The sequence below is a fragment of the Castor canadensis genome, chromosome 17 (assembly GCF_047511655.1).
Source record: "Castor canadensis chromosome 17, mCasCan1.hap1v2, whole genome shotgun sequence".
In the NCBI taxonomy this organism is placed as follows: domain Eukaryota; kingdom Metazoa; phylum Chordata; class Mammalia; order Rodentia; family Castoridae; genus Castor; species Castor canadensis.
The window spans coordinates 16,044,773-16,157,678 of NC_133402.1; the positions used below are offsets into that span (position 1 = coordinate 16,044,773).

The 112,906-nt window shown below is 48.5% G+C and overlaps 9 protein-coding genes, 1 long non-coding RNA gene and 1 other non-coding gene across 32 annotated transcripts; 6 read left to right on the plus strand and 5 right to left on the minus strand.

The window, feature by feature from the left end:
- The first annotated feature begins 19,672 nt into the window (after window positions 1–19,672).
- On the plus strand, window positions 19,673–35,588 carry Prss36 (serine protease 36). 4 transcript variants are annotated; one of them, XM_074059930.1, is made up of 15 exons: window positions 19,673–19,712; window positions 24,540–24,575; window positions 24,770–24,805; window positions 25,029–25,191; window positions 25,590–25,870; window positions 28,233–28,399; window positions 30,976–31,222; window positions 31,324–31,453; window positions 31,837–32,078; window positions 32,185–32,348; window positions 32,695–32,932; window positions 33,046–33,187; window positions 33,530–33,795; window positions 33,869–33,990; window positions 34,217–35,588. In XM_074059930.1, exons 1-15 carry the CDS (start codon window positions 19,673–19,675, stop codon window positions 34,496–34,498), a joined length of 2,556 nt encoding a protein of 851 aa, XP_073916031.1. In that variant the 3' UTR covers window positions 34,499–35,588. The 4 variants fall into 4 exon arrangements, with proteins under 4 accessions (XP_073916031.1, XP_020013069.2, XP_073916030.1 ...); XM_020157480.2 differs by lacking the exon at window positions 19,673–19,712 and having other exon boundaries at window positions 24,422–24,575; XM_074059929.1 differs by lacking the exon at window positions 19,673–19,712 and having other exon boundaries at window positions 24,422–24,575; window positions 32,185–32,333.
- LOC141418714 (small nucleolar RNA SNORA51) lies at window positions 21,335–21,468 on the plus strand. The gene has a single exon (XR_012443368.1). It is a non-coding gene; the product is annotated as a small nucleolar RNA SNORA51 (small nucleolar RNA).
- A 424-nt stretch (window positions 35,589–36,012) lies between the features above and the next one.
- On the plus strand, window positions 36,013–40,473 carry Prss8 (serine protease 8). Of its 3 annotated transcripts, none has more exons than XM_074059935.1 (6): window positions 36,013–36,715; window positions 36,955–36,972; window positions 38,458–38,597; window positions 38,884–39,155; window positions 39,241–39,407; window positions 39,522–40,473. In XM_074059935.1, exons 2-6 carry the CDS (start codon window positions 36,961–36,963, stop codon window positions 39,840–39,842), a joined length of 912 nt encoding a protein of 303 aa, XP_073916036.1. In that variant the 5' UTR covers window positions 36,013–36,715; window positions 36,955–36,960; the 3' UTR covers window positions 39,843–40,473. The 3 variants fall into 3 exon arrangements, with proteins under 3 accessions (XP_073916036.1, XP_073916035.1, XP_020013200.1); XM_020157611.2 differs by having other exon boundaries at window positions 36,014–36,715; window positions 38,435–38,597; XM_074059934.1 differs by lacking the exon at window positions 36,955–36,972 and having other exon boundaries at window positions 38,435–38,597.
- Kat8 (lysine acetyltransferase 8) lies at window positions 40,457–50,632 on the minus strand. Of its 3 annotated transcripts, none has more exons than XM_020158170.2 (11): window positions 50,407–50,632; window positions 48,664–48,738; window positions 48,412–48,587; window positions 44,679–44,732; window positions 44,420–44,584; window positions 43,681–43,770; window positions 41,718–41,858; window positions 41,522–41,615; window positions 41,274–41,424; window positions 40,966–41,120; window positions 40,457–40,630 (listed from the first exon to the last, which is right to left on the minus strand). In XM_020158170.2, exons 1-11 carry the CDS (start codon window positions 50,615–50,617, stop codon window positions 40,566–40,568), a joined length of 1,377 nt encoding a protein of 458 aa, XP_020013759.2. In that variant the 5' UTR covers window positions 50,618–50,632; the 3' UTR covers window positions 40,457–40,565. The 3 variants fall into 3 exon arrangements, with proteins under 3 accessions (XP_020013759.2, XP_020013777.1, XP_073916033.1); XM_020158188.2 differs by lacking the exon at window positions 50,407–50,632 and adding an exon at window positions 50,215–50,359; XM_074059932.1 differs by lacking the exons at window positions 48,412–48,587; window positions 48,664–48,738; window positions 50,407–50,632 and adding an exon at window positions 44,965–48,401.
- A 3,748-nt stretch (window positions 50,633–54,380) lies between these two features.
- Bckdk (branched chain keto acid dehydrogenase kinase) lies at window positions 54,381–58,463 on the minus strand. Of its 3 annotated transcripts, none has more exons than XM_020158209.2 (12): window positions 58,363–58,463; window positions 57,436–57,801; window positions 57,243–57,311; window positions 57,050–57,160; window positions 56,749–56,796; window positions 56,551–56,670; window positions 56,366–56,464; window positions 56,102–56,175; window positions 55,640–55,768; window positions 55,471–55,560; window positions 54,877–55,035; window positions 54,381–54,791 (listed from the first exon to the last, which is right to left on the minus strand). In XM_020158209.2, exons 2-12 carry the CDS (start codon window positions 57,628–57,630, stop codon window positions 54,647–54,649), a joined length of 1,239 nt encoding a protein of 412 aa, XP_020013798.1. In that variant the 5' UTR covers window positions 57,631–57,801; window positions 58,363–58,463; the 3' UTR covers window positions 54,381–54,646. The 3 variants fall into 3 exon arrangements, with proteins under 3 accessions (XP_020013798.1, XP_020013814.1, XP_020013821.1); XM_020158225.2 differs by lacking the exon at window positions 58,363–58,463 and adding an exon at window positions 58,179–58,356; XM_020158232.2 differs by lacking the exon at window positions 58,363–58,463 and adding an exon at window positions 58,079–58,179.
- A 4,076-nt stretch (window positions 58,464–62,539) lies between these two features.
- Window positions 62,540–64,033, minus strand: LOC141418576 (uncharacterized). Its single transcript, XR_012443203.1, has 2 exons — window positions 63,951–64,033; window positions 62,540–63,555 (listed from the first exon to the last, which is right to left on the minus strand). It is a non-coding gene; the product is annotated as an uncharacterized lncRNA (long non-coding RNA).
- On the plus strand, window positions 62,935–65,348 carry Vkorc1 (vitamin K epoxide reductase complex subunit 1). 2 transcript variants are annotated; one of them, XM_020157621.2, is made up of 3 exons: window positions 63,099–63,312; window positions 63,974–64,083; window positions 64,895–65,348. In XM_020157621.2, the coding sequence occupies exons 1-3, from the start codon at window positions 63,116–63,118 to the stop codon at window positions 65,101–65,103; spliced, it is 516 nt and encodes a 171-aa protein (XP_020013210.1). In that variant the 5' UTR covers window positions 63,099–63,115; the 3' UTR covers window positions 65,104–65,348. The 2 variants fall into 2 exon arrangements, with proteins under 2 accessions (XP_020013214.1, XP_020013210.1); XM_020157625.2 differs by lacking the exon at window positions 63,974–64,083 and having other exon boundaries at window positions 62,935–63,312.
- Window positions 65,349–67,317: 1,969 nt separating this feature from the next.
- On the plus strand, window positions 67,318–72,413 carry Prss53 (serine protease 53). 4 transcript variants are annotated; one of them, XM_020158308.2, is made up of 11 exons: window positions 67,318–67,423; window positions 68,297–68,317; window positions 68,425–68,587; window positions 68,850–69,115; window positions 69,490–69,644; window positions 69,760–69,979; window positions 70,723–70,873; window positions 70,950–71,194; window positions 71,269–71,414; window positions 71,616–71,832; window positions 72,088–72,413. In XM_020158308.2, the coding sequence occupies exons 1-11, from the start codon at window positions 67,366–67,368 to the stop codon at window positions 72,105–72,107; spliced, it is 1,662 nt and encodes a 553-aa protein (XP_020013897.2). In that variant the 5' UTR covers window positions 67,318–67,365; the 3' UTR covers window positions 72,108–72,413. The 4 variants fall into 4 exon arrangements, with proteins under 4 accessions (XP_020013897.2, XP_073915765.1, XP_073915766.1 ...); XM_074059664.1 differs by having other exon boundaries at window positions 69,490–69,592; window positions 69,741–69,979; XM_074059665.1 differs by having other exon boundaries at window positions 69,049–69,115; window positions 69,741–69,979.
- Window positions 72,414–72,465: 52 nt separating this feature from the next.
- Znf646 (zinc finger protein 646) lies at window positions 72,466–82,980 on the minus strand. 5 transcript variants are annotated; one of them, XM_074059661.1, is made up of 3 exons: window positions 82,799–82,980; window positions 74,190–79,603; window positions 72,466–72,896 (listed from the first exon to the last, which is right to left on the minus strand). In XM_074059661.1, exons 2-3 carry the CDS (start codon window positions 79,519–79,521, stop codon window positions 72,775–72,777), a joined length of 5,454 nt encoding a protein of 1,817 aa, XP_073915762.1. In that variant the 5' UTR covers window positions 79,522–79,603; window positions 82,799–82,980; the 3' UTR covers window positions 72,466–72,774. The 5 variants fall into 5 exon arrangements, with proteins under 5 accessions (XP_073915762.1, XP_020013861.2, XP_020013841.2 ...); XM_020158272.2 differs by lacking the exon at window positions 82,799–82,980 and adding an exon at window positions 81,610–81,696; XM_020158252.2 differs by lacking the exon at window positions 82,799–82,980 and adding an exon at window positions 81,501–81,641.
- Znf668 (zinc finger protein 668) lies at window positions 81,335–95,514 on the plus strand. Of its 3 annotated transcripts, none has more exons than XM_020158321.2 (4): window positions 81,335–81,461; window positions 81,746–81,811; window positions 88,144–88,812; window positions 89,923–95,514. In XM_020158321.2, the coding sequence occupies exons 3-4, from the start codon at window positions 88,166–88,168 to the stop codon at window positions 91,133–91,135; spliced, it is 1,860 nt and encodes a 619-aa protein (XP_020013910.1). In that variant the 5' UTR covers window positions 81,335–81,461; window positions 81,746–81,811; window positions 88,144–88,165; the 3' UTR covers window positions 91,136–95,514. The 3 variants fall into 3 exon arrangements, with proteins under 3 accessions (XP_020013910.1, XP_073915763.1, XP_073915764.1); XM_074059663.1 differs by lacking the exon at window positions 81,335–81,461 and adding an exon at window positions 84,671–84,779 and having other exon boundaries at window positions 81,714–81,811; XM_074059662.1 differs by lacking the exon at window positions 81,335–81,461 and having other exon boundaries at window positions 81,671–81,811.
- Window positions 95,515–99,730: 4,216 nt separating this feature from the next.
- Window positions 99,731–105,835, minus strand: Stx4 (syntaxin 4). 3 transcript variants are annotated; one of them, XM_020158339.2, is made up of 11 exons: window positions 104,951–105,835; window positions 104,675–104,773; window positions 104,465–104,564; window positions 104,257–104,331; window positions 103,609–103,679; window positions 101,661–101,769; window positions 101,512–101,588; window positions 101,200–101,337; window positions 100,241–100,351; window positions 100,080–100,169; window positions 99,731–99,987 (listed from the first exon to the last, which is right to left on the minus strand). In XM_020158339.2, the coding sequence occupies exons 1-10, from the start codon at window positions 104,978–104,980 to the stop codon at window positions 100,086–100,088; spliced, it is 894 nt and encodes a 297-aa protein (XP_020013928.1). In that variant the 5' UTR covers window positions 104,981–105,835; the 3' UTR covers window positions 99,731–99,987; window positions 100,080–100,085. The 3 variants fall into 3 exon arrangements, with proteins under 3 accessions (XP_020013928.1, XP_020013921.1, XP_020013933.1); XM_020158332.2 differs by having other exon boundaries at window positions 100,071–100,169; XM_020158344.2 differs by lacking the exon at window positions 104,951–105,835 and having other exon boundaries at window positions 100,071–100,169; window positions 104,465–104,586.
- Between the last annotated feature and the right edge of the window lie 7,071 nt (window positions 105,836–112,906).

The following is a 112,906-nucleotide window of genomic DNA, read 5'->3' on the forward strand; positions in this document are numbered from 1 at the left end:
CCGGCCCATGACTACCCCTATAAAGACACAATGGTACAATCTAGTTACCCGCTAGGCGGGGCGAGGTGCCCTGCGTTTGCGAGCGGAACTAAAGTCAAGGCCCTAAGTCTAGGTTTGAGAACCGAAATTCCTCTGACTTGGCCCTTTCGTTCGCCCCACTCTCGCTCAGGACCGCGAGCTTCCGCAGTCTGTTGTCCTTTCGATATATCAGACGCGTGGTCCTTCGGCCCCCCACCTCCCTGCATCTCCTTTTTCACTTCGTGTTTCGGGGTGCCTTCTTTCATTTAGTCTGTACTGGGGTTTGTAGATTGTGACGTTTGACCAGAAGGAAAGCATGCACTTTAGCCGGGCACCTGGGCCCCAGGCTGGTCCAGTACCCCTGACCTCTTGGGACTAAACTCAGGCCCTCTCAGAGTCTTGACAATTAGATTTTTGGTTCCCAACCTTTTACTGATAAGAAATTACTTTTTACTTTTCTGAAGCCAACAACCAGTGTAAAGATCACAGGAATAACAGATTTATATAAGGCTTAAGTGGTCTCAAAATGCACAATTTCTTTCCCATCACATTTTTGTGAAAAGAAAGTATTACAAGAAAAGTGGCCAAATGCCGGTGGCTCACGCCTGCAATCCTAGTTACTCAGAAGGCAGAAATCTGGAGGATTGAGGTTCGAGGCCATCTCCGGCATATAGTTCGTGAGACCTTATCTGAAAATACACACACACACACACACACACACACACACACACCCTCCATCTCCGGCATATAGTTCGTGAGACCTTATCTGAAAATACACACACACACACACACACATACACACACACACCGTGAGACCTTATCTGAAAATACACACACACACACACACACACACACACACACACACACACACACACACCACACACACACACACACACACACACACACACCCTGACCTTATCTGAAAATACACACACCCTGACAGAGTGACTCGAGGTAGAAGACCTGCCTAGCAAGCTTGACGCTCTGAGCTCAAAGCCCAGTACCATCAAAAAACTAACTAACTAACTAACTAAATAAGTAAATGAAAGTGAGACTTAGATCAAGAACAATCTAGAATTATAGGTCAGCTAAGGGTCAGGATTTGTGATTCAAATCCTGACTGTGTGCCTGCAAAATGCTCCTTTTATTGATTATATGAAGGCTTTGGAGTGTTCAAAAGCCTGTTCACTTCCTGTGAGAGCAAGGATAAAAAGTTCAAATTACCTTCCAACTTGCACTCAAATCAGCCTTACCTGGAGATGGCAATTTGAAACCATTAACAAGACAAGTAAGAGGAAAAAGGTTATTCCCGGTACAAATGTCATACAAATGACTGGTTTCTGGATGTTTCTTTGCAGGTTGGACACATTTCCTGGAGAAACATTGAGGGCTATGCTCTAGGCTTGCCCACAAACTTCTAATTCCCAGGTTTCAGCCCTGATGGCATGGAATACCCAAATACCCTGTCACCCAGTGAGGGCAAGTAATTGTTTATTAACCTACTACAGTCCAGGGACTTTTAGGGTTTGGGGGATGCATTAGTGTACAGACTAGATGAAGCTAGCTGGGCATGGTTCAGCAGGCCTGTAATCTCAGCCTAGGGAGGCTTAGGAGGATGAAGAGTGCAAGACTCTTCAAAGGTTACACTTCATAGCAACCTTTTATTGTGAAAAATAAAGAAGTTATACTCAAAAATAATTGCCTAACAGTAAGCGTTAGCCAAGTGTTAGCTATCATGTAGTATATATAAATATTACATGTTTTTTTGCAGTACTGGGGGTTGAACCCAGGGCCTTGGCACTTTAGCTATGCCCCCAGCCATTTTAATTTTTGTTTTTGAGACACGGTCTCACTACCTTTATCCAGTCCGGCCTCAAACTGGAGATCCTCCTGCCTCAGCTTCCCCAGTGCTGGAATTACAGATATGTACTGTCATTCCCAGCTCTGACACTTGAGCCATGTCACCAATCCTTTCTGCTTTGTACTTTATTTTTTGGATAGGATCTCAAGCTTTTGCCCATGTTGACCTTAAACCAAAATTCTCCTATCTCTGCCACCCAAGTAGCTAAGATTACAAACATGTACAACAGGCCAGCAGCAAACTTGCTTCACTACATAGTATGTACCAAGCATGGGGCCAATTGGAAAGAGAAGGACAGAAAAAAGTCCAGTGTCAAAGGACCTCATAGCTATGTAGTGAGATATGAGTAAGACACATGGACTGCAAACTGGACTTGAGTCAAATGTAGTAAATGCTGTAACCTGGAATCAAGGACTGAAAATCCTGCCAGAAGAATAAATCATCCATTAATCAGAACACTAAATAATCACAGAACACTAAAAAGAAATCAGGCCTTACAGGATAAGTAGGAGCTCACCAAGAGACCTTCTGATGGGCATTTGGGTTGTTTCTAAAAAATTTTTTTGGTGATTCTGGGGTTTGAATTCAAGGCCTCATGCTTGCTAAGCAGGCATTCTACCACTTGAGCCACTCCACCAACCCTGTTTTGTGTTTGGTATTTTCAAGATAGGATCTCACAAACTATTTGCCTGGGCTGTCTTTAAACCAAGATCCTCTTGATCTTTGCCTCCTAAGTAGCTAGAATTGCAGGCATGAGCCACCAGCACCCAGCTGGGTTGTTCCTTAAATTTTGATATATAAGACTGGCTCAAGTGGTAAGGCAAGCACGAAGCCCTGAGTTCAACCCCAAGTACTGACAATAAAATAAAATAAAATGTTGATACATAAACAATGCTGAAATGACAACACTATCAGAGCTCTTAGTTGCAGATGACATAATCCACTTTAAGTGGAAAGGGATTATGATGGAGAGAGGGGGGAAAGCTGGAAGCAGGGATGTCAGATGAAGGACTGAGGGAACTTTGTGTTTTAGGACCCAGCAGAGGTCTGAAGAAGTGGGCACTTGATGTGGCTTTTCAGAGGTCAGAATTTGAGCCTTCTACTTGGTCCCGTGAATTCTCTTCCCACCCATGCCTTTGTCTTTGGGATGCCTTCTACCTAGTCTTGGCTCAAGTGGTAGAGCACCTGCCTAGAAAAGTGTGAAGCCCTGAGTTCAAACTCCAGTACCACCAAAAACTAAATTACTTTATAATAGGGACAGACAGATCTGGAAGCCGGATACAGACACCCACATCGTAATCCCAGCACTACAGAGGCTGTGCCTTCTTCCTGGCACTCACAGGACCCAAGGCTTGGGGAAGAGAGTTAAGGGCAGGAGGATTGAAAGTTCCAGCCTGGGCTACATAGGAGACCCTGACTAAAAGAATAACAGCTGTTTGCAGGTGTAGGTCAGTGGTAGTGTGCTGGCCTATCATACACAAAATCCTGGATTTGACCCTCAGCACTTCAAAAAAAAAAAGTTTCAAGTGGTAGAGCACCTGGCTAGCAAGTTCCAGGTCCTGAGCTCAAACCCCAATACCAATACCACAGGGAAAAAAAAAAAGCAGATCTAATTGACTTTTTCACTTTTTTGTGATACTGGGGTCTAAATTCAGGGCCTACACCTTGAGGCACTCCACCAGCCCTTTTTTTGTGACGGGTTTTTCCAAGATAGGGTCTCACAAACTATTTGCCTGGACTGGCTTCGAACTTGATCCTCTCTCGATCTCTGCCTCCTGAGTAACTAGGATTACAGGTGTGAGCCGCTGGTGCCTAGCTTTGTTTTTTGTTTGTTTGTTTGTTTTGTTTGTTCTTTGGGGGGACAGCATCTTGCTTTATATAGCCTAGGCTGGCCTCTGACTCAAGATCTTCCTGCTTCAGCCTCACAAATGCAGGGATTACAGGCTTTTGCCACACCTCGACAACCTGTAGATGGTGGGGGTTAGGAGGAGTACTGGTCTGGAACTTGAGATCTTCCCACCTCAGTTTCCTGAATGCTGAGACTACAGGCATGTTCCACCATGCCTGACCTGCATACATTATTCTTACCACAGGAATATAGTGATTAATTCAAGAAGCCAATTGACTCTTACAAAAGCATAGTAGTAGATATGAGAATACTGTGGAGTGGGACCACAGAGGAGAGGTGATTAGCTTTGCAGTGAGGAGGGTGGTTGGGCCTTTCTGTAAGAGATGACATTCAACTGAGCATTTGCCAGGCAAATCAGGCATTTCTCAGCCTAGGAATGGTATTGACTGCGAGGCACAAACCTGATCAAGAGCTTACTTCACAGCCACTTTAGCTGGGTCCTTGTAGAAGGGCCTGGGAGGAAGAACAGTCAGTGTCCCACTTCACTAGCTTGAGGAACGCTGCATGGTGAAAGAGCAGACTTTGTGTCAGAACCAGGGCCCCTCCATCCACCCTGCAGCCTGTCAAAGGCACCCTTCTTCCTGGCACACACAGGACCCAAGGCTTGGGGAAGAGAGTTAAGGGCTGGATTTCACTCAGCCCCAATTTACCACTCAGCAGGACAAAATCAACTCCATCTTAAGCAGAGGCCCTGCAGTTTAAGACAGTCCCCCTATTTTACATGACTCAAACAGAGGTAAAAGAAAGCCTCTTAAGTCAGCTGTGAATATTAAATGGTAATTTCAGCAGGTGCTGGTGGCTCATGCCTGTAATCCTACATACTCAGGAGAGAGTTCAGGAGGATGGAAATTCAAAGCCAGCCCAGGCAAATAGTTCAAGAGACTCTATCTTGAAAAGAATCCATCACAAAAAAAGGACTGATGGAGTAGTCAAGGTGTAGGCCCTGAGTTCAAACCCCCATCGCAAAAATAAATAAATAAATAGATGGTAATGTCACCTGTCAGTCCCCCTTAACTGGGCCTAGACCTAGGTAGCATGAATACGTGTTCTTTGCTTTTCACCCTTCCTTCAAAGTATTCAGCTTTAAGCAAAAATAATTGCTTTATCAATTCCCTGGGCAGCACCCAGGACAGGAGGTGCCCCTGCCTGTGTGGGGCCCACTCAGGTCTTGTGAGTCTGTGATGTTGTCATGGTAAATGGAACTGGGAAAGCAAAAGCCGGGCAGACAATTTCTGTGCTAAGAAAATTTCTGCTGGAACCAGCTAGAAGAAGGCAGCACCGTTCCCTGCTTCTGAGTAAGAACCTCCCTCTGGAGGCAGGGCCAGGAGTCCAAAAAGAGCACTGGACAAGGAGTTTGGTGGTCATGGTGACGGAGTGAGAAATTGTCCCATTCTTGTAACAGATAAACTTCCCAACAGGTTAGCGGTCCCAGGACAATAAACTGGACATCTGAAAAACACCAGCACCTAGTTCACGAAAACATAACAGGGAAGGGTCTGTGGATGTTTCTGCCTCACTACCTTTTTTTTTTTTTTTTTTTTTTTTTTTGGTGGGACCAGGGTTTGAACTCAGGACTTCATGCTTGCAAAGCAGGCACTCTACAGCTTGAGCCACACCTCCAGTCCATTTTGCTCTGGTTATTTTAGAGATGTGGTCTCACATGTTTGCCCGGGCAGAACTTGTACCTCAATCCTCCCAATTTTTGTCTCCCAAGTAGCTAGGATTCCAGGATTGAGCCACCAGGTACCTGGTCTAGCCTTTTTTTAAGGGCTCCAGAGTCTCCAGAAAAAGGGGAAGGGGGAAGGGCAGAGAAAAGCCTCAGAACAGGAGCTTCATAAGCAAACGAGCCTGAAGAAACTTGTTTATGTCTGACCCTACAGGGAGACTTGAACTCTAACATGCCGCACATGTAACACACACTTTATTTTCAGATTCATTTGCAAATTTTGACAGGAAGATACATGCAAAAGTACTGAGAAGAGTTCTGGCTTTATCCATGGGACAACTAAAATGAAAATCCTCCCATAAAGTATCATCCTCCCACCCTACCCCGCTCTGGAGGTGGAACCCAAGGCTTTGTGCTTTGTACATGCTAAGTGCCCCGCCAGTGAGCTACATCTGGAGTCTTTTTGTGTGTGTGTGGGGGGGGTGGTACTGGAGTTTGAACTCAGGGTGTCACATTTGCTAAGCAGGTGCTCTACCACTTCAGCCACTCTTCCAGCCCTTTTTTGTGTTGTGTATTTTCAAGATAGGGTCTCTCGAACTATTTGACCTGGTTAGCTTTGAACCTTGATCCTCCTGACCTCTGCCTCCCAGCATGAGATATTTCATATGAATTAAATCTTCCAACTTAATGGGTCTCCAAGAAGATCCTGACCAGATTGCACGCACCAAGAAATCACAGAACAATGTATATACAAGTGAGTAAATGTAAAAAATGATTAAATTTTAAAAATTTTAAAAAAAGAAATCACAGACAGGAGACTAGGGAAAAATGTATGTGTTTTATGATTTTTTTTCTCCTCATGCTTTTAGCTGATCAGAAATCAGAGAATTTAGCCACTGTTTCCTTTCTCTAGTGAAAACTTAATATGAAATAAGTTTGGGAGCATTTCCTTAAGAAGGAAAAAGGCAGGCTGGGCACTGTACCTCTCATCTGTAATCACAGCTACTCAGAAGGCAGGGATCTAAAGGATCCCAATTCAATGCCAGCTTGGGCAAAAGGTAAGCACGACCCCATCTCAATCAATAAATTGGACATGGTGGTGCACACCTTTCATCCCAGCTACTTAGGAACAGTAAATAAGAGGATCCGAGTCCGTGCCAGCCTTGGCAAAAAATGTGAGACTGTATCTGAAAAATAACTAAAGCAAAAAGACCTGGTGGCGTAGCTCAAAAACAAAAAAGAGAGAGAGAGAGAGATAAAGAAAAAAAAGGCTATAAAAAGCATGACACAATGAAACTGGGGGTCACCAGGTGCCAGTGACTCACACCTGTAATCCTAGCTAGTCAGGAGGCAGAAATCAGGAGGATCAAAGTTTGAGGCCAGCATGGGCAAACAGTTCTTTTTTTTTTTTTTTAATTTATTTATTTTTGTGATGCTGGGTTTGAGCTCAGGGCCTACACCTTGAGCCGCTCTACCACCCTGGGCAAATAGTTCTTAAGAGCCCCATCTCAAAAGCACACAACACAGATGGGCTGGTGGAGTGGGTCAAGTGTGGAATGACTGACTGCCCAGCAAATGTAAAGCCCTGAGTTTAAACCCCAGTACCACCAAAAACAAACAAACAAAAAAAAAACCCAAAACAAAAAAGAACAAACAAACAAACAAAAACCTGAGGGTATTGCTTCTTGTGTCAGGGGTTTTCTTAATGATGCTTATTGAAACGAAGATATTTTTACTGGTAAATTTGTTGGGAGTGAAGATGTGTTTCTTCTCTGTGCATCTTCAAGTCATCTAAATGTCTTCTGATACAGAGGGTAAAAGCAGCTGGACGATGGTGGCTCACAACTGTAATCCTTGCTACTTGGGAGGCTAACATTGGTTCCAGGACAGCTGGGGTAAATAGTTCACAAAACCTCATCTTCAAAACAAGCAGAACAAAAATGGACTGGAGATATGGCTCAAGTTGTAGAAAGCCTGCTTTGCAAGCACAAAGCCCTGAATTCAAACCCCAATCCCATTTTTAAAAAAAATGTGTAAAATCAGATATATAGGCATGCTTTATTTTAGTGATTGAAGGTAGACAAAACCCTATGGGAAGCAAGACATGGTGGTGTGTGCCTATAATCCCAGCACTCAGGAGTCTGAGGAACCGGGACAGTGAAACTAAGACCAACTTGGAAAAAAACACCTACTTAGGTGTCAGTGGCTCACATCTATAATCCTACCTACTTTAGAGGCTGAGATCAATAGGACAGAAGTTTGAGGCCAGCCTAGGCAACACCTTATCTCCAAAACAAGAACAAAATGGGCTGGAGGTGTGGTTCAACTGGTAGAGTACCTGATTTGTAAATGTAGAAGCCCTGAGTTCAAACACGAGTCGTACCAAAAACAAAAACATCTATGGGCCACTCCCAAAATTGTGGTAATCATATCAAAATACATTTAAAAATAATAAAATTATGGGATTGTAATTCATCAGATTTTTATAGTTCAGAACTTCCCTTTTCTGGTCCAAGACAAAAAGTCATGTTAACGTTGAAATGGTTCAAATAAACTCTACAGGTGAGAGTTGCTTATTTTGTGGTGTTGAGAATGGAACCCAGGGCCTTGCACATGCTAGGCAAGAACTCTACCACTTAGCTATACCCCCAGCCCCTCCCTGCATGGCCTTGAAGATATTTTGAGGCAGAAAAGCTCAGGGGAAATGGGATGTGGGAAACAGCAGCCAATAGTTCAAAGATAAACATTGTATTAATAAATGCCTTCTTTGCTTGAAGTCTTACAAGCTCCTCAACAAGCTGCAACATTTAGTAAAAAGAAAAAATAGGAAAAAAGAGCAGCTCCTCCCTTTGACCTTGCCCACTTGCCCAAATAATCAGTGTGCTATGGCAAGGGAGCAAGGATATGTTAAAGAGAGACACTTATCTTGAGAAAATGACTTCTCTGGGTACAAAGGAAAATAATTATGGCAAGGATGGACAGCTGTGGGCCTTTTTGTGGTTTTTTGTTTTTTTGGAGTTTTTAGTGAGACTGGAGTTTGGAACACAGGACTTCATGCTTGCAAAACAGGCTCTCTATTGCCTGAGCCACATCTGTAGTCCAAAGACACCCATCTTGAAGGGAGCATCAAGACCCATTCTTTGTTTACAGGGATGCTCAGACATTTATGTCATAATGACCCAAATTTAACGAATGGATCAACCTTGATAACTCTGAGCCCAAAAGATAAAACAATATAACAGCAAAAATGATGAAAGATACCAGATGTCAAAACAAAAGAAAGCACTTTTTATAACGTGAATTCAAGCCAAACTCCCAATCTACTTTTTCACCATAAAAATCCCTGGACATTACAGCACTCATGGCATGTGTTAGCAGATGAGCCTGAGCCCATGTGCGAGCTGTGTTCTATATTTCTATCTTTTCTTTGCTTAACTAGTAAACTTTCTTAGGGCTGGTGGAATGTCTCAACTAGTAGAGCACCTACCTAAGAAGCATGAAGCCCTGAGTTCAAAGCCCAGTACTACCAAAAAAATAAAAATAAACTTTCTTGGTCTCTACCTTGATGTGTCCTTGCAACGATATTAGGAATAAGATACCCAAGGGCCAGCAGGAGGCCTCCTCCCTTTGGAGGATCACTGGTTCAGGTAACAATTCCTGTGACTCTTTCCAATGATCTTACCTTAGGAACATATTAAGCATTTTTTTCATATTAAGCATTTAAATACACTCAAGGCCTTAAGTTCAAACCCCAGTGCTGCCTAAATTAAAACAAATACATAAATAGGCCACGTGCCAGTGGCTCAGGCCTGTAATCCTAACTACTCAAGAGGCAAAGATCAAGAGGATCATGGATCAAAGCCAGCCCCAGGCAGAGAGTTCAAGACACCCTGTCTTGAAACAAACCCACCACAAGAAAGGGTTGGTAGAGTGGCTCAAATGGTAAACCTGCCTGCCTAGCAAGTGTGAGACCCTGAGTTCAAACCCCAGGGCTACCAAAAAATAAAAATAAATAAACCAAGTCACCAAAGAGTAATTAGAGTTTTTCAGGGAAGCTTCAGGGTCTAGGAAGCAGAACCTACTTTACCTAATAATTCTCTATAATTCATATATTTACTTTAGCCTCTAAACATATCTTCTTTTTTCTTTTTGATTTTTGTTTCATTTCATTTGCTTTTTTGCTTTTTCTCTTTTTTCTTCTTTTTTTTTTTTTTTTTGTGGGACTGGGGTTTGAACTCAGGGCTTCACACTTGCAAAGCAGGATCTCTACCACTTGAGCCACACCTCCAGTGTGAGAGCCTTCCGATCTCAGCTCCCGAGTAGCTAGGATTACAGGCATGAACCATAGGTCCCAAGCCTTTATTTTTCTTTTTGATCTCTAACATTTCCTAGGAACTTTGTTTTATTAATCTGTACTTTTTTATTTTTCTTAAATCTCAGTCCCCAGAAAACTCTTATGTCTCACATTTGCCAGGGGGCAAATGGCACAGACCTAATGACACTCCTTGTTCTGATGTTGAAAACATCTGTTGTGGCAGGTGGACTAAGGAGAATCTTTACATAGAAATGGTAAAATAAAATACAATGATGTAAATTTTCTCCCTCCTGGGAGAGAAAGGAAGCTTCCTGTAACAGAGAGATTCTATGATTTTGTAAATAAAATGATATAAAAATAGGTTCAACAGCAGGAACTCTAGTTGATGCTGGGGACCCTATGGCCGGCCATAAGTGGTTGATGCACTGGCTGGGAACCCCCATGGGACCTGCACACCACAGAGGCTTCTTCAAGAGGCGTAGGGAAAAAAGTACAAAGCAGAACTTCCATGGGCTTCAAGAAATGCACTGGGCATCTGCTCTATTTATTAGGGCTGGTGGAGTGGCTCAAGCAGTAGGGGGCCTGCCCAGCAAGAAGGCTCTGGCTGGGTGCTGGTGGCTCATGCCTGTAATCCTAGCTACTCAGGAGCAGAGATCAGAAGGATTGAAGTTCAAAGCCAGCCTGGGCAAATAGTTCTTGAGACCCTATCTTGAAAAAACCTTTCACAAAAAACAGGACTAGTGGAGTGGCTCAAGGTATAGGCTCTGAGTTCAAATCCAAGTACTAAAAAAAAATGAGTTGATAAACAATGGGACTTGTTTTCATCAATTCAGTCATGTCTATGGATTGACTCATTCTTTTTTATCCAAAGTTTCCATTTCTAATTCTTTTTTTTTTTTTAACTCAGGGCCTCACACTTGCTAGGCAGGTACTCTACCATTTGAGCCAATCCACCAGCCCTATTTTTAATTTTTTTGGCAGTACTGGGGCTTGAACTCAGGGCCTTCACTTTGAGCCACTCAACCAGTCCTATTTTTGTGAAAGGTTTTTTGAGATAGGGTCTTGAGAACTATTTGCCTGGGCTGGCTTTGAACCTCTATCCTCCTGATCTCTGCCTCCTGAGTAGTTAGGATTACAGGTGTGAGCCACCAGCGCCCAGCTGTTTAAAAAAATGTTGTATTCATTTTGGGCCACTCTACATCTTTAATTAAAAAAAAATTTTTGGTGGTATTGGGGTTTTAACTCATGGCCTTGTGCTTGTTAAACAAGCATCTGCCACTTGAGCCATGTCTCCAGTCCCACATTTTAAATTATTAATTAGCACATAATTATGAAAACCTTTTCCTCAAATATACTCAAACGCTGTTGGATTTCACTTTGAGAACTTCCCAGTGAACCTCTCTGTCTCTCTCTCTCTCTCTCTCTATCTCCTTGTCTGGCTCTATCTCTCTCTCTCTCCCTGACAGGGTCTCTACAGACCCAGACTGGGCTCAAACTCACAATTGGAGTGCTGGAATTACAGGCATGTACCATCACACCTAGCTTGTTTTTGTTTTTGTGTTTTGTTTTGAGCTGGGGTCTTCCTACATTATCTAGGCTGATCTCCAGTGATCCACCCATCCCCTGAGTAACTGTGACTACAGGTCTGAACCACTGTGCCTGACCTAATCAATCTCTTCTTCACTGGTGAGTTCTTTTGTCTTTCAAATAAATCCAGCCTTGCATTATTGTTTCTTTTATTTGATTTATTCAATTTTTTTTTTTGATAAGGTGTCTTCTCTGTGTAAGCCAGACTGGCCTCCAATTCTTGATCCTCCTATCTCAGCCTCTCAAGTAGCTAGCCTACACCCATGCTCCACCACATACAGCTTTTTCTTTTCTTGCTTGTGATGTTGGGGATCAAACCCAGGGCCTCCTGCATATTAAACATGTACTGTACTGAGCTACATCTCCAGTCCTTTCATGAACTCAGGGTCTTAGGCATACTAGACAAGCACTGTACCACTGGAACACATCCCTAGCCCTTTATTCTTTTTTATTTTATTTATTTGCAGTAGTGGGGCTTGAACTCAGGGCCTACACCTTGAGCCACTCCACCATACATTTTGCGTGTGTGTGTGTGTGAAGGGTTTTTTCCAGATAGGGTCTCGAAAACTATTTGCCCGGGCTGACTTTGAACTGTGATCATCCTGATCTCTGCCTCCTGAGTAGCTAGGGTTACAGGCATGAGTCACCAGCACCCAGCTCACAGTCTTCAGAAATTATAAATTTTACCCTTATAAAATTTTTTTTTTCTTTTGGCAGTACTGGGGATTGAGCTCAGGGCCCCACGCTTACACGCTTACACTTTAGGTCTGGGAGGCAGACTCCCAGTCCTAAAATAGGTTTCTAAGTGGGGAAAGTTTGGCCCATAAAATGATCATCTAGAATGAAGGCTGGTGAACTTTCTGAAAAGGGTAGATAGGAAATATTTAAGGCTTTGTAAAGGTCTGTGTTGAAGCTATTCAACTTTGTCTTTGTAATACAAAGGCAGTCACAGGCCACGTGGAAAGAAATAGGAGGGTTTGTGTTCCAATGAAACTTTATTTACAAGCCAGGTATGGTGGTGCAGGCCTATGATCCCCGCACTCAGGAAGCTAAAGTAAGAGGATCAAGAGGTCTAGACCAGCCTGGGCTACACAGAAGACCCTGTCTTAAAAAAGAAAAATAAAAACACAGAAGTTTATTTATGAAAACAAGCTGTTGTCTAAACTTGGGCTAAGGGCCAGAAAACACAAAGCCAACTCCTGAAGTAGAATTAAAGCCACCATACTATGGTCTACTATAAAAATCATTCTGGAGGGGACTATACAATTGGAGATCCCAGACTGTACCCAAATCTTCTAATTTACAGCCACCTGCAGACTGGTCCCTAGCAAATAAATATCAAGAAGCTACATGGCTTCTCCTATGAGCTAAATGTGGCTGTCATCTATGACAAAAGGTCTGTCATATCCCAGAGGGTTTGTCTACTTACCTAACCAACATAATGGTGCTTAGTGATTAGAAATTCAAGATCATTTATAGGATAGATCAGCTTCAAGGGAACAAACTCAATTCTAAAACCAAGATACATTGGGGTGCCTCTCTGTAGAGATCTATGACAAATAGCAGTCCATGGGTGGGGTCAATTGAGGTCACCAATGGACAACCATCCTTCCTAACACTCTGCTCAGCTTGAATCAGCTCTCATGGACCAAGAACAAGCCAAGAGGTTGTGTCTTTCAAAGTACAACCAGAGTCCTAGGCCAGAGGCCCAACTCCAGGGGTTCCAACATGGCAGATCCAGCCTCTCTCTCCAATGCGCCAATTAAAGAGGCAAGTGGTGCTGAGAGGCCAGGAAAGATTTATTTATGCAGTGGGGTGCCAGTGGCTCTGCCCTGTAATCCTAGCTACTCAGGAGGCAAAGATCAGATCAGGAGGTTTGAAGTTCAAAGCCAGTTCAGGCAAATAGTTCTCAAAGCCCTATCTCAAAAAAAAAACTTCACAAAAAAAAAAAGGGGAAAGGGAGAGTAAACATTTCAGTCCATCTTTGGGGTACAGACAGGAGATTTAGGTTTAAAGAGAGAAAGAATTAGGTATGTATAATTAAAGAGTCCTGGTCAAAGGTATAGTCCCATTCATCATTTCTGTGGATTGGTCAGACAGGGCCAAGTCACAACAAGAAAGTCATTGTTCCCTAGGTGGAAGTTTTGACTGAAGTCACAAGATGTTTATCCATCAGTTTTGTCATTCCTGGAATCCAGGGTAACTACAAGGTGACCACAGGAGAGAATGGCTCATTGGAAAGTAGACAGATGCAAAACTGGAGACAGAGATAGCAAGTTTTCATCTCCTTTTTGGACAATTGCTGGCCTAAATGTAGAGTCAGTGCTTTTAGCAAAAGCAGGCTGTAGGGCCGGTGGAGGGAGGCTCAAGTGATAAATCGCCTGCCTAGGAAAGTCTAGCAAGTGTGAGGCCCTGAGTTCAAGCCCCAGTAGCACCAAAAAAAAAAAAAAAGCAGTCCGCAAGGATCTGTTATAAAAGTAGCTGAGAGCCAGGCCTCTGTGGCTCACACCTGTAATCCCAGCAGGCAGAGATCAGAAGGATCACAGTTGGAAGCCAACTCTGAGCAAAATAGTTTGCAAGACACTATCTTGAAAATATCCAACACATGGGGCTGGAGGTGTGGCTCAAGTGGTAGAGAACCTGCCATCTTGCAAAAAAAAAAAAATTGACTGAGAATATGAGATTGACAAAAGCCCTCAGGGACCAGCTTCTATAGCACAAGTGAGCCAGACTGAGGAATTTTGGATAGATGGATGGATGGATGGATGGATAGATTAGTAGACAGCATTCTATGATTTTTAGTTTTGTTTTTGGGTTTTTTTTTTTGTAATTTGTTTTTGTTTTTTTGTTGGACTGGGGTTTGAACTCAGGGCCTCACACTTGCTAGGCAGGTGCTCTACCACTTGAGCCACTCCTCCAGCATAGTTTTATGGGAATACAGCCATATCCATTCATTTCTATGTTGTTTTTAGCTGTTTTCACTTTGTTTTTGGCAGCACTAGGGTTTGAACTCAGGGCCTCCCACTTGCTAGGCAGGTGCTCTACTGCTTGAGCCACACCACCAGCTAGACAGCATTCTGAAATCCACTAAAAATCATTCAGAAAGGAGGATCAAGAGAGTATAATAGAGTGGGGCCTTGAATTGTACTTTGAATTTGATCAGAGTACACTTCGTAATCTATACAACAATCGCGATGAAACCCCTTTGTACAATTAATTTATGCTAATAAAGATAAGAGCCTTGAGAAACTACAGAAGACTTAAATGCAGAACAATTTTTTTTAAATAAAAATTTATTAAAAGTTAATAAAGGAGTTTGAGAAGGCTATGGTGGGTCAGGTGGAAGCCAGAAGCAGAGAGCCAGGGGAGAACAATTTTACATTTGATTTCTGTGATAGCTAAATTTGATTGTCAAGTTGATTGGATTGAGAAGCTCCTAGGGTGCTTCCAGAAAGGATTAACTAAGAGGCAAACCCATACTGAATGTGGGTGGCACCATGCCATAGGCTGGGGGCCCAAATAGGATACTTGGTTTCATTTGGTGGGGGGTGATATTGGGATTTGAACTCAGGGCCTCATTCATATCAGCAGGTGCTCTACCATTTGAGCCATGTCTCCAGTCCTTTTCCCAGCTAGAACAAAATGGAAAAATCAAAAAAGCCTCCATTAGCACTGGCATTGTCTCTCCTCCTTCTTCTCCCAGCCACCATGATATGAGGTGCTCTGTTTTGCCACACCCTCCCCACCATGATAGACTGAAACCTGTGAAACCATGAGCGAATATAAACGCTTCCTCCTTTTAAATTTTTCCTCTCAGGTATTTGTCACCACAAAGAAAAGTCTGACACAATTTCCTAGCAGCTAAGGCCCCATTCCTTGAATCCAGGGAGCAGACAGGAGAAGGCTTATTGTAATCTTAATAAATAATCTAGAGCAATGGTTGTCAGACAAGGCAATGAAGGAAATGCTCTGTAACTGTGCTATGCAGTCTGGTGGCCACCAGTCACATGTGGCTACTGAGCATTTGAAATGTGGTTACTTGTCTATGGCCATACCAGCCTGAATGCACCCAATCTTGTCTGAAATGTGGCTACTAAGCTAGGCGCTGGTGGCTCACACTTGCAATCCTAGCTACTAGGGAGGCTGAGATCAGGTGGATTGCAGTTTGAGGCCAGCTCTCACAAATAGTTTTCAAGACCATATCTCCAAAATAACCAGAGCAAAATGGACTGGAGATGTGGCTCAAATGTTTTTGGTTTTTGGTGGCATTGGGAAGCAAACCCAGGGCCTCTCATATATTTGGCAAGTGCTGCCCCACTAAGCTCAGTCTCACCCCTATGTCCATCTATTTTTGATTAAGCTAATCTGAATGGCTATCTGTTACCTACAGCTTCCCTCCTCGAGTGAACTTTTGTTTTAAATGTTTAGAATTCAGAAAATAGGACTGGGACTGTAGCTCAGTGGTAGAGCCATTACCTAGCAGGCATGAGCCCTGGCCTGTGTTTGATCCCCAACAAAGAAAAAGAGAAAGGAAAGGAAGAAAGAAGTGGGCATGGTGGTGCACAGCTGTAATCTCAGCTACTCAGAAGATAGAGGCAGGCAGAGGAAGGTGGACCAAATGTTCTGAGGCCAACTCATGCAAAGTTATGGGGACCCTACCTTAAAAACAAAAGGGCTGGAGTGTGGCTCAAGAGGCAGAGCACTCGCCTCGTATGTGACAGGCCTGGGGTTAAATCTGCAGTATTGAAAAGAAGAAAGGAAAAAAGGAAGAAAAGAAAAGAGCAAATAAAATTCAGAAAATACAAACAACCTACAGGAGAAATATCTGCTATGGCCTGAGTTTAGAGGGCCTAAAATGACCCACTCATGTTTTCCAGAGGGGTCCAGAAAGTTTCCTGTGCTCAGGCCTCTAGGTCAGGGTCACAGAGCTTTGTGGTCTCTAGCCATGACCTTGCCCTCGCCCTCATCCTCCTCTGGCCTCTTCTCACCTCAGGGGCTGCACCAGACCTGAAACTGCTCTCCTCAGAGGCAGAGGATCTCTCTCCCAGCAGTGGTCAGATCCCGCCTCTGACTCCCACCCAGATGGTTCCCTCAATCTTTCAGGAGTCACTGGTGAACTGGTGAATTGGTGAATTGGTGAACTAGTATGGGTGGTGAACAGGACCAAGTTGGAGTAGGGGGTGGGCTTGTCTGGTAGAGTGAATCAGAAAGAGGAACAGTTACTCTTCCTGCCACAAGGAGGAGCTCCAAGGGAGGTTGTGATCATACAATCAAGGTAGAATCCATGTGTTCCTAACTTCATCAGAGTAACATGGAGAGTGCATGCTAAACCCCCAGCCCAAGTCATTTGGGAACTCCCAGACAGATTCATTCTTTGTTCTTTTGGCTTTGTTTGTTTTAGTGGGACTGAAGTTTGAACTCAGAGCTTCTCCCTTGTAAAGTAGGCACTTTACTGCTTGAGCCACACCTCCAGTCCATTTTACTCTGGTTAGTTTAGATATGGAGTCTTGCAAACTGTTTGCCCCTACTAACCTCAGACCTTGATCCTCCGGACCTCACCCTCCCAAGTAGCTAGGATTAGAGATCCAACAGATCCTAGGTTCTTTGTTTGTTTGTTTGTTTGAGATAGTCCACACTGGCCTCAAACTCCAGATCTTCCTTTCTCAGTTTCCCCAGTGCTGGAATTACAGGTGTACAACACCATGCCTGGCACCAGTCTTCTTCCAAGAAGAGAGGCAACAATACAATAATTTAGCAAGATGATTGTTATAGCTAAGGGAACAAGGTTACCAGATTCAGAAAATTAAAAAATATAGGCCTGGCATTGGTGGCTCATGCCTGGAATCCTAGCTACTCAACATGCAGAGATCAGAAGGATCACTGTTCAAAGCCAACCTGGGCAAATAGTTCACAGGACCCTATCTCAAAAAAAACCCATCATGAAAAGGGCTGGTGGAGAGCTTCAAGGTGTAGGCCCTGAATTCAAAACCCCAGTACCACAAATATATATATAGATAGATAGATAGATATAGATAGATATAGATATAAAGAGAGACAGAGAGAGAGCATGTCCAATTAAATATGAATTTCAGATAAGCAGATCATTTTTTAGCATATGTCCAGAATATTTCCTGGAACACAGTGATATCAAAATGATTATCTAAAACTTAGATTTATCTCAGCACCCTGTATGTGGCACCTCTACAAGGGTTACACCTGCTTTGACAGTTTTTTGTTTTTGTTTATTTTTGCATCTCACAACCTATTTGCCCAGGCTGGTTTTGAACCTTGATCCTCCTGATCTCTGCCTCCTGAGTAGCTAGGATTACAGGCATGAGCCAGAGGTGCCCTGCTATTTGAACAGTTTTACAACTAAAATGTTAATGACTTTGCTTGTGATGACACCCATTCTGTGTGTGAGAGAGAAGATACATAGTTTCTTTTCTTTTTTCTTTCTGTCCCCCTCCCCAGGTGGTACTTGCATTTGAACTCAGGGCTTCACACTTGCTAGGCAGGCACTCTACCACTTGAGCCACTCCGCCAGCCCTTGTTGTGTTGGGTATTTTGAAGATAGGATCTCTCGAACTATTTGCCCAGGCTGATTTCAAACCCTGATCCTCCTGATCTCTTTCTCCTGACTAGCTAAGATTATAGGTACAAGCTACCAGTGCACAGCCTACCCTTGGATTTTTGAGATAGGGTTTCACTAGATAGTCCAGGCTGGCCTAAATTCTCAATCCTTCCACAGCCTCCTGAGTACTGGCATTTTAGGATGCACCACCATACCCAGCTCCAGGCACAGTATTCACAGTATTTTAACAAGAGATGCAGTACTGCCTGGATTAGCTGACACTGAGCATATAGGGTTTGCTCTTAATGAGTGAAAAAAGTCCCCCACTCCCTGCATTCAGTGCTTTTATGTTATTCACTTTTGTTTGTTTGTTTGCTATACTGGAGGTGGATCCCAGAGCCTCACACATGCCACGCAAGCACTCTGCCCCTGAGCTCCATCCCTAGCCCTGCTTAGCAGCACCTTGTGGTGTTGGGGATTGAACCCAGGGCCCCACTTGCTAACCAGGCCCTTTACCACAGAGTACAGCCCTGGCCCAGAAACAAAAATTGTTAAGGATTACCTGAAGAATGACGTATTTTTTTTCTAGGTCAGTGATAACTAGCCTTTCTAGTGAGAAGACCAATTCTGGAAAAAGTAGTCTGTTACCAAATTTTTTAAAGAAGAAACTATCTCTTTTGTGAGGAAATGTAATATCCACAACCATGCGTAATCCTGCTTTTCTTGTTTTCCCAAATGCTTAAGTGTTTTGTTATTTTGGCTGACCTTTCAGAAGCTACAGAACAAGCATGCCAGGTGTATCTGATGTAATTAATGCTGCACCTTGTTACCAATGTTTTGGTCAAGGAAGATGATTGATTTTGCTTTTCCTTAGCTGACCCTGAAACCCACTTAAGAGCAATTTTTTTCCCCTTTCATTCCCGTGGAAACTTAAAATGTATCAAGTGTATTCATCTTTTAAAAAAATTTTTTGGTGATACTGGGATTTGAGCTCAAGGCTTGCACTTGCTAGGCAGATGATCTACTTCTTGAGCCACTGCCCCGGCATTTTTGCTTTATTTATTTTTGGAATAGGATCTTGCTTTTTGCTCAGGCAGGCCTGGATCACAATCCTCCTATTTAAGTTTCCCAGGTAGCTAAGATGACAAGCGCACACCACCATCGGGCTATTGGTTGAGATGGGGTCTTGCTAAATTTTGGCTGGCTTTGAATCTTGATCTTCCCTATCTGCCTCCAGAGTAGCTAGGATTACAGAAGCAAGCCATTGAGCCTGCAAAGTGTATTAACCTTAAGGATACAGCTCAATGAAACTGCATCCATACATAGCTATATAACCACCATAGTCAAGATCTAGAACTTTTTCACTCTCCAGCAAGCTTGTCTCTCTTCCCCATCAGTACTGCCACCACAGACTTCTATACCGGCTTCTGTTACCATTGGCTAGTTTGTCTTTTTCCTAAGTTTCGTATAACTGGAAGCACAGAGTATGACACCTACAGAACATAGTTTCTGTGAGATTCTCTCATGTTCTTGTACATATCAGTAGTTCTCTCTCCCCCTTGACAATGGGAATTAAACCAGGGTCTTGTGCATACTAGGGAAGCACTCTAACTCTTTAGCCACATACCCAGTCACTTTGTATTTTTTTTTTTCTATTTGAGATAGAATCTCTTTAACTTTACTAGGACTGGACTCCAATTGGAAATCCACCTGTCTCCACTTCCCAAGTGCCTGAGATTACAGGCATGTGCCACCATTTCTTTTTAGAGATGGGGGTCATACTAGGTTGCCCAGGCTGGCCTTGAATGCTTGGGCTCAAACCATCCCCCTGCCTCAGGCTTTGAGAAAAGCTAGGACTACAGGTATGCACCACCATACTTGGCTGGTAAGTTATTTTTTATTGCTGCAAAGTATTCCATTGTATAAATATACCACAATTTATCAATCTCTTCATTACTGGATTTTTATATTCTGGGTTTTGGCTCTTGTGACTAAAGCTGCTATGAAATTCTGCTATGTGTGTGTCTTTTGACACATTTGTTTCTCTTGGGTCTACACTTAGGAGTCTGATGTTGGGTTATAATTCAGGCATATATTTGGATTTAATCTATAATACCAAACTGTTTTCTTTGACTTATATAGTCTCTCCCACCTCCCTACAATGTCTGACAATTTCAGCTACTCTCCATCCCATCCTCACCAACACTTGGCAATGTCAACATTTTTGTTCCCATCTTTTTTTTTTTTTTTTTTTTTGCAGTACTGAGGATTGAACCCATGGCCTATGCATGCTAGGCAAACACTCTACCACCGAGCTACGCCCCCAATCTTATTTGATTATTTGTTTGATTTTGAGACAGAGTTTCTCTGTGCAGTCCAGGTTGGCCTCAAACATGAGATCATCTTGTCTCATTGAATCCTGAGTGCTGGGATTACAGGCATGAAGCACCACACCCATTATTTATTTGTTTGTTTATTTGCATTGCTGAGGATTGAAACCATGGCACTGTACATGGTAGCCAAGTATTCTGTCACTGAGCTACATCTCCAGCACCTACAAAAGTAGTCCTTAGTAAGTACTTCTCCATGAGCATCTTTTCTTTTTCTTTCTATTTTTTCCACTGTGTTAGGGACTGAATCCAGGACTTCACATATGCCAGGCAAGCACTAGACTCTAAGCTACACACTGAGCTCCAACCTTTTTATTTTATTTTATTTTTTTGGCAGTACTGGAGTTGAACTCAGGGCCTCATTTTGTTAGGCACACTCTCTACCACGTGAGCCACTTCAGATCTTTTTTGTGAGTATTTTTGAAATAGGGTCTCACTTTTTGCCCAGGGTTGGCTTCAAACTTTGATCCTCCTGATCTCTATTTCCTAAGTAACTAGGATTATAGGCACAAGCCAGCCAGCCTTTTTCATTTTAACCATTCTGGTGGTGTGTTGCTATTGTTGTTTGGTTTGGTTGGGTTTGGTTGGGTTTTGGTTTGGTTTTTGTTTTGCAGTACTGGGAATGAACCCAAGGCCTCAAAATGGTGTGTAAGACCTCTGCCACCGAATCACATTCCCAGCCCTGTGTGGTGCCTTAAGGTTTTATCTTTCTCAGGTAATGTGGAACAAGTTTCCTCATGTGTGTCACAATTCAGATAGTGTTTTCTGTTTCCTTTTGACTGAACCCAGGGTTGTGGTCTACCATTGAGCCACAACCCCAGCCCACATACCTTCTTTCTCTGAAGTACCTTTTGTGGCCCATGGTAGCTCATTTCTCTGATGACCTCAGATGAACCATGCCTCCTCCCACTTGCTGCTGGGCCGAAGCCCAAAGGCATCAGAAGTGATGCCATGACAGTTCCAGGTCTGACCCTGTTCTGCTCCTGAGTTCTCAGCCACCAGTAAGAAGTCCAGCTTCATCTCTTGGTATTTACCACAGGCTGTGTTCTTACATAGACTATATAGATAACAAGGAAGAAAAATAAACCTATCCCATATACAGCTCAGCGCAGGCCCTGTGCCTGGTCTGTATTGTAAATGGGAAGACACAGTTTCCCTGCCAGAAGGACCAGGTAGTGTGAGCACGTGTTCCATGGAGAGATCTACCATCCTACTATGGCAAAAAGAACAAACAAGAAACCCTGGGCAGCGCTAGAACCACTCAGTGGAGCCTGGCCCACAGACAATAAAATGGATTCTGTTGGCCGGGGGTGTTATCACACAGCAATAGGTAATCAAAACAAAGTATTTTGTCCTTTTTAAAAAAAAAAAATTGAGTCATTTTTTGGCAGCACTGAGGTTTGGAACTCAGGTCTTCACGCTTGCTAGACAGGTGCCCTTAATTTTTGGGATAAGTTTTTTTGAGATAGGGTCACGTGAACTATTTGCCCTGATTGGTTTCAAACTGCTGTCCTTCTGATCTCTGCCTCCTGAGTAGCTAGGATTACAGGCGTAAGCCACCAGTGCCTAGGTACTTAACGCTCCCCCTTCCCCTCCCCCTCCTCCTCCTCCTCCTTTCTGTTTAACACTTCTTTAAAGCAAGTATTTGGGGGCTGGAAGAGTGGCTCACCTAGTAGAGGGCATGTCTAGCAAACATGAGTCCCTAAGCTCAAACCCCAGCACTGAAAAAAAAAAATTCCTTCACAGAAAATACCTACACAGCAATTACTGCTTATCAAACCATTGGGTTTCCAAGCTGGTGGAGTGGCTCAAGTGGCAGAGTGCCTGCCTATTAAGCAGGAGCCCTGAGTTCAAACCCCAATACCAAAAAAACTACGAACCCCCTGTATAATGAATATTTCCTAATAAAAATTTTATTTAAAAAAAAGCCTCTGGGCTCCAGTGGCTCACACCTGTAATCCTAGCTACTCAGGAGGCAGAGATCAGGAGGATCACATTTCAAAACCAGCCTCGGCAAATAGTTCAAAAAACCTTATCTCAAAAAAACCCGTCACAAAACAGGGCTGGTGGAGTGGCTCAAGGTGAAAAAAAAAAATCCAAGTTGACACAAAAAAATTAACCATCACAGAGGTCACTGATGAAGTTAAGAAGACTAGCTTCTACTATGTCCCAGTGTCCTAGAACGGTACTTACCACAATACATATATGTTGAATAAATGTATTTTTTTGAAAAAAAAAAAGTCTACAGTCAATGTGGATGAGAACTAACCAAAGACTGTCAAATAAAGTTCTGGGTTTTGAACTTGGGGCCTACACCTTGAGCCACTCCACCAGCCCTTTTTTTTTTCCTGTGAAAGGTTTTTTTGAGATAGGGTCACGTGAACTATCTGCCCAGGCTGGTTTTGAGCTGTGATCCTCCTGATCTCTAACACCTGAGTAGCTAGGATTACAGGTGTGAGCCACCACCCAGTGAGGTGAGATTTTTCTTTCTCAGCTCCCTCCCCGCTGGGCCACAGGCTAGTGAAGGTTGCATTTCACCTTCTGGCTACCACAAGGTACTCTTTCTCTTTGCCTCTTCAGGCCAACAGGTAGTAAGGGCTCTCCATCATTGCTAGCTCTAGGTGCTTCACCAGCTCTGGGTGGTTTCCTTCTACCCTGCTTACTCCTCTGCAAAGAGTTCCTTCCTTAAACTCCTCAATTCCACTTTGAGAAGCCATCTTCCTTCCTTCCTCCTTTCCTTCCTCCCTTCCTCCTTCCTTCCCTCCCTCCCTACCTCCCTTCCTCCCTTTCTTCCTTTCTCCTTCTTTCTGAGAGAGAAAGAGACTGGGATTTGAACTCATGGCTTCACACTTGCAAAGCAGGTGCTTTACTAGTTGAGATATTCCTCCAGTCTGTTTTGCTCTGGTTATTTTGGAGACAGGGGTCTCTCAAGCTCTCTGCCTGAGCTTGCCTTGAACTATGATCCTCTGGATCTCAGCCTCCAAAGTAGCTAGAATTATAGGTATGGGGCACCAGCACAAGGCTTTTTTGTTTGGTTGGTTTTTTGTAGTAATAGGGATTGAACTCAGGGTCTGGAGATTGCTGGGCAAGCACTCTAACACTTGAGCCAGCCCTTTTGCTTTTAGTTTGTTTTTTCTGATAGGCATTGCTAACTTTGCCCAGGCTGGCCTCAAACATCAGTCTTCCTGGGATTACAGGCATGCACCACTACTCCCAGCCATATGTTTCTTAGATGGGCTTGTAATGATATATAGTACACCAGGAGGTTGAGTGACTTACCCAAGGTCACACAAAAAGTAAGTCTGAGTACTGAGAATCCCCACTCTAACACAGAGAAAAGCAGCCTTGTCAACCTACCCAGCCCCCTCCACAATCCCTGGGTCTTGCCCAACCAGCTGGAATCTGTGATCCCTTTGTTGGAATGGGATTGAATTCCCTGAGCTCCTGTCCCAGCCCTGGCCAACAACTCCAGTAACCAGAGCTGTGTGAGAAGAAAAGGCCACGCCATTGGGGCAGCCGCACCCGACAGAGGTGAGGTCTCAGGTGAGTCATGCCAATGAGGGGCACCTTTTCTGTCCCAAGGGTCACTGCTCAGCCCAGCCCTGCTTTGCCAAGGACCCAGTATACTGGCCTCTCAGCCCCCGAGCTGTCCTCTTCTTTGGCCTTTGCCCACAGGGTCCTCCACTCTTCCTTCCTTCCATTTGATAGGTGTCCTGGAGCTAGGACACCCCCCACTCCCAACCACCCTGGGTCTCCAGAGAGGTGAGATGCGCTCAGGGCTCTGGGTGGGGCCTTTGGGCTCCCTACTTCCCCTTCCAGTCCAGGATCCTCTCAGATTCCCAGAGATGGGCTCTAGCCAGGGAGGGTGGGGCTGCTCCTGGGACCATCAATACTCATAACCGCCTCAGCAGTGAGAAAACTGTGGTAGGGAGCATACTGTCACTCATCTCTGCCTCCAGCTGACTCTAGTGTGCCATGTACCAACATTTTTTCCTCCTGGTAGTCATAGGTAACGTCAGCAGACAGCGAATGGTGGCAAGGAGCCTGGGTGTTGGCACCTGGGAGGCAGGATTGCTGGGTTCTTTGTGGGGAGCGGTAGGGAGAGGAACTGTATATCAGAGGCCTGGGTGCCATGCAGCAGTAAGGATGGGTGGGGAAAAAAATCCAGGAGGACATCTAAGTGCAAATCTTCAGTCTCTTCTGCCTCACTTTGTCTTCCCAGCCATCAGTCCCATCCCAGGAGCCTTCCAGGACTCAGGTAAGACAGCTGGCCTGGGGAAAAGTAATATGCACAGTCAGGAAAACTCGGTGGGTATGTGTGTGTGGGCAGGATAGTCTGAAAGGCCAGAGAACTAGGAAGATATGGATGGGTGGACTGCAGGACAAAGAGGGGTGAGCAGCTCAAGGCTCGAAGTTACCAATATCTTCCTCTTTTTTCCCTCGGGTTCCCAGATCTCAGTCCTACCCAAGAAGAACCTGAAGATCTAGGTAAGGAAGAGGCCTGGGCACCCTGGGATCTTAAAAGAGGTTAAGGCTGGCTAGGCCCAGGGAGGTAGACTTGTCCAGAAACAGCCTACCTAGGTCCTCTCTGTTATTTGTTCAGAATGGTAGACTGAAGTAGGGTGGAGTATGGACTTTGAGCTGAGTTACCTGGGCCTCTTGGAGTAGGGGAACTCTACCTGGGCTTGACCTCCAGAGGTACCCATTGCAGACTGTGGCCGCCCTGAGTCCTCGGCCCGCATCGTGGGGGGCTCAAATGCGCAGCCAGGAGCCTGGCCATGGCAGGTGAGCCTGCATCAGGGAGCGGGCCACATCTGCGGGGGCTCCCTCATCGCCCCCTCCTGGGTCCTCTCCGCTGCCCACTGCTTCGTGACGTGAGTGTTGCCCTCTACTACAAAGGCCAACCCAACTCTACAGCTTGGCCCCTCTCCCTACTTTCCCTTCCCGCGGAGCAATTTCCGCTTCGCGTCCTTATCCCCCAAACTAGGTGCTCTGAGAGGTATCACGGTTCTGGGTAAAGCAAAGCCTCCCAAAGATTCATCCTTTCACTCCGCCAAATACCCCCGAATCTGGATCAGTTTTCCAGTGCTTCGTGTCACCACCTCTAAATCGGATTCCCCTCCCCTCAAGGGTCTGTCTCAACCTCCTCCTCAGCCCCAAATCTGGATCAGACCCCACCTCCTCTTCCCACTCAGAGCCCCCACCACAACCCCCATGACGCCCTGCCCCTCCGTGGGGTCAACCTAATCCCTCCCCGCCTGCCTCGGCGCAGGAACGGGAGCCTGGAGCCCGCAGACCAGTGGTCGGTACTGCTGGGCGTGCATTCCCAGGACGGGCCCCTGGACGGTGCGCACGTCCGTGCTGTGGCTGCCATCCTAGTGCCACACAACTACACCAGAGTGGAACTGGGCGCCGATCTGGCCCTGCTGCGCCTGGCCAAGCCCGCCAGGCTGGGCCCCGCCGTGCGGCCAGTCTGCCTGCCCCGCGCCTCGCACCGCTTCGCTCACGGCACCGCCTGCTGGGCCACCGGCTGGGGGGACGTTCAGGAGGAGGGTGAGTGCTACAGCCGGGAGGCGGAGCATATGGTGCGGTCCGCGGGGCGTGCCCTAAAAGCTGCATCCCGCGAGTGGGCGTGGCATGGAAGGTGGGGGCGGGGCCAGGCGGGACCGGGCGGGGCCTGAGAGCACCTGTTGCTTCGAGACCACTGGAAAATTCCGCATCTATCCCTATCCGTCCTCGTCCCCAAGGGCTCTGAAACCGAGCCTACTGCATCACCCCCACACACCACTTTCTCGCCTCACCTTTCCTCCCAGGTTTTTCTTTTCTGGACTTAGGTCCGACTCGGGTTCCCATCCCAGCCCTGCTATTTCAGACAAAGCGTTTCACCCAGTACATTTCCTCTTCTGTAAAATGAGGAAAACAGTAGTGCCTACTTCATGGGCTTGGTGGGTTAATTAAATAAGAAAATCCATGTAAGGTTTGTAGCACAGTGCCTGGCATAGCCATAATGGATGCATTTCAGATATTTTTACCTGAAGTAAGTATGAAAGTGCTAAAGCACCTGGCATACAGTAGGCATTCAACAAGTTTCTGCCCTCCTCCCATCCATGCTTCTCCCTCCCATTCTTTCCGTACCCCCATCTTCCTCCCCTCCTCCTGCTTCTCCCTACTCACCTCGTTCATTCATTCTTTCCACAGAAGAGATTCCTATATGCCCAGCCCTTTGCTAGGCATTAGAGATAGACTAGTGAGTGTTCAAAACAAGTCCCCTGCCTTCTCAGACCTTGCACTGTGGTAGGTCAGCAAACAACGAATTCAATAAATAGGAAATTAGGGACTGGGGAAGTGGCTCAAGTGATAGAGTGCCTGCCTAGCAAGCGTGAGGCCCTGAGTTCAAACTGCAGTGCCACCAGAAAAAAAAAATCACATTATCAGTAAATAAGCAAACATTATGTTGGAAGGTGTGGCAGAAAACAGACATCTCTTCCATTCCCCATCACCCAATGTTCCTTTCCATGCTAGCAAAGCCACAACCCCATATATTCCATGTCTCCAGGGCTCAGACTGCCAGAGCCAGGAGACTGTGAGAGGAGATACCACAGCTTCCGCCTGCAGCAGGTGTCCCACCAGGGTAGGAGGTAACAGGGAAGTCATCAAGAGCACCTCCTAAGTGTATGTGCAGGGCCCAAGCCATCCTGACAACGTGCCCTCAAGCAGGAGACTCCTGGCAGGCTCTGTGCAGAAAAGATGTATTGCAGGAAGAAGGGGAAGATGGAGAAGCCAGAATACCAGGCTGCAGTGACAGGGCAGAGACAACAGAGGCACCTAAGCTGCTGAGGCTGGACTATGCAGGCCTTAAGATCAGACTGAGGAACAGAGTAGCCACCAGCTTCAAGGGATCTCCAGGAATATCCCCAAACTTCCCTGGCTGAGTCCCAATTGCAGGCTCAGAAGCCCTGACCTCTCAGGATTCTAGGTGGGGAAGGAAGGAGCCTTTTTCTGCCCTTTATGGATCCTGAGACGTTGTCATCATCAAAAACAGAATACCGCCAGGCACCAGTGGCTCATGCCTTTAATCTTAGCTACTTGGGAGGCTAAGATCAGGAGAAATTCAGTTAGAGGCCAGCCTGGGCAAATAGGTTTTGAGACCCCCATCTCCAAAATAACCAGAGCAAATGGACTGCAGGTGTGGCTTAAGTGGTAGAGTGCCTGCTTTACAAGTACAAAGCCCTAAACTCAATCCCTAGTCTCAGTCTCACCACAAAAAAAAAAAAAAAAAAAACAGCACACACATGAGACGCCAGGTTTAGACTGTGGGATCCATTACTGTTCTTAGTAAGGTCAGAGCTGGGCAGTGGGACAGTCCTCTGGCAGTAGCAAGGATAGAGTGGGTTAGGCAATGGACCAACCAAGAGGCCAGGTCATTTTCCAGGCCCAAGATTATGCAGACTGAACTTGTGAACTCACAAATGACTTGGGAACTGACTAGGAAAGGGGAATGGGGAAAGGGGTCAGAGACAACACCCACATTCCATCCTTGGCAACTCAACACAGGACCACATCTAGTATATACAGCATCTTTGTGAAAAGGATGCGCTCTCTGGACCAATGTAGCATCATGTCAGGGCTCAGACCTTAATGATTTTAGCTCCTTCATATATCCATGGTTGGTACAACCACCATGCATGACAGCTTCCACAGGATGCTTGTGAGGCCATGCCTGAGATGAGAACATATGAAGAAAACCAAAAGGAATGAGAGGAGATGTGAGGAAAGTGATGGGCCAAAGCACCGCGGACCATCTTAGTGGAGCTATCCAGGAGGGTATCCACAGCTGTGGGGACAAAGCTGAACCCTGGGGTACTGGGTGCTCCATTCCTGCCTCATACTATCTGCTCACTGGTTCTTCCCTCAGACCCTCTGCCTCTCCCCTGGGTGCTACAGGAAGTGGAGCTAAGGCTGCTGGGAGAGGCTGCCTGTCAGTGTCTCTATAGCCGGCCTGGCCCCTTCAATCTCACTTTCAAGCTGTTGCCAGGGATGCTGTGTGCTGGCTACCCAGAGGGACGCAGGGACACCTGCCAGGTGAGGAGAGGCCCCTGCACCCACGGGGGCGGATTCCCTAGCCTATAGGAAGCAGCTATGGAATAGACAAATATCTCTCTGAGCTTCATCTGCAAAGTGAGGACAAGGGGCTGGGCGCCTATTAACCAATTTGTCCAGGGACCTTTCTTAAATGACACACTTTTTTTTTTTCTTGCAGTACTGGGCTTTGAACTCAGGGCTTTGAACTGGCTAGGCAGGCACTCTAGCACATGAGCCATTCCACCAACTCTTTTTTTGTGTTGGATATTTTCAATATAGGGTCTCACAAACTATTTGTCCAGGCTGGCCTTGAACTGAGATCCTCCTGATCTCTGCCTCCAAAGTAACTAGAATTATAGGCCACTGGTGCCCAAGTGGCCTATCTGTGCTTTGCCCAGTGAGGGATCCAGGCATTGCCACCACACCCAGCTCATCAACATGGAGTCTTGCTAACTTTTGCCAACTGGCCTCAAACTGGGATCATCCCAAACTCCACCTTCCAAGTAGCTAGCATTACAGGCATGAACCACAGTGCCCAGCTAATAACACGTTTTTTCAGAGCATGCATGGCAGTGGATTCAAACTAGATGGTCTTTAGGGTCTCTCCCAGTTCTGAGCTTCCAGGACCTGTGGACATAATCCCTGCCTTTTTTGAGTGGGACTACAGATAATTCAAATTCTTCTAGACCTGTGCTATCCAGCAGAACTTCCAGCTCAGATAAATTTTTCTATATCTGTGCTGCCCAGCATGATAGCTGCTAGCCATGTGTGGCTACTGAACATTTGAAATGTGGCCAGGGTAAAAAAAGAACAAAAATGCTCGCTTCAGCAACACATATACTAAAATTGGGATGATATAGCCTTGCCCCCGGGCAAAGATGACATGCAAATTCATGAAGTGTAGCCGGGCACCAGTGGCTCACGCCTGTAATCCTAGTTACTCAAGAGGCAGAGATCAGAAGGATCACGGTTCGAAGCCAGCTCAGGCAAACAGTTCAAGAGACCCTATCTCAAAAAAACCCTCCACAAAAATAGGGCTGGTGGAATGGCTCAAGGTGTAGGCCCTGAGTTCAAGCCCAGCACTGCAAAAAAAAAAAAAAAAAAAAAAAAACCAAAAATCATGACGTGTTCCATAGGAAGGAGGGAGGGAGGGAGAAAGGGACAGAGGGAGGAAACGAAATGCAAAGCCAGGGATGGCAGTGCACTATGTAATCCCAGCACTCAAGAAGCTTAAGGCAGGAAAACCATGAGTTTCTTTTTTCAAAAGAAAAAGAAGGGAGGGAGGGAGGGAGGGGGAAAAGAAGGAAGAAAATGTGGCTAATGTGATCGAGGAACCAAAATTATATTTAAGTTTAAATAGTGACATGTGGTTAGTGACTCCTATATTGGACAACATAGCTGTAGATGATTTTGAACCTTTTTTTTTCTTTAAAAGTTTTTTGTTTGCTTTTGGCATTACTGGGATTTGAACTTAGGGCCTTGTGCTTGCTATAGAGGCAATCTTCTTGAGCTATGCCCCCAGCCCTTTTTGTCTTAGTTATTATTTGAATAAAGTCTCCCTTTATACTGGCTGGCCTAGACCGGAATCCTCCTATTTATTATTTTGTGTGTGTGTGTGGTACTGGGGTTTGAACTCAGGGCCTACATCTTGAGGTCCTCCACCAGCTCCCCTGCCTTTTTTTGTGATGGGTTTTTTTGAGATAGGGTCCCAGGAATTATTTGCCTAGGCTTGTTGCAAACCTCAATCCTCCTGATCTCTGCCTCCTGAGTAACTAGGATTACAGCCTGAGCCACCAGTGCCTGGCTATCTAGCTATCTATTTAGAGATGGGACCTTGCTATGTTGCCCAGATTGGTCTTAAACTCCTAGGCTTAAGCAATCCTTCCCAGTAGTTGGACTGTAGATGCCCACCACCACACCTGCTCTTGATACTTTTTAAATTGCTTATTTCTGGCAGCCTCTTCCTCTTCTGGTATCTCTTTTTTTTTTTCAAATGATACACCTTGAATCACTCCACCAGCCCTTTTTGTGTTTGGTATTTTTGAGATAGGGTACCGAAAACTATTTCCCCTGGTGGCTTCCCCAAGATCCTCCTGATCTGTGCCTCCTGAGTAGTTAGGATTACAGGCATGACTATTTCTTTATTTTTAACAACTGGGTGGGTCTGGGTGTGGCAGAGCAAATGTTTAGCATTTGTGAGGCCCAGGATTCAGTCCCAGCTCCCTCCTAAAAAAAAAAAAAAAACAGTTGGGTGAAGTTAGAGATCTTAAAAATCATAGACAGGTTTATTTGAACTATTTTTGGATAAGAATCATCCAGCTCTAAATGAGCCCTGTAGAGTTCTCTTGCTTGACCTTTAGTACATTAGTTAGGTGTTCTTGACTTTGGCTGCTCCAGCGGTGCCTTACAAAGCTTGCTTCTGTTCAGAGCTATAGAGAACATAGAAGGTAAGTCACACACTGCCAAGGAAGGAGAAAGTGGCTCTATGTTGGCCCAAAGTGTAAAACTTTTCTGTGAGTCCAGTATAAATTGGTGGGTCCTTGGGTTGATTCCCTTACAAAGTCGTCTATCATTAGGGTGACTCTGGGGGACCCCTGGTGTGTGAGGAAGGAGGCCGCTGGTTCCAGGCAGGAATCACCAGCTTTGGCTTTGGCTGTGGAAGGAGGAACCGCCCTGGAGTCTTCACTGCTGTGGCTCATTATGAGGCCTGGATAAAGGAAGAGGTGTCCAGCTTAGAGCCTGGGCCTGCCTTTCCCAAACAGCCCCAGGAGCCCCAATCAGGCCCCAGAGAACCCAAGGAGAACTGTACCATTGCCCTGCCAGGTGAGCGTCAAGACCCCTAAATGTAAGCTGGACATGGAAGGTTGGAGTTGTGGTGGAAAGGGGCTCTGGAGACCCACTGACCCGAGCTTCTCACCCCTCAGAGTGCGGAAAGGCTCCGCAGCCAGGGGCCTGGCCCTGGGAGGCCCGGGTGATTGTGCCAGGATCCAGACCCTGCCATGGGGCACTGGTGTCCGAAAACTGGGTCTTGGCACCTGCCAGTTGTTTCCTGGAGTAAGTGAGAATCCAGGTCCCACGTCTCAGGCAAATCCTGCCGCCCCTACGCCCCCCCCCCCGCGCAAGCTCCGTCGGCCCGAGACACATCTACCTAGCCTAGCCCTTGACAGGGGGATGGAGGAACCTAAATCTGGAGTGCGGAATCCAACACAAAGGTCTGGCTTGGGGGCGGGCATAGGTTCTGTCCAGCATGACAGATGTGTCTGATGGCACATTTCAGCAGGGTAGGGTGGGGGTGGGGTTCCTGCCTGGAGGAAGGATTGCAGCGCGGAGATGTAGTGTCTGGAGATGCAGAGTGTAAATCAGAGGTTCGAGGCTGCCAGCCACATGTGCAGGATGCTGCAGCCTCCGCATCCCGCAGCACTAAACCCTTCCCGCAGCCCACCACCCCGCGACCTGGATGCCTGGCGGGTGCTGCTGCCCTCGCGCCTGCGCGCGGAGCGGGTGGCGCGCCTCGTGCCGCACGAGAACGCTTCGTGGGATGACACCTCGGACCTGGCGCTGCTGCAGCTGCGCGCGCCCGTGAACTTGAGCGCGGCCCCGCGAGCCGTGTGCCTACCCCACCTAGAACACTACTTTTTACCCGGGAGCCGCTGCCACCTGGCTCGCTGGGGCCGTGGGGGTGCGCAGGGGCCTGGCGCTGGGTGGGGTGGGGCGGAGCGGGACGGGACGGGACGGAGTGCGGCCAACTCAGCCCAAGCACCGGCTTCCGGCTTTTCCTCACTTAGAACCAGCGCCCGGCCCCAGCACGCAGCTAGAGGCCCAGCTGTTGAGCGGCTGGTGGTGTCATTGCCTGTATGGCCGTCAGGGGGCGACAGTGCCCCTGCCGGGGGACCCGCCGCATGCACTCTGCCCCGCCTACCACGAGGAGGAGGAGGCAGGTCGCTGCTGGGTGAGCGGCAGGGGCGGGGCCTGCGGAAGGCGGGTCTGAGTAGGACCCAGGGGGTTGGGGGCGGGGCTTGAGGCACTGGGCGGAGCGCAGGAACGTCGACCAAGCGAAGGCGGGGCCAGAACAAGCTGGGGGCGGAGCCTGACCCGGAGGACTTTGTAGGAGGAGTCCGAGGCGGGCTCTGAGCAGGTACTAAGGTTTCTCTCATAGCCCTAGGTTTAAGCAGTACCCTAAAGTGAGGGCTGAATTCTTACACAAGTTCGTTTTGGAGCCTGGCTTATCTGCGTGGGAGACTCTCGAGTCCAGGAAAGGCCCTGGAGCGCATGCTAGTAACGCACTCTTGTTGCAGAATGACTCGAGTTGGAGCCTTCTATGCCGGGAGGAGGGGACCTGGTTCCTGGCTGGAATCAGAGATTCCTTCAGTGGTTGTCTCCGTCCCCGAGCCTTCTCCCCACTGCAGACTCATGGCCCATGGATCAGCCATGTGACCCGGGGAGCCTACCTGGAGGATCAGCTAGCCTGGGACTGGGGTCCTGAGGGAGAGGAGACTGAGACACGGACTTGTCCCCCACACACAGAGCATGGTGGTGAGCACAGGACCCTTGAGGCTTAGGAGTTCCTGGGGGTGCTTAGATCCGTGGAAGGGTCTCCAGGGCTCAGCCGTGGGACCCCTACTCAGGTGGTCACTTCCTCTCCCTAGCTTGTGGCCTGCGACCAGAGGCTGCTCCAATGGGAGTGCTGTGGCCCTGGCTGGCAGAGGTGCATGTGTCTGGGAATGAAGTCTGCATTGGGATCCTCATAGCCCCAGGCTGGGTCCTGGCAGCCACTCACTGTGTCCTCAGGTGGGTCTTACTTATGTTCTAGGCAGGAGAAAAAAATTGTGAGACAGACTAAAAGACTTAAAATAGTGAGATGTTCTCCTCATAAGACACAATATAGTTCAGGGAAACTGCTGTGAGATGTTCTGTTGTTGATGTTTTAGTTGGATTGGCCTGTTTATTTGAGATGTTTTGCAACAGAAGAGAGATTTTTTTGTGTGTGAGAGAAGAGAAATTTGGAAGGAGGGATAATGAAGAAATTGGTGGTATGACCCTAGAGACCTATTCTGCCCTTTCCCCTAGGCTGGGAAAAACTTTACCAGCAATAGGAGGACCAGGAGGTGACATTGGTCCTTGTTTCAACAGGCTTGGCTCTACAGCAGTGCCTTACATTGAAGTGTATCTGGGCCGGGCAGGGGCCAGCTCCCTCCCACAGGGTCACCAGGTATCCCAGTTGGTCATCAGCATCCGCCTGCCCCAGCACTTGGGACTTGGGCCCACTCTGGCCCTCCTTGAGCTGAGCTCCCGGGTAGAGCCCTCCCCATCAACCCTGCCCATCTGCCTTCACCCTGGTGGTGTACCCCCAGGGGCCAGCTGCTGGGTACTGGGCTGGAAAGGCCCCCAGGATCGAGGTGAGAGCCCTGGGTCACGGGAATGAGGAGTGACAGGCCAGAACCCTGCGACAACCCTCTTTCCTCTCTCTAGTCCCTGTGGCTGCTACTGTCTCCATCTTGACACCACGACTCTGTCACTGCCTTTATCAGGGCATTCTGCCCCCTGGGACCCTCTGTGTCCTCTATGCCCAGGGACAGGAGGACAGATGTGAGGTATAGGGGCCTGAGCATCCTGGTTCAGGGAGGGGAGAGCCAGTGCTAGACAACTGGACCCTAAAGAGACCAGGATTGGAATTCTTGGGTATTGGGTTCCAAATGGGAAGAAGCAGTACATCTTGGCTGGACCTTGGAGAGACCAGGGATCAGGATGCGTAGGGCAGGTGCAGGGGATGAGGAGAAAGAGTAACAGACCATTTGGGTCTTTGCTCCAACTCTACAGATGACCTCAGCACCTCCACTCCTGTGCCAGACTGAGGGAGGCTCCTGGGTCCTCATGGGCATGGCTGTCCGAGGAAGCCGGGAGCTCTTTGCTGCCATTGGCCCTGAAGAGACCTGGATCTCCCAAACAGTGGAGGAGGCCTACTTCCTACCGCCTAGTGGCTCTCCCTACTGGTCTCCTGATGGCAGTGACCTCTGCCCCCCAGACATGGCTGGAGCCTCAGGATCCCCTCGGGTTGCCACTTTGTTCCTGTTGTTACTGACTCCCCTAATCCAGGGCTGAGGGCCTGGCACTCAGAGCAACTTTTTCCTGCCTGCCGCCCAGCAAGGTTGGAATGTGACCCAACCGGCTAGCTCCCCAACCTAGAGAGGGCTCCTGCACCAAGACTACAGCAGGCCTCAGATACTTGGGCCTCAGTGCTGGCTATTTTGGGCCCAGGAATCCATGGGGGTGGCAGAGGAACAGATAATAAAGGCGTAAACCCTAACACGTGGACTTGTGGCATCACTGGTGGCCTTGTGGCATCACTGGCAGCTGGTTGAGGGGCTGAGAGATCAGAGCTAAGGGTGAAGCCCAAGGGATGGGGCCCCTCCCTCCTGGTGAGTCAGGCCTTGGGCTCCCAGGAAATGTGTCCCTGATAACGTGGCACCTATTCCCTCATTCCTACCCCTGGGCGGGGGAGGTTAGGTGGACAGCTGATTGTGTGTCACCTCCCCAGTAGAATTAGTGTCCCCAATTGTACCTGCAGCATACCTCGACCCTGACTTGCTCCTCCCCTACAGCAGAAAAACTTGGGGTGCAAGAGCCAGTCCCCAAATACACAGTCTGATGAATGGTGTGCAAAATGTACACCCTTAGGGTCTCCAGCACATTCATATGACCCTTGTACATTTCAAGGACCCACCACTTGTATATCCTACACAGTACTCCTTGCATATAAATTTGGGCCACCTGCATATAAATCTCACCACCTCACCCAGCACTTAACTGAGTGCCTCCCAGCCTTGATCAACCAAAAGTATCAACCACCATGTGTCACATCCACAATAATCTACCCTACCTCTACCTAAACCCACCCAAAACTCCCAATATCTTGTACCGCCTTCCTGAACCAGCCCTCCCACATCTGCAGTTTCCTGACTTTCAGCTGGTCCCTGGAGTCCTGATGCCCAGTCTTCTAAAAAGAGGGTAGAGAAGTGAGGGTCTGTTTTTCCTCAAGCTTGAGCCCAACACATTCCAAGTGCCACGTATTTATACTGGCAGAAGATGTGCCTGGCTCACACGGGTCTCTTTCCCTGACCCTCTGCCTCCTGCAACCTCCACTTGAGAAGATAAGGTTCCCCTGGGATGCTGTTCCCCCTTTTTGCTGTGTTAACACTTTTCTACACCCCTTCGGGCTCAGTTCTTTACTGGGGTTTGAACTCAGGGCCTCACGCTTGCTTTTGCCACTTGAGTCACTCCACCAGCCCTTTTTTTTTTCTTCGAGATAGGCTCTTGCCAGAGGCTGGCTTCAAATTCTGGTTCTCCTCATCTCTGCCTTCTGAGTAGCTAGGATTACAGGTGTGAGCCCCAGCAGTTCTTAAGGCTCTTCCAGGAGGACCTCACCAGTTATGTGCAATTGCACCACAGTCCCTACCCTTGTCTGTCACAATTCCTAGTTCGAAATTATTTTATAATTGCTATGACTGTGATTGAAGTCTATCATCCCTAGTCCACCTCATGCTCAAGGAGGCCATGAATGGTGTCTGTTTTGTCTCATAGGCCTGGGGCACAATAGGCACTAGGTAAATACTTGTGGGATGGTTGTCATCACTAGACAGTGCTCACCACCCGAGGGAAGGCTGCAGGCTTTACAGAAAGGGCCTAGAATGGCCTTGGCCAGCAGCAGCTCCCAGTGTCCTGGGCTCAGACACCTGGCCTAAGATGGGAAGGAAAGAGGAGCTGGCTCCACAATAACAAAGGCTGGGCCAGGCCCTGGGGGGCATAACTGACCTGAAAGACCGTGGGATAGTTGAATGGCTGGTGATCAATGAATGGTTTGGGGGGTTTCTAGGCCTGCCTGGGGCTGCACTCCTGCTGGCCAGCCTTCACCCCATCCCCCACACAGCCTGGGGGTCTAAAAGGACTATGGACTCAGAAAGCCAGCAGAGCTTAGCCAGGAGGGCGGGACTAAGGGAGGAGCTGACACTCAGGGGAAGTATCTGCTTGGCTAGACTGAGCTGGAGTCAGGTTCTACACTTGTAGCTGAGGAGGCTCCCCCGGTGACCGCTCCCTGCCTGAGAAGCCAGCCTTGGATACCTGTGCTGCCTTCCCAGCCTGGGTTCTGGGATTCCTCATCTTTGAGTCAACACCTGGATCTTCTTGCCTTTGAAACATTCCTTCCCTTCTGTGCCTGGTGTCTCCTTCAGGGGCCAATGGTCCAGCAGGTGGGCCTGGGACCTGGGCAGCTGGAAGCTATGACCATTCTGCTCTTTCTTGGATTATTCTGGTTGGGAATGGGTGAGTACATATGAACAGTGTGGGAGCTTGGGGAGGGGGTCATGTACAGTGGGGAGCTAGCATAATCCTTTAGGAGGTCTATCCTTTCTCCTGGGCTCAAGGGTGTTCCCTAGCTTTCAGTCTCTCTCTCTCTTTGGTCTTCCTGGGGAAGCAGCCAGCCCTCTGGGGAAGTGGTAGGTACTGAGGGGTCTGGGAACTCAGTCTCCCTCCTACTTACCCCTCCCTCTTTCTCTTTCTAGGAGCTGATGGGGCTGAAGGTGAGGCTTGCTGGGAAAATGGGGAGTGAGATGGGGTGGGGGACTTGGATTCAGATTCCTTGGTGGGTTTGAGGAGTACTGACACCCTATGGGCTGTGTTGCTCGCACAGAGCTAGTGAGTGTGGGGATTATAGCCTTTGCTTTATGGGTAGAGAAACCAAGGTGCAGAAAAGCGGGTTGTCCCGAGGGCACGCAGCCAGAAAGTGGTATAGTTGCATTTAAACCTACTTCTGACTTCCAGAGTGAGGCACCTGAAGGTGTTCTGAGGGAAACAAAATTAGGATCTCTTTGGATGTAAACAGGCCAGCTCTGGGTTAGACTGGTTTTCAGTCCAGGCTGTGCCATTTATTGGCCACGTCTCCTCAGCTTTCAAAGCTCTAGTTTCTTCACCTCTAAAATGCTGATGATAAGGCTGAGGCTGGTGGCATGTCCCAACTGATAGAGTGCTGGCTTAGAGCACTCTAAGCAAGGCCCTGGGCTGGCAGAGTAGCTCAAGTGGTTGGGCACCTACCTGACATGCTTGAGGCCCTGAGTTCAAACTCCAGTACTGTACTGCAAAAAAAAAGCAAGGCCCTTAGTTCAAATTCCAGTACTGTTAAAAAAAATTAAATGTCCTGAGGCTGTAGTGGGGAAAACCCTTCGGGGCCTGGTCTTGTTGGAACACTCACTCAATAGTAACTATTGTCATGATTATGAGGGAGCAGAGGAGGAGGTGGCTAGCTGGCCTCCTCCTGGTGACTCTGTGAAGGGCAGCTGGGCTCTACTCAAGGGCTGGAACTGGCCTGGAAAATAGCTGTTCACACCCAAGTGAGCCCAGTTGCTGGTTCACCCACATCCACCACTATGTCTGCACACCTAGCCCTGTTCTGGGTGCCAGGGACGTGGGACTGTTCCTATAAGGCCCAGACTGGTGTGGTTGAATCACAGTCAGACACCAGATCAGTTGTGAGCCTGAGCAGAGCCAGGTCCCTGGGACTCTGAGGTAATATCTGACTCAGCAGCAGGGTCAGGGCAGGCTATGGAGGGTCCTCCCAGCTGTCTCACAGAGCAAGGACAGAAAAGGCACTCAGAGGGGAGCAAGTGGTTGGCCTGATGTGAAGAAGTGTCCAGAGGTCTGACTGGAGTAGACAGTAGTGCCATGTGAGGTCTGAAATGTATCTCAAGGTCATTGTGGCCAGATTTGTGGTTTATAAAGATTGGATTTGTGTGGAGTGGGTTGGCTGGAGGGCAGAAAGGCTTGAGGGGCTGCTGTGAGGACTGTATTAGAGAGTGGGTGGTGGACAGCAAGAGGCAGAACTGCTCACACCTGGTGTGCTTGCAGATTGGGAACAGAGGGGTAGCTATTTCCCAAGGTCTAAACACTGTAAGAAAGATTTCCCAAGATCTGTCATGATGGTAGGGCTGAGGCTGTGGTGTGGGAACCCCAGAAAAGCCTGACTTGACTTTCCCTTCCTCCTGGCAGCTGCCTGCGGTGTTGTCTTCCAGGCACGCATCACAGGTGGCAACAATGCAGCCCCTGGGCAGTGGCCCTGGCAGGTCAGCATTACCTACAATGGCGACCATGTGTGTGGCGGCTCTCTAGTGTCTGAGCAGTGGGTGCTATCGGCTGCTCACTGCTTCCCCAGGTACCAGCTGGGTGAGGGGCAGGAGGGAGTCAAAAGTGGGTTGGAAGACAAAGTTCATACATGGACCAGGTCAGGTCATGTAGTTGAGAGGTTGAGGTTCTTGAGTTGGGTCTAAGGAGATCAGTAAAAAATATGAAAGGGCCAGTCAGGTGAAAGGAAGGGGCTGAGGATCACAGGGTTAAAACTAGGTCTTGAAGGTGCTATCTAAGGTCAGAATCTGGGGTCAGATGCCACAAGGCAATTGGGATCAGGGAAGCGGGAAGAGCCTTTGCCCCTCTGCCTGCAGGGAACACTATAAGAAAGACTATGAGGTAAAACTGGGGGCCTACCAGCTGGACACCTTCAGCCAGGACGCAGTGGTCCACACTGTGGCCCAGGTCATCTCCCACCCCAGTTACCGCCAGGAAGGCTCCCAGGGTGACATCGCACTCCTGCGCCTCAGCAGCCCTGTCACCTTCTCCCGACATATCCGGCCCATTTGCCTCCCAGCTGCTAATGCCTCCTTCCCCAATGGCTTCCACTGTTTCGTCACAGGATGGGGCCATGTGGCCCACTCAGGTGAGGCAGACAGTGGGTACGGAGGCATGGAGGGGCAGCTGATTTCAGGTAGGAAGCCCTGGTTGAGTGCCTCTTGTCCCTATAGTGAGCCTCCAGACCCCCAGGCAGCTGCAGCAGCTGGAGGTGCCACTGATCAGTCGTGAGACGTGCAGCTGTCTGTACAACATCGGTGCCAAGCCTGAGGAGCCCCATGTTCTACAGCAGGACATGCTATGTGCCGGCTACGTGGAGGGGCGCAAGGATGCCTGCCAGGTGAATGCAGGGGAGCAAAGTGCATGTCAGGAGGTGGGGACTGGATGGGGCTGGTGTGGAGTACTGGGGTTTGGGGAATGATCCTAACAGCTGTGGTTTGGCTTTTTTCCCCAGGGTGACTCTGGGGGACCACTCTCCTGCCCTGTGGAGGGCCTCTGGTACTTAGCGGGCATTGTGAGCTGGGGTGATTCCTGTGGAGCCCCCAACAGGCCTGGTGTGTACACTCTGACTTCCAGCTATGCCTCTTGGATCCACCACCATGTGGCAGAACTCCAGCCTCGGGTAGTGCCCCAAACCCAGGAGTCCCAGCCTGATGGCCACCTCTGCAACCACCGTTTAATATTCAACTCTGCTCCAGCCCAGGGCTTGCAAGGGCCCATTCTTCTGCCACTGGGCCTGATGCTTGGCCTCTTCTGCCTTTGTCATGAGCACTGAACTACTCATCTAGAAGCTGACCCCACTTCTAGGACCGCCACCTCACGCCCAAGGACCCATGCCTGTCCACAAGGAGGGAACTGGCTCCTACTATACCTTCATCCCAGGGGGAGGCCAGGCACCATCCTGATCTTTGAGCCCATTTTTCTGGATTTCCTTTTTGGGACTATATAACCCTGGGTTAAGAGTTTCAGGGCCTGTGGTACTGGCCAGAACTTCTGGCTACCTCCATGTGCTGTCTGCAACTTATTGGTTGGGCTCCTATGGAGCTTCCAAGAAGCTTCCACCTGTTTATAGAAGACTGATTGTTGCTGAAGGCTGGTCCCAGGGCCCTACAAGCCCTGCCCGATGAGCCCATCACTGCCCTGTTCCCGTCTTCTGGGCTTGCCTGCCTTTGCCACAGGAAAGGGCCCAATCTTGCCTCATTGCTGCCAAGCTCCCCTTGAACCATGACTCCTGGACTCTGGAGGACTGAGCCCCCACCGGAGTTCGCTGGGGCTTGGGTCAGGATGGGGGATAGAAGCAAGGAGGAGTAAAATGTTTAAGCACAAATGGCTGTGTGTAAAGTGAAATGAAGACTAACACCTCTTGGCATCTCCCTCCCACCTCCAAAGTCCAGAACCACTGAAGAATTTACTTTATTAAAAAATGACAAAACAGGTCTGTACATATTTACAGGCTAGGAGCAAAGAGGCACGGGTCCAGCAGCAAGGGCACAGGTGTTCACTTCTTGGAGAGTTTGACTTGCTTGTGCTTGGGGGGAGCCCATTTGAGGCAGACAGAGTCCACTGTGGGAAGAAGAGGCTTGAGAGGCGGGCAGGGCCTCTTGGCCCAACCTGCTCACACCTGGCTGCTCTCTCTGGGCCCAAGCCAGGTTTCACCTCCTCCAGGTGAGAACAAAAGGGCAGCCTGAGTCCTGGGAAGGGGGCAGGGAAACCCAGGAATGACTAGCCTGCCCCAGGCTTTTGTCCTGGGAGCTGGTCTGACTGGTTTGGGATCATGTGACAGCAAAAAAAGGAGTCCCTGGCTGTAAGCAGCCTTTACATTTACCCCCAACACACACACACAATTGTGCGCATGCACACATGTGCACACACATGCATGCTGCGCAGCCCCCACCCACCTGTGATTGGTGGTTTCTTATACTGGGCGCTTTTGAGGTGCTCCTCCACAAGCTTGGGTGTGACACAGATCACATGCTGGCCCTTCCAGTATTTGACCATGTTGAGGGACTGCAAGGTACTGATGATGTCATTCTGGGTGATGCTGGTCATCTGGCTGTAGGAGGGATTAGAACAGATTCTAGAGACAGCAAGAGAGACTAGCAGACAGGATCCACATCCCATCTTAGGCAAGCCCTGCACTGGAAGGCTCCAGGATGGCTTTCATAAGGTCCTCAGTGGATAGCATGGCTGGGACCAAGACTCTCACCTCAGGTCCTTAATGGACAGTGTACCCCGGAAGTCTCGAAGGATCTCCAGCAGGACCCATGACCAGTAGCTGCGGTAGCTGAGTTTGCCCAGGTCAGACAGTGGTTTCTCTGGAGAGCCTACTGTGCTCTCCAGCTTTGAGAGCTCATAGCCTGGCAGGAACAGAGAGGGTCCTGAGGGGCCAGCCCCACCCTCACCACTGCCTGCACACACATACCCCATCCCCCACATAGGCCAGGAGCAACTCACTGAAAGCAATGAGAAACTTCCCATAGCCACGGCGCTGGTAGGGGGGCAGAGTTAAGATGCAGGCCACATTGTTTCCATCTGGGGACTCCTTCTCCTGCAGAAGGTAGGTTCTGCTCAGAACCTTTCTGGGGGCGCTTGGCCCCCACTCCAGTTTATTCCTCCCACCCACCCCAACCTGGGCTTCCTAATCCAGCACCTTGGAGAAGTAGCCAACGATATGGGCCCCTTGCCTGTCTACTTCAGTCAAGATGTAAAAAACGAAGGGCTCCACGTCGAAGTACAATGTCTTGTGGTCCAGGAAAAGCTTGGCCAGCAGACACAGGTTCTGACAGTAAATCTGAGGGTAGGGAGGTGAAATGGGCTCAGCCAGCAGTATACCACCCCTCACTCTGCCTAGCAGGAGCAGCCACTTTGCTACTCTGCAAGCGCCAGGCTTCGAAGAGCAGCCTGTGTCAGGCCAGTGGGAAGTAGACTCCTTACCAGAACAGTACTTAGAACTAGAAGGAGTCTCAGAGTCAATTCCCGGTGGAAAAGGAAGCTGAAAATCAGAGCCATTAGCACTAGATGAGATCATGAGAGCCGGGTTAATCACAGCTGCTGATTTGAGTGCTAAATGCAGCCAGGTATTTCACAGAACCAATTCCGTTCAACCTTCACAGACATTAACTTATGTTTCAGAACGGGAAACCTACAGAGGAGGTAGGCAGCTTGCCCAAGTTTCTGTGGCTGGTGACTGAGTGCTGTCTTGTTCCTAGCTGAGCCCCAGCACCTGGCACAAGGCTAAGCACAAAGCTAGCCTGACTCCAAAGCCTGAGCTGGCTGCCCACTTGGTCCCACTGTGCTGGGCCTCACCTAGATGCAGACAAGAGATCTCCTCTGGATCAGAATCAGGACGGACAATGAGATGCAGAGGTTGGCTTCATAGCATAGATTAAGGAGGTATCTGACTCGTGACTCCCTCTACATCTGCTTTTTCATCTGACCTAATAATTGTGTGAATCCAGTGCTGCTTGTCCCACTGACAGTAGAAGGAACAGGAAGCTCTGGGAGGTCAAGTGTTTTCTTGAGGCCAAGCTGGTAAGCATCCACACCTCCAGTGGGAACCCATTCTGTCACTCCACCCGTTCATGCTCAGTAGTGCAGAGCAGTGGGCAAGAACCAAGCTCAGAGTGGGTATTCCTTGAATAAAGGGCTAACTGAGCCCCAACAGGTCAATAACAACAAAGGCCAAAGCCCATATTTACTATCTAGTTGCCAAGTACTAAAACCTGACAATCTTTTATTTTTTTGAAGTACTGGGTGTTTGAACTCAGGGCCTCATGCTTAGTAGGCAGGTACTCTATCACTTGAGCCACTCTGCCAGCCCTGTTTTGTGTTAGTTATTTTCGAGATAGGGTCTTACAAACTATTTGCCAGGGCTGGTTTCAAAACACTTTCAAACAAGTGTTCCTCTTGATCCCTGCCTCCTGACTAGCTAGGATTACAGGCATGAGACACAGGTACCCGGCCCAAACCTGACATTCTTTATATTTGCGGTCTCATTTTTTCCACTGACAAGCAGATTAGGTAAATAATTATGACTCTTGTCTTATGGATAAGAAGATAATCAAAGTTAACTCTAAGGTCAACCGGAAGTGATGGCAATGTAAACCAGGAGCTGCTCTGAAGCCTGCCCTTTTTACCCTACAAACATGGCCCTTCAGACACTTGGTAAGACCTTTCCAGACTGAGCAGCAAAGGCCAACCTTTCAACAATGGCAAAGCAGGCCTCAAAGGCCCCCCTCCCTCCCTGCCCCACTGAAGTCACTCTGTCAGGAACAAGGAACTCAGTTAGCAGTAACCACAGACAAGACACAAAGCAGTTCCCTCCCAGGCAAACTAAACACATTCCTTCAGAAAGAGAAAGCAATCTACCAGCAGCCTCAGGCAAGACAGCCTCTACTCTGGGTTCCAGAACCACACAAACCTGAACTACCCCCCCACCAGAAGAGAAGTCCTCAGGGATAAGGGAGACCTGGCCAGATGTTGGTACAACAGGTACATGCATTCACTATGCTCCAAACACCTCCTCAGTCTTTTCCCAGGGGCCATACACCCCTGCGCTGGCTTTTGTCTAATAGCCAGAGCTCCCCCCACACAGTCCAGAGCCACAAACTCACCTTATGGTCTTTGCCATCTACCTCATACACAGAGATGTTGCTCTTGCGATATATCTCCTTTCCTGGAGGCTGCCGCCACTGACACTGACCCTGGAGATGGAGATGAGGAAGCACAGGTTAAGACACTTTAGTTCTGTGGTAGAACTGTGTGACTTGGAGCAAGTCTCTGCTTCTCTTTACCTATGCTCAACACCAGCTACAGTGAGTAATCCTCCTCCGTCTCTTCATCTAGGATAATAAGAGGGTGAAATAGGATCTACTTCTTAACCATGGCACAAAGAGGCTATTTGAACTCAAGTCTATGTAGGCCTGGCTCTAGAGGGCACCATCCATGACCCTGGTTTTCCTAAACCATATACATCTGCCTGTGATTCCATGCTTGGGAGAAACCCCATGTGCTTATGATAAGCATATGTACCAGTTCTTCTTGACAACCCCATATATCAGTTCTTCCCACTTGTCCACACCTTAAGGTCCCATTGCTCAGGGCTGTTGCCTCTTTTGTCCTGAGAAGCCAGGCTCACTTGGTAAAGGTGTGGTAAAAGGTAAGAAACTCAAGAGATTTCTGTCCCATTCCATAAAGGAGAAACTGAGGTCTCAAGAGGGACAGTAAATCAGCTAAAGTCACCCTGACATCAGTGGCAAAGCCAGGCCTGGAATCCCTCCTTGGGCAGCTCCTCGTACTAGACAACTCAGGACCTGCCTGTCCTCCCTGCTGCTAATGCTCAGATGCCCTCACCAGATGGAAGCGGTAGCTCTTCTCGTACTTCATGTACTTGAGGCAGTACTCGCAGAGCCATAGCTTGGGCTGCTTCCCATAGTCCTCGGGGAACGGTGAGAAGTACCAGGCATCAATTTCATAGTTCCCAATGTGGATCTTGTCCACATACTTCACCTTGGTGATCTGCAGAAAGTTGAGAGGAGGGGACAATGCACGGCTCAGCAGCGCCAAGGAAAGAGGAAAGGAGCGCCTACAATGGGGACCCGACCCCGCTTACCGCCTCATGTTCCTTCTCCAAAGCTGCTGTTGTGGGGTCCATCTCTGCATAGGTCTGAAGGAAAAGAGAAGTGGATAGAGCTGAATAGACCTTTGGGACAAGAGGGGCAGTCCCCAAACCACATTGCTTCCCTAATAACTTCTAAGCCTTATCCCCTAAATGACAATAATAACCACACAAATAAGCCAATTTGTTTTACCTGGCTGTGAAGCTGACGGGTGCAAGCTCCCCTCCCATCTACCCACCTACCCACACACCCAGGTAACCCTGATGCCTGAGTGTGAACCTTTTGCCAGATGAACAGGGCTGGGATGAGGAGGCCTGGGTCCAGCATTTGGGTTGACAAAAGCTTTAGCTGTACGATGGGCAATCAGGCTCTGCCGAAGTTGTGGTAAGACTCAGATGAAATAATGGATCTTGTCTTCCATGTCCAGAGGAAGAACCTGCCAACTCCCCTGTGTGCTTGAACCTCCTTCCTGAGCACCAGACCTGAGCAGCAGCCTGCCTATGGGATTGCTCCCAGAGGTGTTTTCCACGGAGCAGCAGATGCTAGGTGCCCAGAAAGGACCTTGAAGTTCCTCGGCAGACCTGCTCCTTCTCCTGGGCCCTATCACTAGGGACATCACTGTTGGCCCAACTACCCAAGACTGCTCTTAAGATCCCTCCATCAGCCTGGCACCCAGTTAGTGGTAAAGTCCTAATAAAGTGAATATTGACTCTTAACTCCTTGACATCTCTCGAACTCTCCCCAACCCACTCCAAGTAGTTGCTGCCACTTCAGGTCTGGCAGTTGACAACATCTCCTTAGATTCCTGGCCTTGTCTCAGCCCCTCAAACACACAGCTATCAACACTCTCTTCTTTCAGCCTACATGCTTTTGCACATGCAGTTCCTTACACCTTGAGAATACCCTTCCTTCTCCTCATGCTGCTACAAAATGTTCCCCTTACCTGGCACTGAATGTGGGTCATGTGCATCAGTGACAGAGGAGGGCTTTGTGAGCCAGCATATGTAATTGTTTTTATTGTGCTCTTCCTGTCTTTCAAGGCCCAATGTCCTTCCCACTCCTTCTAGGAAGTCTAACTAGATTCTTCCATCTAGAAAACACTCCCAACTTCCCAAGTCAGGAGTAGTCAACACAAGATCCTCCAACTACTCCCACCTCATTTCTCTCTACTGTTCAAGTCCTCAGAAAGCAGAGACTAAAAGTCACATCATACCTTACTCCTGCCACATTCTGTAGGAATCAGGCACAGCCTGATAGTGGAGACCTACAAAGGTCTACGGTCTATACAGAAGTCATGGCCCTAGTGAAGAAAGGATCCTACACTTTACCCAGAATGCCCCTCCACAAAGCAGTGTGCCTATATGGCCTCAATTAGCCCTTTGAAAGAACATTCTTATTTCAATTTTACAGAGTAGTAAATAGAGGTGAGGTCACTTGCCCTTGGGGACAGAGTAGATGCCATTAATTCCAAATGACAAGTACTCTACAGACATTACTTCATTTACTCTTCACACTGAGAGTGTTTATTACCCCCACTGTAAAAAAGAGGAACCCGAGACAACAAAGAGGTAAGGTCACTTGCCCAAGGTCATAGAACTAGTACCCAGCAATTGGGCGCAAGCCCCTGGCCTGTCCAACTCTGAGCTTAACCACTACAAAGACAAAGATTTTCCTCCCCATATGTCTCTTTAAAATGCATTTCTCAATTCACAAAGCCCAATCCTCTCCTGCAAATGCATTAAAGAACTACAAAAACACTATTTCTCTTAAATGCTGTGATTTATTTAGAATTAAACATTAATTAGGTTCTCAAGAACCATGATTTTGTTATTTTATTACCAGTTCTTTATCACCAGGCACGGCCCATTACCACCCACCCTGCTGACTGCGGCATGGAGGCACATTTTGGTTCAATGTAAACTTGTTGGAGAACTAAAAGAATCTTTGACCTGTGCTAGCCAATAGAGCAGTTATGAGTCACATGTGGCTATTTAAATTTAAATTCCTTAGAACTTTAAAAAAATGTAATACTTAGTCACACTAAACATATTACAAGTGCTCGACAGTAACATGCCTACAGTGGTATCATAAGGAATGGTACAACTATAGAGCATTTCCATCATAGAAGGAAGTTCATATGGACAGTTCTGCCTCAGACCTGGAAAGGTCTTTCCAGTTTATGGTATTTAAAAAAAAATTTTAAGGAACTGTGGCTTAAGCAGTAGAGTGCAAAGCCCTGAGTTCAAACCCCAGTCCCCCTCACACACACACAAAAAGAAAGCATAGGAAGAAGCACAGTTGGCACTGTTAACCAGCTGACATGTCTGTGTATATCCATACAAATATCTGTATGTGAAATAAAAGTTTCTCGGTTTGTGAGACCCTATCTTGAAAACACCCAACACAAAAAATGGTAAAATGCCTAACAAGCGTAAAGCCCTGAATCCAAACTCCAGTACCGCCAAAAAAAAAATGATAATAAAAGTTTCTCAAAACAATACTTACCTTTAAGAAAGTGCAAGGCCCTCTGATATTTTCTACCTTATCCTATTTCCTTTTTCTACTTTTAGAAAATTTAAATGGTGGACACACCACTAAATTGATTCCACAACCTACTAATAGACTGTACCCCACAGTGTGAAAAGCATCACTGTACAGCACACACTGAGGGCTCAGAAGAACTAAACTGCAATGGCAGAAACTAATCACCACTTGATGCCTTCAGAACTTGACAAAGCCTGTTCTGGTTTGTGCTTACTTTACAAATCAAGAAACAAGGGAAAGGGGGGATTAAAGGAAAATGATGGATGAATTCAACTGTGATATACTTGATATAAGAACTTTTGTAAATGCCACAATGTACCCCCAACACAATTAAAAGAAAAAAAGAAAAAAAAAAAGTGAGTGCTAAAGACATGGTTCAAATGGTAGAGCACCTGCCTAGCAAGCACAAGGTCCTGAGATCCTGACTCAAAAGGGTAAAGAAAAAAGAACCCTGGTTTTGGAGACAAATGAACTGAGTTTCTAGCATATGTCAAAATCATGGTTAAGTTAGGCTCGGTGCTGAACAATCTAACTGGGTTCCTAAATCTATCACTGCCTCCCTGTAAACGAAGGATAACAGTGCTCACTGCACAGGCTGATGTGAAACATCAGTGAGATCACCTACTGAAATATTCGGCCCAATGCTGTGGCTCAGAGACCAATAGTGTTTGGCACATTATTCTAATTCCACCTTTTTACTACTTGTTTGACCCTGGTCATGTTACTTAACTTCTCTGACTGAGCCTACTTCCTCATTTACAAAAAGAAGTAATTATTCCTGTGGTGCTGGATTCTTAGGGAGGATGATGAGCTCATACATATACAGTATTCATCATGGTGCTTGGCAATAGCCAGATGTCCGTTACCATGCATCAACTCCTTCCCTTTGGACTTCAAGTCATTTTGTCTAATATGACACAACCATTAGGAGACAAAAGAGGTTATCAGAGTAGGTGATCTGAGCTCCAGATCCAGCTGTGCCATTCCTTGCTATGAAACTGTAGCCAAACCTTTTCCTTCTCTGAGCCTGTTTTCTCACCTATGAAGAGTAAATGAGAGACAGGTAAAGTCCCTGACACATGGTAAAAGAGAGTGAGAGGTGGGACTTGCAGTGGCTTTGCCTAAGAGAGAAGCAGGGGCAGCTGAGCCTCCTGGGTCCTGGGGAAGGGAAGGGGCCCGGACCTTCTGCACGTGGTTGATCTCATCATGCTTGCGCTTCTGGTTGCGAGTGATCTTGCGCTCAGGCTGCTCAGCCAGCTCACTCAGGTACTTCTCTGAGTTCTTCTGCACAGCATCCTTCACTGTTTTGGTCAGTGCCAGCCGGTTCTTGTCTACCCACTCATCCAGTCGCCTGTTAACTGTTAGGATGGGCCATGAGAGTATTGCCCTGCCACCTCCTCCTCCACCCAGACCCTGGGGCCCCAAAACACTCACAGCCCACATAGTGTACATAGAATTCCTCTCGGCCCTCCTGGTCATTTACTCTTGATTGGATCACTTCCGCAGAATCTGTGAATGAAAAAGGCCATGATCATCAAAAAGGGCTAGCTGGGTGCCAGTAGCTCACACCTGTAATCCTAGCTACTTAGGAGGCAGCGATCAGGAAGATCATGGTTTAAGGCAAGACTGTGTAAGATCCTGAGTTCAAACCCCAGTACCACACAAAAATAAATAAATAAATAAAAGGAAGAGCTAGAAGAGGAGGAGGGATTCAACACACTGAAAGGGCAGTTTTCAGATTCACCTGTCAACATCCATCAATGCATTTATTCACTGCCACAACCATTTTATAAATGAGACAAAAATAAGGTTACTGAGGGTTAAAGATTTGAAAAGTAATAGAGCTGATACTTAATGAGTTTAAGTCTGACTCCAAATTGAGTGCTCATTTTACTCAGTCATTTGGGGGAATTTTTTGATTAAGACCCTTTAGTCTATATACAATTCTAGCTCTCTCTATATGTAGCTGAGCAAGTAATTTTGGCTTTTTGAGCCTCAGTTTCAGGACTAATAGTGCCCACCTCAGAGAGTGAGATAATACCTTCAAAATGTTAATTTATTTGTTTTTCTTGGTGGGACTGGAATCTGAACTCAGGGCTTCGTGCTTGCAAAGCAGGCACTTAACCGCTTGAGTCACACCTCCAGCCAAACCTTCAAAAAATGTTAACACAGTGCCTAAAACAATCAGACCATTTAATGAATGACCATGCAACCACTGCATGTCTAGCTCTATTGTGTGTTGTTGCTGGTTACAGAGGACAGACAGAAGAACTCTATCTCTCCAGAAGTTCCCAGTTTGACAAGAAACACAGATTACAGCATGTTATATATACCATGGCTGAGGTATAAAAACAAAGTCACAGGAACATACAGATAGGAACAACTCACTTTGGCTGAAGGGGACGAAGAATGGGATCACACAGGAAATGAATTTAAAAGCTGGGTAGGAGCTAGGCTGGGGAGCTAAACTGGGAGCGTGGCTCAGGCAGTAGAGCACCTGCCTTACAAGCACGAGGCCCTGAGTTGGAACCCTAGTACTGTCAAAACAAACAAACAAATAAATAATACTAAAACGATGAGTAGGAGCTAGGCAGGTGAACAGGAGAAAGGAAGAGAAGGCAGCAAGCAGAGAGCACAGGTAATAAACGGCATATGGTCTTCAGAGGGACCTGCGTATCCTGATCTGGCAATGGTCTTTGCTAGAGGTGACTAAAACCGGAAATATCTCAGAAATGAATGCCATTCTGAGCAGTTTGGGGGTTACTCTGAAGGAAAGGTAATGCGACGTAAGAAAAGGGGGAAGCTTGTTTTTGTGTTCCAGAAAGTCCTCTTTGTTGGCACTGTAGGGGACGACAGAAGGCAAAGACGCTGAGACAAAACGAACCAGTGAGGCAGCAGAATTAACAAAGAAAGAGAATGAAGCCTAACACGGAGCAAGAAGATGGAATGGGTGCTCAGTACACACTAAGAATTTGGTGCCCTTACTGGTGGCTTTGCTGTAGGCGCCTGGCATAACCCGAGGATGACAGCCTACTATTAACTTGGGCTGGTTTCTCGGCGCCCGCAATTCAGCGTTCTTTCCTCAAGCCTGGATCCCACCACCCAACACTCCAACTTCCCAGCCTCCGGAGGACCCATCCCTAGGCCCCGCCCACAAGCCCTGAGCCCCGCCCTCACGCCAGGTGCTATCTGGACGCCGGCACAGATACGTTTCCCCGATCTCCACTGTGACTTCTGGCTCGCCGCGCGCTGGAGTCGGCGGCGAGACGCGGCCCGGGGATGGGGCAGTCCCTTCGGCCTCTGCATTCTCCCCGGGCCCGGGCTCGCCTTCCCCTACGACCCCCGAAGTAGCTGCAGCAACTGCCGCTGCTGCACCCTGTGCCGCCATCGCGGTAGCGGAAGTGACGCCAGAGTTTGGCGCCATGCAGGTCTTTTACCGCCGGGTCAGCGGTGCGTGAGGGCGTAACCTCAGGCGTTGGGATCGGGATCTATGACGTGGCAGGAGCTTACTGGTTCGTGCAGTTGACTACGCGACGCAGCAGGTAGCTGGAAGCTTGTTTTGGAGATGGGCTTGAGTTCCTTATTTTCAGTGTGGGACTGTGGTTACAACCCTGAGATGAGGAGCGGAGACACTTTCCTAGTGACTGAGATGATGATGAGAAAGCCAAGACGTGTCCGTTTTCAGGAGCCTCAGCTTAACGGAGCGGAGCCGATTCTCGAGTTAGCACTCGCCCCTGCACTGCCTACTGCACCAGCTTAACAACGTCGCCTCATCTTTGCTTTTCTTGTTCAGGGTAGGAAAAAGATGTGTTCAGGAATAACCAATGAATGAACCCTCAGAATAAGCCTTTCTAAGAAAAGGACGGGACAATGGAAATGGTGAAGTGTCTTGGCAGTAACTGAGGAATCGAATTCTGACACTACCTTAAGATGTACTACTGTGTAGACTAGCTGAGAATCGGTAAAGGCAAGTCTTAATTATAGAACCATGAAGAACTATGTAGCTACATCAAAGTTAAACTATATATGAAGCCGAGCACCGAGACCAAATCTGGTACCTAACTCCCTATTTAACTTCACATGACCCATGTTCACAACAATCAGGTGAAGTATGTTTACTTTCAGTACCAGAATTTGATCACTCAAAGGGCGTCAGAGCAACCACCCCCTGTAGCCTGTCCACTGTGTACCTTTTTTAGAAACTGCAAAATGGGTAAACAAACCAATGACAAGAATAGCCCAAGGAAATAATGACCCTTGTGATTAGGATTAGATGTGCAGTATTTGACCACAAACCTCCACCTGTGAGATAGTTCCCACAAATCTGTATCTCGTCTCCTATATAAACTGCTCCTAAATTGACTCCCTGGAAAGATGGTACTTTAGGATTAGGGATGAGAATCCCTGCCACCTCCTGACCAGCCAGTTTATGGGAATAGACTTTTCTCTATCACCCTCTTGCCTCTGAGCTAATTGGCTTCTCTTGTAGGGAGCAGACCCAGCCTGTGTGTGATAACACATTCAACAAATGTATTGCATAGTGCCAGGGAGAGTAGGTAATAGTAAACCATTAATCATTCTTCAGAAGTTTTTTGATTTACAATTTGGTTGTTGGGCTTCAAAATAGTTCTAAGAGGGATGGAATGCTCAGGACCCAAGGATGGAACTCAGAGATTACAGCTTGGGAAACATCTGAGAGTTGAGTGATGGCAGTAGGAAGGATTGGTAACTTTGGTTTTGGGAAATGAGGGTTTTTTCTTTTTGGGGTGGGGGTCAGTGAATGCCAAATATGTGGCAGTATAAGGAACAAGAAATAAAAATCAGATAGGAAACAAAGTTGTAATGCCTCCTCCTACTTCAGTCCCCCACATTTAGAATTGTAACTTCACACCCAGGGTGATGCCTTATACATCACCTAGCACCTTGGGTTACAAATGATGTCCTCCCTAGTTAAGGATTAGTTTAGGCCTAGTAAATCCCTGATCAGGGTCACTGCATCAGTCTTCTCACTATGCTCCCTCTAGTCAAAGGCCACCAATGGTTCTTTTTAAATAAGAATAAAAATTGTTCAATAGTAATTACTTTTAGCATTTAAAAACATAGGAAGAAAACAAGAGGGTAGTTCCTAGCTTGCCACTTAAAAAGTAAGCTAAAGCTGAGATGAGGAAAACTATCAGATAAAACACCAGTGGTTCTTCTAACATGTAAGTCCTAGATCTACAGGAACTGCACCTGGTCCTTTTGTTTCTGTGTACCTAGATTACCTTTGATGTTCTTTTGAAGGACATTATAAGCCATAAACTAGTTGATCAGAAGGTGGAAGACTTCTTTGACAACTGCCTGAGGGTTTTTTGTTGCATGTGTTTGTCTCTTGATACAAGGTCTCACTGTACAGCCCAGACTGACCTTGATCTCTCTAGCCTTCACCTCTTTAGTGTTGGGATTTACATGTATGTGCCTGGTTCTGACAGAAAAAAAAAAAAGCTTAAAAACAGTTTTAGCCTAGAGGTTTAAATACTTTCCCAGCCCCTCTTCCCAGTGCAGACTTTAAGAAATAATTGTCAAGTGAAGGACTTAATCAATTACTGTGGTGCCTTTTTTTTTTTTTTTTTCCAGTACTGGGGCTTGAACTCAGGGCCTACACCCTGAGCCAGTCCACCAGTATTTTTTTTGTGAAGGGTTTTTTCGAGACAGGGTCTCGTGAACTATTTTCCCGGGCTGGCTTCGAACCACAATCCTCTTGATGTCTGCCTCCTGAGTAGCTAGGATTACAAGTATCAGACACGGGCACCCGGCATTAGCTCTTTCATCTCCACCTCTAAGGCATAATTTACTGGCTTTGGGCTTATGACAGTACTGAGGATTAAACTCAGAACCTCACACTTGCTAGGCAGGTGTGCTCTACCACTTGAACCATACCCCCAGCATGGTTGTGGACTTTTGACAGAGACCACATCTACTCCCTTTTGGAAGGCTTTTTTTTTTTGGTTCAGTGCTGGAGATTGAACCTAGAGCCTCTCACACTCTAGGCAAGCACTGTACCACTGAGCACATCCCCAGGCCTGGGAACACTTTAACAAATCACTTGGACACAAATCCTTCTCTCAAGGTCTGTTTCTAGGAAATCCAACCTGAAACATTCCTTCTCAGGTTAAAATCCATCCATGGATCCCGACTGCCTCCAGGGTGAGACCTGTGCTCCAAGCCCTGTACTTCTGACTGCTGCCTACCTCTCCAACTTCATCTCTTGGTACTACAGACAGCAGGATTTTTTAGCAACACACAGCATTGTGGTTCCCCTCACTTGCCATTTGGCCTCCAGATACAAATTCCTGTCTTCCTGCAATTCATTACTTCCATCGCCCTGAGAAGTAGCAGATAGTAAAGGACTAGAATCAGCCTCAGGAAGTTGTCAGGGCTCAGACGTGAAAGCAAAAGACAGATGTCTGGCTTTTTCCCCAGTACCACCAGGGCTCAGGCTTAATCTGACAAGGTGGGTAGGCTATTCCCATTGGGGACTTTCATGTGGAGTTCTGCTTCTCACAGGAAGCTGTGCCTCAAGTCTAACCTTGAGCCCATCTGCTATCTAGGGTCCTCTTTTTGCCCAAGTTTGTTGCTGTCCCTACCAGAGCTCCACCGGACAGCCAAGTCTCTGTTGGGGCCTGCCAGCACACAACCTTATGTTCCTTTTCTTGGCAGTAGCAGCAGCAGACGACAGCTGGCAGGCATTATTTTTTTTAGGTAGTCGCTCTACCACTTGAGCCACATCTCCAACCCAGGCAGGCAGTATTTTTAATCTTACTCAGGCTCAGGAATCAGGTGATTCAGGAGATTGCCCAGTCTGGTGACCTTCACCTTTAAAACCTGTGAATGCCAGAGTCAGAACTGGAGCCTGAAGCTGGGTCCGTCTGGGTCTCCAGTATTGCCTAGGACCCAGAAGCATTTGTTAAAAATGAGCATAAGTTGCCAAAATCACCACCACTCTTGCCAAATCAAACAGCCAAACAACTTTGGGCCAATTCTACACCTGTCTGCCAGGCTATGTAGACAGTTAGAGCCTAGAACATAAATCAGTTAAATCCAAGGGCCCAGGGAACCTGACAGGCAGAAACCAAAGCTCACCTGCCTTCCCCACAAATGGGGCCCAAAGGGGCATTTAAAATGTGAACTTTAATAAACCGTAGGTCAAAGTAGAGCTTCCCCAAGGAAAAAGAACCACAGAGCTGGAGCTAGAGGCTTCAGGGATCCCTGCTTCCTCCCCTCCAGGAACTGGAGGAAGCAGCAGGCCCCATTGAGGAGGAGTGGCATCCAGCTCCATGTGAATCCATCTGGGGCCCTGAGACCCAAGATGCAGCAGTGTGTGGAGCAGACTTGGCACCTGTCTGACCCAGGAGGTCCTGGCAAGGAGTGTGGCAGGTCAGATTCGGAAGCTCTCCTCCCGACCATCGATGTGGCGGAGCCGCAGGTAGACATCTGTGCCAATGCCCTGCAGGGACTGCAGCTGCAGGGACCCACCAAGGTACTCTGCATAGGCCCGCGATGTGGGCAACCCGAAGCCAAAGCTGGGGGCAGAGGGAACAGGATAGGAGCCTTCAGAGGCCTGAGCCTCCTGGCCACCCCCACCATCCTGGCCAGGTGGGGTCTCACCCGTGCATGGGTCCTGACTGGCCGCCACTGTGCATGTCCAGGTGGCCGAAGAGAGGACTGATCCGGGGATCCTGGGTGCTGGCCTCAGCAGTGGTGAAGTGGTAGTCCATGACCCGATCCAGGTCTTTGTGAGCAATTCCTCCACCCCGGTCTGAAATCCTGGCAGGATGCCAATAACACTGGCTTGGATGAGGTCTGATGGGTCTCACTACCTCCAAGAAGACAGTGCTAAGTCTGACTTCTTGTTCCCTCCATCCAAGGTAGAATGTGGTCCACCTAGCCCTTGGGGCCTTGTTTGTTTATGCTACCTTTCTCTATCCTCACCTTGCCTAGACCATAGACTGCTTATCCTTCCCACAAGATTTGACTTTTATTCTTGGCCCAGGATCAAAGACAGTTTCCTAACTCTAGGCCCTAGATCCATTAATATTCAGCTCATAGCAATCCCAGGACTGGAGAATTATCTTCTCTCACCAGGGTCCAAGACCCAGAGTGGTGAGGGGAGACACGCACGTACTGGCTCAAGATTCTACAGCAAGTCAAAAAGACTGCCTGAACCCCATCCACCCCAGCCCAACTCCACTCAGGGCAAACCTGATGATGAGATCAATATCATTGTTGGCGATGGTGATGACCACATCTGGGACATTGTATGGAGTGTCTAGGTGACTCTCCATCGTGGCTCTATGCAGGAGGGAAAGATCAGTAAGTGGTGGCACCCCAGTTCCTGTCTGCCTCTATCTTGTGTATCCAGCCTGCCTACCTCATGGCATTCTTGAGCAGCTCAGGCAGGATATAGTCCAGTGGCATAGGAATGAAGGGGAAACGGGCAGCCACATGTCCATTGATGCGGACACGGGGGGCATTGCCATACTTGTGTTCACACAGGCGTCTGTGGAGAGGAAGAGGGTTCAGATAGGTGCCCTAGGAGTAGTGGTGCTCAGCTGCAGGTGATTCTGCTCCTTGCAGGGACATTTGGCAATGTGCAGAGACATTTCTGCTTGTCACAACTGGGGGTACTACTGGCATCAAGTGAACATAAGCCAAATGTTCCACTAAGCAACCTAACATGGGCAAACGGCCCCTACTATGAAGAATTACTTGCCTTAAAATGTCTAGTGCCCAGATTGACCATGGCCTGACCTAGACCATATCTCAGGCAAGAACTCAGACCAAAGCCTTCCCTTGCCCAAGGCATTCACTCCCTTGCCCATTCCAGCCTCACCTTGCAAAATCCACCCACTTTTCAATAATCTTCTTTGGTGAGAGACGAGTACAGATGATGCCAACAAAGTCCGGCTAGCAGGAGAAAGAAAAGTCAGGATTGACAACCTCCACCTCCATCTCGGCTGCCAAATACAACTTCTGGAAGGCCACAACAGCCCCAGAGCCTCTCCCCTAGTCTCTTGGCCAGGTTGCCAGCCTGGCTCAGTTTTTCTCCCTGCTTAGCACTCCCAGGCAGATCTCAGATCTCTGAGCTGAGCCCCACCTTGTCCTCATGCAGCGCCAGGTGATGAGTGGCCAACATTCGGATCCCAAGCCTTGAAGTCAGCGTTTTGTCCAAGAAGTAACGGACCAGCTTTTCATCCTGCAAGGATTGGGGCCTGAGAAATTGTGTACTCCTTTCCAGTCCACCCCGCCACTTTGCTGGGTCCCTGCTTCACTACCCCTGACCTCTATGTGCTTCCGGCTCTCACGCAGGCCCTCAGCTAAGAGGGTCACCACATCCTTGTGGTCATCTAGCAGCTGTCGCACCAGCTGACAATACTGGGCCTCGTCTGCCTGGTCCTTGATCTGCAGGTCATAGAGTCATGAGCACAGGTAGTCCAACCCTGACCTCTTAGCCCCTCACCCTGCTCAGCCCAGCCTCACCGGAGGGAAATCTGTTAGCTTCTGGAAGGCCCGGATGTAAAGTTCATGCTGCAAGGAAAGAGGAATTCATAGGGATTATCATCCATGGAGATTACCACACAACCCAACACATATGGTCCAACCCCCCCCAGGGTGACTGTGCCAGCCTTCATGAATATATACCCTTGGTCTCTGAGGACTTGGGGCAGAGCCCAGCATGGCCCTGACAACCTTTCAGCAGGCAAGTCTCTGCCACTCTGGGCCTGGGCTCTCCATCTGCCCTTGGGCAGTGTGCACACCGATCTAAGGTCCTCTGCCTTACCACATGCAATATCGTGGGGTTACAGCCAATGATGAAAGGAAGGCTACGAAAGCCCTTGATGCGGTGAGCGATCCTCACTGGCAGCTCTTGCTGCAGGTACCGGCCACTTTTCTACAAGAAAAAAGAGAGAAGGGACCTGAGGGGCTAGCTAAAGCTCCAGAAGCCAAGGGAAAATATGGTACATGAATCTTACCAGAAGGTGGCTGCCATCCTGAGAGCGGCCAGAATAGAGCATCATAGTGGGAGTGAGGCGGACTGAGGGCTGGAGAGGAAAATTAACCTTGAGCACTGGGTCTTCAACACTCTACCCCCATGTTAGCTCAGCTTTTCCCTGTACACCCACCCATCTGGTTCCTGACCCTCACTATTCACCCCAGCTTGTGCACCTTCTCTGCTGCCACGTCAATGGCTGACTGGTTGTAAAAGGACGTGACGGTCTTGGAACGCTCCCGAGCCATCTCCACTTGGTGTGTATCCGTGGCTGATGTCGAGCGAGCCCGGAGTGAAAGTGCAGACCCCAAGAGGGGCCGGAGTGAAGGCCCGCCCCGAGGGCCACTCCCCAGCACTGATGCCAGCATCATAGTCCTGCTCCTTTGTCGGACTCGGCTGCCACTGGGGCTGAGGACCCGACAGACAGAGGTGACCCCCAGATGGGGCAAGGGCAATGGGTGGGCAAGGGCTCTTCTTTGCTTTCACGGTTGAGAGTCCGTCGAGGATGCAGACAAGCTCAGCCTCTGCAGAGCAGGTCCCATCTACCAGAGCGGAAAGCGGGGTTTGTAAGGATCCGAATGCAGATAGCCTACACCTCTTCACGTGGGCACCAGTAGCCTCAAGACCTGGGCGATCTCAACCACCTCCCCAAAAACACAGGCCGAGTCTGGACAACCTTGCTTTCTGAAGGTCCTGTTTTTCAACCTGAGGTTCTAGCTGCTAGTCTTGGGGCAAGGGTGAAGAATTCTCAGACCCGTCCTGCCCGAAAGCCTCGCCCAGGTTCCCTCCGATTTTGAGCACCCAGGGGGCGGGGCTGACCCCTACTCTGCGCCATCCAGATTCGAGCCCCGGAGCCCGGCCTGCGTACGTGCAGTACTGCACTAGGCGCTGCAGCGAAGGGTGCGCTGAGGCTACGGACCTGGAATCCCCGTCTGAGCTCCGCCTCCACTGGGTCACTTGGTCCGGCCCAGATCCCTGCATATGGTAGATGCCAGTCCCGTTCCCCCACCCCGCGCGCCCATGCGCATTCTCGGGCAATGGGTGAGGCTGCGATGTGTACGCGGGGGCTCCACTGGCAGGTTCTGCGCAGGTGCTCCACTTACCGCCGGGCCTGAGCTAGGGTCGGGGTCCGAGCGGAACCTCTTAAATAGTCGAGCGGCTTGGCTAACGATCCGCCTGCGCCCTCTCCCGCCGTGACGTAACGAGGGCTGTGGACGCTCGCTGCCTCCTGGGAATTGTAGTTTGACTCTGAAGACTCTCAACCAGGACTCCATCCGGTCTTGGCTATATTCCTGCTCCCAACCCTCTAGGTAAATGTGACGGCTCCCCCCAAGAGAGCTCCCGAAGTTACCTGGGGTCTGTCTGGGACTCTGTCTTCCCTTCATTAAGTGGGGAAACCTGGGAGCAAAACGCCAGCGAGTGGGAAGACCCTTAGATGTTAAGCACACAGATCAAACCCTACCTGGTCCTTTCTGTGAATCTCTATCCAGCTCTTGGTTCACTGAGAATCTAGACTGCCTTGTTCAAACCCCAGTTTGGCACTTTACACCTGAGGCAAGTTAGTTAACTGCTCAGTGCTTTAACTTGGCATTGGTAAAATAAAGATGTGTTAATCTTGGGGTTGTGTGGATTACATGAATTTATATATGTAATGTGCCTAGAACAGTGCCAGCACAATACAGTGTCAAGTATTATTGTTATTGTTATTCATACCTGCAGAGGATGCCAGTCACCCTAACTAGGTGACTTTTCTGTGCAGAGGAGGAGATTGGGTGGGGAAAAAAACAAAAAAAAGTTCCTTTTACTGTCCTGAAGAGGAAGGCAGCTTAGATGTGATCTGCTGTGATGAGGGCCTCATAGGAGGCTAGGGGAGCCACAGGTAAGGACTGGGTACAGGAGCAGCATGAGTAGGACTTTGCCAGGCAAGGAAGTTGGGCAGAAAAGCTATGTCAGAATAGAGAGCAGCCAGGATGGTCTGAAGATATGGCTGGAGGTATATAGAACCTGGGAAGAAGGGCTGCATGGGGTGGCAGCCACTCGGGAAGGGTAAGAAGCCTGCATTTGCTCTGGGGGAAGTTAGGAACCTCTGAGGGGGTTAACTGTGGACTCTACTCCTTAGACAGAACCCTCTAGCTGTAGTGATTGGAATGCTGGAGTTTGGTGTGATCAAAGGCAGAGAGACCAGTGAGAAGACATTGCTTTATAGGCAGAGGAGGTGCTGGGAGACTTTTCAGCGTGTGTGTGTGTGTGTGTTGACTGGATTTTCTTTATTGTGAGTATATATTTTCCAAATATTAAAAATTTTTTAAATAAAAAGTGTTAAGTAGAGAACATTCTTGGAGGCTGTCTTTAAACTTACAAGTGGGACCACTCACTCAATGGCCTGCCTGAGGAATTGGGGTAAGGTCTACATGGACATCTACAGGACTCCCTGAATTTCTGAATTTCCTCCTTGCTCCCTACCCCCAACTTCTTTTCCAACTTCCTGGCAACATCTGGAGGCCATTCAGCTCCAGAGGCAGGCATAGCTTTAGCAAGTGGAGGAAGGGAGAGAAAAGGGTGCTCCTGGAGGGGAGGACAGAGTGCACCAGAAGCAAAGGACTGGGACTACTTGTTGGGCGCTCACGTGGCTGCGACGTGGACAGAAGTCGCAGGAGGCGGCTGGAGCTTCTGGTAACCATCTCACCCCATTTGACCTGGTGCACTTGACCAGCGCCTGGTCTGAGCTCGCTGCTGCCTCCCGCGGCGGAAGCTGGACGCGCACCCGCGATCTCCGGTTGAAAATGCAGTATATAGGGAGCTTAACCTTGGTCAGGCACACTCTGAAGCGCTTTGTATGTATGGATTTCATCTTTATATCTATACTCTGCGGCTGGTTCTATTATTATCTTCATTTTACAGATACAAGAACTGAGGCCCAGAAAAATGAAAAGACTCGCCTTCTTTTCTTTGTCCTCATTCCCCACATTAATTCTCCTCTGGCCACACTGGCTGCCCTATTTGTTCCTGAATATACCAGGCACATTCCACTTCTACCTCAGGACCTCTCACTGTCTGTTCTCTACTTTTATTTTATATGTAGACTTTTTTTTTTTTTTGGACAGCGTCTTCCTGTCAAACTCAGGAGCCTTCTGCACCACACCATCACACCTAGCTTTATCTGTAACACTTACTACCACCAACAACATACTATATATATATAGTATGGTATATATATACATATATATATATATATATACACAAATATATATATTTGTGTGTGGTACTGGGGATCAAACCCAGGGCCTCATGCTTGCTAGGCAAGTGTTTTATCACTGAGATACACCCTCAGCTCCCATATTTATCATAATAATTGTTCATTTTCCCCTTCAACAGTATAATACAGGAACACAAATATTTGCCTGCATTACTGATTTATTCCAAGTTCCTCAAAGAATATTTGGCACCTAACAGATGATCAATAAAGGCTGGCAGAGTGGCTCAAGTGGTAGAGTGCCTGCCTAGCAAGTGCGAGGCCCAGAGTTCAAACCCCTGTGCCACATTAAAAAAAACCCAGATACTCAATAAATGCTAGTTAAATAAATATTAGGTTTTGTTCTAGAAGCTATTGAAATGAGATACTATGGAAAGGCAGAGGACTGGTGTGATGGTTCATATCTATAATCCCAGCTACTTGGGAAGGGGAGGCAGGAAGATCACAAATCTGAAGCCAACCTAGGCAAAGTTAGTGAGATCCTATCTTAAAACACAGGTCTGAGCCAGATGCCTGTAATCCTAGCTATTTAGAAGGCTGAGATCAGGAGGGCTGCAGTTTGAGAGGCCAGCTCAGGCAAATAGTTCTTGAGACCCTGTCTTGAAAAAAACAACACACTCTTTTTTTTGCTGCCAAAAAAAGAAAATACCCAACACAAAAAAGGTCTGGAGGCATGGCTCAATAGTAAAGGGCCAAGTGTGAGACCCTGAGTTCAAACCACAGTATCTCTCTCTCTCTCTCTCTCTCTCTCTCTCTCTCTCTCTCTCTCTCACACACACACACACACACACACACACACAACACACACAGCCACCAAAGTATATTAACTCATCATTCTGTCTTTTTTGTTTGTTTTGTTTTGTGGTCCTGGTCTTTTGGTTGGCAGGACCTTTACCACTGAGCTGCATCCCCAGCCCTGTGTCTTTCTTCTGTAGTCACATTTCTTTGTGACTTTCTTTAGACACACTCTTTCACTTTTAAACACCCTTGATTACATTGGACCCACCCAATAATGTAGTATAATAGCCCTGTTTTTATTTATGTATTATTTTTGATGGTACTGGGGTTTGAACTCAGGGCTTCACATTTGCTAGGCAGGAGCTCTACCACTTGAGCTATTCTGCCAACCCTTTTTTGGGTTGGATATTTTCAAGATGAGGTCTTGCAAACTATTTGCCCTGACTTTGAACCTTGATCTTCCTGATCTAGCCCTCCTGAAGTAGCTAGGATTACAGGCATGAGCCACCAGCAGCCCGCATACCCCTGTTTTAAAATCAGTAGATTAGGGGGCTAGAGGTGTGGCTCAGATGGTAGAGTGTTTACCTAAAAAGCTCAAGGCCCTGATCTCAAACCCCAGTACTGCCCCCCCAATAAAACAAAATAAAAATAAAATCAGTAGATTAGAATATTTAATTTCATCTACAACCTTAATTCCCTTTTGCTGTATAACCTAACATAGTCACAGGTGCCAGGGATTAGGACATCGACTTTTTTGGAGACCATTATTCTGCCTACCACGCGCTCTGGAATAAGTAGATCTTTCAAAAAAGAAAAAAGAAAAGAAAAGTAGATCTTTGAAGGGGTAATCGCAGAGCAAGAAGGGTCAGCAGAACAGCGAAATATCACAGAAGGTAGAGGAAGATAGCATCTGGGAGGAAGTGCTGGACAATGACTGATACTTTTCGAAGGTCAAACAAGACTTGAGAAATAGTCATTGGACTTCGCGTTCTAGCAACGCTAGTCACTAGTTGTCGGGGGAGCATTTGGGGCAGAAGCTAGTTTATGACACAGGCAGCAAGGAAGAAGACTGAACGGGAGAATGAGGATAATAGCAGAGAGGGAGGTGGTGAAGGAACTTTCCTTGTAACTGTTTCTGAGACAGGAAAGAGAAGTACGTTTCCTTGCCGATGGGAAAGAAGAGGGGTTTGAAGGTATAGAAGAGACGGGTCATCATTACATGGGAGGTCTGTAAAAGGGAAACTGGGTTGATCCAGGCTCAGGTTTTGCCGAAGTGTCAGAGATGTGGCCAAGGTAAAGGAGTTTATTGTGAGAACGAAAGAGACCAGCCGACAGGGGACGCTGGCGAGACAGGAGGGAACTGCTGAGCTGCCAGGGAGGAGAGAAGGCTATATAGCCCAAATATGTCTGAAATAATTTCAAGGGAAAAAAAATAATTTCAAGGGAAATGCTTTCTTCCTGAATCCGATCGCAGCATTCGCAGGATTCCCTGGTCCGCTGGTCTCTAGGTCCTAAATATGCTAATGCTTATTAGAACAGGGCTTGGCATACAGAAAGCGCTAAATAATGTTAGTCGTATTTTTAAAACTCTGGAGACTCCATTTCCCTTGATGCCTCTCTGACTACAATTCCCATCAAGCCCTCCAGGCTCCCTGTCTGCGTTTACCCACGTACGGTAATCCAGTTTGCTGCACAGCATTCCGCGCTGTTTTTCTATCTTTCGGTCTCTCCTGCTGAGCGCCAAGAATAACCAATTGGATCGGGAGGACGAGACCAGGCAGTCCAATCGCCCGACCCCAGGGGCGGGAGAGGGCGTGGCCTCAGATCGCCCCACCCCTGCTCCGTGGCTGTTTCTGGTCTCGGTGATGCGGCGGGAGAGAACCGTAGACATGGGCCCCACCTGGAGGCGCCCTGGAGGGGTGCGGCTTGCGCTCTGCCTCGCAGGCTTGGCACTGTCTCTTTACGCGCTGCACGTGAAGGCGGCGCGCGCCCGCGACCGGGATTACCGCGCGCTCTGCGACGTCGGTACTGCCATCAGCTGTTCGCGCGTCTTCTCCTCCAGGTGCGCTCAGAAACCGAAATTGTGGGGTCCCGGGGACCGGATATGCCTACTTGATTGTGGAATCTTGGATCGTGGTGTTCCGGGAACGGACACTTTGAAGCCGGATCCTCAAGGGGGCGAGTCGAACGTGCACTGGGACTGAGCCACCCAGAAATACTGGTGTTTGAAACCAAAGTGCGGGGCAGATAGCGTTGGAGTCTGGGGTCTCACGTGCAGGCGACAAGATGGCTTGCTCTGGCGGTGCTTGAGAATCAGGGGTTAGTGGTTAGCAGGATGACGGAATACTAGCAAGGGAGTGGGTAGCCACGGAGCTGCAGATTTGTGGGTCCGGAACAAAGACCGGTAATCGTAAAGCGGGGTCAACCGTTATATCAGCCTTACCATTTTTAAGGAATTATTGGACGCATACGGTGAAAAGTGGGGCCTAAGGGGCATGGCCAGGCCTGTCCTGGGGGGATAAGGGAGGATAGGGGACAAAGACATGTATTCCTGACGTGGCCAAAGGTGTGGGAGGCCAGGAGGTCATCGACCCTTGCATTCCTGGTGGGCGGGGAATGGGGAAGGGAGACAGCCCCAGTGGCTTCTTGGAAATCACCCTTCCGGGACAAAGCCCAAGGCATTAAGTTGACACTGCTAACCTGGGTCTCTCCACCGCCTCCAGGTGGGGCCGAGGCTTCGGGCTGGTGGAGCATGTTCTGGGAGCCGACAGTGTCCTCAATCAATCCAACAGCGTATTTGGCTGCATTTTCTACGTGCTGCAACTGTTGTTAGGTAACTGGCTCCTCCCCTTCCCTGCAGGCCCCGCCCTTTCATAACCAGCCTCTTCCCCAAGGCCCTCCACCCCACCCAAGGCATGTCTGGGTCTTGGTGACCCAGACAGCTGACGGCCAGCTGCTTATCACCTAGCTAGCATCCTTAGGGCAAGGAGGCTGGCAGAGAGGGAATCAAGAAATCTGAGCTGGTTTAGGTAGTGTCAGAGGCTGAAGGGCCTTTAAAGACTTCTAGGATTCGAGTTTTTGGGAAAAGACTCAGAAATTCCTTTTTTGAGGAGAACCCAAATATGACCTGTCATGTCATGTAGAGCTCAACAGGAAAAAAAAAAAATCACTATTTGGGCCCCAGGGATCATTGATAGGGAACCAAGGTCTTGGAGGAGGGCCTGTCAGAATCTTAGATTCAACTTTTTTTTTTTTTTGCAGTACTGGGGTGTGATCACAGGGCCTATACCTTAAGCCACCCCATCAACCCTTTTTTGTGAGTTTTTTTTTTCAAGATAGGTTTTCAAGAACTCTCTGCCTGGGACTGGCTTTGAACCATGATTCTCCTGATCTCTGCCTCCTGAGTAGCTAGGATTACAGGCATGAACCACCAGTGCCAGTCTTCTGTACCAGGGTTTGAACTCAGGGCTTCATGCTTGCTAGGCAGGTACTCTACTGCTTGAGTCACACCTCCAGCCTCAGAACTGTTTTAGAGACCTTTCCCAGTAGCCCCTGGTGTCAGTAGCACCAGGAATTCATGGCAGAGTTCTAGATGAGGCCATTCCTGACCCTGTTATTTATTTATTTAGTTTTTTGCTTTACAGGTTGTCTGAGGGTTCGCTGGGCCTCTGTCCTGCTTGTGCTGAGTTCCCTTGTGTCTCTGGCTGGATCTGTCTACTTGGCCTGGATCCTGTTCTTCGTGCTCTATGACTTCTGCATCGTTTGCATCACCACCTATGCCATCAATGTAGGCCTGATGTTGATTAGCTTCCGGGAGGTCCAGGAACCCCAGCACAAAGCCAAGAGGCAGTGAGGCTGTACCCCTTGCCAGGCTCACCTCACCTGCTTTGCTTTTGTACATGAGCCTTGCCCAAGGGAGCCATGTCCAAGGGAGCCATGTCTGGTGTCTAGAAGGCCCTGCATCCTTTACTCACCCTCTCCATAACCATACACAGGACAATGGACCAAATGTGCCTTTAGCTCTGTCCCCAAGGACTGGTTTCCGCCATTGTCCAGGAAGGGAAAGTTCTGAGCAATAAAGTGTTTTAAGTTGGTCAAGTCTGCACCATTGTCTGCCAGGAATCCTGGTGTTGGGTTTCCCCCAAGTGTTGCCTTCTCTGGAACTGGGAAGGATGAGTCAGAGAGAGAGTGGAGGGCCTGCCTGGGAAGGGTGGCTGTAGTTGGTGTCATCCTACAGTGTGTGGAGTCAGCAAGGCCTGGGGCGCTATCAGCCCCCACCTGCAGGAAATAAACTGGCTGGCAGCTTGGCCCTGCTGCCCACAGGAGCCAGGCATCCTCTCATGGGAGAACCCAGCATGCACCTGGAGGCCAAACTACTCCCTGACTCTATGCAAGTTTTGGGAACTTCTTCCTGTAGTTCAACCTTAACCCCTCTGACTACCTTATCTACCATCTCAAGCTGGACTCAGTGGCACTGGAGACCAGCGCTAGGTTGTGTTTTTATTTATCCTAATGTGTACTGAGTACTTGCCTATAAGCCAAGCATATTTAGGAACACAGGTTAACATGGGTTAATGCATTTAATCATTATAGCAATTGTAAAAGGTAGGTACTATTATGGTCCTTATCTTTTTTTTTTTTTTTTGGCAGTACTGGAGTTTGAACTCAGAGCTTTGCATTTGTTAGGCAGGTGTTCTACTGCTTGAGACATACTTCCAGCCCTGTTATCCCTATCTTCATGAGGAAACTGAGGTATAGGCTAAGTAATTTGCCTAAGATCTCACATCTAGTGCTGGGAAGGGGTTAGAGAGATTCAGATTTTTTTCCCCTGGTGTAGGATTTTGCACATGCAAGACAAACAGTCTACCACTGATCTACACCTCAACCCCAGATCTCAGCATTTGAATCCATTTGGGCCATCTGGCTGGCTCTAGGGTCTACACTCTAAACTCTCCCCACAGCTGTCTCTGTGTTGGGGTCAGGGCTCTTGGATGGTCTGGGCTGACCTGAGTTAAGAGTTGGAAGGAAAAAAAGGACGTACCTTGAGTATTCTTTCTTTCTGACTGAGAGGCTTCCAGAGTTTTCAAGAAAGGTGGGCACTACTGCAACCCTGTTTCCTGAGAAGGCAGATGGCCTAAAGCAGTGTTAGGATTTGTCAATAATTCATTACTACCAAGTAGCAGTGAGACCCAGCCAAGCCCGTAACACCTAGCCCTGCACACACTGCCTGTGAGGCAGACATGGGGAGGTGTATGAAACCTACCTGGCCCTGGCTTGAGAGAGGCAAAGAAGCTGAAAGGAAAAGGAATTCAGCAGGGCCTGCCTACTGTGCCCATAGAAACCCAGATGTGTTTCTGTGCTGGGAGCAAGTCCATTAAAAGCCAGGCCCTCATCTAAACATTTTTGGGTTTTTGTTTTTGTTGTTTTGAGAAGGAAGCTTGCTGTGTAACCCAGGGTGATCCTGCCTCAGCCTCCTGAGTGTTGGGATTACAGGTATGTACTACTACGATGGAATTTAAGCATTTTTTACATCCAACAATTCTGAGTTTTAGGACTGACAGAGTGGTGCAAGTGGTAGAGTGTTTGCTTAGCAAGAACAATTCTGAGTTTTTCAGACAAAGCATAGATTATCTGTGCAAGGTCACTTACGAAGTAAGTGGAGGTAGAGGAACTGTGATTTTTTTTTTTTTTTTTTGTGGTACTAAGGTTTGAACTCAGGGCCTACACCATGAGCCAGTCCACCAGCCCTTTTTTGTGATGGGTTTTTCCAAGATAGGGTCTTATGAACTGTTTGCTCCGGATGGCTTCAAACTGTGATCTCCTGATCTCTGCCTCCTGAGCAGCAGATCGTGAGCCACCAGCTTCTGCAGGAACTGTGATTTGAACAGGGGTAGTCTGACTTTGTGACAGAGGCCCAGAGATGGATGGTAACAAGCCCAGGGTCACAGAGCCACAGCCCAAGAGCTCCCAGCTAGGAGCAGCAGTGACGCCTGACTCCCAGCCAACTGAGGGCGGAGCAGAGGTGGAGCTAGGGAGACCCGAGGGGGGGCGGGGGGGGAGGGTGGGGTGGTATCTCAAGAACCGGAGCACAGGCGGCAGAGTGGCCTGGAGCAGCATGAAGCATAGCTGGGGACCAGGGCTGCTCATCTTGGGAGCCATGGTCTTTATAGAAGGTAAGACACCCATTGTGAGGGGAGTAGAGTGGCTTGGTGAGGATTCAGGGGCTGCCGTCTGCCCTGGCAGCCCTTGCAACTTGATGTGAAGGTCCTGCCTGTGGATGCTGGGTTGGTTCTGTGCGGGGAGGTACACGTGCCTGCCTGTGTCAAAATGGGTAATTTGGGAAGGCTGAGCTACAGTCTGTGTCTGTAGGGACTGCCACTGTGTCTACATATAGTCCTGCCTGTAGACTATATGTATATGTATCTTGCACCTGTCTGCCCCTCTACTTCCAAAAATGACCTCAGGGGAGTTCTGTGCCTGGGACTCTCCATCTTTTTTCCATTGCATCTCTCATGTGCTGGGGAAGAGGCAGGGCAAGGACCCTTTGGTCACCAACACTTTGGTTAGATCTCTGAGAAATTGGGGAGTCTGAGTTGTTACAACAGGGGTGGGGTAAGTCTCATCTCTTGGGGCCTACCCCATTTGGACATAATGCAGGCCTCTAATACGTCCTCTTAGGCCTCCAAGGGTGAAGGAGGGACAATTAAGCTAATGCTCTCTGCACACATAGACTGCCTCCCTGACTCAGTGGTGGGGGCTGGAGTTAGGGGTTCAGAAGCCTGGAGAAAAGCTGGCCTGGTCCCAAACTGAACCCCAGGTCCAGGACTGCTGAGCACAGCTGAGGGAGGAGAACTAATTACTGAGTGTGTACTTTGTGTTCCAATAAAAGCTGTTTCTTGGACTCATATAAATATTTTCATTCTGGGAGGAGCTGATGAGGTAGCCAGAGTCATAGGAAAGGACCCAGGGCCTGTCTCATCCCCTCTACCAAGTCAACCTGGCAGGTCATGTGCCCCCAAGTCTCACCTGTGTCTCTCTCTTCCCAGGTCTTCAAGCAGCTCAGCAAGGTAAGCTCTGGGAACTTAGGGGCCTGGGCCTTACTTGGGTCTGGGTGGGGCCTAGGGTGAGGGCAGGACAGGGGTCTGCTGTCAGCATGACTTGCCCCTCTCCACAGCCTGTGGGCAGCGTGGCCCTGGTCCCCCCGAGCCTCAGGAGGGCAACACGGTACCTGGTGAATGGCCCTGGCAGGCCAGTGTGAGGAGGCAGGGAATCCACATCTGCAGTGGCTCCCTGGTGGCAGATGCCTGGGTCCTCACTGCTGCCCATTGCTTTGAAAAGTGAGTCATGGTTGGGGTCACACAGGATCTCTGGCTTTGGGGGTGGATTTGTCCACAGCCACCACAAGACCGTTCCCTGTCCCTATAATTAAAAAAAAGTACTATTTATTGAAAATCTTCCATGTGCCAGGCACATATTGTCAAATTAATCTAAATAACAACCTTTCATGGTAGAAGTTTTACCATTGAGTAAACTAGGTTGAGAGAAGGGAACTGACAGCTGCCTCCTTCCATGTGTCTGGGCCTTGCCCTTCCTTTCCAGGGAGGCAGCAACAGAACTGAATTCCTGGTCCGTTGTCCTGGGTTCTCTGCAGCGTGAAGGGTTGAGCCCGGGGGCTGAGGAAGTGGGGGTGGCTGCCGTGCACTTGCCCAAGGCCTATAACCACTATAGCCAGGGCTCAGACCTGGCCCTGCTCCGGCTTGCCCACCCCACAGCCCACACACCTCTCTGCCTGCCCCAGTCTTCCCACCACTTCTCCTTTGGAGCCTCTTGCTGGGCCACGGGATGGGATCAGGACACCAATGATGGTAAGCACTATGCTAGACTAAGCCCAGAGAGGCACTCTTCTTGCCCAAGATCACACAGTCACAGCTTCAAATGTCCTGGCCCCATCTCACTTGCTTCCCAAAGCCTAGACTCTGGCCTCAGCCCCCATTTCTTTATTTTTGTTTGGGGGGGGCAGGGGTGGGACTCAGGGCTTTGTGCTTGCTAGGCAGGCACTCTACTGCTTGAGCCATGCTTCCAGGCCATTTTGCTTTGGTTATTTTGGAGATGGGGGTCTCAGGAACTATTTGCCTGGGCTGGTCTCAAACTATCATCTTCCTGATCTCAGCCTCCCAAGTAGTTAGGATTATAGACGTGAGCTACTGGTGCTCAGTTCAGCCCCCATTTCTTTTGCCAGCTCCCAGAACCCTACGGAATCTGCGCCTTCGTCTCATCAGCCGTCCCACATGTAACTGCCTCTACAACCGGCTACACCAGCGGCTGCTGGCCAACCCAGCCCGGTGGGGGATGCTGTGTGGGGGCGCCCAGCCAGGGGTGCAGGGGCCTTGTCAGGTCTGACTGAGAGGAAGAAAGGGAGGGCATAGCCTTGGGCTGGGGGTTCAACCCACAAAGATGGGAAGACTATAAATATAGGGTGTATATCTTCAGCTACTTTGCCTGGCTCCAGGGAGACTCTGGGGGCCCTGTACTGTGCCGTGAGCCCGATGGACACTGGATTCAGGCTGGGATAATCAGCTTTGCATCGAGATGTGCCCAGGAAGACACTCCTGTGCTGCTGACCAATATGGCTGCTCACAGCTCCTGGCTGCAGGCGCGAGCTCAGGGAGCAGCCTTCCTGGCCCAGGACCCAGGGACTCTGGAAACCAGTGACTTGGACAGCTGTGTAGGTATGAACAGAGGGTGACGGAAGTGGGATGTGTGGGAACACCCAAGCCTACATGAGGACTTGTGGGCAATGGGCAGGGGCCACAGTGAGGCAAACTTCAGCTCAAGACGCTGAGCCCACACAATGCTAAGGGCTAACTAGGGGGTTTTATAGTCCCCTTTGCAGACACTGGAATGGGAACAGCCCTATGGGGGCTGAGAGGCATGGATGCCTTGGAGATTTATGGGTTTGGGGTTTAGGAAAGAAGAGGGATCTTTGAAATCTGAAGATTTTTGGGGGAAGCTGCATTTCCAGGCAGGAAACCAGGGAGATGAGACAGGGCAGGGCTCCCACTCAGATCCTGGCATAAGTGATTGACAGGCAAACTGCATGCAAAATTTCTGTGAAGGAAGCTATTTTGTGATGCTCAGAGAAAGCACTAGTCAGCCAGGAATTCTGGAGTCTGTCCAGATGGGTGGGGTAGGGAAGTAGAACAAGGGCCCTTCCTGGGAGGTTCTCAGACCACCAGCGTTAAAAACTTGGGTCCTGGCTTTTGAATCCCAAATTGGCTACTTGTTTTTGGCTACAGAGCTAGAAAGTCACTTAACCTGTCTGGAACTTCAGTCAGCTTTGTTAATGAAGATGACAGAAGTCAACTAAAAAAGGGTGTTAAGAGGATTTGATAGCAATTGGGAAGCTCTTAGTGCAGGCCCTGGCACTAAGCAAGCACTTAACAAGTCAGATGATGTAATCCATCTGTTTCAGCTTGTGGATCCTTGAGGAGAGAAGGTCCCCAGGCAGGAGCTCCCTCCCCATGGCCCTGGGATGCCAGACTGAAGCATCAGGGGCAGTTGGCCTGTGGTGGAGCACTGGTGTCAGAGGAGGTGGTGCTGACAGCTGCCCACTGCTTCATTGGGTGAGCCATGTGTCCCTCTTTGGTGCCCCTGGCCCTATCCCTGTTACCCAATGCTGTCAATGCTGCCTCCACACAGGCGCCAGACCCCAGAGGAATGGAGTGTAGGGCTGGGGACCGGACCAGAGGAACGGGGCCTGAAGCAACTCATCCTGCACGGGGCCTATACTCATCCAGAGGGAGGCTATGATGTGGCCCTCTTGCTTCTGGCTCAGCCTGTAACACTGGGCCCCAGCCTGCGGCCCCTTTGCCTGCCCTACGCTGACCACCACCTGCCTGATGGGGAACGTGGCTGGGTTCTGGGATTGGCCCGCCAAGAAACAGGTATGTATGACCGGGGCTACCAGCAGTTGTCCATCCAGCATAAAGGTTGATAAGGCAGCTGTCTTTTTCTACAGGCATCAGCTTTCCCCAGACAGTACCTGTGACCCTTCTGGGGCCAAGGGCCTGTGGCCGGCTGCATGCAGCCCCAGGGAGTGATGGCATTCCCATCCTGCCAGGGATGGTGTGTACCAGTGTGGTGGGTGAGCTGCCCCAATGTCAGGTGAGCCCCAGTTCCCCAAACCTTACCCAACAGACTTCTCACCCTACAGTTCATGAACAGACTTGCCAGGCTTGACCTCTTGCCCTGCCTCTCCTCCTGAAGCTAGTTCTGCTAACTAGCCCCCAAGTGTTAGCCCCCTAGGTCCTTCTGTCTTCCTTCTGCTGCCTAACAGAGGTCACCTAGTGTCACCTGAACTAACAGGGCCTGTCTGGGGCACCACTGGTACACGAGGTGAGGGGCACATGGTTCCTGGCTGGGCTGCACAACTTTGGAGACGCCTGCCAAGGCCCTGCGAGACCTGCAGTCTTTGCGGCACTGCCTGCCTATGAGGACTGGGTCACCAGTTTGGACTGGCAGGTCTATTTTGCTGAGGAGCCAGAACCAGAGGCTGAGGCTGGAAGCTGCCTGGCTAACTTGAGTATGTATTCCTGGGGTCTCCCTGCTGACCCTCCTTATCTATCCAGGGAAAGCAGTTCTGACCTACTTCTAACGACCCTGGGTGGGTGGAGCAGTGGACAGACCCATGTGGATTCTAGGGACCAGGCATCTCAACCTGACTTCAGCCTCAGTATCCTCATTAACCATGGGAGCCAAGATGGATCCTACTCCTTCAAGGGAGGGAACAAAGCTGTGAGGATGAGGCCAACCCCACCCTGCTTCCTCTCCTTGACAGGTCAATCAGCCAGCTGTTGATAGATGACTCTCTAGGCTGCTTACAGGATGCAAGAAAAATGAGGCAACTCCTGTCAACACCCTGCCCTCCTTCTCCCCGATGTGGGGTTCAGACCCTGGGGCATGCCCAGCAGATGCCCCCACTCACCACCCTGCAGGACAGGGATACTCCCAAGCTTAGCCCTGCTTTCCAGCACAGGTTCTCTGGCTCTCCTTAGCTTCCTCCCCTCAGAAACAACCACAACAGCTACCCATTTCAAAAATGTTTTTTGGGGGGAGGAGCAATTTTCCTTTTTTTAAAACTTAAATAAATTGTTACAAAATAGACTTTAGAAAATAAGTTACAAACTGTAGCAAAAGGCTCCCCTTCCACAGGCAGCTTTCCCACCTGTGATGCACTCTGAATCTGCCTCTCCCTGGTGCTGCAATCTGGCTGGTGAGGGTGACCCAGAAGCCTGGCAGAGCCTGCCCCTGGGAAGAGCAGGGTGACAAAGGCTGGGAGGTCCATCTAGGACAGAGACATGAGGAACATGCCCACCCCCTTCTGGGAAAAGAAGCCAGATCTAGGTCCTTCTCACAGGGAGAGGAGATGGGGATGCACAAGTGACTCCTGAGCGAAACATGAGTTCAAGACCCTCCCTGTCTGCACCCTTGTCCTCCAACGTTCTGTTCTTTGGAAACTTGAAGTTCAGAGGGAGAAGCTGAGGTCTGCAGGCCACTGGGGTGAAGGGTCCAGGACTGGGGGTGTGGGGGTGGGTGGAGGGGGCAGAGATAAGTCCCCTCTGTCTGCCACTGGTACCACTGAGGCTCCTGGGGAAAAAAGAGAGGAAGACACTGTCAGGGGCGGACCCCATACCTCTCCAGTCCAAAAGCCATTCCCCATGTGGCTCCAAGGGCCCACATGACAACCCAGAAGTTCTAAGACTCCCAATTATTTTCCCACCCCTGGCTAACTGGCTCCTCACTCATTCCCTGGAAGTTGCAAGAATCTTTCATCCTCAGTTGTCCCTTCAGCTCTCAGGCACTGCACCTACCATCCTCTCATCTTCCCCAGCAAATCTTGCCAAGGATTATCTCAGGGACACCCATCCTTGGTGGCTACCAGATGGAATGGGTCCTCCCCTCTGGGCTCCCTACGCCTCCACAGTCTCATTCTTCAATGGGCTGGGAGGTGGAGGCCAGACTACACTGAGATCTCCTCTGATAAAGAGGATGAGAGATAGGGGTTAATGAATGCTATTGCTACAGCTGGGCCTGGCTTCAAAGAAACAATTATCTGTGACTCATTCCTCCAGTTAGAGGTGTAGGGGTGTGCGTGTGTGTGTCCCTGTCCAGTGGAAAGAGTGGTTTGGCTGGCAGAGAAGAAAAGCGTTGACTCAAGGGAAGAAAAAAAAAAAGATGTGGGGCAGTGCTCACAGGAAAGGACCAATGGTCTTATTTTCAAGAAAAGAGGAGGAGCAGAGACAAGTTGTAGGGGCAGGGAGCTGAGTACTGATCAGTGACCCAGTTTCCATTGCCAAGTCAGCAATGAAGCCATATGGCAGTCTAGTTAGAGGAGGTCATGACTGAGAGGGCAGACCCCATCCTTTCCTCAGCCCTGCAGGCCATCCTCCCCACCACTACCCTGTATGGCAACCCAGATATCTTGGACTCCCAGTTACTGCCCACCAAGCCCCATTCCTCAGTCCCTCTCTATTCACTCTAGCAAAGAACAGAACCTAGACAAAATCAATTGCTTCACCTTTTTCTCTGTAAATCACTACTGGCTGAATCAGGAAGGTTTCCAGATGTGGTAGCCAAGTGGTACCCAGCTACCCACCCCCAACGAAACAAAAAGACTATTCCTTTTTGGCAGAAAGGCCCACACAGCTGCCTCTGCCACTGCCTACTGCTCCAGCCCACTGTGCTATTTCCCTGACTTGGGAGTTCCAGATCTCAGCTGCTCAAAAGACAGCATTTCCAATCTAATTTTTTTTTTTTCACTCAACCTCTTGGAATTCACATGACTCCCTCCTCTCCTTGCTCTTCCACCCACCTTAGGGACCAATCTCACGCTCCACTGTATGCCCACCTCCTTCTGCCCAGCCCATTTATGTCCCATACCAGAGCTTGCCACTGTCCATTCTTCCTGGTGCTGTTGCTGGTGCTGCAGGAAGCTGATTTGACGGCGGAAGTGCCGGGGACAACGGGGGCAGGTGAAAGGCCCTTCTCGGGGTGCATGGACCCGCCTGTGACCCTCTAGTCGGGCAGCTGTCCGGAAGGCCTTGCCACAGATGCTGCAGCGGTGGCGCTTGGGGTCCGTGTGGGTCCTGCCATGGTTCTTAAGAGACAGCAGGTTAGGTAGAAGTTTGGGGCACAGAGAGCAGGGATAGAGTCCAGTGGTGTGTGCCTTCTGATGGTTCAGCAGGCTGCCAGCATGGCGGTAGGAACGTCCACACTGGGCACAGCGGAAGGGCCTCTCCTTGTCTTCAGCTGCTGTGGAATTTACTCCTTGCCCTCCACTATCTGGCTCACCATTCTCTCCTGGGGCTCCGGGACCTGGTTCTGATAGGGCCTCTTGAGCTTTCCCTGGACCAGGGAGACCTACCTTGTCCTCTACAGTTCCAGTCTGGGGACCTTTGGCCTCCTCTATCTGACTTGGTATCTGACTCTGGTCCCTGGCATGAGTCTGCAGGTGTGTGGCCAGTTCATGGTGGCACTGAAAGGTCTTACCACAGTCAGGGCAGGCAAAAGTCTGGGCAGGTATATGGTTGTGACTATAGCTCTTAGTGGCCGCAGGATTTAAAATTTCCTTGGAGCAGAGCAGGCAATAGTGGCGGTCTGTCTTGTGGGTGTTATGGTTCAAGAGGCCATCTGGTTGGCAGTAGGTCTTGCCACACTGGCTGCAGGAACAGGAGTGGCTCTCTGGCTGGAGCTGAGAGCTGCTGTCCCTACTGTCCCAGTTATCCATGTAACTCAGACTAGGTCCATTGGACTGGCTGTCAGCAAGGTGGCAAGGATTACTGGGGACGTTGTCTTCCAACTTGTTTTCTGTCTTAGTTAATACCTGACCCTGAGGAGCCCAACCACCACTGTGATTAAGCAGCCCCCTCTCTTCTTGCCACCCATCTGCTTTCACCACACCCCAGGATAGTGGCTCTGTGGCTTCTGATCCTGCTGCCCGGCTGAGACTCTGACTGTGTTCCCCTGGCTTGACTCTATCCTCCAGCTGGGATACTGACTCAGTACCACCTGATCTACCCTCGAGTCCCTGGTTGTTGGCCAGGTTCCTCTCACTGGCCTCTGTACCATTTGGGCCTCCCAGGTCACTGTCCAGCTCCTTTTTGCTCCCCTCCTCATGCTCCCTCAGATGCCGCTCCAGAGATCCTCGGCCAGGAAAGCCTTGTCCACAGAGGGCACAGCGCAAGGCTGCTCGCCGGGACCACCCTGCCCTCCGCCGCCGACTCTCAGAATGCAGCCTCTGATGGTCCTTCAGGGCCATGTGGTTGGAGTATGTCTTGGGGCAGGAGGGGCAGCTGTATTGGCCTGTCTCATGGCTGCGCCTGTGGTTCAGGAGGCTGCCAGCATGGCGGTAGGTCCGTCCACATTGTCCACACAGGAAGGGCCTATCTTCCCGAGTTAGCTTTCGGGTGACTCCACCCCCACGCCGCTCAACATGGCCCCGATGGTGGCTGGCCAGTTGCTTCCGCAGGCGAAAGGCTTTCCCACATTCACTACAGCGGAAACGCCGAGGGTCTGCATGGATGCGCCGGTGGTTCTTAAGGGACATAAGGTTTGAGAAGCCTTTGGAGCAAGCCTGGCAGCCAAAGTGGCCAATCTGGTGACTCTGCCGATGATTGATGAGGCTGCCCGCGTGCTTGTATGAGCGACCACACACCTCACAGCTGAAGGGCCGCTCAGAGCTGGCCTCAGTCTGACAGCCCTTCTCTGCCGTCTCCAGCCTCAATTCTATCTCCTCTCCCTTCACAGTGGTTTCCTCCCACACCTCCTCTTTCACCCTAGCCACCTCCTCCAGGGGCTCCACTTTAAGTTCTTCTGGGAGCTGCCTCATTTCTTCCTGCACCACTCCCTCCTCTGCCACATTCTGGGAATCACTGCTACCTCCGGCATCTGGGACAGGCCCCACCTGGGGCTCAGAGCCTTTGCAGCGAGGATGGTTCCGCAGGTGATTACGGTAGGCAGCCAGATTGGGGTAGCAGCGGGAGCAAACAGGGCAGACAAAATCTCCAGTCTGGTGGATTTTGCGGTGGTTGACCAGGCTGCCCCCGTGGCGATAGGTCTTGCCACACTGGTTGCAGCGGAAGGGGCGGGGCTGAGCCTCTAGAAAACTTTCACCAACCTGCATGCAAAGACTGTCTGCAACTGTGCCACCTACTCCCTTTTCAGATTTTGTGTCTCCACCTTCTCCAGAGGTCACTATCCCCTCAAAGACACTGTCTGCAATCATCTCTGTAGCACCACCTAATGCTCCCACATGGCTAGGATCCTTGTCTGAAGGATTCTCAGAGCTCTGACTTCGATGGTGACGCTCTAGGCTCCCCAGGTCATCATAGGTCTGGCCACAGCAGCCACAAATGTGCCCATAACCTGCTCCACCAAGTGCCTCCACTTCTCGCTGCAGCTGGTTTAGCAGCTCTGCTTCTGAGAGCTGCAGTGGAGGGCTGTGGGTAGACATAGTATCTGCTGCTCCTTCCTCTTCCCCCTCCTCCTCTGAGCCCTCACTAATGCCAGAGGTGTGGTGAACCTGGCGCTGGTGAAGCCTGTAGCCAACCCGCTCAGGAAAGATCATACCACATAGACAGCAGAGGAAAGGCTGGGCTGAGGTTGCCTCTCCTGGCCTGTGGTTCTGGAAGTGACTACGCAGGGCAGGCAGAGAGTCAAACTCCTTTGGGCAGAGGGAACACTGATAGATACCTGGTGGGTGGCAGGGCCTATGGCTCAGAAGGCCTGTGGCATGAGAGAAAGAATGCCCACAGTCAGAACATGTGTGAGTGACCTCAGTCTGCCAGCTGGGGGCAGCCTCTGCAGAATGGGAAGAGGTACTGGGGTGACCAGTGGTTGGTTTCTGGTCTTCCTCCACCCCAGTGAGGCCACCACAAAAGTGAGTCCTACTGCCTTTCTCATCACATGGAATGTCCAAGTTGCCAAGAAAACAGGCTTCCTTCAGTTCCAGCCCTTCCTTAGCACCTCTGCTCTCTTCATCACCCTGGAAACAGGCCTCATCATTCTCAAGCCCACATGTTTTACCTTCAGATTCAGCTTGCAAACAGTCCCCATCACTTTCCAAGTTGCCTTCAATCCCACAAGGATTTTCCTCCAAAGGGTGGTGGGAAGAGTTCAGGTCCTCATTGTCTTCTGATTCCTGAACCCAGGTTCCCACTGGTGGGAGTTTGGCTTCTCCCCCAACACTGCCAGCCTGCTTCCAATGCCGCCTGCTCCGCCGCCGGCTGTGGCGTTGCAAATGGCTCTTCATGGCAGCCATGGTGTGGAAGTGCTTAGCACAGGCCCCACAACTGAAGTCTCCTGTCTGGTGGGTCTGCCTGTGGTTAATAAGGCTGCCTGAGTGGCGATAGCTCTTTCCACAGTCTCGGCAGGCAAATGCCCGAGGAGGTGACACAGTGTTCTCTAACCTATTTTCTCCTTCTCCTGCTCTGTGGGTTACACCATGATGTTTAAGACTCTCAGGATCTTCAAAGAGCATGCCACAGATGCTACATATATGTGGTACTGTCCCACCTGCTGTTGGGACAGCACCAGTGGCCTCCTCTTCATGTTTGCACACATGCCTCTGGTCTGTGTGGGAGGCTGCCTCTACTCCCACTGAGAGGTCCCCCTTGGTGTTGCTGGGAAGCCCCTCAGAACCTGGGTCTGCACGTTGGCGAGCAGCCTTGCAATGTACCCGCACATGGTTGCGTAGGGCCATGAGGTTGGGGTACTTGCGGGGACAGAGGGAGCACTGGTACTCTCCTGTCCGATGGCTATGGCGGTGGTTCACCAGGCTTCCCCGGTGGCGGTAAGCCCGGCCACACTCACCACACTTATAGGGGCGATGGTCCAGGGTGCTGGTGGGGACCTCTTCCTCTTTGCAGGTGGTCTCAGCCAACAGCAGGGGAGCTGGTGACACTGATAACTGACCATCTTCCCCAGTGCCTTGCCGGGGTCTATGATGAGCCCGAACATGGTTTTTGAGAGCAGCTGCATTGAATAGCTGCTTGGAACAAATGGAGCAGGGATACACACCTGTTTGGTGGCTTTTTCGATGGTTGATGAGGCTCCCAGCATGGCGGTAAGTTCGGCCACAGTCCTCACAGCGGAAAGGCCGGTATTCCTCTAGTCCACTGTCTTCTAGCTCTCCAGAAGTGCTGAGCTCCCCAGTACCATTCAGCATCTGTATATTATGTAGCTGGTCCTGGCTGCTCTCATCTGTGTGCCCATTAGTGGTGGGCATCTCTTTCTCTTCCCATGGCTCCTCCTGCCTTTCTACCTCATGGGACTGCTGGTGTTCCAGCAGCTCCCGGGGCAGGCGGAAGGCACGGGGGCAGTGGGGACAGTGATAAGGCCGATATTGGGCATGAAGTCGGGAATGGTTCTTCAGAGCCATGAGGTTAGAGAACTCCTTGAAGCAGATGGCACAAGGGTAGATGCCCAGGGTGTGGCTCTGGCGGTGGTTGGTGAGGCTTCCAGCATGCTTGTAGGTCTTGCCACATTGACTGCACTTGTATCTCCGCTCCTCTTCAGCAGGAAGAGACTGGGTAGGTTCCTGGCCCCCTGTGAAGTTCACTACTGATTCAGCCAAATACTGTTCCAAGTTGCTAAGGAGGCTGCTGGCTGGGGTGGGGAGAGGTGGGGCTCTGGCAGAGTTGACGGTAGAACCCCAGCCCTCTGCACCACTCTCAGGATCTGGCTGACTTTCCCAGCCTTCTCGTTGTCTGGTGGGTGGATCCTCCCAAGTGCCTGGAGCTGCCCCGAGGTCAGGTCCAGAATCACAATCAGGTGTCTCTTTTGTATGTTTTGTCTGGTTTTCCCAGCCTTCCCCAGGGCCAAGTCTCTGGCCCCAGGAGTCAGTAGACACTGTCTCACTCTGGAGGTGTGGAGTTGCTTCCTTGGGGTGGGGAGACCTGCGCCTGCGGCGGCCCTCAGAAGCATGAGTCCTCATGTGGCTCTTGAGGGCCATAGGATTGGTAAAGTCCTTGCCACAGGTAATACAGGGGAAAAGGCCAGTCTCATGGGTACGGCGGTGGTTGACCAGGCTCCCTGGGTGACGGTAGCCCCGCCCACACTGCTGACAGCGGTAGGGCCTAGGGATACCATCAGCCCCTTCACTGTCCTGGTTGGGAGATGGATGGAGCAGTTCTCGGTGCCGTGACAGTTCTGGGAGGCTAGGAAAGTGGCGCTGACAGTCTGAGCAGCTGAATGAGAGGGGCGTGTCCTCCATGGGGCAATGTGGCAGAAACCTGGAGGTTCAGGAGGAACAGACAGGTGGCTGCAGCATCTTCCTCTGGTGGAGGGGCCAAGGCCTAGGAAGAGGGGGCAGTGGTCAAAAGGAAGGCCTAAATTAACTTTTAACTTTGCCCCTTGGCTCTATGAGCAACAAGTTCACCAGAGGCCACTGAGGGGTTCCCTAAACATCAATGCTCAGGCACCAGCTTTATACTAGATCTAATCTGGAGGGACCATCGTTTACAGCTTCCCTATGCACAAGCACCCTAAATATGGGAGCTCCTCTAGACTTAAGTCATTCCTAAAAGTATAGATAGAAACTTACATCTAGGGAGATCTAATCTACTTCTGATCACAGACCTATTTAGTTTTTCAGACCACACCTAAAGATCTTATTGTCCCTAACCCTGTGCTCTAATTCCAAAACAAAAAAAAGAATCTTTGACATCTTAAAAGGAAGTAGAACCATTCATTCACTTTTCAGTAAGAGAAGTCCGATGCTTCCTTCTTTACCCTTCAGCTAAACAAAGTAGCCTGAAGCACTGAAAAAGCAGATATTCTCTCCAGCTGACAACTGAGGATGAGAGTAAAGGTTAAGTCCTTTAGAGAAAGGGCTGGCTTGTTCCCCCTACTCCTATAGTTCTTTGCCAAGAGGTCTCCTTTCCAAGACTCTTGCCCCATTCCTTTTACTTCCCATGAATACAAACTATCTTCCATCTCGAAAGTCCCATTCCATTTCAGGTTAGAATTTTATTTTATTCCTTGCTTTTTTTCTATCCAATGCCGCCTTACCTCCCCATCACCATCATTTCTCATCTTTCATCTACTTCCTCTCTTAACACTGATGCCAACAATTCATTCTGAGTATTACTATGTGCCAGGCACTATCAAGTATGTTTACTGTCACTGAATCCTCGAAACACTACAATGCCTCTGTTAACCCAGTTTACACATAAACAAACCTAGTGACAGGGGCAGTCTTCCTTAAAAGTCCTTGCTTTCCCAGTAGACTCCTACACCATCTTGGCCTTCATTCTCCAACTATGACTCTTCGGTCCTACGGGACCCCACTACAACTCCCTATCTCAGACGCTAACCTCCTCACTGTTATCTGCCCCCACATTCTCACCTCACAAAGCCCCTTCGCTCAAGAGTCTCCTTCCCTAATCAGCCACCAATGAGGTCCTCTAGCGTCACTCATCTTCTCTGCCAATTTCCTTTCATGACCCCTACCTCGCACCGGCGGCCCGTTCTCGTTCCCGCCGCGGGCGCGTCCGTTGAGGACCGCGAACAGGAGCGCGCCTGCGCACTGGGACCCTTACCCTAACTGCAGCCGCGCGCCCTAACGGGTGGCTGTGGGGTGGGGGGAAACTCTCGTGCTCCAACACACGCACACTCAGCCAGGGTTCCTGGAAGGTGGGAAAGAGAGGGAAAGAGGGAAAGAAGGGGGAGAGGAAGGAGGTAGAGGAAGATGGTACAGCTGATATGAACCAGGAGTCTACCCCCAGCACCGCGGACACTTCCTATTGTTACTAGGAAACAGGAAGTGTTCTAGAAGCAAAACCTTCCCCGCGAAACTTCCGCCTCCGGAACACTTCCTGTCCTTCCTCAAAGCAGTCAGACACACTTCCGCCGCACGCAGACAATTCCGCAGCTAGTTTCTGGCTGGGCGCAATTCTGGCTCCGCCCACGCGAGTCACAGCGTTGTTTTTACGTACTACCTTAGCCACACTTCCGTCCACAGTTGCTAAAATCGTTCCGGTGCATATTGAAAAAGCGGCAGAAGAGGGAAAAAGGTTCTGCAGCCCTGGCTGCAATACTTTGATGACACTTTCCGTGGGGCTCCCTGAAAGACACTTCCCAGGACAGATGGGGGAAGCTTCATTAAATTCACTCCACGCTATTAAAAGAAGTGTGAGGTGCAAGCGGATTTAGGTACTACAAAGCCTGAGCATGGCCTTTCTGTCCTCCCACCTTCTAACTCTTGGAGATACTTCCGGTCCGGCCGGTGTGTGCCGTCAATCAGCCCGGCGTCCCCTCCCCTTAGCATCCATAGACCCCTTGCAAGATATTTCTTCGCCACCTTAGGCTGGAGGCGCTCCCGTGAACTTTTCCTCTCCTCAGCTGGGAAAGCTCCTTTCCACTTCCGCTCTCTGATCCTCCCACCCCCGCCTCCTCTGCCCCCCCGCTGGGTCCTAGCGCCTGCCCTTCTCCCGCAGTGTCCCGGGTTCTGTCGGCGCGAGGAGCCGACGCCAACGCCACGGAGCCAGCCCAAGTAGGATCAGGTAGGAGACGCCTGCGGGAAGTCACAGGGACCTCCGGCAGCCCCCGCGCGGACGCGATCCAAATTGGCTTCAGTTTCCCTGTGGGCGCCGAGGAAGGACTGGGTTGGCCGAGCTGGAGTCGCGCGGGCGGGGCGGGCGGTGAGCGGGCCCCGGGCGGGCTCCGGGCCCAGCAGGTCCTAGAACCCGCCGGCTGTCCATGCGAGCCGGCTGCCGTGGACGCTAGGATCGGCCGACGCGGCTGTCGACCTTGCTCCGTGCGGGCCCAGGGGTCCTAGAGCCCGCCATGTTGCGGGCTTTTGTTTCTGCTGCGCGGCCGTGGAGCAAGGTCTCAGACACCCGTGGGCCCCCTCCCCGGCGGAGGCCCTAACCGCCCCTCCCGCGGTCCTAAAGAACGCCATTTTGCAGGCCTTTGTCCTGCTTTCGGCCCTTCGTCCATTCATTTGTTCGTTCCTTCATTCTTCGTTCACTCTTTCTTGCCACTTTCGTGAGGCCATGTTTTCATAGGATTTATTCCAAAAATGAGTCAGCCTAGGGCACTACCCTAAGGTAGCTGCCTGACTGGCGAGGGTACCCAAACACAGATGGTTGCAGAGAGCGAGGAGCGCTGTGCTTTGGTGTCTCTTGGCCCCTCCTCGCAGCGTCTGGTAGGCCTTAAGGCCGTTCAAGCTCCCATATGCTTCAGGGGCCCCATTTTACTGATGAGGAAACTGAGGCCCAGAGCCTTCTCTGGATCCTTTACCTGTATTGCCCATTAAATGTTCTTGAGCTCCGGGGATGGTATTGGAAGGATGCAAAGAGTTTTTCTATGGGAGAAAGCAAAGAAAGGTTCGTAGGCATAGAGAATTGTATACGGAGGTGGGAAAGTTTCAGAATGTAGCTGGAGCTTAGGTTGCTGATCAGAGGAAGCTGAGACTGGAAAAGAAGATTAGGATCAGGTTGTGAGCTGATAGGTATTAGCGCACACCTCTGACAGTTCCATCAACTCACCAGATCCTTCATGACCCACGAGCCTTAGGTGACCTCTATTTGTTTACCTCATCGCTGCCCTCCAGGGCCTGAGCCTAAGCTTTTGGGGAATGGATTATCTGTGTACCTGGTGGCCTGATGGGCCAGCAGAACTTCATCCCCCTCCTAGGCTAGTTAGTGAAGCAATGACAGTGCTCACAACAGTGAACCTGTTGTGGAATAATAGGATGAAATTTGGACCTTATGAACTTGAAAAGATGGAAACATTCAGTTAATAAATAGCTGTTGACTGATTCTCACAAACTTACTATGGCAGAATCAGGTTTGAATTCCACCTGAGGTTGATTCATTTGGTTTGCTGTGGGTCACTGGTTTGGGGCATAGAGAATGTAGGTAATCACATTTTCTGGGTCTTTGCCAGCTTGGACTCTGGTACAGGAAGTAGAGAATTAACAACTAAATAATAAAATGTGTGTTAGCAAAGCAATAATCAGTGATGGAAGAGTAGAGTTGGACCACCAGGCTTTGAATACTGACTATGACAATGATTTGTTACTTTACTTCTCTGTGGTGTCACTTCTTAGAAGAGCACTAACCTTATTGGACTATGGCCTTACCCTTATGACCTCATTTGACCTTAATTACTTCCATAAAGAACCTGTCTCCAAATACAGTCCCAGTGGGGGTTAGTGTTTTAATATGTAAATTTTGGGAGAACACAAACACTCAGTCTATAACAAACTTCTAAGCAGTTGTGAGATTAGCATGAGAAGTTTGAGCAGTATGCATAAAATGCTTAGAATGATACCTGGCCCATAGTAAGCTTGTGAGGACTGTTTGATGAGATCACGCACACACACACAAAACTAAAGAGGAAGGCCTAGAGAGTGAGTAGCAGGAGTGCAAATAAGCATTAAAGAAGGTAGTCAGAGCCCGGCATGGTGGTTCAGGGCTGTAATTTCAGCATTTGTGGGGCTGAGGCAGGAGGACCATGAGTTCCAGGCCAGCATGGGCTACATAGTAAGAACCTGTCTCAAAAGAAAAAGAAAAGAAGGAAAGGTGGTCAAGAAAGCCTTCTAGGAAGGAACAGTTTGCTGAGACAGCTACAGATCCTGGCTGAGGGAACTGCTAATGGAAACACTTTGAGATGGGAAGGAATTGAGTTCTTTGAGATGAGGAAAGGAGGCCTGGGTGGGTGGAGCCTAGTGATCCAGGAGGAAAAGGAGTTGGAGATAAGGTAGGTAGGAGTTAGATGGATCTGGGCCTTGTTGATTATGGAAAAATACTGGTCTTTGTCCTGGGAGCAGTGTCATGATTTGGCTTTTTAAAAAAAATCAAGTGAATGAAAACTGGTAGGGAAAGAGCACAGCTCCCCGGTTTGAAGACTTTTGAGTTTGCATCTAGGCTCCTTGCCTAGCTAGGTGTTCTTATGCACACACTTTTTGCCTGTGGGGTCTTAATCTGCACATCTGAAAAAAGACTCGTAGGAGTATGTGGAGAGCTAAGGGTGTGTGGTTTTTTTGGTGCTGCTAGGGATGGAACCCAGGGCCTTACACATACTAGGAAACTGTTTTACCACTGAGCTACACCTCAGCCTATTGTTTTGGTATTTGATTGTTAGTATTGGTTGGAATAATGCAGATGGTGTTTAAAGTAGATGCCTGTGTCCTGCCAGATCTCATTTGGAGAAACCTCACTCTGGGAAGTGATGGTGAAAGAGTTCTCCATGAACTGCGAAATAAAGATCCAATGGTGGATTTTAGGCAGGTCTGTTCTACCCTTAGCTCTTCGTGGAGCTAGGTGCCTGCTGGAACCAGCTAGGAACTCACTATTTCCCCTGGGATGTGCCTTTGGAGGAATTTACTCCGCAAGAACCCGGTTTCTATTTCACAGATAGGAAGGCTGCGGCCCAGAGCTGACAAAGGCCAGGATAGGGCCAGAGCTCAGAACCAGTAAGTCCAGTCCTCTGAGGCCTGAAGAAGGTACTGGCTGTGGTCTCAAGGTAGGTTTTTTTGTTTTTAATGTTTGGAGGTTCTGGTGTTTGAACTCTGGACTTTGCACTTGCAAGGCAGGCACTCTACTACTTGAGCCATGCCCCCAGCCCAAAAGGTAGTCCTGTAGGGTGAGAGAAAACAAGGGTGCAGTCTGAGCTCAAGGTTCTGGTCACTGTGGTGCTGGTCCAGGTGCAGAAAGTCTGGGAGGTCCCAGACCAGTGAGCAAGGGCCCAACCACTTAAAACAGGTTAAACACCTGGATTCAAGTCTCAGCTGCATGAGTTACTAGCTGTGTGGCTATGGGCAAGTCACTTCACTCTTGAAACCTCAGTTCATTCATCTGTAAAATGGGGGCAGCAATCCCTATTTCAGGAAGCCATGAGAGAATGACATAAGGTAACACACTCAGGAATGTGTCTGGCTCTGAGAAGACTCAATAATTGAAAACTGTAATTACTCCTATCTCATTCAGTCCTCACCCAACTCTGTGAGGTTAAGTACTATTTTTACCTCCATTTCCGATGAGAAAACAGGTTCTAAGACATGCAATAAATTGCACAAGGTCATATCTGCTGGGAAGCAATGGAGGCAAGATTTGAAGCTGGGTGTTCTGGCTTCACAGACTCTGCACTTAACCACAATGCTGTACAGTTTCTCTAGACCTCAGTTCTTTTATCTGGGAGAAGAATACTTCTCACGGTGTTGATGTGAAGGGTAATTGAGTTAACACATATAGAGAGCTTAGAATACTCTGGAATTTGGCAAGTGCTTCATAGCTATGAGCTATCTTTTTCTTTTTGGGTTTTTTTTTTTCCCCCAAGATAGGGTTTCCATTATGTAGCCCAGGCTGGCTTGGAACTTTCGATCCTCCTGTCTCACCTCACCCCCAGGATTAAGCCCAGGGCCTCACACATGATGCTTGGCAGGTGCTGTACCACTGAGCTACTTCTCCAGCATGCTATCATTTTTCTTTCTTTTTTTTTTTTATCATTTTTCTTAAGGAGAAACTTTATCAGGCAGACTCTCCAGAGATGGCCTAGTAGGAAGATAGTGAGTGCCTCACCCCGAAATAGAGAGGGATCCCTGGAAACTGTTGGGAGAATTCAAACCCTTTAACTCATCCTTACGCCCAGGATTTAGTGAGATAACTAAGCCAAGAGTAGAACAGACTTGGGTGGGATTAAGGCCAAAACCCAAAGGGAAGGGGTAGAAGAGCTTGAGAGAAGTGGGGCTTACATGAAGGACTGATAGGATTTGGAACAACCAAAGGGTCTGGGAACTTTTCAGATGTGCAGATTAAGACCCCACAGGCAAAGTGTGCATAAGGACACCTAGCTAGGCAAGGAGCCTAGATGCAAACTCAAGTCTTCAAACCCAGGAGCTGAGCTCTTTCCCTGCCAGTTTTTATTCACTTGAGGTTTTTGTAATTTTTATTTTATTTTATTTATTCATATGTGCATACATTGTTTGAGCCATTTCTCCCCCCTGCCCCCTGCCCCACTTGAGGTTTTTTTTTAAAAGCCAAATCATGACACTGCTCCCAGGATAAAGACCAGTATTTTTCCATAATCAACAAGGCCCAGATCCATCTAACTCCTACCTATCTTATCTCCAACTCCTTTTCCTTTTGGATCACTAGGCTCCACCCACCCAGGCCTCCTTTCCTCATCTCAAAGAACTCAATTCCTTCCCATCTCAAAGTGTTTCCATTAGCAGTTCCCTCAGCCAGGATCTGTAGCTGTGTCTGGTTGCCTTTGGTGTCTCAGCAACCTGTTCCTTCCTAGAAGGCTTTTTTGACCACCTTTCCTTCCTTTCTTTTTCTTTTGAGACAGGTTCTTAACTGTGTAGCCCATGCTGGCCTGGAACTCATGGTCCTCCTACCTCAGCCCCAAATGCTGAGATTACAGCCCTGAACCACCATGCCGGGCTCTGACTATCTTCTTTAATGCTTATTTGCACTCCTGCTACTCACTCTCTAGGCCCTCCTCTTTAGTTTGTGTGTGTGTGTGTGTGTGTGTGTGTGTGTGTGTGTGTGTGTGTGAGGGAGAGAGAGAGAGAGAGAGAGAGAGAGAGAGAGAGAGAGAGAGACAGAGACAGAGATCTGGATCAGACAGTCCTCACAGGCTTACCATGGGCCAGTATCATTCTAAGCATTTTATGCATACTGCTCAAACTTCTCATGCTAATCTCACAACTGCTATAGCTGCTGCTATAGCTCTTCCCTTTCCTGGAGCAAGGGTCCCTCTGTCTCTTTTCCCAGCACCCTCCTGGCTCAGCTCCATCTTCCTCCTCAGCCTAAGTTAGAAACCATCAAACCCTGCAGTGCACAGATGAGGAAACAAGCACTGATTTCCCTGAGATCTAGTAAATTATCCTAGGGTAGGAAGTAGAACCTAGGTGACCTGGCCTCTGGGCACACCTGGCTCCTTTTACCCTGCTCAGTTCCCAGCTGCAGCTGCTAAGCTTTCCCTAAGTGGATCTGCCCTAATCCGATTCCCTTCATCCCCCTGGGAGGATGAACTGGTGTTAACGCTAATACAGCTGTTAATCCTATTCCTCCCAACCATGATCCCAGGAGCAGCTGAGTGGACAGTGCCTGGGCTCTGGACAGAGAGTAGAGACCTCAGCTAGAGCTGGTGCCCCACTAGATCAGATCCATTGATCCTGACTGAGAAAGAGGCTTCTCACTGCTAGCAATAGCTCAGGCTGCCTTGAGAACAAGTGAGGTCCCTATTACCAGATTTATGGGAGTAGGAGTCCAGCAGGGATTCCAGGTCAGAGGGTGGGCCAGGATTCCTCTGTATAGCTGTGCCTGTTCAGAATTCTTTGTGAACAGTTGCTTCTCTTGAGAGCTAACCAACCAGAGGGTGAAACAACACGAATGTGGGGGCACCTGTCACTTCCACACAGTGCCAGTCACCTCATTTAGCCCATTGGTTTCTTCCTCTTCTGGACCCAGGTCTGTCTTTTTGAGTGTTTGGAGACCTTCAGATCAGGCCCACATCTGGTTACCTTGTGTCCTGGCACAGTCCCTGGCCATTGAGCTGAGGAAAGAAAATGGTGATACTGAAGGAACCTAGGCATTCTGGGAATGCCACAGGGTTTGGAAAAGTCCAGAAGTTGTCTAGTGAAGTACAGATGGACATTTTGTGATCCCAGCCCCCTCTCTTAGCCCCTTCCAGCCTCTCACCAGGTTCACCCCTTCCCTCAATGAGCAGATCATAAGAGAAACTTGACCCTAGTGTTGGAGCGAGGAATGCAGATAAGATAGGGTTCCTTCCGTCTGAGGCCATGAGAGTGCTTTGGTGAGGAGGGAGGCCTTGAAGAGTAGCAAAGGGATGTGGCTTTGGTCTAACTTTGCTTCTCTTGCAGAGAAGCCCGGCTTACCTATGCTATGGAGGTGGAGGCTGCAGAGGCCCGGTCCCCTGCCCCTGGCTACAAGCGCTCTGGCCGCCGCTATAAATGCTTGTCCTGTACCAAGACATTTCCAAATGCTCCTAGGGCAGCACGCCATGCTGCCACTCATACGCCTGCAGACTGCCCAGAGGAGGTGGCTGATGTAAAGCCAAAGGCAGATACAGAACCCAAGGCAGAGGAAGCCATTGGGGACAAAGTGTCTGGTTCAGCAGCTAAGCCTCGGCCCTATGCATGCCCGCTGTGCCCCAAGGCATACAAGACTGCACCGGAGCTGCGCAGCCATGGGCGCAGTCACACAGGTGAGAAGCCTTTCCCATGTCCAGAGTGCGGCCGCCGCTTCATGCAACCCGTGTGCCTGCGAGTGCACCTGGCCTCCCATGCTGGTGAGCTGCCCTTCCGATGTGCACACTGCCCCAAGGCCTATGGCGCACTCTCCAAGCTCAAGATCCACCAACGCGGTCACACAGGCGAGCGGCCCTACGCCTGTGCAGACTGCGGCAAGAGCTTTGCGGATCCTTCGGTGTTCCGCAAGCACAGGCGCACACACGCAGGCCTGCGGCCCTACGGCTGCGAGCGCTGTGGCAAGGCCTACGCCGAGCTCAAGGACCTACGCAACCATGAGCGGTGAGAAAACTCTAGGGGCGGGGAAACCATAGTGGTGGCTGTAACCAATGGGGGCTGGGGTTGAGGCTCACTGAGCAGAATAGGCCAATGGGAAGGTGGGTGGGATCAGTTCCAAAAGGGGTTGGGCTCGCGGGAGAAGTTGGAGGCTTTGGTTGGACAGGGATGGCTTGTGTGCTGAACAGACCTACAGAGATGGAGCCTTGAGGGAGAATGGGTTCTGAATATCCTAGATTCCAGGACTACTGGAAAGGGGGTAGGGTTTGAAGTTTGGGCAGCCCATGGCAGGGCAACGGCGTCATTGTGGAACCCGGGTGTGAGGAGGGCCTGGTCCACCGTCCTCACAACCAGAGTGTGGTGATGTGCAGAGTGGAATCTTTATTCGTTGTTTTTTTGGTTTCAGTTTTGGGGTATGGGTTTTCTTTTTATTTTTTTTCTTTCATTTTTATTAGCATACATTAATTGTAGGGGGGGAATTCATTGTGACATTTCCGAATAGCCTTACATTGAACATTGATTAGGTTCACCCCCACCATTTCTCACCCATCCCCCTCACCGCCCCACCTAAAACAATTGCAAAAGGTTTCATTGTGTATCATACATGTATCACAAAGCACATCGACCATATTCCCCCTCCTTCATTTCTTCCATTCCCCCTCCCCCTCCCACAAGTACACCATACCCACACCCACACACAGGACCTATTTTACGGACCTGTCCTTCATTTTTAATTCCAAAGTCAGTATTCAAAGGGGTTTCTCCATGTATCTCTGCTGTGAATATACCGTACTTTGGTCAGTTCAGTCACCTGTATTCCTCCCCCTTACCCTTTCCCTCCTACCCCCTATTTTATTCAGCAGCTGTCAGTACCTATCGTTAGGTCATCTACCTATACCGATGCAATCTATTTTGGATTGTTGATTGTCATTCTCTTTTCCTTCCCCTCCTACAAGAGAAGGATCTTATCTAAAGGTTTCCTACTCTAAGGGGGCAGCCCTGTGGCTCTTAGGAGATGTTTGGGAGGGGGCCCTAAATGATAGCTAGGGAGGCAGCAGGGCTCTGTCCTTCTCACGGACCTGTCGCTTTCATGTTGAGCCTTCCATACTCCCACAGGTCCCACACCGGTGAGCGCCCCTTCCTCTGCTCCGAGTGTGGGAAAAGCTTCTCTCGCTCTTCATCGCTCACATGCCACCAGCGTATCCACGCAGCACAGAAGCCCTATCGCTGCCCGGCCTGCGGCAAGGGCTTCACGCAGCTCAGCTCCTACCAAAGCCATGAGCGCACCCACTCCGGCGAGAAGCCTTTTCTGTGCCCTCGTTGTGGCCGCATGTTCTCCGACCCGTCGAGCTTCCGCCGCCACCAGCGGGCGCACGAGGGCGTGAAGCCTTATCGCTGCGAGAAGTGCGGCAAGGACTTCCGGCAGCCGGCCGACCTGGCCATGCACCGGCGTGTACACACGGGAGACCGGCCCTTCAAGTGCCTGCAATGTGACAAGACGTTTGTGGCATCCTGGGACCTAAAGCGGCATGCGTTGGTGCACTCGGGCCAGCGGCCCTTCCGCTGTGAGGAATGCGGGCGAGCCTTCGCGGAGCGCGCCAGCCTCACCAAGCACAGCCGCGTGCACTCGGGCGAGCGCCCTTTCCACTGTAACGCCTGCGGCAAGTCCTTCGTGGTGTCATCGAGCCTCAGGAAGCACGAGCGGACCCATCGGAGCAGCGAGGCCACAGGGGCTGCCGCCCAACAGGAGCTGGTAGTAGGGCTGGCGCTACCCGTCGGCGTGGCTGGCGAGGGCTCTGCCGCCCCAGTGGCAGGTGCAGGGCTGGGGGACCCTCCAGCAGGGCTTCTAGGGTTGCCCCCAGAGTCAGGTGGTGTGATGGCCACACAGTGGCAAGTGGTAGGTATGACAGTGGAGCATGTAGAATGTCAGGATGCCGGTGTCGAGGAGGCTCCTGGTCCTTTGGGGGGGTCAGGAGAGGTGAGGGGTGAGGAGGCTGACGAGAAGCCACCCCAGTTTGTATGTCGTGAGTGCAAGGAGACCTTCTCCACGCTGACGTTGCTGCGCCGGCATGAGCGCTCCCACCCGGAGCTCCGGCCCTTTCCGTGCACCCAGTGTGGCAAGAGCTTCTCAGACAGGGCAGGGCTGCGCAAGCACAGCCGTACGCACAGCTCTGTGCGCCCCTACGCCTGCCCGCACTGTCCCAAGGCTTTCTTGAGTGCCAGTGACCTGCGCAAGCATGAGCGTACCCACCCTGCGCCCATGGGTACCCCCACACCCCTGGAGCCCCTTGTGGCTTTGCTAGGAATGCCTGAAGAGGGCCCAGCCTGAGCCCATGACCCTCCACCACACTCCTTGGAGCCCAGTCCCTACTGGGTGGGTGGCTCCTGAGCCACTTTGTGCCCCTGCTCACTCTTTAGACTCCAGCACCTGCCCTTGAGCACCTGGCTCACGATCTCGCAGCTAAGAGCTGGGGACAGTGGGGGCTGGCAGCAGCTATGAGACAGGGCTCTCAGAGCAAGTCATTAAAGCGTTCACTCTGATACCTACCGTCTTCTGTGTTCTGGTCGGAGTGAGTGGGTGGAAGTTTGGGCATCAGGTGAGGTTCAGTGGAGACTCCTGGACTGACAACAACTACAGGGGTCTTTGGATGCATGTTTCCCAAAATGTGATCTGGGATGTCTTGTAACAAAGGATTCCATGGCCAAATAAGCACAGGAAGTTCTTTGTGCCCACAATTCTTGATGATTAAAAGTTGTATTTGAAAGCATTAAATCCTTCAGGGAACAAATCTGTTTAGCTGTGTTTAGCCCACACTCATGACCAAGGAAACCTTTTACTAAGTAGTTCTACTTCTGTGCTTTTATAAATAATAAACTGAAGCTAAGCATTTATCTTTCCTGTAAACCACAACAACAAATTAGAAAATATACTTGGAGGAAAAAAGGTTCACAACAATAAAACCCACTGCAAAGACAATTGAGGTTATTTAGATAACCTAAATAACGGGGACAGACTGTGTACTTGAATGGAAAAGAGCTGTTAATAAAAGAGTTGAGGACTGGGGATGTAGCTCAGTGGTAGAGCACTTGCCTAGCATGTGAGGCCCTGGGTTCCATCCACAGCACCAGGCAAAAAAAAAGAATTCTCCCCAATTTAGTCCTTAAATCACATTACCATTCTAAAGGATTTTTTTGGAAGGAGGTCCATTGGAGCGTTTGTTTGTATGCAAATCCCTAGAAAAAGAATCCCATGATTTTTCCCTCGTAGGTGTTTTCCTCTTGCTTCTTCATGGTCCATGATGACTGCTGAGGTTGACAATGAAGCAACACTGATGGGATGGAATATTAATCTGCCATTTCTTTAGGTCTTTGACCTGCACATCAATGCTGGGGCTGATGACTTCACATTTGATTAACTTGTGTGTGAGGTTCACAGTAATTTCCCCAGTACTGTGATTATCAACCGTTTCAAATTCACCAATGTAACCAAGCTTCATCAGCAGTTAGAAACCAGATGATGACTTTGGAAAACATCCGAGTAGTGTAATAAGGACCTGTCAAATAAAAACACTGCAAGATTTGGGGTAGGGGGTAAACTGTGAAGCCATGTGGTAAATAAGCTAATGTGCTCCCCTTTAGGCCAAATTACACATCAAATTCCCATGAAATATTTCAAAAAAGAATGTTTAACTGACTCTAGGTTATAAATTCTAGCCACTGGGGCCTTCCCCATTTATAAGCCAAAACAAAGTCAAAGGTCAGCGTGAATCAGGACTTCCTTTCTGTGCTTTTATCTTATGACATGTGAGCCACCAAGCTGACAGAGTCAGAGAGTGACCAAGCCCACATGCCAGTCATGGGGGACATTGCAGCAGGTGGCCATAGCTTGGGACTCCTACACCAGTTGGTCAACACCAGAAGCAGAAGTAGCAGGTGTCCCCTTAACATCAGGGACATCTTACCCAGGTTCTCAGACACTAGCTTTAAAAGGGGTCTTCAGAGCTAGGGTGTAGCTCAGTGGTAGAGCACTTGGTAGAGCACTTGTCTAGCAAACCCCACTACCACAAAATGAAGATATCATCATTTGCTAGTCAACAGATACCCTTGGGTATCCCTCTATAATGATGGATGAAGTGAGTCCCACAGATCTTCAGGAAAGATCCACAGTCCTTTCTGAGCCCATAAAACATCCCTTAGTCCCCCTTCCCTGACACTCCAGGTAATAGCCTAATCCAAGCTCCCTGAAGACACACAGTATGACCTAAAAAAATATTTTAACAGCTTAATTGAGATGAATTAACTTGTTTGGGACTGGATTGTGGCTCAAGCTGTAGAGCACCAGCTTTGCAAGCAGAAAGCCCTGAGTTCAAACCCCAGTCTCTCTCTCTCTTTCAGGTGGACTGGGGTTTGAACTCAGGGCTTCATGCTTGCAAAGTAGGTGCTCTATCACTTGAGCCACACCTCCAGTCCTGGGTTGTTAGTCTTTTTGGCTGTTGAGAGGTCAGAGTTCTCTACATTCTAGATACACTTTCCTTATGAATTATAAAACTTCCATTGTAGGGTTGTCTTTTTACTTTCTTCATGGCTATCTAAGGAGTAAGTGGGGTTCCTTTGTCTGTTTTCACACAAGGTCTCAATATGTAGCCCATTCTGGCCTCAAACTTGTGATTCTCCTGCATCAGGCTCCTGAGTGCTGGGATTACAGGCACTCTCTACCTGGCTCATACGTGTTTAATTTAATGATGTCCAGTTTATTTTTTCTTTTGTTTCTTGTGCTGTGGGTGCCATATTTAAGAAATCATTTCCTGATCTAAGGTATTGAAGACTTATGCCTCTATTTCTGTCTAAGGAGTTTATAGCTAAGGCTGGTGGGGTGGCTCAAGTGGTAGAGAGCCTGCCTAGCAAGCATGAGGCCCTGAGTTCAAACCCTAGTACCACCACAAAAAAGAATTTTATAGCTAGAAGTTGTTTAAATGTTTATAACTTGTTGTAAACTTACAAAAGTCTTATATAAATTATAGATTTTATAGCTAAAAGTTCTTGGCTGGGTTTGGTGGCACATAACTGTAATCCCAGCACTTGGGAGATGGAGGCAGGAGGGTCAAGAGTTTGAGGCCAGCCTGAACTACATAGTGAGACCCTACCTAAAAAATAAAATACCAGTACTTACATTTAGATTTTTGATCCATTTTAGTTAATTTCTGTATATGGTTTGAGGTGGAGATCCAACTTCATTCTTTTGCATGTGAATTTTCAATTGTGTCAGTAGCATTTGTTGAAAAGACTTCTTTTTCCACTGAATTGTTTTTGACATCCTTGTTGAAAATAAACTGACTATAAATATGAGAGGATTTTTTTCTGGACTCTTAACTTTATTCCATTGATCTACATATCTGTCTTTATAACAGTACCACACTATTTTATAGTAGCTTCTAGCTTTGTAGTGTGCTTTGAAATCAGGGCCTATGAGCCCTCCAACTTGTTCTTCTATTTCAAGATTATTTTTATTTTTCTGGATCCCTTGAACTTACATTTGAATTTTACTTATTTGTTTGTTTTGCTTTGTTGGGATAGGGTCTCACTATGTAGCCCAGGCTGGTCTCCAACTTACAGTCCTTCTGTTTCAACCTTCTAAGTGCTGGGATTATAGTTGTGTTTCATCATACACAGCTCCATTTGAATTTTAGGATTGGCTCTTGGTTCTTGCCAAAAGAAAAAGAAAAAAGCTAGCTGGGATTTTGGTAGGCATTGTTTTCAATCAATTGATCCGTTGGAGAAGTATTGCCATTTTAATAATATTGAATCTTCTGACCCATAAGCATGGGATGTTTTTTGATTTATTTAGATCTTCTTTTCAACAATATTTTATAGTTTTCAGTGTATAATCTTATACTTCTTTTGTTACATTTATATCAAATTATTGTATTCCTATTGTTGCTATTATAAATGGATTGTTGTATTTCAGTTTTGGACTATTAATTACCAGTGAGGAGAAACACAATATATTTTTGTATATTATTCTCATAATCCACAACCTTGCTGAACTCGTTAATTTGCTCTAATGAATGTGTGTGTGTGTATGTACATGGTGCATGTGTACCTCTGAGGATTTTTTTCTCCAGATGTAGTTTTACCACTGAGCTATACCCCCAGCCCTGCCTTATGACTTTCTCTACACAAGATTATACTACGTGTAAACAGACACTTACTTCTTTTCCAATCTATATGCCTTCTGTATCTTTTTCTTGTCTCATTTTCCAGGCTGGAACTTTCAGCACATGTTAAATAGAAGTGGTGGGAGCAGACATCCTTGTTTTGTTCCTCATCTCAGGGGAAGCAGATCTGGTCTTTCACCATTAATTATGACATTAGCTGTGACTTTTTCATAGATGTATTTTGATTATTAGCAAGTTGAAGAAGTTCCCTTTTACTTCTAGTATGTTAAGCTATCTCTTTATTATGAAAGGGTATTGTATTCTGTCAAATGTATTTTGTGAATATTGAGATGATCATATGGTTCTTCAATCTATTAATGATCTGTGTTAAATTAATTGATTTCTTGATGTTATACCAACCTTGTATTCCTGGGATAAGTCCTGCTTGGCCATACTGTATACTCCTTTTTATATATTGCTGGATTTGGTTTGCTAGTATTTTGTTGAGGACTTTTGTGTCTGCAGTCATAAGAATATTGATCTGTCACTTTCGTGGGCTGTCTTTGTCCAGTTTTGTTATCTGAGTAACGTCCTGATAGTCTAGCTTTTGTTTCTTGTGTTTCTTCTGCCTCCAACTTCCCTTATCTCCTCATTTCCTTCCCCGGTCTTTCACAGGTGGCAAATGCATAGGGAATGCAAAACCATAGGCTGTGCTGCTGAGCATAGCTGGCATCATCTCTCAGTCTGCACTGTGGGCTCTTGTCCTCATCCCCTCTCTGGCCAAATGCCTGGATAAGTTGGGGCTCACCCGAGGCCCTGGGTTCAATCCCCTGCCACCAAAAAAAGTTAAAAAAAAAAAAAAGCTAAAGGAAAGGAAGTGGGGGGTGGTCCCACAAAACAGTGTTCAAGCCTGGCTCTATAAGTGCAGCATTCATTCATCCACAGCCAGGGAGCTGATGTGTGGAGACCAGTTCTGGATTACTGACACACTCATTCAGAGCCAAGCCCCTCTCCCTGGAATCTTGGCTATACAGCTTCAGCCACTCCATTAGCCCCAATACAAGGTTCTTTATAAGAGGGATACAGAAGTAAGTGTTAGAAAAGAAGGTGGTGATGATGGAAGTAGAGTTTGGATTGATGTGCTTTCAAGTGGAGGATGGAGCTGCCAACCAAGGAATGCTGGCACCTATTGAAAGCTGAAAAAGGGAACAGTTTCTCCATCAGAGCCACCAAGAGTTGGCTGTTGACACCCTGACTTTAGTTTAGTGAAACTAACTTTGGACTTCTGAACTCCAGAACTATAAGAGAACAGATACAGGGCTGGACGTGTAGCTCAAGAGCTAGCAAGCACGAAGCCCTGATTTCAAACCTCAGTACCATCAAAGGTGTGGGGGAAACAGGAAGACAGAGAGATAGAGAGGAGAGAGAGAGAGAACAGATGTGTGTTGTTTTAAGCCATTATGTTTGTGTTACTTTATTATTTCAGTAATAGGGAATTAATGCAGTTGGGATCAATTAATACAGTGTTGACTGCATCTGTAAGTGGTCCCCCAATATTCATTTTTCCTCTTTCAGAGTAATAGGACTTTTATCTGCATAAAAAGGGTAGATAGTATTTCTCAAGGACCCTTCCAGTTGACTGTGGCCATACGACTTACATTCTGTTTAACAAGATTAGGGAAGAAATGGTTTGTACAACTTGAGTCCTGCAAGTTAGGGGAAGGGCAAGCCATCTTCTTCACTTTACTGCCTTCACTGTGGGTGGGACTGTGGTAGTGGTAGAGGACCATCTTGGGCCCCTGGGTACAGGCAGCATCCTGGGGATGGAACAGCAATAAGATAAAAATAATCTGGAACTGGGTGTGGTGGTTCATAACTGTAATCCCAGCATTTGAGAGGTGGACAGGAGCATTGCAAGTTCTGGGCCAACCTGGATTACATAGTGAGACCCTGTCTCAAAAATAAATAAGTAAATAAATAGACTCTGGATTTTGACAACTTCATGGAAGACCTGCCATAACTTAGAAAAGTAAGCTTCTATTTTGTTTAAACTTCAGTTGAGGGCTGGGGATATAGTTCAGTGGTAGTGTATTTGCCTAACATGTGCAAAGCCCTGAGTTCAACTTCCAGCCACAAAGAAAAAAATCTCTCTCTCTCCTCTCTCTCTCTCTCTCTCTCTCCCCCCTCCCTCCCTCCCCTCCTGGCCCATTTTCCTTTGGGATAGCTCCTTTTCAATTTCAATGCCATTGTGATCCTAAGGTTGTATATGAGGTGAACATTTACTAGGCACCAAGCTGATGCTAGAAGGTTGGAGCCCCCCCATCTTCCCAGGTTGATTTTTTCTTTTTTTGTTTGTTTGTTTGTTTCTGTTTGTTTTGGTGGGATTGGGGTTTGAACCCAAGGCTTTGGGCTTGCAAAACAGGCATTCTATCAATTGAGCCACACCTCTGATCCATTTTGCTCTGATTATTTTGGAGATTGGGTCTCGCAAACTGTTTGCCTAGGTTGACCTCAAACCACAATCCTCCTGATCTCAGCCTCCCACGCTAGAATAATAGGCATGAGCCACTGGTCCCCGGCTTGTGACTCTGTTCTATGCCATCTTTGTGTGTGTGTGTGTGTGTGTGTGTGTGTATATGGTAGGGAAGGGATGATGCTGGGGATGGAACCCAGGACCTCAAGCATGCTAGGCAAGCACTGTACCACTATGCTGGACCCTGAGCCCTATGCTACCTTTATTCCAGAATCCAGTCTAAAAGATCAGTCTCTATCTGGAACTTTCAATCTCAAGACAGAAGGAAAGAAATGATGACTGATGACCCATAATGACTGTTAAAACTTCTTGCTGGGCATGCATGGTAGCACAGACCTGGAATCCCAGTACTTGGGAGGCTGAGGCAGGAGGATTTTGAGGCCACACTGGGCTACATAAAGATACCCAATCTCAACAAAATAAACAACCTTCTTGGAAGTGACACATGTCATTTTTACTCAAGTTCCATACATTTAAATCTAATATCCACACATTTCCAATGTCAGTGAAGTGGGGATAATCCCTCCATGGGATAGGAAGGCCAGTGAGTATTTTTGAACAATTATAGAATCTTCCCTGTGTGCCCTCTTCATCACAATTACTGCCTTTGAATTTTTTCCACATATAATATACAACCCCTTCCCAAGGGAGACGACCTAGATGAGCCATGTAATCATGGCAGCAGGCACAAGTCTAGGATCCCTAATAGTCTCTGCACTATGTCCAGATGTGGCTTCCTTTGGTCCAGATACTTATGGAAAAGAGATAGAGAATTTATCTACACCCCACCTCCCAACTTCCAACATACATTCAACATACAAAGTAGAACAAGGATAGGAAAATGGTTCATCTCCCATTTAGAAGGAAAAACAGGAGGCACAGCAGTTACTGGTCCGTAGTAATTCAAAAATCCTACTGGGCTGATGGTGAGAAAGACCCCCCCCACACACCTTTCTCTAGGACTGGAGCAGCTTTCTGGGAACAGTTCTCTAGTTTGTTCTTTCCCATGTCCTTGGTTCTTTCCTTAGAGCCAACCATCCTCTTCCATTTATGCTCCTTGGCTACATTTGAAAGGACATTGGAGGTTATGTGCTCCTTCCTCAGACTCCTTCATGCTCATAGAAACTTGGGGACCCAGAGGTCACATGGAGTCCTGAAAATCACAGTCAAGATCCAAGCTGGTAGCTTTCCTTGAGGTGGGGGGTGGGCAGTGCAGTTTTCTTCAAACACTAACTTCTTTATTGAATATAGTCAGTTCCTTGGGAGGACAGCCACACTCATAATTCTTTTTAGCCATGCCTCTCTCTAGACAACTGTAGGCAGACCTTCCTTGGGAGAAATAAATTAGTCTTCTTTTTTAAATGGTACTGAGGTTTGAACTCAGGGCCTCATGCTTGCTAGGCAGGAGCTCTACCACTTAAGCCACTCCACCAGTCCTTTTTGTGTTAGATATTTTTGTGATAGGTTCTCACAAATTATTTCCCCAGGGTGGCTTCAAACCTCAATCCTCCTGATCTCTGCCTTATAGCTAGGATTACAGGTGTAAACCTAGGTGTAATCCCTAGGATTACAGGGAGAACTAAATTCTTATCTCCTTCTCTCTCTCTCTCTCTCTCTCTCTCTCTCTCTCTCTCTCTCTCTCTCTCTCTCTCTCTCTCTCCCTCTCTGTTTTTAGACAGGGTATTGCTATGTAGCCCAGACTGGCCTCAAACTCGAGATCGTCCTGTCTCAGTGTCCTAAGTAGCTAGAATTACAGGCATGCACTGCCACAACAGCTTAATTTATTTTCTCTCAGTCATCTTGACTAACTGAATGGCTTTATTGGGAATCACTTTGATCAGTTTGGAGGTTTTTACATACTTGATATGACCCTTACCACAACGATGAGATTCAATCAAATTTTGTTGCTTAATACCCTTCTCAGTTGTATATTTTACTAAAAGTTTATGTCACTTGCCTGGATTATGGTCAGCTCATCACTTCAGGGATATGTGGTCACAGTGATAGGACACTTTGAGCTAGGAGCCAGCTGTGGTTTTATCCCACCCCCATCACTCCACCCTTCCTGGGGAGGAACAGAAGGGCAGAGTCAGCCTGCTGTGATCACAACACCTACAGCAGTCTGATTTGAGCCTCCCTGGGCTGGGCCTGGCCTCAGTGATAGCTCGGAGATGCAGAGGCTCAATTCCTGGAGGCCTTGGCCCAGTCCTTTCAGTAACACACAGGCAAAGGGATCTTCAAGCTTTTGTTTTTTTTTTAATTTTTTACAAAACCATTTGTCCCAGTCAAACAGGATACCAGAGGTCCCCCACCCCCAGGCATTGTGGCCTAGAAGGGGAGGCTCCCATGAATGAGCAGCTACCAACCCCTGAAGAACCATCTGCCCCTCTGCACAGGGGCCAGTATGACGACGGGGTCCAGCTGGAGGCTCTCCTCTGCCCCCACAGCTGCTGGGAGAGAAGGCCAGGCCCCAGTCCCTGGGACTCCCAGTGCCTACAAGGGAAGGAGGGAGAAGAGGGTCTGAGGGAAGGAGGGAAGGCTGGTGCCAAGGATGGGGAAGGCCCACCATATCTCACCAAGAGTACATTGCATTATCCAACTGCTGTGCTGATGGCAATGATGACTGCCAGGATGAGGACAGTGATGGACACACAGATGATAATCATGATTTTTTTCTGTGGGAGAGGAGGGGTCAGAGAAAATCACCCAGGAGTGCCCAGAGCTGGGGCCAGGGATGGAGGCTCACCTTCCTTGCTTTCTTCTGGTTCTCCAGAGCTATCTTGACATGCTTCTGCCCACGTTCCACATAGTCTGCTGAGCTCAGGATGTTCTTCTCAATCCTGTTGATCATCTCCCCCTGCTCAGAGAATGGGGCAGTTCAGAGCGGCAGGATGACCAGGAATGAGGGGCCAGCAGCTCCTTTGCCCACCTCAGCCCAAGATGACTAAGGACATTCCTGGCAGCAAACAACTACACTAACAAAGATCCAGTGGGACCAGATCTGACAAAAGTTCATACTCCTAAGTATGGCTTCTAGGCCTCGTTAGGTCACATGGTCCCTTCTGCACTCCTCCCTTGTTCTATACAACCTCCATTTGTAGTAGCCTGGAGCCCAGGACCTCAAGTCACTCATACCTTTTTCACAGATGGTGAACCTTTGTTCCTTCACAAATCTGCCTGAATTCACTCATTCTTCTAAGCCTGTCTCCCAGTTGCTGTGAAGCCCTCTCTGTCCCTGCCTCCTCCTGGCACTACCAGTCTCAGGTCCTACTGAATGAGAGTCCTTTCCTATGGCACCCAGCTGCCAAAGGGCATTGGCTGTAGCACTACTGAGGTCAGCTCTTCCAGGACAGGGCTGAAAATTCACTTCAACCCCTCCAACAGGACTAGGAATGCTATCCACCATCCCAACTGTGAATGGATTTTAGGAGGCAGGCCCTCTAGGGAACAACTTTGACTAGAGTTCTTAGAGTTCAGGATGGGTCATACCTGGGGTAGGAGCAAGCTGGAGGGACAGGTGGCCACTTGAGTAGCTGTGGAGGTGGGCACAGTTCTGGGGACTTAGCTAAGGATAGAAGTAAGGGAACCTGGGGACATACCTAACCCTGGAAGAGCACAAAAGCCTAGGAGAGAGTCTAAGAGTGGAGGTCCACTGTGGGTTCTAACTACATGGCCCCCTGTCTGGAGGGTGCCTGGGGTACCCACCTGCATCTCCACCTCAGTAGCCAGAAAAGTGAAGATCTCATGAAGCTCACGGATGCTGCGTTCAAGTTGCTGGATCTCACTGTGCCGGGCTGAGATCTCATTTAGGGCTTGTCGGGTCACTTGAGTGTCCTTCAGTATCTGGGGGCAGACACGAGTTGGGGAACAGGTCATAGGAAGACAAGCAGCAGGTTGAAAGTTCTTGTTGAGCTTCTAAAGCAGCTCTAGCCTAGAAGCAGGACCAGGACCTGATGAGTCACCAGGGCTCAGAGCAATGGGAGGCCCAGCAGAGGGAGGTTGGCTGTGGCCACTCACATTGGACACAAACACCTCACTCTGTCCACTATCCAGCATCTGCTCCAACTCCTCGTCAGACACCATTCCAGCATTGGCTGCGAAAGAGAAGGTCAGCTCAGAGCTAGATCAGCACTCCCTGATGCCATGGGCCCAGCACCCCAACTCACTGATCTTCAGCTGCCTCCGGATACGCTCCACATTCTTCTCCCGGTATTCTGACTGTGTCGAATTGCACTTGTTGATGAGCTCCACGAATTGCTGGGACAGGACCCCATGCTAAAGATGGAGAATGCAGGCTGGGGACCTAAGGAGAATCCTTGCCCACTTGGACCTTGGCATCCCCAGGGAACAATGAGCTATAGCATGAGTTGTCATGAGGTGTCTGCTGCCTTCACCATCTTGTCATGACCTTGACATGCTCTCTCTTTTCTCAGAGTGAAAGTCAAATTGTAGTCAGTGCCTACATGGCCCTACATGAGCTGCTCCTGCTGCAAGTCCCCTCTGACCTTACCTCCCAGCGTTGTTACCTCCCTTCTTCTCTCTCCACAGTGGTCCTCCTACAGGCCTTCGCACTCACTGCTCCTTCTGCTTATTCCTCACAAACACCTTTACGTCTTTGTTCAAATGTCATGTTCCAAATGAAGCTTTCGCTACCTATTTAAGTTCATCTTTTGTAGTGCTGGTGTGCACTAAGTACATGCTCTACCATGGAGATCTACCCCCAGCCCCTCCATCTTTTTTTTTTTTTTTCCTTTTTGCGGTACTGGGGCTTGAACTCAGGGTCTACACCTTGAGCCATTCTACCAGCCCTTTTATGTGAAGGTGTTTTTTGACAGGGTCTCGTGAACTATTTCCCTGGGCTGGCTTCAAACTTCAATCCTCCTGATCTCTGCTTCCTGAGTAGCTTGGATTACAGGCACGAGCCACTGATGCCTGGCTCCTCCATCTTATTTAAATTGCAATCCCCAGCACTTTCCATTGCTCTTCCCCTACTTTTTCCTTAACACTCTGTTCTAAAATTATTTATTTATGATGATGATTGTTTAGTCCCACTAGAATGTAAGTGCCTCAGGATACGGATTTTTGGTTCAAAAACGGTCTGGCACAAAGTAGGCACTCAATGTAGATCTGCTGAATACTTGCGAAAGGCCAGCTGGCCGCTTAGACTGGAAATGTGCTTGTGTGCCTGGAGGTCAGGTACATGCCAGGTATAACAGGTACCTCCAGGTCCTTGGCCTCTCACATCAATGACTACCACAAATTCCTCATGAAACACCCTCTCTGAAATATGTTCTGTCCTACCTTGTTCCTCATCCGATGTCTTAAATGAACTTATTCCTTCAGGGACCATATCTGCTTTCCTGGATTCAGTAGCCTGCTTTCAAATGCTCAAACTTCTCCACCTCCAACTCAGGATCTTTTCTTTATAACGGCATAGGGGATTGAACTCAGGGCCTCATTGCTTGCTAGGCAGGTACTCTACCACTTGAGCTACTCCAACAGCCCCCATTTGGAATCTTTGCTGATCCCAGATGATCAGCAAATCTGAGCCCACCTACTCCAACCATGACTTCTAAGAACCCCAAACCAGTCCTCATTGGGCACCCAGAGGGGACCAGTCAGATCATTCCAAATCTCCTTACTAAGATGTTGCCCCAGGGAAGTTCCTCTTCCTGATTTCTCCAATTCTGCCTGTCAAGTGGGTGGGAAAACTGCCAGTCATTTCTGACTTCTCCCTTTCCTCCCCTGAGCAGAGTCATTAGCTTCTAAATCTTACAAAAGTAGTGTCTTTGTTCCCTACTGAACCCAAGTTCCCCCTCTCAGCTTTTGGAAGGCACATTTCCTATAGTCAGCCTAAGTCAAGTTTGAGACACAGTGCTTCTCATTAAACAGAGAAGAAGGAAGCAGGTGTGTAATGGATTGAGCATCATGAGACCTAGGTTCTCCACCTTGAATGCTTTCTCTCTCTGACCCTTAGTTTCTCCATTTGGAAAATCATCATGACAGAGATACTGGACTTGAAGACCTCTCGATGCCCTTCCTTCATACATCTGCCATTTATGAAACACCTGCTGAACCTACAGCCTATCCTAGTTGTAGGAAAACCAAACCCACCTGGGTTTTTCTCATTCTTGTGTTCACTGAGTTATAGTTCTCATCAGCTTCCTCCTTCTCAGGCTCTATGGCTATGAGAAAACACAAGATTTAGGGGAAAAGAGGGTTTGATTTGAGACTTCTAAAAATCACTTGGGGACCAAGACACAGGGCCAGGACCACATTTCAGCTACAGGTGCTCTTGTCTCCATAAGATTTTTATTACAAAATAACTAGGGGCTAAGAATGTAGCTTAACATGCACAAGGCCCTGGGTTTGATTCCCCAGCACCATACAAAATAAAATAATAACAACAACAATAAGGCCAATTCTGAGCCTGTAACAGGAGAAAGTTTATTTTTCTTTGCATTACATCAGTAGGTTCCCAGAAGTATGAAGAGACCTCATAACATAATCCCCATCTGTCTTCCCAAAGAGTATACATCAGGAGACAAGAACTATAGGAATAAGTGGTTTCATTGTAAATAAAGGAACTTAAGAAGCAGCCAAGTGCTATGGAAATTACCATGGACTGGGTGCCAGAAGACAGAGATTCAGGCCTGCTGTGTGGCCTGAATATATCACTGGCCTCTCTGGGCCACATACTCCCCAGATTTATCAGGTTCAGTGCAGGGACAGAGAGAAAGAGCTGAGGCCCCAGGAGCTCACCCTTCAGCTGTGCGCGGATCTCCCGCCCCAGCTGTTTGATCTCATCGCGCAGGTTTTGCAGGTCCTGCTTCATGCCTAAAGAAGAAGAGGCCCAGACTTCCAAACCACAGTTCCTACCTCAAGAAACTACCCTAGCCACCACCTGCAGGGAACTACAACCCCCACAATCCATTGGGCTGCGCACGTGTCCACCGGGGGTTTCGCTTACTCTCTTCGGGAAGGGGCGTGGCGAGAATGGTGACCTGCTGCTTCTCCAACTCCCGGACTTTATTCTCCAGCTTGACCATAGTCTGCCGAATTGTCTGGACCTAGAGAGGATGACCGGGAGGACTGAAAGAAATATGTGGTATTCCAGGCCGCCCCGCTCCTCGGTCCTTCTGCTCCCTGGAGAATCCAGGTCAACACTCCATCCCCTTACCTTCTGGAAAAACTCATCGTCCGGGCTCCCCAGCCGTGCCGTGCCAGGTTGCACCAGCGCGACTCGCTCCTTGTCCTCATCGTCCGAGCTGTTATCCCCCTGCCAGGGCCAAAGTCATTGGTACCACTTCCTTGCTGCGGCTCTCACCCCGCAGGACCCACAGGCTTCCGGCATTTTCCTTCCTGGCCATCAGCCATCCCTCCCTGTCCCGAAGACCAGGACTCCTTTATTCCAGTCCGTCTTCCCGCCCCCAGTCCTGCTGCCCCGACTGCTCACCTGCCTCAGCTCGTGGGTCCTGTCGCGCATGGCGGTCCGAGCTCCCCTCCCCGGCGCCCGAGCCCCGAGGGCCTCAAGATTCTAAGTTTGAAAGTCCCGTACCCCACTCGCACTGACAGCCCCCCCCCACCTTAGGGACCCCACCACACTCACGAGCCGCTTCAGGCTCCACCCCTTGCACCGTCCACAGACAATGGGAAGGAGCCGACCTCGGGACCCCCCCCCAAAGTCCCACAGGTTGGAATTCCCTCTTCTTCCCCCCTCCCGCACCGCAGCCGCAGCCGCGGCCCCGCCCCTCTGGGATGACTTGAGCATGCGCACAAGCTCGTGTCCCTTCCTCGCCCGGGGGAGAGGCGGAGGCCGGATGCTGCGGCGCCCCGAGCGGAAGTTAAACTGTCTGAACGCGAGAACCCGCCTCCTTCACCGGAATATTTCATCTTCGAACGGAAATCTAGTTGCCAAAAGGCGTGGGAATGAGTCATTTGTACGTAATCCGAGGGACCCGCATCTCACATCACGCCATGGCGCGTCCCCCCACCCGTGTCACATGACCAGCTGAATCTCAGCCCCTCGCACCGCAGAACGTGACTCTTACTATCACGTGTCCTGGCTCTGTCTCCGGTTCTCAGAGACACCACTCTCACGACGTCCGCGGCACTTGGCGTCTGAGCTACTTCCCACGAGTTGGGGAGAAGTCGTTGAAGCAGACAGTGGTGGGACCCTTGCTGAATTCACTTTTCTTTCTTTGGGGTTTAGGGGCGTGAGCAGCCTGACGACTTAGCATTTGGGGTTGCCCAGCACCCATGGGAACTTGAAAGTCAGAAAATAATAAGATCGGCGTTTTCAGCGTCAGAGAACTGCAGGGTTTTGTAGGCAGAGAACCTGGGGGTGGGAAGTGACCTCACCCAAGGCAGAAATCTCTTCCGCATCCTCCTGGCGCAGGCTGACAGGTGGGCGGCCCGTACTCTGCATGTACACTGCAGTCCCGCCGCGCCTCTGAGCAGAGAGACCATTTCAGGACAGTTCAGGCTGAGAAAAATGTTTGTATTATGTTGCACAGGCAGCTTCCCCGCCGCATACGCCCCTATCCCGACATTGTACCTGAGGCCAGGATATGACTATCTTGTTCTTAACTGAATCCCCCAGCACCCAGCACAGTACGTAGCACATAATGCGCCCTCATAAAAGATGTAATTAGAATTTTAGCCTTTCATGTATCTGAAGATAAAGCCGTGGTTCCCTGATCATTAGGCTTCGGGCTCTCACTGTGCCACTTCCCCAGCCCTGACTCTCCGGATATGTATTCACTTGACTGATATTTATTGAACACATACTGTGGGCCAGACACCATTTTAATCCCCTCATTTTAAATTATGCTGTATAGGAGTTCCCAAATTCCTCAGCAAGTGTCAGCATAGCCAAGAATGATGCTGGGTAACGTGGGAGAGAAAATTCAGCAAGGGAATTCAGCTGTCTCTCTCTAGTATGCCCTGGTCAGGAAACCTGTGTCTGGGTTGCTATGGACATCCAGAGAATAACTTCTCATCTCTTGATCTCCCATTTTTGTACAGTGGGTGACAGTAAGGGGATGGGGAGATCCCTGCTTAAAGTCCAATGATTATGAGATTGGAAACTGTCAAGTGCTGTCTGAGTCTTTGTGAAAAACTTTGGTCCTTTTCCTTTTCCTTTTAAAATCCAGCTTGCCCCAGTTGGGAAAGAAGGAGCCAGAACATAGTTACCCTGATCAGCTCACAGGGAATTCAGGGTGGGAGGGCTTTTTAAGAGGCCAAGTTCTGCCTGATGGGGCCCTGTAAAGATCAGGGTGAATTTCTCTGCTTTTGGATCTTCCACATTAGCCTCTGCCTCTCCAGTTAACTGCCACTTGCCTCCTCTCCCCCCTTATCTCTGCCTGTCTCCTTCATACCTCTCTGTGGGTGGTACCATGGAAGAGCTCTTGGACACCTGACCCGTAGTCCTATGTGAGTTCAGTAATTCTTGATCCTCTCTAGGACTCAATTTCCCCTTTGAAAATTTGGTCAGACTTTTTTTTTTATGGTACTGTGGTTTGAACTCAGGTCCTATGCCTTGAGCCACTCCACCAGCTCTTTTTTGTGAAGGGTTTTTTGGAGATAGGGTCTCGAAACTATTATTAGCCCAAGTTTGCTTCAAACCAAGATCTTCCTGATCTCTGCCTCCCGGTTATTAGGATTACAGGTGTGAGCCACCAGCACTCAGCTGGTCTGACAATTTTTGACTCGTCCAAGGTATTAGATGATTTCAAAGAAGGTGAGGAAGGTGTGGAAGGGTCTTGTAAACTGGTGAGGGTTACCCCAATTTGGGCTTTTACTACTTTGGGTTCCAGCTCTCTGGGCCCACCAGTCCTGTCTGCCTCTCTTTCTCAGCCTCTTGATGACTTGCCTTCTTGGTTCCCAGCTGCAATATGAAGTTGTTGGTGTCTCTGTTAGGCTGTTCAGGATTTTGACATTCATTATTTAATTTGTGGGATCACTGGGATTTGGAGTCGTACTTAAAGTTGCAGGAGGCTGGACTCAAAGCCTCATGAAATAGTGTGTCTAGTGGACAGGCTGTTTGGACACTAGCTCTGGGGATGGAGCTCCCCCCAACTGAGCCCTTTGTCCTCACAGTCTCTCTGACCAGCCCTGAAGTGGTTCTTGGGAGTGAGTGTAAGCATGGGAGTGTGTATTCTTTCCAGTCTGTTAGAAGCTCAGGCTCAGCCTGGTTGTAAGGTATAGCAACTTGTCCTGTCCCCTCTACCTGCAGATCTGATCCCACCAACACGGAAGCCAGATGACCTGGGCTGGGATCCCAGTTTAGTCCCCTGTGAACTCTATGAGGCAGGTTATTTAACCTCTCCAAGCCTTGGTTCCCATCTGAAAAAATGGGAAGAATAATAGTACTAAGCCCATAGGTGGCTGTAAGGATTAAATGAGGTGATATAAGTGAATAGGACAGTACCTGCTACAGAGTAGTGCTATATGAGTGTTTGCTGCTGTTATGTGATAGTGATGATGGTGACTATGCTCTGAGGGTTTGAACAGCCCCAGTGTCTACTCTGCCTCTTGTACAGGATCTTCCTTTCCTTCCATCTCCTGAGCCCCACTGTGCACTAGGTGCTAGTGACCTTGACAAGTTCTGCACATCTTGCCTGTCTCCACTTGGATCTGTCAGATCATATATTCTGCCTATTCACTTCACATATTGTCTGTCTTCACTACCACCAAACCCACTAGGATATAAACTCCACAAGGACAGGTATATTCACCTGCCTTATTCACTACTGGGTTTTCAGTACTTAAAACTGTGCCTGGCACATACTAGCTGGTCAATAAATATCCACAAATGAATGAAATTACTTCGTTTTCATTTAATATTTATATATGTGGCAGAAACCAATATAAGCACCTTATAAATATTAATTCATTGAGTCCTCATAACAATTCTATGAGATAGATTCTATTACTATCTTCACTTTACAGAAGAGGACACTGAGGCACAGAGAAGTTCAGTAACTTGCCTAGGGTTACTTGCCTAGCTTGTAAGTGACAGACTTGGATTTTAAGCTAGAGAGTAGCTCTAGGGTCTGTAGTCTTAATTGCTACATTATGATCCAAGGAAAATACCAGCTAGGGGTTAGGAATGTAGGAATGATAGAGGGATGGAGTGATGATCGAGGATGGAGTGATGAACGTGCTCAGTGGTAGAGCACATTCTTAGCATGTGCAAGGCCCTGTCTTCCATCCCCTGTTCTGCCAAAAGAAAAGAAAATACTATCTTGGAGTGGCTCCCAGTGTTCTACCATAGAGGACTAACAAGTTCCCCTGTGAATGCCCTGCTTTGGATTCTCTGAGGGGAGGAGGGACAGACTGCATGCTTGATGGAGCTTCCTCCCCTCCCTTGTCACAGGGTCTCTCTCCCACTTGATGGGCTAGCCCTGACTGCTAGAGGATGTTGGTCTTCCTCCCTCTCCCTGTTTGCTTTGCCATCAAGTCAAAGATACTCATGTCTCACATAAGGGCCTCCATCCTACAAACATCTCTGAGGCTGTTTTCGTGGCAAGCCTGTGGGACACAGAGACAAAGCCCCTGTAGCTCTTCCCTCATTACTACATTTGGGACCTGAACTTGACCACTTCCTAGAGTTCCATCTGAGACCTTCCCTTCTTCAAACTTACACACACCCCTGACAGCTGTCTGCTAGTCTCCAAAGCCATATCTCTAACACAAAGTTTCTCCTGAGCTCCAGACCCAGAATCGTGGGCATCTCGAGGTCCCATGGGTATCATGAGCCCAACATGTACCAAATAGTACATGCCTTCCCTTAAAATCTCCTAAAACAGCTTCTCCTCCTCCTGTGTCTCCCCTTCACATGGGTGACTCGGTGTCATGTCTTCCATTGTTTTGACCTTGAACTTTATTCTAACGATGATGGAGGAGTTTATGTATAGCTCAACAGTATAGTGCTTGCTTAGCATGCAGGAAGCCCTGGGTTATCCCCACACCGCAAAAACACAAATAAGGATAAATAAAGATAATGAATCGTAATCTGTCAAGATAAATTCCATTCAAATACTGAAAGAAAAGAAGAGTGAAAATTTTTGTAACTCCCAAAGTGAGGCTTTTCCAATTCCAACTCAGAAGCTCTAAAAGAAAAGAGTAATACCTTTGTCTCTGTAAAAAAATTCTATGGGGTAAAAAGCATCATAAACAAAATCAAAAGACAACAAGCCTGAGTGTAATGATGCATGCCTGTAATTTCAGCACTCAGAAGCCAGAACATCAAGAGTTCAAGGCCAGTTTTGGCTACTTAGTCAGAATCTATATCAAAAAAAAAAAAAAGAAAGAAAGAAAGAAAAGGAAAGGAAAACAAATTGGCAGGCCTTAAGTATGGCTCAAGTGGCTTGGCAAAAAGCCATGAGTTCAAACTCCAGTACAACCAAAAAAATCCAAATTGGGAAATATGTTTGCAGTTCTTACCATATACAAGTGGCTAATCTCCCTCCTCTTTGAAGAGTTTCCACATATTGATAAGAAAGACCAATAGTTTAAAAATTAGGCCAAGAACATGACAGTTCACAAAAAAGTACTTAAGGCCTTAAAGATAGGGTCATCACACATAATAAAAGAAATGAAACTTAAAGCTAGGTATGATGGTACAAGCCTGTAATCCCAGTACCGGGGAGGGGAAGGCAGGAGGATGGAGAGTTCAAGGACAGCCTCAGCTACATGGACCCTATCTCCAAATTCAAGGGCTGGAGATGTGGCTCAGTAGTAGAGTGCTTGCCTAATGTGTAACACCGGGGTTTAATCCCCAGGCTCACAAAATTAAGACAACCCTGAAACACTGATTTTATTTACTGCATTAGTTTAAGTTCATAAATTTGACAAAACAGTTTTCAGCAAGATAGTGTAGAAACTGATACTTTCACACATTGTTTCTGGGAAGGCAAAATGGTACGACTCAGTATTTATCAAAATAATAAAAACATACACATTGTAAACAAGCAATCCTACTTCTGAAAATCTAAGAGCTATCTACTGCTGCATAAGAAGCCACCTCAGAAGCTGGGTTCTGGTGGATCAGGCCTGTAATCTTAGCTGCTCAGGAGGCAGCAATCAGGAGGATTGCAGTCAAAGCCAGCCCTGGCAAAAAGTTTACAAAATCCTATCTCAAAAAAAGGGCTGGTGGAGTGGCTCAAATTGTAGTCCCTGAATTCAAAGCCCAGTCTGCACAAAAAAAAAAAAAAAAAAAGAAGAAGAAGAAGAAGCCACCCCAGAAACTTGGAGTTCCTTACTAGGCTAAAAACAATAATTTATTGTTCTTCCAGATTCTGAGGGTGGCTGGGTGTTTTTTCTGCTGGTCTAGCCTTGGATTGCACAAGAGTCCACAGTCCATGGGCACTTCTGCTGGTGCTGGATGATCTAGGATGGACTCGCTCACTCATATGTCTGGGATCCTAGCTCTGGTGGCCAAGCTGGCTGGGATGGCTAAGCCACTCCCACCATGTGATATTTTGTCCTGGGTTTATTCACAACATGGTGACCACAGGATTCCAAGAGGGCAAAAGTGGAATCTGCAATGCCTCTTGAGGCCCTACTCTGAATCTATTTCTAGCATATTCTATCCAAAGCAAGTCATAAGTCCACAAGTCACCAAGGATGGGGAAATAGAATTTTAGCTCACTACATCTGAGCAATCATTGGTATTGTTTGTGGTTGACTAGAAACTTGTCCATCAGCAAGTATGAAAGTGTCAAAAAGAAGTAGGAACCTCACTCTGTATGACTGAAGTATTCATTAATTAAATACGAAAGTACAGAATAATGTATCATGCTTACTGTTGTATAAGAAAAAAAGTGGGTGTTCCCTGCAGGCCATGCTGGGTGCCCGACACTCCCAGAAGGATGGTTTCTTTCTTTCTGTTACTGATCTGCCTTGTCCCATCCCAGGCCTAGCTATGTTATGCCCTGAACGTGCTAAGAGCAAGAAGTAGATGATGAAAAGATTGATGGGCATTGCACCTGGAAAGGAAAAACAACCTGGTTTGAACCTACTGTGGGAGACCAGAATATACCACCCCCAAATATGCCACTTTACTGTATCACTTTGTATATTTATCTACAGTATTATTTGTTGAATTATTTCTTCAATTGCTAAGAAGCAGATACAAGAAAAGCTCTCTGCCTTCCCATTATTTGCTGAAATCGGGACACATATTTACCCAAGTTCCTTCTTCCCTCTCTACCAGAAAGGACAAATGGTGGACAGAGCTTATACCTATGTTGACTTGAATTACAATAATTGCTGTTCTGTGTCCTAACCAACCATAGTGTCTCCTGACAATACAGACTTGATAAGAATTTAGAACCAGGTGCCCGTGGCTCATGTCTGTAATCTTAGTTACTTGAGAGGCTGAGATTGGGAGGATCAAAGTTCAAGGCTGGGCCGGGGGTGAGGAAAGTGAGATCTTATCTCAAAAATACCCAACATAAAAGATGCCTGGCAGAATAGTTCAGGCCGTAGAATGCCTGCCTAGCAAGTGTGAGACCCTGAGTTCAAACCCCAGCACCACCAAAGGAGAAAAAAGAAAAGGATTTAGATATGCTTGAGGTCTTGGGTTTGATGCCCTGCACTACACAAAATAAATGCATAAATAGAATGTAGCTATGTAGAATATAATTCATTTTTGTTTTAATTAATAGGCTTCTTTGTGGAACAGTTTCAGGTTTGCAGAAAAATTGAACTAAAAGTACATAGTTCCCATATAGCCATCCCCCTCAATTTCCTCTGTTATTAGCATCTTGCATTAGTGTGGTACACAGGCTACAATTGATGAATCAGAACTTATACATTATTATTAACTAAAGTCCATAGTTTACATTAGGTTTCATTCTTTGTGTTGTACAAAGAATGGATTTTGACAAATGTATCCAATCTAGTATCATATAGAATAATTTCACTGCCCCCAAAATTCCAAGGACTCCATTTTTTCATTTCTCCGTCCATTGCCTGGAGACCATAGATCTTTTTACTGTCTCTAAAGCTTTGCCTTTCCAGAATGCCATATGCTTGCAATCACCCATTATGTAGTCTTTCCAGATTGGCTTTCACACAGCAGTATGCATTTAAAGCTCCTCCATGTCTCATGTCTTAATAACTCATTTTATTTTAGTGCTGAGTAATATTCCATTATAGATGTGTCACAGTTTGTTCATTTATTCATCTACTGAAGAATATCTAGGTTGTGTTCAAGGTTTGGCAATTATAAAAAAGGCTCTTGTAAACTTTTTTTGTTTGTTTTTTGAGGTACTGGGGTTTGAACTCAGGGCCTACACTTTGAGCCACTCCACAAACCCTTTTTTATGGTGGGTTTTTTTTCAAGATAGGGTCTCACAAACTATTTGCCTGGGCTGGCTTTGAACTATGATCTTCCTGATCT

Bases quoted from the DNA above. Each gene is read 5' to 3' on its own strand.
- Prss36 (XM_020157480.2), top strand. From the start codon at position 24,464: ATGGGTGGGGAAAAAAATCCAGGAGGACATCTAAGTGCAAATCTTCAG. The intron at 31,454-31,836 runs GTAAGTGAGAAT...CCCTTCCCGCAG, and splicing joins CCTGCCAGTTGTTTCCTGGA to CCCACCACCCCGCGACCTGG. The intron at 32,079-32,184 runs GTGCGCAGGGGC...TTCCTCACTTAG, and splicing joins GGCTCGCTGGGGCCGTGGGG to AACCAGCGCCCGGCCCCAGC.
- Prss8 (XM_020157611.2), top strand. From the start codon at position 36,631: ATGGTCCAGCAGGTGGGCCTGGGACCTGGGCAGCTGGAAGCTATGACC. The intron at 38,598-38,883 runs GTACCAGCTGGG...CTCTGCCTGCAG, and splicing joins GCTGCTCACTGCTTCCCCAG to GGAACACTATAAGAAAGACT. The intron at 39,156-39,240 runs GTGAGGCAGACA...TTGTCCCTATAG, and splicing joins GGGCCATGTGGCCCACTCAG to TGAGCCTCCAGACCCCCAGG.
- Kat8 (XM_020158170.2), bottom strand. From the start codon at position 50,617: ATGGCGGCACAGGGTGCAGCAGCGGCAGTTGCTGCAGCTACTTCGGGG. The intron at 44,733-48,411 runs GTCCGGGCCCCT...CTTTTCCTTCAG, and splicing joins AGATCAACCACGTGCAGAAG to ACCTATGCAGAGATGGACCC. The intron at 41,859-43,680 runs GTGAGTTTGTGG...CCCTACCCTCAG, and splicing joins TAGATGGCAAAGACCATAAG to ATTTACTGTCAGAACCTGTG.
- Bckdk (XM_020158209.2), bottom strand. From the start codon at position 57,630: ATGATGCTGGCATCAGTGCTGGGGAGTGGCCCTCGGGGCGGGCCTTCA. The intron at 56,465-56,550 runs GTCAGGGGTAGT...CAATCCTTGCAG, and splicing joins AGAGCCGGAAGCACATAGAG to GATGAAAAGCTGGTCCGTTA. The intron at 55,036-55,470 runs GTTTGCCCTGAG...GCATCCTGCCAG, and splicing joins GATATTGATCTCATCATCAG to GATTTCAGACCGGGGTGGAG.
- Vkorc1 (XM_020157621.2), top strand. From the start codon at position 63,116: ATGCGGCGGGAGAGAACCGTAGACATGGGCCCCACCTGGAGGCGCCCT. The intron at 63,313-63,973 runs GTGCGCTCAGAA...CACCGCCTCCAG, and splicing joins TCGCGCGTCTTCTCCTCCAG to GTGGGGCCGAGGCTTCGGGC. The intron at 64,084-64,894 runs GTAACTGGCTCC...TTTGCTTTACAG, and splicing joins CGTGCTGCAACTGTTGTTAG to GTTGTCTGAGGGTTCGCTGG.
- Prss53 (XM_020158308.2), top strand. From the start codon at position 67,366: ATGAAGCATAGCTGGGGACCAGGGCTGCTCATCTTGGGAGCCATGGTC. The intron at 69,645-69,759 runs GTCTGACTGAGA...GCCTGGCTCCAG, and splicing joins GGGTGCAGGGGCCTTGTCAG to GGAGACTCTGGGGGCCCTGT. The intron at 70,874-70,949 runs GTGAGCCATGTG...GCCTCCACACAG, and splicing joins GCTGCCCACTGCTTCATTGG to GCGCCAGACCCCAGAGGAAT.
- Znf646 (XM_074059661.1), bottom strand. From the start codon at position 79,521: ATGGAGGACACGCCCCTCTCATTCAGCTGCTCAGACTGTCAGCGCCAC. The intron at 72,897-74,189 runs GTATGGGACATA...TTTTTTCCCCAG, and splicing joins ATGGACAGTGGCAAGCTCTG to GAGCCTCAGTGGTACCAGTG.
- Znf668 (XM_020158321.2), top strand. From the start codon at position 88,166: ATGGAGGTGGAGGCTGCAGAGGCCCGGTCCCCTGCCCCTGGCTACAAG. The intron at 88,813-89,922 runs GTGAGAAAACTC...ATACTCCCACAG, and splicing joins GACCTACGCAACCATGAGCG to GTCCCACACCGGTGAGCGCC.
- Stx4 (XM_020158339.2), bottom strand. From the start codon at position 104,980: ATGCGCGACAGGACCCACGAGCTGAGGCAG. The intron at 104,565-104,674 runs GTAAGGGGATGG...CATCCTCTCTAG, and splicing joins ACGATGAGTTTTTCCAGAAG to GTCCAGACAATTCGGCAGAC. The intron at 100,170-100,240 runs GTGAGCCTCCAT...CCTCTCCCACAG, and splicing joins ACCAGAAGAAAGCAAGGAAG to AAAAAAATCATGATTATCAT.